At 37.7% G+C, this 144,179-nt stretch overlaps 1 protein-coding gene across 1 annotated transcript; it reads left to right on the top strand.

Moving 5' to 3' along the window:
- The first annotated feature begins 47,430 nt into the window (after positions 1 to 47,430).
- CDH7 (cadherin 7) lies at positions 47,431 to 140,327 on the top strand. Its single transcript, XM_048289494.1, has 12 exons — positions 47,431 to 47,997; positions 56,767 to 57,168; positions 87,614 to 87,908; positions 95,267 to 95,386; positions 97,655 to 97,822; positions 99,104 to 99,291; positions 110,822 to 111,075; positions 114,861 to 114,997; positions 117,334 to 117,455; positions 118,866 to 118,983; positions 121,132 to 121,383; positions 128,676 to 140,327. The coding sequence occupies exons 2-12, from the start codon at positions 56,959 to 56,961 to the stop codon at positions 129,167 to 129,169; spliced, it is 2,358 nt and encodes a 785-aa protein (XP_048145451.1). The 5' UTR covers positions 47,431 to 47,997; positions 56,767 to 56,958; the 3' UTR covers positions 129,170 to 140,327.
- Positions 140,328 to 144,179: the final 3,852 nt, after the last annotated feature.

Below are 144,179 nucleotides of genomic sequence, written 5' to 3'. Positions count from 1 at the left end.
GAAGTAAAACCTTGTTCTTTAACATAATATGAGGACTAGGTCTTTTTTTCTGTTTTGTTTTTTTTTATTGTTGTTACAAAGACTTCTAAATGGAAACAACAACCCGATAGAAGAAATAGTGTGTGGTATGGTGTTGGCTGAATTGTGTATAAATAATACAAATCACAGCCTACACTTCTGAACTATCGTGTGTACTTATGACCTCTAAAAGATGGTGGAAAACATTGTGACTTTACTGAATCACTAAATTACAGTGAGGGGCACCTGCAATATCTAGACTTCTGGCAGATTTAAGACACTGGAGAAATAATAGAGGAAACAGCTACCAATTAAAAGCCTCCAATTAAAAAAAAAAGTAAGATAATGAGCACTGAAGAGTGATACAGGAGTATGTGTGATTAATGTATTAGTATGGGTGTCATAATTTCAGCCAAATGCAGTTCAGATGTGATAGCAGTACATGGTGGTGAAGGATTATAAAAGAAGCCCATCTTATTCACGTACATCCACTTTGCTTTTGTTTGATAACTTTGTTCCCCGAGCTTTCCCTTACTTCTGATAACTTTATTAAAATCAATTTCCAATGCATTTACAAACCACTTATTAATGCCCAGTAACAAACTATGTTTACAGATACTGTTTTTGAACTTAAAGGGACTAGTACAAGACACCATAATGTATTTGGAGACCTGTAAATCCCCAGGACCTGCTGCTGGCACAGCAGTGCAAGCTACTGCCCCTGCTTGCAACCCTTCAGCGCTGCTGGAACCATGACACAAAGGTTTCCACCTGTGGGAGCAGTGTCTCTCATCAAGGAATGAGCCACCTTGCCCACAGGAGGGCTGACATGGTTGTGAAGTGCACAGATTTAACACGTTGCTTGGAAAACATTTTCAGGAACTGTCTTTTTGACTGCACAGGCATTTTCAGGGAGGTGTGGGTTCTCTTGGCCTGTCCTCTGCCATGGAGCAGCTGCTGTATATTGGTGTAGTAGTGTGCCACAGATGAAAAGCTGCTCTGTGTGAAGCTCAGGCCCCATGAGCTGGCTGCTGGCTTCTGCTGAGAAGCTTCCCCTGCTGCTGTGGCTTGCATGCTACCCTTCCTCCAGCACCTTCGGTTGCCCACAGAATTCTGACTTTCCTCAGAGGTAATTCTCTTTACTTTCCCTGTCAAGCTCAGATGCACTTTTCTATCAGGCAACAAAAGAATGCAATGAGAACCTTTGCACACTATTCCATGTAACTGTTGGACGGACTCTAGGAGCTCCTCACAATGCTTTTCAGTCCTTTAGGGCTTTGAAAACAGCATGAAAGTGCTAGAAATAGGGTGGAGGTGAATATTCTCAGCAAGGTCACAAAAATGATCTAGTTGTTATTGACATTTTTGCCTCTTACAGCCACCCATCTAAGAATAGAATGAAATCCTTGTCATTTATCTCCCTCAGTGGATCCTAACCTTGTCACAAACTGAAAATTATTTCCTTTCCACAATAGATAGTGCTATATCTGAGCAGTAGTTAGTAGTTACTGTGTCAGTGCAAAGCAATAGGCAACTCTGATAAGTAGCTTATTGACACAGTACATGGTAATTTCCCAGCTGGAACAATTGTGTCAATACACACTTGGGAAATTTGTTACTCATGGAAATGCTATTAGTAAATGATAAGTCATTATGGAGAGACCTCTAGTCCATAGGTTTGCACATGTACTGCCATGGTCTGCTTTAGCAGTGAATTGATGCATTCAGAAATAAATATTTTAAGCTATTAATGTATTATACTTAATGTTAATGATAAATAAGCATCCCCAAAACAACAGGAAGAAACATAGCACTTTGGAGCTTTAAAGCTTAGCTCTTACTGCTAAATTAATAGAGAAAATAAAAGCAGTCACTGATCCTAGTTACCCACAAACAGCTGTAACGTTTGTGGATTTCCCTTTCAAAGCATTTGAGCTACAGTGGTGCTGAAAAAACATCCACAGAGTGTCTTCATTTTTAACTGTAGTCTTCTATAACTTCATAATATCTAAACCAATTTAAACCTGTATTAATAAAAATGCTTTGAACTGAGACCTTGCATGTCAACTTGCAACACAGAAAGAATTTTTACTGTCAAGTTATGATCCTCTAAATTAGAAGTTGCTTTATAATTGAAATGCTGACACAGTCTTCTAATTGTAGAGGTGTTGGCAGGTGCTGCTATGCTAGCATTATATTAGCAACTTTTGCATGTGAATCTTGTTCATTAAAGGTTATGCTTATATCATATGCATACAGATTATAGGCTGTAGAATGACAGCTGTGTAAAATCAGTCAAATTAAAACACACACTCACTATAGATGAAAACAGTCACATATTAAACAGATTAAATTAGTATCCATCAAAATTTCTTTCACTTTAAAAGTATGTATGGAAAATATTTTTAGAGCTACCTGCTTAAAAGTAAAATAGTTTATGTGATGGTTTCCGATACAGCATTAATCGTTAAGGGAAAATAAAAATACGTCTTCTCCTTTAACTAAACATTAAATTAGCTCAACTATAACAGTAGTCTGAATTGCAAGTGAATAGAGCATGGATCTAATTGCTGTAGTGTTCCAGCCCTCCAAGCAGTGCAGATGTTATCCAAATAGATTTGTGTTCATTTTCAGATTGTAAAATCTGGTCCTTTTTGCAAAACCAGAATGGATACCAACATGCATGTGCCCAGAGTTTAAAAAAAAAAAAAAAAATTCCCCTATATCTGGTTACTATAAAAACCTTCCAAAGCACAGGCTTGTTTTGAGCAGTGTTAGTGACTGATCCACACCAAAACTCTTGATCAAAAGGTAGTAGACTTAGATAAAATTTGGATCTAAATCTCACTGAGCTGCTGGTTTCACTGAGGGTTTTTGTGTGTGCATATTGAGAATGTTTGGGCTGTGAAGTACCCGTGTGCTATGTTGGTACAAATGTGTTTGTAAGCCTTTTCTATGCTGTCTCCATCCTGCAGAAAATCATGGTCCCAGTGTGGAAATTGCCGATACGTTCTGCTGGTGTGTTAGCTTATTTCTTTCTCTGTCTAATGATAATTTACCATGTAAGTCCCTTAGAGATGAGACCTGTGGTAGATGTTGAAATAAAAAAAATCATCTGAGTTTTGAAAATTGTGAGGGTCCTTTCAGCTGTCTCATGTTTCCATACGCCTTCAGTGGGGAATTCCTGCTATTCAGGGTTACAATGCAGATGCTAGTAGATTTAATTATTTAAAATACAAACACAAAACTATAACCAAATTAAAAAAGAAATATTTAAACATTTTAAACGTGTTTTTAATTTCCTTTTTTCTTCTTTTTTTTTTTTTTTAAGAAGGTAGTCAATTTGATGTTAAAAACATGTATTTGTTAATCTGGTTCTGTGGTATTAGCTTATCCTTTTTACATGGAAAACACACATTCATCAAGTCACCTCCCACCAGTATATGTAAAATCATTGTTATTTTTAGTGGATATTATTTTAAGTAGATATCATAACTCTAATTCCATGTATATTTTATTTGACAAGGAGGGGGAAAAAAGATGCAAGGATAAAAATACTATTTCATGGAAATATTTCAGTGTTATTTATTGCAAGAAGTTGCATTCCTTATTCGTCCCATCTACCTCTATCCTATCTATTCCTTATCTATACCTATCTTTACTGCTTGCTGAATTACATAGATTTACATCTCAGTTTGACCCCAAGTACATTTGCATATAGTAGTTCATTCCTATATTCAGGCATGCAGATAAAATTATGAATTAGCATGTCGTGAGATTATTTGCTTAATTCCTAACCCAGCTTGTCTGCTGCTGTCATGCTCCATAATTTTTTTTGTCTAGTCACTTTTTTCTCTTTTGTGATTCATCAGGGTATTGGACCACATGGACATGATTGCCTTAAATTTTTGTTTGAAATTTTGAGACAAATCACTGATGTCTTTGTATAAATTCTCAACATAAAATGTCAACTAAATCTCTTATTGATATAATTGTTTTAAAAAAGCCAAAATTTTAATAATGGAGTTCTCTTATTTGGCAACTGCATCAGAATTCTTTTTTCACTGAGACAAAGTTTTACACAGAACTACTTGTTTGGGAATTTTTTAGGTACAGTCAAAGCTTAGGCACTTTTTTCTTTGGATAACAAGCACATATTAGAAAAAAAGAACAGAGAGAAGACAGCTGGATACATTTTCTATTCTTGTTCTATTTCTCTCACATTGTATTTAAGAGGAGTGATTAAGAAAGATCCTGCAGCATTCTTTCTTCTCTTGCTATGGTAAAGTGGCTCCTCAGACAGCAGACTGCAAAAATACTTTCAAAACTTGTCTCCAACTGACTCCGTGGAGAGAATTGAAAAAAAAATTGACTTAATACTAGTTATTATTATAGTTTAGGAAAAAAGTGTGCTATGAGTAATTTTCTTATTAAGAAGAGTCTCGGAGCCTGACACAGTTACTGGAAGGATGCGTGCATTGTGAGGAAACATAGAAGACAGGCACATTTTTGAGGTTGAATTAGTATTTTCTCCTTTATCAAAAGAAGTACAGGACAGAACAGGTGAGCCAGTTATAATGCCTTTATAAATTGCTCAAGTATCTGCTGCCAGATTGCTATAAGTAACTGTGAATTAGATAGAGAAATAAATGAACACACAAAGCACTTGCTTTAAAAGCTTGCATTAACCATAAATAAATAAGGTTTTTCAACCAAGCAGTAATTACATATTTGCTCTACTCAGTGTCTCAGACTTTTTCCACTGCACTTATAGTTGCAGAGCTGGGGCTTTACCTGCAGAAGTGCATGGTTTTCCTAGCTTGTAACTGCAAATGGCTTTAAAATTGATATTTTTATAACAAAATAAGATATGATAAGAGGATAAGATAAGAAAACAGAGATATCAGAACACTCACAAAAATCTTATTGTTCTGAGCATACAGAAATGCCAATTTGATTTCACCTCTGCCACCTGGGGGAAGCAGATTTTGCAAGACTTTACAATTACTATCATTATGATTATTATTACTTCTCCTTCCTCTACTACTACTACTGCTACTACTACTATTAAACAGATTTGTTAAAGTGACATATCACGCTGTTTATAAATGTCTACAAATCTAAAGCAAACAAAACTAAAAGGAAAATTACTTCTTTTACAGAGAGCACAAACCTTAACCACGTGCTACTGAAACAGATCACATAATTTCAAGTCAAAAAAAGGAAACTGACTGAAGTAAAAATGTCAGCATTAATCCATTAAAATATCACCATCATCTGATGCTGTTTTGTGCCTCAAAAATGTGTTAGAAAACCTTTAAATTTTGAGTAAAATTACTATGGACTGCACCTAGGTAATACTGCGTTCATAGGTGAATAAAACTGTTGCCACCTAAAGAGCAACAGTAGATTGGCATGAGCGAAATGACCTTATATGTGTATATATATATACATACATATATATGGGTAAGTATGTGTGTAAACATACCTGTATATATATATAAAGATATGAAAATACAGATATTCTTTTATCATACAGATGAGTTTCCCCCTTTTATAAACCCAATACCATTCTTTTCTCTTAAATATTTAGATCTGTCAAAGCTATTCTTCCACAATATTAAAGAAAAAATGTTTTGTGCCATGATATAATGATGGTTTAGCAGGAAAAACCTCTGTTGAAGGCAGAACAGTAAAGCCCTTCAATTCAAGGCAGGGATGACTTTAGTTAAAACAGTGTTTGTGGTCTGACACTGATTTATGATTTGCAGCCTAATTTTCTTCACAGAATCATGGAATCATAAAATGGTTTGGGTGGGAAGCGACCTTAAAGATCCTGTAGTTCAAATTCCAATCCCCACTATGGATAGGGACACCTTCCACTACGCCAGGTTGCTCAAAACCCTATCCAACCTGACCTTGAATATTTCCAGAGATGGGGCCTCCACAACTTCTCTGGACAACCTGTTCCAGTGCCACACACACTGAAAGTACTGTGTTTCTTCCTAATATCTAAGGTAAATCTGCCCTCTTTCAGTTTGAAGCCATTCCCCCATGTCCTATCACTACATGCCCTTGTAAAAACTCCTCTCAGTTTTCTTGCAGGCTCCTTTTAGGTATTGGAAGGAGGTAATAAGGCGGCCCTGGAGCAGTCTCTTCCCCACTCAATAAGCCCAGCTGTCTCAGCCTGTCTTCATGGAAGACATGCTCCACCCCTCTGATCAGTTTCATAGTCCTTATCTGCACTCACTCCAACAGGTCCATGTCCTTCCTGTGCTGGGACCCCAGAGCTGGATGCAGTGTTCCAGGTGGAGTCTCATGAGAGCAGAGCAGAGGGGGAGAATCCCCTCCCTCACCCTGCTGCCCACGCTGCTTTTGATGCAGCCCAGGACACAATTGGCTTTCTGGGCTGCAAGAATTGCTGGGTCATGCTGAGCTTCTTATCAGGCAACACCCTTAAGTCCTTCTCCTCAGGGTTGTTCTCAAGCCATTCTCCTCCCAGTCAGTATTTGTACTTGAGATTGCCCTAACCCATGTGTAGGACCTTGCACTTGGCCTTGTTGAACCTCATTAATTTCTTAGATACCATTTCTCAAGCCTGTCAAGGTCCCTTTGGATGACATCCCTTACCTCCAGCATGTCAATTGCACCACACAGTTTGGTGTCATTGAGAAACTTGCTGAGAGTGCACTCTATCCCACTATTCCTGTCGCTGACAAAGGTGTTAAGCAGCGCTGGCCTGAAAACCTAGAAACAATTGCTTGAATCACCTTTTCTAGGGATCAGATATTTTTTTAATATACTTTCTTTAGTTTTGGCAGAAAACTAAGTTCTCTTGAGGACTAGTGCTGTGCTACACCCTGAATTACTGCCAAAGATGCAGTAATTTTTCCCTTCTGCTTAATTGTATTGTGGACGCAATCAGTCATGCAGCAAAAGCAATTACATTTTTGTTTTTATTCTATTTTCTTACTATTTTTGTTAATATCAAAGTGAATATTCTGTTTGAAAAGATCTCTCTCAAGCACGCTGTCTCTCTGAGAGCAAGTAAGCAAAACAAATCCAACGGTAATGAAATAATTCTTGGTTTTGTGGTAGGCTGCAGGGTAGAAGAAAGAGATGCATATACACAAGTACTTCATGAAAATATTTTGTTAAAGCATATTTAATAGATTTTGACTAAAATAAAAATTAGAATGATGTGTCTCCCCTCTGCAGAAAATTGCATCTGTTCAACAAAACTAAAATACCTGAATGTCAAAAATATTCAGCTGAAACGTTTTATTCACATCTGCTGATAATAATGCCCCATGGGCATTCAGAAGTCTCATGACACTACTCTCAATAGGTTTGGTTCATTAGCAAAGATTTTTCCCCTTGATGCACTTTTGGCCAACATGTAACATGACTATTTTTTTAATGTAGTGAGTTTTAATCTCCCAGGGGGGAAATATATCTGTTTGCTAAAAGTTGAAACTATTAGTGAAAAAATTAAGTGATTTTGTAACTCAATTATTTTACATAGAAAACAACCTGCTTCTCAGGCAGCTTTATTTGTAACCTTGGCATTACAAACATCCAGTGCTAGAGAGTACAATACCAGCCAAATAATGAACCAGCAGGCTGGGATTCCAGTCTCAACTACTCCATGATATGGGTAGGTAGTGTGGAAAACTAGAGTATTGGAAAAAATTTTGCTTTCTCTTTCAAGAATAATCATAAGGATTGTTTTCCCACTGATTTGTAACACAGAAAAAGGCCTTAGTCCACTGAATTGAGTCCATCACAACTGGACTCGATCTTAGAGGCCTTTTCCAACCTAAATGATTCTATGATTCCATGAATACTTCATTCAAGTATACTGAAACAATTCTGTCTTCCTCACTCTATACTGTTTGACTACATACATCATTCAAAGAGTTGGAATTATTCCCTAGTTGTAAGTGATATTCTGAAACCTCTAACGGTCTGGGAAAGGTGTTGATGAGAAAAACATCACAGAATTCTTTGGATCACATTCAGTGATTTCTGCCCTTGACCACACTGAGTCTAAGATTAATTACACTATACTTGACAAGTCTAATTTCCTCCTGGTATAACCTGATGGAAAGTAGCGAGGATGTTTTAGTGGATAATTTGGCTATTGAATTTCTCATACATTTCTATGGTGAATGCACTTGCTAGGTGCTAAGTTTATCAAAAAACCCAGCATCTAACATGGAGAAGAGCAGTCTTGACACATTAAGTTCAAAGGATCCAACCAATCCTGATCATACTTTAATCATATATCTTAAAATCATATGAACTTTCATATGAGCAAGTTGTAATTTTAAAAAAATGCAGCAGGAAGAATAAAATTTAATAATTTTGATGGGCCAAATTTATCATCTCTAAATAGAGCTTACTAAAAGATTTTTTTTATTATTTTGATGTCAGAGTTCATCAAGTTCAAAAAAAGTTAAATAACTATTCTCCTTCTTAAATTCCTTGAAAAACAAGAAGTTGTGAAGTTGCACTTAGTAGTATGCAAAGGAGATAAACTCTACATTAACCGTGTAATCATGTAACCATGTAACCATGAAATCTAATTAGTAACAACCCATTCATACACCATAACTCTTAATGTGCAAGAAGAACAGTAGCTTCTGTTGATGTCTCATTATACTGTTCATCAAATTATAAATGTAATATATTTTCTCACATTTTGTATACAGTATTTTAAAGCATCTTGAATACATTATTTTGTGGGCTTGGTTGGAAAAGCTATGAATATATTTACCAAGTGGTTCATTTAATAGATTTTACAGGTTTTCAAAGTAAGATATTGAACTTTTTTTCATTATTCCTGCAGCCCTATTATGTAAAATATTGCACATCTTAACAACATTGATTTTTTTTTTTTCCTTTACTGGAATACTTTGGAGTTCAAATTAATATTAAGTAACTTTCTTTAAAGTTCTTTTTCTTTACTCTTGAGCTTAATAGGCTGAAATTGAATTTAATGGAGCAGAGAGGAGGGTGAGTGGGCAGGGACAGCACAGTCACAGTGGGTTTGGGGTGTGGAGTGATGCTGTTTGCAGCAGGACTCACATTCGGGGAGCTGGGTTTCTCCTTCCATGCTCAGTTCAGACTATTGCAATTTTTATACTTTACTTTTAAGATACAGCACCTCCTCCCTCTACTTCTTCACTGGCCTTCGTGTCTTTCTCTCATATTCTCACTCCTCCTTCTGAATGAAATTATTGAAGTGGTTTTTTCTCCCCTCTTAACTATGTTATTCCACAGGCGCTACCATTGTCGCTGATGGGCTTGGCTTTGGCCAGTGGTGGATCCAGCTGGCATTGGCTCTGAGGCAATTGTCATGAGAGAAGCTTCTAGCAGATTTCCCATGGAAGCCACCACTGTAGTAGCACCCCAATGCCAATAACCAAAACCTTGCCATGCAAACTCAGTACACACAGTTTTAACAAAAGTTGTTTTGACTACCTGTTTCCTTAGAAAGTTAGGAAAAAGACCTGCTTGTAAGACCACCTCTTGTTCCCCATGCTGCTGCACTGCAGTTTTGATCAGAAGCCCAAGCAAGCCCACACCCTCCCTATGCTACAGAACCTGAGGCTGCTGCAGGTTCTGCAAGTCCAGCCTGTTCCAGGGTCTTCCCACCCCAGGGGTCTGGCCTGTGCTGGAGTGGGGTCATCACCAACAACTGACAGACCTCTGAATCCCTGGGCAGGACACATGCAAGACAGATTTCAAAGCAGAAAATAGTGCCTGAAACAGGTTAGGGAAGGATTTCAGTTTTGGTGCTAACCATTTGATTGGAATACTCTGCTATATGCTAAAAGTGAGGAAATAAATTACCTAGCAATTAAGTGCTCTCTCTGCTGTAATGGCAGGAGTACGAACCGGGAAACAGATCTGTTCTGTATCCACCCAAGGATTGCAGAAATCATGTGAAAATCTCAGGTACTTGAGGCAGTGCTAAGGAGTGATAACTGTATTCTTCATTGAAATGGCTTCCATTTAGCCCCATCATTTGGAGATGATGAAAAAGGGGAAAGGTAAAAGATGAATGTATCTACACAGAATGGTGAGAGCACGCATGAAAGATAATCCTACAGAGCATACCAAATATAGCTCTAAAGATCCAGGAATTAATGAGAGTGTCAGTGGTGGTTAATGCAGTGCTCCGCATGGGATATGAATGAGGCCATACCTTCCCACGGTAAGGAAAGTGTAATTTCAAATTGCTTCTGATATCAACGTGCAGCAATTGTGAGCAAACATTGAACCCATAATGGAAATGACTGCATTTTAATTGCTGAATAAATTACGTTGCATATAATAGACAGTAATTTGCAAACATTTTGCAACTTTTTAAATGCCCAAAACCTGCCTCTGCGTCCTTTTTGGAGCAGTTCCCACTTTGCCCGGTCAGCTCTGGACGAAGCAGGCTGCGGGGGCCAGCCTCTGGAATCCGGGAGACCAGAGGTCTGGCTCGTGGGTCCTTCCACAGGACCGCGGCAATAGAGGCAGGTGCTGGAAGAAGGAGGCAGGCTCAATTGTGGATGAAATCCGGAAGGTTTATTGTGTCTCTGAACAGGGAACCTCGCCCCCCGGGGGTGTCCAGCAATGAGCAACCCTGAACGCGCCTGCCAGGGGTTTTATGGGGGGGTGGCGACAGGGGAGGGATGACAACGGCATCGAATCAGGGAAGGAGAAGGACGGGTCTGTGGGATGAGGGACACACAAGGGAACCTATCTTGGGAAAGGAAGGGAGGGATCCTCCCCCCAAGACCAATCACTCGACGCCCCTGCCAGAACTTTCCAGAAGCTTGGGAGGGGTGCCGGAGCGATTGGCAGGGGTCTGGGAGGAGACAAATAGAGAAAGCAGGGTTATGAACACGTAACTAGGAGGGTATAAACTGGGATGGTACAGTAATACGAAACCCAAAGGGGAGACCCGGACTGAACCAAACAAAACACACTCCCACAAAAACCTGCTATCTACTAAGAAAAAAGAATTCTGTTTTCTCAAAACCATGAAAAAATAATGAAAACTAGTGCTTTCCTGAAGTTGATAATTTTATTTAAAACATGAAACAAGATAATTGGAAAAAAACATATCATGATAGACACACTTTCCTCCTGCTTATCTTCTTCCTTTTCTTCAACTCCTAGCTCAGATAGTTGCAACAGTAAGGCAATTGGGATTACATCATCTGTTCTGTGCAGAACACTAAAAGTATGAGTTGCATTGCTGAATAATCAGAATTTTTCTACTAGAATGCCTATTCTGTAGTCTGAGCTAATACACTATTCTGAAAATTTAATATCTTCGCAATCATTTTAATATAGAACAGAACAAAGCTTTGCTGAAAGACGCTTACATTTAAATAAATTAGAGCAAACTAGCAAAATGCAGAGGTTGAGATACAGGGTGAATTGTGCATGAGGCAACTTTATCGAAAAAGGGTTCAAAACATGTTTTATCTCTGAATTCTTGAGGACTGAAAAGAAAATCAGCAATAAAGGGAGCAATAGAGGAAGCTAGCTTTTTCACACAGTAAGCAAACCTTTGTAAGGGCAGATCCACTGCATAATCCTTATTTACTGGAGTCTAAACTCTTGTAGGCAAATGTAAATATTCAGCACAAGAATGTGTGCACAATACAGATATTCTTTATTCCTTCAGAGCGAGGCCTCTTCAGTATAGCTCATTGTCAATGCAAGATAGCTGTCTGTGTAGAGAAAAGGAAAAACACGTTGTCCACTGTAAACTTAATCTCTTGCTCCAAAATGAAGCTTATTCTAATTTGAAACAAGTATTTCTATAGTCTTGGCATCAAGATGTTTTCATTCAATAAATATGTATAAACAAACTCCTTATTACAGATTCCACAAAGAGCTTTAGTCAGGTCTCTAAATTATGGCTTTAAGAAAATCCTGGTTTTTGTGTGTGTTGGGCAGTTTTCATATTTCTTACATTTGGTAAAATCTTTAAGCAAAAAGTTCAGGTTTTCATTAAATTACTGTGACATATAGAAATACAGTAAATAAATATCCCCACTGAACATACTCAGTTCTGGAATATACAATGTGCGGCAATATTTTAAAATAAAGGATTCTCTAGTTCACTGTGTTTGTTCTGCATGTTGTCAGTGTGCTGTAGTGAGAGAGGTTTGGTATTGTAAAGTTTTAGTTAAGTTAGCAGTCATTTTGCACTATGCAGTGTAAACAGCTTGAATGTAGATAAAAAAAAGGAGGGTGAGGAGGTGGGGTGGTGTTCTTTAGAGTATTATTACTCAATCATCTAAAAAGGTTGGTATGTCATATTTTGTTGTTTGATAATTATTTTGCAATGCTCTTAGCAGACATATTGCTTCCCTAGGTGGTGATTGTCTGAAGATTTCATTACAAACAGGAGCCTTCAGGGAAGAATGTTGCTTAATGAAATTAATCATTATATGGGTTTACTCTTTAATAAGGTACTTTGTAAGAGATTATTTCTAGATGGAATATATTAGTGCAGATATGCTGTTTTGACAGTCAGCACACTCTATGAGAAAGAGAGAGAGCAGGAGAAAAGAAGGCAGGAAGGAGGGAGGGAGGAAAACAGGGAGAGAATTAAAAAGGAGGTCTTCACCACACCTTTCTCTGACCCCCTTGACATGTCCTGGGAATCATTTGACCTCAGCAAACCATCTGGTTGTTGATCATGTGGTAGAGGGAAGATGACTATGTGATTGCAAAGAGGGAAGATGTATGGTTGGTACATTTTTGAGCTGTCTTATTGTGCCCTTCAGGTGTCAATGAACTCAGATAATCAGCAGAGAGGCTGGACTCGATACAGAGAAATTGGACTTTAGCTCCTGTTCCCATTTTATCCTTGAGAATTTTTTTTTTTTTTTTCAGAATCAGAGTGTCGTTGGTTCACTTGTCTTTTCAGAGTATTGGACTTGGAACTTCTTTCATGGTTTTTTTTTAATAGATCACTATCTATTGAGCTTGAGGTTACATGCAATTATGCAATGAAGAAAACCTTTGTTTCATAAGCAACAAAAAATAAATTAATGAATCCAAGATTTTGGATAGTTATAACTGCTTACAACACCTAAGAACTACTTCTAGTCAAGCTTCAGATCATACATTTCTGATAGATTTCCCTGAAATCTATTTTGGTTTATTTGCAAATATAGTTTACTTCCTACCCAGTGTTTTCTTAAGTGTGTTTGAACATAAGCTGATGCTTGAAGATTAAAAGAAGAACTGTCTTATAACTTTCCAGTGACCACCAGCAGTGGTATTAAATGGCTGGTGTGTCATGGATTAACATTTGAGACTTTTATAATTGGAGAATTTGATCCCTATCTTTCTTTTTGTTAACTTTCATGACTTTGTATTGTCTCCAGAGTTAGCTCTGCAGGAAAGAAAATCAGCCTATTACCCTGGGGATGAAATTAGAATTGTCCCACAAGGCAAGTGCAAACAACACTGCAAATCATCCAGGGATGATGGGGGATGATGCAGAAGCCCAAGTTTCAACTCTGTGTGTGCCCAGTGCCAGGTTAGTTTTCTTCAGGCCGCATTGGTAGAGGAAGACATGGCTTCTGCCTCAGTGTTGGAGCAGGAGGAGCTGTCTTTCATGTAAGACAGTCCTAACAGAAAAGGTGTGTGGTGTACTATTCCTCGCTCTCTTTCCATACTTGCATATCATCTCTTAGACATAGAGTTTTGGGGTTTTTTTAGTTCAATGTGTTTCCAGAATTCACAATAAATGACCTTCTGAGGTGAAAAAATGCTACACTCCAGCAAAGAGTGTGTTATGGGTTTAACATAAAAAATAAGAAATGTAAAAACAGATAGGGCTTATGAAAGGGCATGGCATTTTACTTGGTTTTATTGTTGTGAACACAGGTTTAATTCACAGAAATTGGCTAGAGATCTATAAGCTTGTTTTTTTTCTCAAAGAACACAATCTACAGAAGAAAGGAGGAAAAAGCAATTATTTTTGTGAGCATAAACTATAAACTATCAGATTTGCTAATTTGGACACTAGCTTCACTCTGAAGCTTAGCCAGCCTTTTATAATTTAACAAGTAGCCCTGATAATCTGCTGCATTGTGCACAATCATTTGCCATTTCTAATTAAAATTGACGAACCCCCTGAAACTTCCCCTAGACAAATGTGGCAAGTTTAGAATAGCTTCAATTGGTTTAACTCTTTAGGACTGTATTTTTACATAGGGTCTTTTTAGAAAAGAAACAACAATGTGTGGAATACTATAACAAGCCTGTAAAAATGCCCAGAAAATAGATTTCTTGTGATGATGTGTAAACAGTGCCTACAGAACATTTAGCATAGGAGAAAACATAGTGAAAGCACCATCTTCCGTCTAGACATGTTAAAGATACTTCGTTCTCATTTGGAAGCAGAGCCTCTGAGAAAAAATATTGTCTCATATACAATGTGATCACTGCTACTGCCTGGATGGCTGCATGTCTGTTAAACTCCAAACTCCTACTGCAAAATACGGTGTGTGCTTGGGCTCTTATAAATGACCTACTTAATCTTGATAGAGGCAGCACTGGACCACTTCATACAAAGGCAACGTTTCATACCTTCCCTCCCGCAACGAGATGGTGTCCTTGTGCTTCAATAAAGGAGTGACTGGAGGGTGATGTACAACAATCTGTGGATTAGGAAGCCAGAATCCTTCAGGCTTTTTTTACTGTTCAACACTGAATTATCACAATCCTCTCTTCCATACCTAACTGTGATTAAAGCTGGTTGTGTAATTCAACATATTAATAGAAAAATATTTTTCTCTACTTCTGTGAAAATAGTGCAGCCCTTAATGACTAATTTTTTTTTTTTTAATGGAGCAGATGAAATAGTGGGGAAAACATTGCTGATTTATATATGTGCTGTGTACAGTCATGTAAGAGTGTGTGCACTTTGCATATTTCAGGAGATGGATTTTTGCCTGCAGCAATGCAGTCCATTTCTGGAATGTCCAGAGTAAATTCCTGAGACCACACATGGGGGAAGGGAGACAGAGAGGGAGGAACAAAATGATACCAAAATGCAGATCTGATGCTCCTCATGTATTAGAGGACTTCTGGAAATTGATTTTGTTAACATCTTTACAGAGTACTGGAGTAGCTTTTATAGAGGCATTTCATTCTGGAAGGAAAGTGCATTTTTTATTGATAGTGAGTCTCTTTTGCTGTATGAATACAAGATAGATGATGCTGAAGGCAAAGTATTGGCCAAGAGACCTAGCAAGTGTTGTAATAGACATACAATGCACATATTCAGTAAGCATCTAGTTTATAACCAAAAGAGAACTGTGTTCTTTGAATGTTTGTCTTGCAGGTAGACAAATCAGGAGATTGGTTCAAATACATGGTTTTGCATTCCAGTCTAAAAAGACAGTATAAAAGAGTATTGGCCAGAATGTTTGTGGCTTCTGAAAAGATTTATTTTTCTCTGTTTAGCACTTGTGCCTTCATATGTGACGAGGTCCAGGGAGAGAGTTGTTTCCTTGAGAACTCAGTGACAGAATCATTGGTTCAGAGAGAGGAAGATCGAGTCCTACATAAAAGTTCTGAGATTTAGAGAGAAGAAAATCACAAAAATACAAGAAAAAAAAAACCAGAGAAAGTCCTTTCTGTGTCTTTATTTTGTATCTCAATATGTGTGTTTTGTTTTCTGTTGCAGATGAGTGAAGGCAGCAATTTTGAGGAAAAAACCCCCAAACTTCTATTTATTACTTAAATTTGAAGCCAATTTTTGGTAAGTTCTTTGTGAAAAAGGGGAAGACATGAAAGTCCATAAAAAGTTATAGACTCTCAGATTTCCTAGTGCAATAAAATGAGTCTCTTTTTTATACCTGTTATTTCTTTAGATTGAGTAATGTAGCTGGCCTAACCTATGCTTCCTTTTTTCTGTTTTTGTTGATGAGACACATGAAGAGCATTTATTTCCTGGCTTTCCTCTCCTTCTCTCTCTCTCTTTTCAAGTACTTGAATTCATGTACAGCATATTTTGGCTTCATGTGTCTTCTTGCATGATGAAGCATCTGCCTGTGGTGCTGAAGCTACTGGCAGTGCCTGTGTTTGCCCCAGAGCACATTACAGATGGTAGTGTCATTGCAGATAATGATAGCCTAATATACTCAGGGTAGCAACAGGGGACAGATGCTGCTTTTGTTCAGTTTTCAGTGGCAGATCCACCCTGCAGACTGGGGCGGAGGGGAGAAAACACCTCTAAAAAACAAGCCGAGCTGGCGATTTAGGTAAAGGCCACTGGGTGGGGCAAAAGTGCACATCATTAAAAACAAACAAACAAAAAGCAACAACAGAAAAACCCCAAACCAAAACAAAAAACCCGTGGATGATTGGTCGGAAATAACAGTGCAATCAAAACACGGGGTTTTTTTGCCAGTAGGTTCTCAAATATGCGAACTCACAGTCTCTACATATGAAACTACATATTCTTCATTACTTTATTACTTCCATGATAATTTACATCAGATTACACGGGGGACCATTTCAAGGCATTTTGTCTCTCAGGATATGGATGTGAGTAAATCGCACCCTATAATCTTCCATCATTCCCAGTGCTTTTTCCAGGGGGGATTTACACTCACACATAAAATAAACATTTAAAGCCCTACTGTATAATAGCAAAGGCCCTTTCTTCCAGAGAAAGATGCAAGCATCTGAAGTACATGATGTTTATCTTTTGCCTTTGTGCGGCATAGTCAGATGAGGAAACCTTTTCAGATAATAATGTTAAGTAGGAATTTAGCACTATTTTTCACTGAGTGTGATACTTTAACAAATTGCATGTGCCCTATTTCTCAGTTTAATAGCTTGAGATCATATAAAAAAATTTACAAATTTTTAATGATTAACATGATTTTAGCACAAACCAGCATTTTTTCCTCTTGCAGTTAGCAACACTAATGAGGGAAGGGAACTCAGGTTATCCATGTCATCAGTCACCCATGTTCAGGCAGTGTACCAGAAACACAGGAGAGAAGCCAGTAGCTGAGTGAAAAAAATCACACTGTGTATGAGCTTAACTTCTTGTATATCCTTTTACCAGTACTCAGATCTGCCATCTGTTTTCTGCCATAATGTAATTGCTCTGCTAAAGGTCCTTGAAGAGGTTTCTTCCTGTAGTGCTACTATTCTTTTCATATTTTTCTGTTGGAAGCAAAACTGTTGGCTTGATTTCAGCAAGCCCCTAAAAAGGAAGACATAAGGAAGAAGGGAGGAAGTATTACAGACTTTTTAAAAAATTTTTTCCCAGGTGTGTTCCTGAAGAGTGGTCAGAAAACAAATAACAAAAGAATCCCCATTGTCTTTGTAACACTACTGCCATTTTCTAAATTAGCCAAAAGAACTGTTCCACATGTAGATGTTGAAGCACTGACTCCAAGATGGAATATTGGATGTCTGTAGAGAAGGCCATAAAAACACATTTATTTTTTTTCCTTTTTATGTTCCTACATTTTCATGGCTGTATCCATCTATAACTCTCACATTTATGAACTCAGTAACTGTTATCAACTGTTATCATAGGGTCAGTGGACAGGACAGCTTATAATACAGTACCATTTTCTGCAGGGAGAAAAGAACACCATCTCTTATTTTTAGCAAAAGGACTGAAGCAAGGCGATAAAAGCCATTATACATCCTCAGTCATTTAACTCAATGGCTGGCACCATTTTTCATTGAGCTCCCATCTTTCTACAAACATCCCAATTAGAGCTACTTCCTGTGAGTAAAGCAGCCATCTGCTGGGGCTGCAAGTCCTTCTGCCCCTGGAGAGGACCATTTCACCTGATTCTTTTTAAAGAAGCTGACTGCCTGACATATTTCTACTTGCAGTGCTTGGCCTACAAACAAACAGCTGATTTCAGCCCATTTCCTGTTCATCAACCATACCAATCAGCAAAAACCATTAGAGCAGATGTTACTAACTTTAAGTAGCTTTAAGAGAGAAGACACTGAAGAGCTGAACTACCTTGCAGAAATTTCCACATGTGAAAGGGTCTAATGCACATCACTTTCTTAAGGTTCCTGGCCTGTAGATAAATGAATTTTATTGTCCATTGTTGCCAGCTTGACATTTTTCAAAATATTAAAAAATAACTTGAGGGAAAGCAAGCATAGTCATAGATAACACTGCTTAAACTGCTTAGACTATCTCAGAGATATCTTAGACTATCTCAGGGCAAGCAAAAAACCTCTGCTAATGTCTCAGAATACCTTTTAATTGTCCTGTTGGGGTGCTAAACATAGAAACAGAAAAAAAATTATCTCAACAATTTATGTAGTTTTGCAGAAAGGGCATTTACTGAAATGTGAAGACACTACCCCTGGCTTGCTAAGCAAGTGTATAATAAACCTGGATATTGGATATCGAACTCATAACTTCTGTCCTGTAACAACACGATCATCTTTCCACTCTGCCTTTCACTGCAAAGCTAAGATAGTAACGCTTTTTAATAATGTCATTACTGATAGTACTTATTACTTAAAAGATTACCCAGTGTTGTAGTACAACTGCCAGTCAAACTGTATCTGCTTATACCAGAACTGAATCTGTTTTGTAAGGCATTATAACATTTGAAGCACTTCAAACATGCAGGCAACCATGACCAAATACAAAGGAGGAGATTGAAATACAAGTTTTGGCTTTTCCTCCAGGTAACTCTCCCTATCCTCCACTACACTGCAAAGCAGAGTCTTTCAAATTATTTTATTTTGGGGGCCTACTATTGGCTTGAGCATACTCTAACTAGGTCTTCCAAGGTATCTTCTTCCAAGCATTGAAAGGTTATGACTTGTTACTCTTCCAAAAATCAGTCATCATCCCTGTCTAAAGTAGTTGTAGCTTTCCAGCCTACCAGAGAGTACACTGCAGATTTCCATTTATATTTATACCGCCTGAATTTCTATCCTTGTCTTTGACCACTGAGAAACCCTTCTTTTTCACAAATGTGTTGGGAATTAAATGTGGCAATACATTAAATGTGGGCTCCATAGTCAATAAACAATTATCAATAGCAACTTGAAATATTCATTTAGGGCCTAAAGTAAATTTAATAAAAATTGCATAAGAGTTAATTAACATAAAACAGCCGAATGCAAAACGAATTAAATAAACTAAAATAAAGTTCATGTTTTAATCAGCAAAGCCTTGTTGCTTAACAGCTCCTCCAGGCTTAATGTTCAGCTTAGTTTCTGGATCACACTCTTTCAAATTGCTCCACAGAGACATAAATCTGACTGCAGCTACTGTATACTCTTGTGAGAGTGAGTACATGTGTATATTTCTGAGTGGGAATGTGAAATATAGCGTGCTGATGCATTGCATGTGAATTAGTCCTTTCTGTAGTAGGGAAAATACATTGTAGTATATTTCCCTTAAAGAACACTGCCAAATATTTTCAGCTTTGTTTTGTTTGGGGTGATACCAGAGAAATTCAAGAATAACATTGGATTCAATTAGATTGTATGAAAGCTGGATAATGTTATTGACTTCACTGGAATTTTCCTGAATAGACACCAACATGTTTGAAATCTTATGTTAGCACAAAGTTCCCTCCTTTGGCATGCCTTCACTGCAGTATTTTTCTTCCTTGAGGCAAAATAAAGAAAACATTTCACAATCTGTTAATCCATCGATCTAGGACACGTGTTTCAAAATAACGTCCAAATTTACATTTTAACCCACACAACTAGGTGTCTGGATCATGCCACACATGTTAGCCTGCTCTGATCCACTATGGCTCAGCATGCAATCCTCTGAACACAATAAGTGAAAATGCAGCCTGAGATATCTTTTCCTTCTCTGGTTTCTTACTAAGCTTCAGCACAGCTTGACCACAACATGCTCTAAACAACAAGAGTTGACAACTAAGCGGTCAATGCACTAGCTAGCCATTTCTTGGATCCAAAATAAGTGGGAACTCCCAGGAGATGACCACTGGCCCTCCTGGGACCCTGCCCTGGTTGCTGTGTCTCTGTCTGGGAAAATGAAGAGAGAAATATTGTGTAATATTAGCTGTAACACTGGGTCCAGGATGTATTAGACAAGTATTTTTTGTATGCTCAAAGATATTTCTAAATTTTTCTGACAAGCATAAAAAACCTGTAAGTTTTGTTAATAACTACATGGAAATCTACTTGCATGGCCACCTATCTTATATATATATTAATAATCTACTCCATTTTCCAGTGTATATTTCTGCTAAGGACTTCTAGCATATAAGTCATCTGAGATTTTTTTTTCCTAAATTTCCCTATTTGTAGGATTATAATGGTGCTATTCTGTATTGAAAGTACTGTGAAATAAAAGTGTCAGGAAGCAGTTTCTGAGCCTCACGTAGAAAGTTTCACACAAGTGGAAAGCATCTTTTTATTTGCTGAAGTCTATAAATGATTCTGCAGCTCAGAGCAAGCTTGTGAAAAGCATTTCTAGTTCACATGGTCCTACATAAGACAAATTCTATTGAGAAAGTTGTGTTCTTCAAGTACAGCTAATTGAATTCTAGAAATTTTTATGTGGGAGGAATTACTTAATGAAATCATGTTAATATTCATAATTAATATTAAGCACAGCTTTTTTTGGTTTTTAAATCAGTACTGATTTTCAAGTATTTTGTTAAATGACTAATGATCACTCTTAAAGAGGGTCCCCTCTGACAAGACTGTAGCCACTGTATCTCAAAAAGAACACTTGTGGAAAAAAGGGTAGTCATCCTTTTAATATTTAGATGACTTAGAGAGACACTGACTGAAGTTTCTAGGTTTGATCACATATTCAATAAAAAATGTTTTTAAGGGAGAAATGTAACAACATGTTTGACAGCCCAGAGAAGACAAACCCTCAGGTATACTCTTGATTTTAAACAAACTTGCTAAAATACAAACTTTAGATGAAGGACATTTTCTAGGTTGAAATTTTTTCTCTGGAATAAAGGATTGCATCAATATCTCATTCCTAGACCAACACAGTAAAACCGATTCGATTTTGATGATGTGGAGAAAGTTGCTCAGGCTTCTTTAGATATTATTTCCTAAAACTTTTCTTTGGTAAAACTTTCAAGAAAACGAGACCTAAACGACAGCCAGACTGGTCTAAAGGCATAACAAACCAGAGGAACATCATGAACTTCAGAAGTAACTATTGACACACAGTTGGGCTTTCCCTGCTGCAGGGGGTTCACCCTGGCTGAATGCCAGGCACACCGAACTTTCTCTATCATTCCCCTCTGTAAGTGGAGAGGGGAGAGGAAATTTAACAGAAGGCTCAGAGATTGAGATAAGAACTGGGAGAGATCACTCACCAAATACCATGGGCAAAACAGACTCAAATTAGAGATATTAATTGAATTTATTACTAACAAAATCAGAGCAAGCTAATGAGAAGTAAAATAAGACCTTAAAACCACCTTTCCCCCACCCCTCCTTTCTTCCCAGCTCTATCTCTTCCCCCAGCAGTAGAGGGAGACAGGAAATGGGAATTATAGTCAGTTCATGAGACATAGTTTCTGCCTCTGCTCAGTGAGAGGAATCTTTCCACTGCTCCAGCGTGGGGTCCCTCCCATGGGATATAGTTTTCCATGAATTCCAACATGATTTTATTCCATGGGCAAGAGTTCTTCCTGAACTGCTGCAATGTAAGTCACTCTTCCATGGAGTTCAGTCCTTCAGGCACAACCTGATCCAGTGTGGGTCCTCCAGAGGGTCACAATTACTATCAGGAAACCTTCTCCAGTGTGGGCTCTTCTCTCTTTCCATGGGTCTGCAGGTCCCTGCCAGGAGCCTGCTCCAACGCAGGCCTCCCACGGATTCACAGCCTCCTCTCAGGCTTCCACTGCTCCGGCATGGGTCTCCTTCAGGGACTACAAGTGGATCTCTGCATCCCCATGGTCCTCCATGGGCTGCAGGGGCTCAGCTGCTTCACCATGGTCTGTCACACAAGCTGCAGGGGAATCTCAGCTCCTGCCCTTCCTTCTACACCAACCTTGGTGTCTACACAGTTGTTCCTTTCACATATTCTTACTCCGCTCTTCTCTGGCCACAGTTAGATCTGCACAATAACTTTTTTATTCTTTTCTTTTTCTGAAATCTGTTATCATGGAGGCATTACCGTAATTTCTAATTGTCCCAGCCTTGGCCAGTGGCACATCCATCTTGAAGCCGGCTGGCATTGCCCCTGCTGGACATGGAGGAAGCTTCTGGCAGCTTCTCACAGATGCCACCCTGTAGCCCCCCACTACCAAAACCTGGCCATTCAAACCCAATACGCCTGCGTTGTGCCCAGTGATGCAACATCTCTTGCTCCAGGAATCTCTTTTGAGGGTATAGTGGAAACTAAGGTAAGTAATATTCAACCCAAGCTAATATTTCTTGGGGAGATTTTCTTGTCACTTTTTGGGGGGCAAATGTTCCGTTTTTTGACACTTCTTTTTGTTGCCATTGATATTTTACATAAAGCAAGGGTGGTCCTGGTTAAGGTGTCCAAGAAATTGTGGCAAGGGTTTTACATCTATTTCAAAGCCATTTACATGCACTTTAAAAGAGCAAGAATATCAGCCCTATACCTTGTTCTGTCACTCCACAGAGTTCAGCTGCAGGGCAAGCTGCTGCAAAGAAAGTGTTGCTGTGAATTTGTCAGCAGAATGCCCCCAAATCAACATGAAATAGAGGTCAAAACAAAAGTGGAAGGCAAATCAGTTATTGAGCAATCTCTGAAGAAAACCAAGGCCAGGTTAAATGCAGCTTATGTAATTCTTTTTGAAGAGGAGATTCAATAAATTTATGGAGCTGAAATCCTGATTCTCAGGCTCAAGCAAATGAGAGCTGAGTGGAGAATACATTTTATTCGTATCAATCTTCGGTACTGTGCCACAGACAACTGACCTCATGGATGACTTGAAACACAGTTCTATTAGTCATTGGATCCTTCAGTTCCTGTGATTCCTTACCTGGGATCTCTGCCCAGAAGAACATTTTATGTTTTGAGAGATTGTTCATCAGTTATACGAACAACTACCCAGAGTGAAGTAGAGGGTCTCTCTAGACAGGAAAGAGAAGCTAGTGTTTCAAAATATAAAAAGAAATTTGAAACATTCAGTGTCTAAATTTAGATGCCCTACAATTAAAAATAGTATGATTTCAGAGGACTTGCATTATTTGCAGAGTTGTTTCAGTATACAAATTGCATACCACTCATTCATTTGAGAAGCTATATGTGTAGACTAGTGAATGCATTTAGATATATACAGTGAATTGCAATTTAACCCTTTTTCACTCATTTTAATAGGCCTTGTGTTGATTCAGCATCTACATTAATTCTAAAGTGTAGGGTTATTGATTTAACTTGTAACATCCCAGCAGAGCAGTTTGATGCATTTTTTCTTCTAAACTAAGTAAATTGACTTGAAAAGTGACTTTACATTTTATCATCTGATTACATCTCAGAACTACTGGTGATGAACCAAGCAACTAACTGAATTTTTCATATTCTTACGCTCCTAATTTTCAGTGTGTATTTACATTCCAGACTCTCGTAGCAATGTTCTCAATATATTCCCCAGATATATAGAATCTACTGTAAGAACTAAATGTAGAATGAACAAGGTATTTTTAAGAAATGAAGTACCATCTACATCTTCATGAACCTGTAAATCTTACAGTGTTGACATTCTTACTGTCAGTGATCTCTTCTAAGTATGAACAGCTTTGCTGGGATAGAGTTATGTCCAGGTTTAACAAATCAGTCCAGTGTTCCACATAGTTAAAATTAGTTTTAGAAATCATGGTTGTAGCCCACATTTTCAGCTGTAATGCTCATTCCAGCCAGCCATGAGGCTGAGAGGTCTACATATTCACTGTTTACAATGATTATTACTTTATATCCAGGGAGTTAAAAATTCACAGTAGATATTAAAAGGCTTTATTTCTACATAATAAATAGAGAATCATTCCCTCAGATTGCCTTTTCTTTCTGTCTTTTTTTTTAAATCAATGTTTTTCTTCTTACAAACACAGATTTCTTTTGGCTGTTTGTATACTGCATTAAAATATTCTTTTATCTCTTAAAGGTAGTACTATGGATTTTTACTCATGGTTTCTTCATTCCACATTACAGTAAAATAGATTAGTGTTTTAATTGTTTTTTATACATTTCAGTGTCTCATAAATGACTATGATTTTTGGAAGCATAGAAAGTATTTGATATCCAGTTCAATTCCTTTATGCCTCTAAGAAAGCAGTAACCTCACCAGACATCAGGTTTTTTTGCATCATTCTTCTTTTCATTTGAGAATAAATGCACTTTTAAAATATTTATTTTTTTGTAGGGCCTTGTAGCAAGCACTAGTGGAATGCCCTTTGCTATAATCTCTCTAATTACAGATCATACTTGGGACAAAGTGACTCTGTGTAGCCAGGATATTTCTTAAGAATAAATTTAGTTGGTATGCTCTTTGGGTCCATTTCTGTGTTAAGACTGCTGTATTTACTGAACATAAAATAACTAGAAATACACTGTTTAGGTTCTTTAAGGGGGATTTTTTTATCAATTGAAAATAACAACTGAAGTTAAAAAACTGTGAAAATATTTTATATCTCTGCCTCCATTTCATACAAATAAATCTTCTTAAACTCTCTCTGTGTAAAGATTTCAGGATGTTCATAAATATTAATTGGGTGGCCAAAGCTAAATTCAGAATTCAGTTTCAGGAAAAGAAACCCAAAACTCACTCTAAATGTATTTAATTGGATATGCAAGTTTTCATGGCTTATGCTTTATATTTTAAGACTTTTAACAGACTGTAGCATAATTAAACTATGACTTATTCCTGTTCTTCTTTTTTTTTTCCCCCCCCAAAATATAAGGACTGCTGCTGGACAAAATAATTGAACTGCTAAGGGCTGAATATATTTGGATAGGAATCTATAGCAGATTTCTTCTGCAGTTACTCTGTGAGTGTTGTCACTGTGTCTGATGATAAGGTCAGTTAACCTGTATGACCCTCAGCTATTCTACAGTGGCAAAATTCGAAAGTGAAAAATTTTATCCTTTTTTTTTTTAAATCAGAGTAGCTGATATATTAATTAATTAACATAATATTTCATATACCTTGTACTGTAGAGGTTTTTTTGGGAGTTGTCTTTTAAAGTGGAATTTCTTTATAAATTTTTCATTTGAAACAACATTCAAACACTTTTGTATATCCTAGGTAAGAGCATAAAATGGTTTGGAGGCTTCTAAGCTTGTAATTATATCACCTTTGTAATTGCCTCCTAATAGAAAAACATCCAAATTACACTTTAAGTCTGGTCAAACTGAGAACAGTGTTTTACTCTGAACTGAAAATAGCAAAAGAAGTCCAAAACAACAGTTCAAGTATTTTAAGAAGTGTGTTCTCTTGGGATGACTTAGTCTCACATTATCCTACAGCTTGTTATGGGGTTTTTGTTACTTACTCCCTTTTTTTTTTTTTTTTTTTTTTTTTTACCTGAACAACACCAAACAAAGTACCAAAAGGTACTTCATAAGGTATGGAGGGAAGTGAAAATATACTGAATGTAAATTAGTGTATTAATGAAAACTTCTGGACTGGAAAGGAGCTCGTTCTTGGGAGGTTTTTTTGTGATATTCAACTCATTGATGTACTTTCAAGCCTATGTAGCCTGGAGGAGTTGAGGAATATTACTTTATGGAACACTTTGTCTTGGGGAGAAATCTGAATCCTAAATCTTCACTGTATGGCAAATAAAATTATTTTTTACTTCAATGAGAGCTTTGTCTGATAAAGTAGTGAAGGAACTATTCATATATATATGTATACACACATGCACATATACACATAGATGCAAAACCATACATATGGAACTGTAAGTATGGATTAGGCAAATCTCAATATATGATAAATAAGAAAGAAGAAGGATAACGAAAAAATTAAAAATAACATGACTGCCAGATTTTAGAACTGGTGAGGGTACCATTTTGGCTGCCAAGTAAGAATTATATTTAAATTCAACAACAGTGAAATGCTTTTATTTCAAGATGCTGGTGATTTAATTCCAGCAAAAAGGAAGGTGAAGACATTAAAAGGGTTTTATGAGAAATTATTAGCATTGCGTTTTCTTGTCTGTTCAAGTAAAATAGTTAAGGGTAATTCCTAAATGAAAAATAATGTAATAATGTTAATGTTTACTCTAGTAATAAGTATTAGTTAGTTCATGGTTATAAAGTGCTTTGAGGAAGCAGGGCATTACATAAAGGAAGACTTATTTTTACCATAATATCATGCAACTCTTTTAGCTATTTCCCACTTTCACGATACATCATTTAAATCTGTTCACTAATAGATACAGCCTTCTTGGGTAAAACTTATGTGAAAGAGCACATCATTGAATTGTTCTAGAAAGGTAAAGATGGGAAGCTATCTTCACACTATATACTTAGAAGTGTTCCTGCAGAATTGTGACTAGTTCTGTGACCAGAGAATGCTATTATTACACAGGAATTGTGATATTGATTCAGATCCAAAGTCTATCCTGAGCAGGATCACTGTCTGAGAAAGTGGCCAGTGTCAGATGCATTGAAGTCGTGGAGGCCTCTCCACAGGCACTTGATATCACATAGTCTGCCTCCACTTTTGATATTTTTTTGGTTGCAACCAGATTCAACCCTGAATCATGAAGCACTTCAATATGTCTCTATGTACAAAAATGTAGTACTTTATGTATTGTGTGCAAAAAAAGCAAAGTTCTCCAAGTAGATGTGGGTGAAGAAAAGTTTTTGGCAGTTGTGCAGGGAAGCAATTGAGTGAACCAGTGGGCTGCCCTAACTCTTACAATTGTGCAAGAGTTTCTCAAGGAAAAATGCTGCGTGCAAACAAACTCCAACCCTTAGCTCCTTTTCATCTCCTAAAACCTTCATTGCCTCTGTTATCCATGATCTCATTTTCAGTCAAATTTTTTGCATCCATGTTCTGATTCTACTTCTCTGATGTTTTATTTCTCTATCAGGGGATTATAGTGCAGTGTAACTTTCTGTATATGCTAATCCTCTCACCCATAAATCATTTCTTTATTCTGGGTTTAAAACTAAATCAAGATCAAAATCCTTCATAATCTTTTGGTTTGTCTTTCATTTGGATAATTTTTGATAGAACTTAAAGATACTGGCCAAAGACTAAAATGATACTGCACAAGCGGGAGTAAGCGAAGTCCCTTTTTAGTGAAAACATGCCTGAAGTCAACAGTAAATCCTTGATTACATTCCTAATTTGTTAGCATTTTTGTCTATATTCACTATATCTCTTATCAGGTTCTGTTCAGTTTTAAAAAGGAGGATAGCAGATCCCTGTGCAGTAAAAAGCTTTTTACTTTGTAGAGAAGTTCCTTACCTAAGGCTCCTAACTTCATTAGGAGACTATCTGCAGTTTGTGGCCTCAAGGACCAGAGTGAGGTTTGTGAACTAAACTGAGATAATGAGTTCTCACTGGGGTACCCTCTGCAGCCAGTGTGGCGTTACGAGGATCACCCATCCCTTCAGCATGGCCATATGCTAATGGATGCCAGAGGTCCTGGTTAGCAAATAATCATTGCTGAAGGGAGGAGCTCCATGAAGGACTAGAAAGGGATAAAATGGGCATAATTTGCCCTGCAGTGTTCCTGTGGATCCCTAGTGGGCTAAGTCTCTGAATTGCTGTCTAGTCTTCTTGGCAATCCTGGAAGTGCCAACATGCCAAATGTAGGTACCTCATGTAAACAAGAAATTATTCAGGTGATCATCCTGCATACCAACTACCACAGTTGTAGTTCTCTGCAGAGAAAGAAGCCACTTCAGAGCTCAAAACTCCCCTTCAGTTTTCATCTGCTTGCTTCAGGTAGACAAAGAAATGCTATGCTAATCTTGAAATTTCCTTATTACTTCTTTCTTCCAGGTAACTAGTCAAGAACAAAACTAAAATTCATGGTATCCTTTGGATGTTGAAGATCACTCTATACCAGTTTTAGTGAAAAAGGAAAGGAGGAAATTTTGAAATAGTGTTTTAATTTACTTTTTCTTTAATATGTAAGGATACTGGAGAGCAATGAGTGCAGTTTTGTGCAAATAAGGCTTGCTCTGGCACTGCTGTGTAAAAACAATCACTCACTTCTGGGTTGTGAGCTGGAATACATTCCTACTCTGTGTTCTGTCTCCTAATTAGTTTTTAATCCATGACATGACTGTGCATCATCCCCTCTCATTGCTTAATATCCTTAAAAGAAGAAATCTTTCAAAAGGCTCTTGAAATTCTAAATCAGTTATATTGCCTGCTTCTATTATGTATTTTGTTAACTACCCCAAGTTGTACTAACGCTTTAAGAATGTAAAAATCTCTGTAACAATAAGCTTTGTAGTTTTTCTCCTTTTCATGTTGTACTCATCAGAGATTCTTATAGACCTTTGGTCAGTGCTACCAATTAGGAGGCATACACATACTGGAGCTCAGACTTAGATCTGTAGGGTTCTTGCCTGTTCCTTTTAGTATTGAAAGTGCCTGGAGCACAAGTAATATGATATGGATGGCACCTTTATTAAAACGTGGCATAGCAATAAGCATCCATGAATTCTCTCTAATGCGAAGGTTTTTAAAATTTCTTTTCTCTAGTAGCTTATCTGCTTAAATTCTGAGGCCTTGAGTATGTGGGGTTTAGGCTACATTCTGCAGAAGCATATACATACGCACACATATATATATAATTTTTTTTTTATATCACCAAAACAATGTGCACACCCATATATTGAGCCCTGTACCCTCAAAATGAATGTATGGGAACTGATGTTATTTTTTAAAATAGGATGTGCTATCCAGCAAGGCACAAGCTGTTGCACACTTACTATTATTTTATTTTCTTCTATGCACAAGAAGAAACTGTGTAGAAGCCCAAATAATAATTTGCTTCTACCAAACATGAATTCAGTCCATTTCTGTACCCTGGTGCTTATCTTATTAAAGCCTGTATCACGTCAGACTGACAACTAATGCCCATACTCTTTCTACTGTTCTCCTCAGCAGTGTTTGACACTGTCAGTCATACATTCCTGCTTACATGCTGTATAAATCTGGCAAGTGTAGGCAGAAGCATACTGAAGTGACTCTGATCTTTCTTGTCAGATTAATCCCAGAAGGCTCCATTTCCATCTCCAGAACTTGCCACTGAAGGCCTTAGTAAGGTTCAGTTCCTTCCCCTTTCTCATTCGATATCTGTACCTCAGGAAACTACGACTTAGCAGAGACTTGGAAAAAGACCAGAAGAGAAGACCAGAAGAGCATATACCCAACTTGCAGAATGAGATAAAATCCAGGTAGTGGAACAGAAGATATGCCCAAATACCTTTCACATTAAGCTTCCCAAAGAAGGGAAAGTTTTTGAAGGAAACTGAAAGTGTAAGTTTAATTTGCTTGCTTCTGCCCTCTCATCCCTACTCTTTGTTCGGTATAGTTACATATGGACTCATGCTGTGAAGTTGATCAGGAAAGCAATACATGTTAAACAAAATTAATTGAAAACTTCTCTTTTCTTATTGCTTGATTTAACTTGAATCATTGAACTGATCTATTTCACAATGTACACTCACACATGGGATGCCACCCCAGCTAAACAGAGAGTGAGTGCCAGCCCTGGGGGTAGGAAGGAAGGAGAAGAGGAATGTCTCAGCTGGCTTTGTTGTGAGTGGCACTGAAACAAACAATTCCAACCCTTATCTAGATGAAAACCACATATTATAATTGGGAGTGAGTTTTCAGATGCAGCTATTCAAACTCATACACTTATTATATGCAATGCCTTAAAGAAAAGAAAGTTTTAAGAAGTGGTATGAAGATTTCATGATCTGTATATTTACTTACTTATTGTTTTTAAGGAGAATAAAAAAGTGAATTTTCTGTTGAAAATGCAACTCCTCCTGGCTGCCCTGCAGAGGTGAGCTGGAATCACGAGCTGGTATCACTAAAGAGCTGACAGCTTCTGCAAGGGCTCCTCTGCCAGCAGCTTAGAGGAAGACACCGGGCCTCGGGAAGGCGATTCCTTTCGGGACCATCTCCCCGGACCGGTCACCTCTTCCTGGGTCACAGCCTCGGACCCCACCACCAGCTGTGATAACTGGCGCCCGAACAGCCTTGGATCCTGGAACCTCGACCTGGCCCGAGCTGCGTCTTGATCGCCAAGACAGAACCAGCCGTTCGTGTGCTGCTCCTCTGAAGACAGACCTACGTTTTAGCAGGCCTTTTGGACGGGGACAGTTCGAGTCCCTCATCTCCCACCTAGGACAAAGTCCCTGAGGATCGAACTGCCAGACCATCTCCCCAGCAGACCTTTCTAGGAGCCAGCCTCACCAGAAAACGGGATTTGTAAGTTTAAACTTGGGGCTCTGCTCTCCTCTTGCGCGCATTTCAAGTTATTTTGGTTTTTTTTCTCTTTTTTCTGCTGAGGGAGGAACTAAGATGGGACATAGGCAAGCTAAACCCAGCCTTTCCCAATCTGAGAGAGACCTATACCCCTTTCTTCTGACTCTTCTCTTAAAATCTGACTTTAAATTCCGTAAAGGTGTTCTTTCTCAGAAAAATCTTAAATCTTTCAGTAATTGGGTATCTCTAAATTTCCCTGAAGCTACCATCGATTCTGTTCTTTCTGATTCGTTCTGGGACAGTGTGGGGAACAAACTGTATTCCTCTCAAGCCTCGGGAAACCTCTCAAGTTTCAAAATTCACTCCTTTATTTCATTTACTGGTTAAAACGTGTCGTGCGAAAACCCCCCCTCAGCCAAACCCCTTCTCTGCCCTTCCCTGCTCCCACCCCCCCTCTCCGCCTCCGGCAATGGCCAGCCAGAGCGCGGACCCCGCCAGCTGCCCCGGCCCTGGCCCGGCAGGGGCGCCGGCCCCCCCACTTCCCTTCCCCGATCCCCTGTTCCCGGCGGTCCTCCCCTGTCCGGCCCCCCCTGCTCGCCCCCCCGGTTCCGCTGTCACCCCCCAGGCAGCGCACGCGGCACCCATCCCAGACCCATCCCCCCTCCCCGGGATGGATGAGCCGCCCCCAGCCCCGTCTCCCTGTGCCCCTGGTATCCCGCAACCCTCCCCGCACGACACCACCCTTCCCCCTCTCGCACCGACCCGCGGTGCCTCCGACCCCCCACACCCCACCCCACCGCGTCCCAGTTTCCCGCCGCGTCCCAGCTCCACGCGGTCCTGCCCCCCCCACACCCCAGCGCGGCGGCCCCGTCCCAGCAAGCCGCCCCGCCGCCGCTGCCCCCCCCCCGCACCCACGGAGCAAGCATGGTACAACACGGGACCGGGACCGGGACCGGGACCGGTCCCGCAGAGCTCCGTGCACACATCGTGGGGCACGGAACAAGCGTCACGCCCCCCGCCAGCGTCTGCCCCTGTCGCCGCTGGCGGAACGCAGCTATCCTCAGCACCGCCTCAGGCTATCGCCCATAGAATAGAATCTCCCTCCCCCCTTCCCCCACCGCAAATGGCCCTGACACGCTGGCAGGTGCCGGCACACCCGCTCTCCCCCCCTCCCAGCTGCTTCTTGCGCAATCCCTGCTGATGTTCCCCCTCTCCCTGCACCCCCCCCCCCTCCCCCTACTCCGGGTTCTTGCGCAATCCCCATTCCCCCCGCTGCTGCGCTAGAGCCTACTGCCCCCCCACACCCTCCTCTTGCCCACCCCGACTCCACATGGAATTGCGAAACCGGCACTACCTGTAACCCCCCACAAATGACCTGTTGCTGTACAACCTCTCCACCCACATGCTGCCATAACAGGACCCCTTCCCACCCCTCAAACAACCCCCGACCCCCCGCCATTCCCGCCAGAGCCGGCATTTCAAAAACGCCGCGCAACGCCCCCTGTATCTCAGCCCCGCCCTGCCACAGCCTAGCCCTCCTGTTCAGATGACAGTAGCAGCAGCTCAGACTCTGAATCTGAAGATCGATGGGCACAGACACGCAGGGAAGCGAACCGGGAGGGGGATTGGGAGTTGGCTCAGAAAATTTCAGCTTTTCCAGTCATTATAGGGAGAGGGAGGAGGGGTGGTCCATCTACAAAAACATGGGAACCTATCCCATACAGAGAAATCAAAGAGCTTAGCAAGGCAGCGAAAGACCATGGGAGAGGGTCACATTTCTTTAGAAACTTATTGGAAGCCACTTTCTCTGCCTATACATTAGTATCACATGATATTAAAAACATTATTAACTGCATCCTTTCCCCTGCCGAATATATGTTATGGGAAAGGCATTGGAAAAGACACTTAAAAACACTGTCTGACACTTACGCTAAAGATGCAAATCAGACAGATTGGACAATAGAACAACTGGCTGGAGAAGGTGACCTCCAAAAACCCTTAGATCAAGCTACAACCTTACCTGAAGTAGCATTACAAGACATAGCTATTGCAGCTAAGACATCGCTGTTTCTTACCCCTGATGATTCTGTTCCTACACAATATTTCTCTAACATCAAACAGTCAGCAAATGAAAGCTTCATTCAGTTTGTTGATCGTTTGAAAGCTAGCTTAGAGAAACAGATAGAAAGTCCGGATGGACGAAAGGAACTTTTGGGCAAACTTGCCATGGTAAATGCTAACGAACAATGTAAGAACATCTTGAGGGCCCTACCCATGGACACAGAACCCACAATAGAACAAATGATAGAGACCTGTACTAGACACACATCCACAGAGAACACAATGACCCAAGCGGTTGTAAAGGGCATCACAGAAGGAGTTTCCGGTATATTTGCTGTAGCAGTCTCTAAGGAGAATGCCCGCTGTTTCTATTGTGGCGAACTTGGACACTTTATAAAAGACTGCACACAAAGGTCACCCACCCAGGACCATCGTGCCACCTACCAAAGGCACCAGAGACAGCAACAGCACCAGCAGCGTCCAAAAAACTTCTATCGGAGCGCGGTGTCAAGGCCCTGCGCCCAGACAACAAATCAAAGGCCATACTACCCCACTGCAGCTGTGGACTCCACATCGGACCACGGAGAGCAGACAGCTGGACCTTGCCCGGCACCATCATCCCAGGCGATCCCAGAACACATGAGAAGGATCCAACACACGGAGCGCTACTGATCGGAACGAGACGCCAACTGGTAACATCACTGCCAGTTAACTTTGTTGACAAGCGTTTTTATTGTATTCCCACAGGAAAGTATGGACCGCATGATGGCCCATAGGACATTCTTATCCTAAGCGATACCCTCCATGGTCCAGAACAACTCTTTGTATTACCAGAGATACAAACAGTGCACCCTGGACAAGAGATTCTTGTCCAGCTTTGCTGCACGGACACACCTTTCTTTCTCCCACAGGGAACACCGATTGCTCAAGCTTTTTTACTTCCACAGAACCGCCCAGAACAGCTTCCTCTCAATCCTACAGCAATGTGGATAGAGATCGTGGGCTCAAACAAACCGACCATCGAGTGCAGCTCGTTCTGTAAAGGAGAGAGGGTCTACCGCCCAGGGATGCTGAACACCGGAGCAGACATGACCATCATCGCCCGCTCCGAGTGGCCAGGGAATTGGGAACTGGAGCCAGTGGCAGGTATGATCTCCGGGATTGGTGGAGTTGCAGTATCCATGAGGAGCAAACGAAATGTTGTCATTGAAGGACCTGAGGGCAAGATAGCGACCACCCGACCATTCGTGGTAAGAGCCCCCATCACCTTATGGGGCAGAGACCTTCTATCCCAGTGGGGTGCCACTCTTACCATTCCCAGCCAGGATTTCTGACTGGGGCCACTGAAAAACGTGCGCTGCCATCTACTCCCCCGCTCACCTGGAAGACTGACAACCCAAAATGGACAAGGCAGTGGCCCCTTGATAAAGAAAAACTCAGCGCGCTGGAAGCCCTAGTGGAAGAGCAACTTGCCAAAGGTCGTATCACTGAGACTACAAGTCCTTGGAATTCCCCTGTCTTTGTACTGAAAAAGCCCAGCACAAACAAATGGAGACTACTCCAGGACCTACGAAAGATCAATGAGGTCATTGAAGACATGGGCCCCCTCCAACCTGGCCTGCCATCACCATCGATGCTGCCCCAAGACTAGCTGCTGGCCATCATAGACATTAAAGACTGTTTCTTTAACATCCCGCTCCATCCCCAGGATGCACCACGGTTCGCCTTCTCCATCCCCTCTCTTAACAATGAAGCCCCACTCAGAAGATACCATTGGCTCGTCCTCCCACAAGGCATGAAGAACAGCCCGACCATCTGCCAGTGGTACGTCGCCCACATTCTATCCCCCATCAGGAGCCTGTTTCCAGAAGCAATCATTTACCACTATATGGATGACATCCTAATCTGTGCATCAGAAAAAACTTACTTGGACAGAACTCTTAAAAAGACAATTGAAGCCATAGAAGAAGCAGGGTTCGAGATTCGTGAAGACAAAGTGCAGCACTCCAGGCCATGGACTTACCTCGGCCTCCAGATCCGTGAGAGAACCATCGTACCCCAGCAACTCGCCATCAAAAAGGACCCTAAAACCCTAAGGGACTTACACAGCCTGTGTGGATCCATAAATTGGATACGCCCTCTACTGGGAGTCGCAAATAAAGACCTCGATCCCCTCTTCAACCTCCTCCACGGCAGCAAAGACTTGGACTCTCCATGTGTCCTCACACCTGAAGCCCGAGATACCATCACTAAAGTCCAGGAAGCCCTGTCTTCACGCCAAGCCCATCGCGTTGAACCCAGCCTGCCTCTTCAGTTTGCAGTTTTGGGTAAAGCTCCCTGTTTCCATGGACTGATCTTCCAATGGGACCCTAAACTCAGAGACCCTTTGCTGATACTTGAATGGGTCTTCACAAGCCATCAACCTACAAAGAGATTAACCACCTTCCAAGAAGTAATGGCTCATTTAATAAAAAAGGCCAGAACTTGTCTCCGCTCTCTTGCAGGGTGTGAGTTCACATGCATATACTTGCCATTGACCACTGAAGATCTGAGGCTGTTGCTCCGGACCAATGAGAGCCTCCAGTTAGCCCTAGATAGCTACACAGGCCAAATTTCCGTTCACATGCCAAAACATAGACTTTTCTACCGTGAAGCAGCTTTTAAATTGATTCCAATATTAATCCAAAGTAGAAAACCTCTTAAAGCTCTGACCGTCTTTACTGATGGTTCATCACATCAGTCTGTCATGACATGGAGACAACCCAATACCCAGAAATGGGAATCTGATATCCAAGTAGTAGAGGGATCTCCACAGATTGCTGAGTTAGCAGCTGTTGTCAGAGCTTTTGAGAAGTTTAAAGATGAACCTTTTAATCTGGTCACAGATTCGGCTTATGTCGCTGGTATAGCTATGAGGGCTGAACATGCTTTTCTAAAGGAGGTCTCCAACCAAAAACTATACCAATTGGTTTCTACATTAATCCATTTAATCTCCCACAGAAAACAACCTTACTACATTATGCATGTGAGGTCACACACTGACCTCCCTGGTCCCATTGCCGAAGGGAACAGGAGAGCAGATGCACTGGCCATGCCAGCAGAGACTGCAAACGTCCCTGACATCTTTGCCCAGGCAAAGTTGTCACATGCATTTTTTCACCAAAACATTCCTGCACTCGTCAGAATGTTCAAGCTCTCAAAAGGTCAAGCAAAAGCTATCATTGCAACGTGCCCGAACTGCCAGAACTACCAAATAGCATCTATGGGTACCGGAGTCAACCCCTGTGGTCTGAACAGCTGCCAATTGTGGCAAACTGATGTAACCCACTTCCCATCCTTTGGGAGATCCAAATACGTGCACGTGTCAGTTGACACATTTTCTGGGGCAGTGTTTGCATCAGCCCATGCAGGAGAAAGTGCCATCCACGTCATCAAGCATTTTCTCCTTGCCTTCGCCACCCTGGGAGTCCCTGAAGAAATCAAAACAGATAATGGGCCCGCCTACACCTCTCACAAGTTAAAAGATTTCTTCAACCAATGGGGAATAAAACACAAAACAGGCATACCTAGCAATCCCACAGGACAATCCATCGTAGAAAGGACCCACCAAACCCTCAACAGAGTCCTCAACCAGCAACGGAGAGAAACAGAAATTTTGTCTCCTGTTGAAAGACTCTGTAAGGCTCTCTATGTCATTAACTTCCTAAATGGTACATCATCAGAGCCTGACCCCCCAGTACCCCGCCACTTCTCAAATTCAACCCAAGCTAAGCTCACGGAGAAGCCACCAGTGCTGGTGAAGGACCCTGAAACACACCAGGTCTCTGGGCCTTTCCAGTTGATTACCTGGGGGAGAGGTTACGCCTGTGTCCAGCTACCATCTGGCCCGAAGTGGTTCCCAGGAAAAAGTATTAAACCATACTTAGGCCCTACAAACACTGCTACCTCAAACACCAAGAACTCTCCTGAGACAAATACAGGACCTCCCCAAAACCAGACCAGCTCAGCATGGAGACGAAAACGTCGCCGGATGCCCACCAACCAGGAAAAGGATCATCCCACCACACGGCAGCAGACGAAACAGAAAGCTGAACAAGAAGCTACAGCAAAAGTCAAGCCGTAGGCCAGACACAGCCTGGAAAAACTGATCCCTAGTTTATATGTTATCACCCCTTGTTACCCCAAAATATCCCCTTCCCTCAACCCTTGTCAAACTTCCCTAAACCCCAAAACCTCCCCTCTCACCACAAAGCTAACAAATCTTGCTTGTATTCCCTCTCAGAAGCCCCATCCCTGCCCAAAGATGAAATGTATCTACATTGATGCTGTCCTCACCACAGCCTTGATGACCTAAAAGTAGTCAATAACCTTTTTGGATGATGGGGAATAACGGGATGGATTGCATCTTTGATTAAGGGAGCTCTGTGGGAATTCATTGTAATTATTACTGTGTTACTTATGTTCTCTTGCCTCCTACGTTGCTGCAGAAAGGCTGCTGGGAATGCTTTTTCAATAAATACAGAAGGGGGAGTTGTGGGATATGCCCAGCCACTGCCCTGGAGGGATGTCTGCTGAGATAAGAGATTTCGCAACCGCCCAGCAGGACTCCCTGGAAAGGACTTTGGAGTCATGGTGAGGAAAAGTAGACCCACAATCCTTTGGGATACCCTATGCAGATCATTCTGTAACCCATTGGTCTATCCCAGACCCTCTGTAATCCATTGGTCCCCTTGCTGATCCCCTGTATCCCTATAAAAGAAGACCAGTTCGCCTCTGTAGAGAGATCTCGTCCCTGGCCATCCCTTCGCCGGAGGGAACCCACAATAAAGCTACCTTCGTGCGGAACCAGCCATACGGGTCTTCTCGTCTCTCTCTCTGGTCTGGCTTGGCCTGGAGGCTGCCCTGCAGAGCTGAGCTGAAATCACGAGCTGATATCACTAAAGAGCTGACAGCTTCTGCAAGGGCTCCTCTGCCAGCAGCTGAGAGGAAGACACCGGACCCCGGGAAGGCGATTCCTTTCGGGACCATCTCCCCGGACCGGTCACCTCTTCCTGGGTCACAGCCTCGGACCCCACCACCAGCTGTAATACCTCCTGGTCTTCTTTTAAAACTTTTCTTTGAACATGCAGCTTTTATTTTTTTCTATTTTTCTATGTTAAAACAGTGGCAAGTATAGGATGAAATGCTAAAAAAGGAAGACTGAGATGTACTTCAGTTTACTGTCCATAATTCAAGGAGTTAAAAGGTATTTTTATTTTTGTTTTTGTGAAGTCATGTATCACAGATTCTAGAATACTATTTGGACACTTTTCTACATCTCAGTTTTTCTGAGTTAACAGGCAGGTTTTCGTGTACATTTTCCCTTAAATTCTGTTTCCATACCTGCTAATTCAGTAAATAGAAGGATCTTTCTCCTTTCTTCTTCAGCTTACTAAGCTACCTCTTGGATAACTCTACTTCAAAGGCCATGTGTTATACTCAGCCATCTAAATGCAGAGCCAGACTAAATGCTGTAATTCCTAATTTCCCCTGACCTTAAATCCAGTTTTATGAATTAATATTAGCACTCATTTTTTGACCAGTCTGGTAAAATTACCTATCTATCTGTAGAGATTTTGCTTTCCTTTCAGAGGCATCAAAGCGTGCTTCCTTTTGAAGTGGTAAGTGCTTGGTATCGTGCCTGAATGCAGTACTGTATTGTTTTGTTCAGCCTCAGACTCATAAAGCTGTTGGCCTGATCCTTCACACAGCAGAAAATGCTGTGATCTGATAGCTGGGACTGAAGCAAGTAATGCTGGAGCTTGGCTGCACCAGGGAAAGGGGGAGAGTTTTTACTTCATTTTTCCCTTCTAGTGCCTGCTCTGTGCTCTTATCTCTTTTCATAGATGGGAAGAAATTTAAAAAGAAGTAAATACCAAATCTTTATTTTTTTCCCTTTTTTTTTTTTTCTTTTTTTTTCTTGGGTAACAGTTATGTAGCCACTTCCAGTCACTGAAACAGGTTGATAAATATGGTAGGAAATGGTGCTGTTGATTATTCTTCTCTATAAACTGATCACAGAAATAGTTTAGGGAATTTGCAGTCAATGTTTCAAACAATATTGTGAGGGGGATGATGATCCAACTGATCTTGAATCCTACTTACATCAAGAATATTCTGCCATTAACATATTAAACAGCAAGATGTTCCCAAGCCTGAACTGTCAGTGTTACCATTTTAAATGTCTCCCAATTAAATAATTAGGTGTAACTTAATAAATGTTCAAACACCACTTTCTTCCCTCTTCTTTCAATCCAACTGTCTTGTAGTTTATGTCACTATGGCCCACTTTTCAGCAAGAGCATGTCTTAATATTGACTGTATCAAATTAATCCTACGGTTTATTGTGGGCAGCCCCAGTTGGTCCTGTTCTAAGGCTTTCCCTCCCTTTCTGGTGAAAAGCACTTGTACCGTGGCCCTGCTGGTGGCCTGAATCACCTCAATTTGTTCTAGCAATCAGAGGCAGCTGCTCCATGTGAAAGGAGTGTGGACCACTGAAGAGAGCATTAGGACTGACCTCAGGCTGAATGCAAAAGGCTCAGCCTTTTCTGTGAGGCCAGTCGAGCATGTGCAAACAGATTTGCTGAAGTACAAAATGGTCCAGTGATTTAAAGCAAGTTTTCTTCTCCCTTTCTCTCTTCTTCTCTTTCAGAAATGAAACAGGATAGAGGATAGCCTGGGTACAATCTTAGCAACATCTGTTGCCTTTCACTAGGGTCTTGGCCAAGGCCAATAGCTATTCAAAGAACTACTGACACTTTACTGAAAGAGAAGAAAGACTTAAATAGAGAAGTGTTTGGACATGTTTCCCAACACATACAGTTGGGTCTTTTTGTGGGTCAGAATGCTTTTGGAGAAATACTTCTCCACTCCCTCCCCCACTCTCGCCTTTTCTGGTGAAAGTGTCAGAAAACAAATCTTCAGCAAATTAGAGTTCAGTGGGCTTACAACACTGAAGAACAGTCAAATTTTCCTTTCTTTGCTTTTATTGTCTGATAGAAAGGGTTTTTGACAACTAAAATCTTAACCACAGTTAATAAGAAGTGTGAAGGAATTTATGCTTAAGACTGCTTTACATCTGTTACTTTCTAATTTTCACATCAGTTTATCTTTTTAAGTTAACTAGTAATAGCAGTGGAGCAACTGCAGCATTTTAGCACTATTGAGATGACTGATATTGTACGAAGATATATTTTACAAACTTATTTCTTATGTTTGTTTTCCTGTGTGCTCTCCCCCCCTCCCCCATAAACATTAATTTCATCCAGCACTTAGGAAGAGGCAGTTACCTGTTTCTCTCTCCCTTTTTTCCTCACATAGCTTTTCACAGGCAATTTTGCTCTGTCCAACCATGACATGCCTTCATAAAAATGACAGATGAAGCAGCTGAGTAACTGGTGGGTATATTATCCTCCTGCAGGCATCTGCTGCTCAAAAGGCACCTATTCTTTTGTTGGCCTTGAGACAGAGGATGTATATTGCATCCCATACATGGAGTCATTCTTATCAGCCTTCCCCTATTTTGAGGATAATCACAGTAAATTAAATAAAAGCTACTCAGAGGAAGTGTAGTAGAGTTATTGAATTACATATATTAGCAATAAAGCTTGATAAAAGTATACATCTGTAGGCACAAAAGATATTGCTAGAATCCTCAAGAACAAATCCTGTGGAACCTCCAGTTTTACTGAATTTTGTTTTGATCAGACCACAATCATTAAGTTCAAAGCAAGATGAATATCTATGGATGACCACAAGCTTCCTGACATGGGATGCCTTAAAGTAACTGACTCATTGTGTGTTATATTCACATGTGTAGTAAATTATTACTATATATCTGTATGGTAGTACTTCACACTGAGAGCAGGGTGCTTGTGCTCTGTGTCCCATGATTGACCTAAAAACCCCCTTGTCCCAGAAAGTTCCCAACAGAAATGACAAACTTCAGTGAGTCAGAGGAAAACAAAAGCCGTACTTTTGAAAAACCAAGGCTTGCAGGGCTGGTAACATCAAGGTCAGTGTTGATGAGTGATTAGACACAACATTCCAGTGACCAGCGCCGATGTCTCCAAACGCCAGATTGGAGGAAATACAATAAAAGAGTGAAGGAGATTGAATGAATTACTTCTGGTGCTAGGGCATTATTAACCTGCTAAGTGTGGGAGGAAGCCAGTTCCACAGAACTGCTGTTTTCTTTCATCTGCCCTCAGCCCCTTTTTTTCCCTTATACATACAGCCATGGGTAGAAGTACAAGGAAATAAGGACTGCTCAAGCTCTGGTTTCATTCTTGCAGCATAACGATTGGTGTAATGTGTTGGGACTTGCATCTTCATTTCCACCATTTGGGAGTTGCAAAGATTTCCATCACCTTCTGTAGGAGTGGGACAAAATGCTGTGCTCCATGTTCTGAGCTAGTTTTCAAACCAACAATAACTTAGGTTTTTCATAAAACTTATTTTTTTCTCATTGACTAAACAATGTTTTCCCACTGATTTTAATGAATGCAGACTCTACCCCAAGAAGAGGTAGAAGCTGGATAGGATTAAGGGATTTATAAGGTTTTTAATATTTTAACTATAAAAGTAATGTCTAAGTTGTCATTCCTAAGGAATAAAAAATTTGATGGATACATTGGCTGGGTGGGAAATTGACATATGAAATTATGTCTCCTTCAGCACTCACACCAGATAATTTTGAGAGTGGGCAGTTCAGGATGATGAAGATAGTGACATTTTTTCTCTAACTCACTTAGAAGACATTTCCATCTGCTTCGTATACAACTGCTTACATGCTGGTGTAGAATTCTTTCTCCATAAATATTCAGGTATAGGAGATTAGCATTTTGTTTAACATTGAGACTTGAAAAGTTGGATTGCTTGAAGGGGAAAAGGAAGGGTCACCAGCGTGCTCCTTGCTTGTAGTGTTCCTTGTGTTTATAATACTCAGATTGTACATTTTGAAAATGTGTTTTGGGATTGTTGGGGATTTTTTGCCTTGCTTTTGTCTTCAGTTTTGGGGGGGGTTTTTCTGAAAGAGAGAGTGCTTGTCTAATTTTTGCTGTGGTCAGGGGAAAAACCTACAAATGATAATAAGAAAGTTGCTTACTTAATTAAGTTTTCACACAGGGAAGGTTATAAGCATCTTGAATACCAGTTATGATGCAGAAGTATACATAATTTGGGCCATTTATTCAGAAAAGACTTCTAAAATTGCAGCTGTAATCGCCGATTTTGTTTGTGCAAATGTTCAAGCTTGTCTTGACAAATTACACTGGAACAATGAAATCTGGTTTGGGTTTAGAGGTCAGTGGAGGTGTTATTCATATTAATTTTGTGTAGTTGATGCAGAATTTAGGGTCTGATCTGAAGACAGACATCCTGCTACGTATGGGCAGTTACTGGTTTAACTGTGTATAAGTTGCCATTTTTCACGAGTAACGTAGCTGCAGATTTTCGGGCGGATGCTACACAGTGGCATTCTCCCTGAAGCGTGCAAAACACCCTGAAGTCAATTGGACTTCCTGTGTATAGCTTTTCATTGGATCAGACAAATGTTTTCATTCTCTATCACAGTTCCTCTGAAAAAATTACATCACTTTTGCCACAGTATGAATGCCTGGCAGAATTTATCTTAATATTCAGCAGAAATGCATCTAAACTCTTTTTTTTTTTTTTTTTTAGCATACATCAAAAAAGAGGATTGCTGATTATGACAGTGATGCTTCTCCACCAGCAAGATCTTGCTGGCATGAAGCATCAATCTAAGACCCACGTGCTTTTTCGAACACAATCTGAATGATTGTGTTCATCAAGAGATGCTCATAAAAGCAGCTATGTGACATCTGATAGAGAGTTACTGTTTGACTTAGCACCATTGCAATGTTAGTGCAGGTCCAAGGATATACAAGTAGTTGGCATTTTGCATGCTCTTCTCAGAAACTGGATTCTCCTGTGCTCCTTCCCTGACTGCATATTTGATCATTTTTTGTTTAGACAACATTCTTGAATGAAACAGAAAAAAGAGGTTTTTTAATGATTCTGCCTCCCTTTTAATCCTCTTATAATATCTCATTTCCTATCTCTTATTCCTAGGCCTCCTTTTTTTAAATTTAATTCTAATGTTGTAAAATAATTTCAATATTTTTATTATCAGCATTGTTTTTGGTCTGCTGCTGATTATTTTTTATTCCTTTATTGGTAATCCATACTTCTTGCAGAGCACTCACTGCACCACACTGCCAGCTTTGTCACTCTCTATTATATCTCAGTGCTGGCCAGCTTGGTACATCCACTTATAATATGATGAATAGCATCTGGAGCCTAGCCACACAGCCTCCATTCTGGTCTTAAGGATTTTTTAAGCCATCTATCCTTGCTTGTACAAATAGCCCATTCCTATGTGGCCATAATGAAATTCTCCATTTCTCTTTTCAGTCTTCTGACAGCCTACCTTCCATTTGCCACCATCATCCTGTGACATTTTCAAAATTCCTTCTGTGTTGTTGTTTTTCAGTTGATTTATTCTTGTGCTGTTCTTACTGGTGTGTGACTAATAAATTACCCTCAATGGTAGAATCTTTTAATTTTGCAGCTTCTTTATGATTAAACAAGCCCACTTTCAATTTAAAGTTCCTTAACTTTACAAGTTCCTTTTCTACAACTCCCTCTGTCGCTTTTCTCTGTTCTTCCTGACAACATAAACTCCATTTTTAACTGCATTCACTTTTATTACCTCAGGCACTGTAACTTCTTATTACTTTTAGAGTTACATTGCCATGGATTAACTAGATTTACTTTTGAAGAATACCACTCTTGCAAATATATCAGTTACTCAGATTTGCCAGTTTATGTGGACCAAATATGTCATCAAAAGATTGTGGAAACTCAAGGGAAGATAGAGAGGAACCAAAGAGGGACAGATGGAGCGGAGCCATGGTGGTAATGTTGAATTGATAAGGTAACACTTCCTAAGCAGAATGGGTGGTTGTGTATACATGAAGAGACCTCATAAATTCCCCAACTGAATCACCACTATTATAATTTAGTTCATATATTATGTAATTTTGGCTGACATATCTTTAGAGGATATTCTGCAAAATATATTCTAAAGAATAGGTTGTTGAACTTGTTATTGTTAGGCAGGTGCCCATAATTACTGTGGTTCTACACTGGGTGAAAAAAACTCTTGGAATATAGACAACAATGTACTGTCTCAAAAATCTCAAAGTTTAAATAGGGAATTAAACCATAACTGTGAGGACACAGAAAGGCAGAGCCATCCCTCTGCTGAGTATCTTGATAAAGTCCGTGAATGTCTTCAATTTCAATAGGCTTTTTTTTTTGCCTTCTGCTATTTGTAGAAATGAGAAAAAAAGAAGACTGAAGAAAAACAATGCTCAGTTCTAGACTGGAATCAGAGCTAGTGTAACCACAGCAAAGGACAGTGACTTTCCCTGTGATACAGAAAGTAAGGTATTCACATCAGAATTGTAGCCACTTTTAAGAATTATTTCTGGACAGCTGAAGCCCCTGGCTAAGAGTAACATGCAGAGCCATTAGTACCTTTATAGGGAAACCATGTGATAATGGTGTTGAGAAGTGTTTTTCTTTAAAAAAGATACTAAACTGCTTGCTTTATGAAAGACTGATATCCACATACATTTTTAAGAAAAGTTAGCATTTTGCCTCTGAGCATAAGACATTTTCATATTGAAGGAGCTCTACAAGCTATTGCTGAGCACATAATGGAAGTTGTTTCTTCCTACACAGTGAATTACCAGGACCCAGGTAGCAGTTACCTGACATTGCTCTTTTTCAGAATGTGTATGAGTGTACAGACAGAAATGTTAATATCGAGAGACAGTCAGAGGCTCAGGGGACTGAATACAACCATTAAACATTTTCATTTTGCGCTTCAGCTCAAAATCCTCCATAAGCGGTGGCCACTAAAGCTCTCATTGTCTAAGAAGCATTTAATAGCATGCTTCAAGAAATGTGGTTTCAGGTTTTGTGGTCCTAAATCTACCTATGGATCCACTATACAGAACAGCAATGTAACTTGTACTGTGAAGAGGCATCCCTGACAGTTTCAGAAGTCAAAAGATGGGAAAGGTGGCAGAACCAATGCACTCTGATGCCTGCAGTTATGCCTCCACAGCACCTACATAAGAGAGAATCTAGCATGGTCCAAAGTTTGTTTGTATAAACCATAGACTTTCCTCCGGAAGTGGTACACTTGTACCTCTCAGGATGAGTAAATGCACTACAAAACATATTAGAAAGAAATACAGCAGTGCTGTAGGTATGAATTCCTGCCAAAATGATCCAGTCAATGCATTGGAAAGGACTGACTCATTGGCAAGAACCCACAATCAAGATAGTCAAGAACAAATTGTATTAAAAAAATATACATTTTCTTATGTTACTAAACATGGTAGATTGCCAGAAGTGACTAAGAATAATTACTTCTTTATATTTTATTCTGCCTGTGCAATGAAATTAAATTGGTCTGCTTAGTCACACATTTTGCTTGGAGTCACTGTTTCTCTCCCATGAAAGTCAAAGGGTTTCATACATTTTATTTTGATACGACAACATAAGCATTTAGAAAAATAATAAGACAAAAATATCTATCCTATTTTCAACAGAGTAAAAATAAGTTCCAATGTTTTCACTGACACATGGTTTAATGAAAGGTTTTGCTTGAGAGACTAGATTTTTGGAACATAAAGCACATCCTTGAGAGAGGTCTGTTAAGCTAGGAAGAACATGAAATACTCTGTGAAGGTCTACACATAAAAGCTTTTTAATTGGGTGATAATTGACTATTCCATTTCTCCATTAGTAATATTTGGATCAGAATCAAAATTAATAAGAAAAAGTCCTTCCTTTATAATGATTTAACTGACTATTTAGTCCCTATTTTGAACCTGAAGAGCAAAGAAAAATTTTGAGGATCTTAGCTGAAGTTTATGAAGCTCATGACCTCTTGTAGATTCTTTTTTTATATCATCCTATTTGCAAAAAAGGTTTTTTCTCTGTTTTTAACTGTTCTATTTTCATCATTGAAGTCATAGCTACTGAATTAAGTAGTAAAAGATAAATTTTCATGGTAACATATCTGAATGAATTTGAAAGAAGATAAAGCAGAGGTGTTTGCGATATGTCATTATGAAAAAAAAAGATTATCTGTCCTTGAACCTTGTCCTCTAAGGATCAGTGCAAAGAGTCTTATTTTGATTAACTTGTAAAAGATGAATTAGGGATTGGGGGAAGGAGAACAAAGGAAAGGCGAATCCTTAATTACAATCTTAAGCAACTGTGTGCAATCATGTTTCAGGATTTTCTTGCCTGAATACATCTTAAGATGTAACCATGCACTCAGACACTCCACTTGGAGAATGAAGATTGCTTCTAGTTGCTCTCTTTAAACCACTTCTTCAGTTCACAAATGCCATGATGTTGAATTGCCTCCCTCTGATTAGAAGGGTGACATTGGAAATCGCACGTCTGAAAGTGAAGCTTAAAGACAAAGAACACATAGCAGTTACATATTACATTTATTAAAATGGTCATGGATGCTGCATTTGTGTATTCAAAGGCTACAAACAAGTTCAGAAATTAAAATTATTTTTAAGAAGACCTTTGTGAACCAAACCAATTGTTTTGTTGCTGTTTCTTTCTTATGAAGTGACTTTATCCACACATTATTAGCGTTGACAACACACTTTATAGTATAATGTATAGTAGGAATGAAAATTAATTATATATGCACATTATTAGTTTGTTTGTATCATGTTGAAAGTGCTTTTCTGGTAAATATAAATCAAAAGACATTGGCCAAGGTGCACATCTTACAGTTGACCTTGGTACAGTCCATTGTTCTAAAAACAGTACGTGTTAAAAATATTTTTGTCCATGGAAAATGTCAGTTCAGCAGCTCTGTCAACATTTGGAACCTCTGCCTCTTTTCTTTTTTTTTCAGGAGGTGTGCTGACTCCTGGCTGATCACGTTTCAGTTGTAGATCTGTTTCGTTCTGGAGACCCAAACGGCTTCAGCAGTGCTGAAATGAGGCAGAAAGTTTGTGCTGCCGCTTTCCCAGCTGGACCAGGTCCAGACAAAGCAGGTACTCATTTCCTTGAGCGGCTGCCCCGAGCAGCTCCGGGGTTGCGGGGCTGTGCGTGGGTGCTGCCGGGCACCAGCCCCAGCGCGACACTGAGCCTTCTCCCGCTGCCGGTGCTCACACTCCGCTCTCTCCACGCTTTATTCTGTGAAAGCACCTGGTTTAGTTATTCAGCGTATTTTTTATTTCTTTAATCCTCTTCTCCCCGCTCACCACCACCCCGCGGTATAAACAGTGGTCGGGGAGGCGTGACAGCAGCTCTAGGGAGACAGAGGGCAGCAGGGCTGCGAGGTTTAAGTCCCCTGAGAAGGTCAGTGGTGGCTCCGTGCCCTGCCCAGGGACCAGGAGAGGGGACCCCGGCCCAGCCCGGGTCGGTGCCCGCGGCTGCTCCGAGCCAGGCAGGCGGACGGGCCGGGGCAGGGAGTGTGGGTTTCACAAGTGGCAGGGTGGGCAGGCTGAAAGGGCAAAGCTTTAAAGCGGGGACTCCGCAAGTTCAGTTTAGTGACTTTGTCTTTACGCCTCGAAACCTCAGTCGCAGCTTGTAGGACAAATTGCGTGGTGGGTTGTGGGGGGAGAAATAAAAAAATAGATAAAAAAAAAAAAAAATCTTGAAGTCTCTCCTTCAACTCACCATTTCAAATGCAAATAGGGAGAGAGATTGGTTCCCGCCCCACCCCCTAGCCCGGCTCCTGATTTTTATCCAAAGGACTCCATCTGTATATCCTGTCAAGGAGGAGGAGGAGGAGAAGAGGCGGGGGGGTAGTGGGGCCGGGCAGGCTGCCTGCTCCCTGGATCCCTCTTCAATAGCCACCGCTGGGTCTTTGGGAGGTACAAAGAGTCCCTGTGCCGCCTCCGCGCGCCCTCGGACGGAGCTGGCAGCCGGCTCCAGCCACCGAGCCGTGATATCCCCTGCCCAGAGCAGCATCTCCACCTCCTCTGCCTTCTCCCTCCCTCCGCGCTCCTTCCCTCCCTCCTCTTCCTCCTCCTCCTCCCGCAGCCACGATCCGCACCCAGTCGGAGCTGTGCTTGGCACCGGCACCCACTTCTCCCATCGTGTGCCCAGCGGCTGGCGGTGCTGTGCCGCGCCGTGCCGTGGAGGAGGAGGAGCGGAGCAGCGGCAGCGCTCCCATCTCCGCGGGTGCGGGCGAGTGCGCGGGCGGGCGCACAGCCCCCATGCCCGGTGGGCGCCCCGCCGCCTGCAGCCCGCCCCCCCCCCCCGCCGGGGAGCATCCCGCCAGCACTTCGCCGCGGAGGCACCGTCGGCCCTTGGGATTAAAACACTCACCGCGCTGGCAGCCGAGGGAGAGGGGGAGCAGGTAAGTGCTGGCTGCACCTGTGCCTTTCCTTGCCTTCCTTCCCCTTCCCCTCCCATGTAGGCAGACGGCGGTCGGAGCAGTTGCAGGAGAGGGTTGTGTGCTGTTCCCCCGCACCCGCTCGCTCTGGAGCGGCTCCTGCCCGGAGCGGGGCCGCAGCTCTGCGGAGCCGCCGGAGGCGGTGCGGCCGCGGCCGTTAAGTTTCCCGTTCCTCGGGCTGGGGACGGCCCGGGCAGCGCGGCTGGGACCGGCCGCGGGAGCACCCAGCACCAGGTGTGGTGGGGAAACCGTGGAAAGTGAGAGCACTGGGACTGTAGGCGCTTGTGCACCTTCTGAGAAATACGAGAACAATAGCATCACTCTTGACTCTTTGGAGAAGTCTCACAGACAAGCGGAGAAGTGGGGTGGGGGAAGGGAGGACCACAGACTTGTGCAAAATACAGGCAGCCCAAAGTCCTGTCTCAGTCCTTTCTGCCAAGCCAAAGCGGCTGTCTTGCTTGGGCTCGAAGTCTTGCAGTGATGCTACAGTGGAAAAGATTAGAGACAAGGAAATTTCCTGAGTTATTTCCCAGAGCTTTCGTCCTTCTGTGTCAAGGATGTTCTAGAGTTTGCAAACATTGAAATTATGGGAGCTATTTCTTTGATTAGTATTCAGCTGGTAAGGCTAGCTCTGCAGTGCTTGGCTGATACTGACCCTTCCCCCTCCGCCCTGTCCCCCAATCCATCCACATATCCACGCACGGGCATGTCCTGCTTTCCTACAATAGGCTGTGTACACCAGTAGCAAGAGGTTTGTCATCTGGATCCTCAGGCTTCTAGTTGCTAATGGAGGAAAAAAATATCCCTTTTTGAGATACGATTTAGCCTTATACTGCATTCAAAAGGTGAAGTAGTTCAGGTGAGCCAAGATTCTACAAACGATGTCTTCCCTGGGATTTAGGAAAGGATAGGAGATGGATACTAGTGATATGCTCTGATTCTGGGAACTGAAATGCTGATACTTTAATCTTTTCCCATTGCAAGGATAAAATCTTATGTTCTGATAGATAACTTGCTCAAGTCAAACCAGAGACTTTAAAGGGCAGAGTATACTTCATAGTCTCTCTAACAAGACATACTGACTTGCCATTTTTCAGCTGAAACATAGGTGATGGTGCAGCTTTGCAGAAAATAAATTGCTTTTCCAGGACAAATAAATAAATACATAGAAGAGCCAAACTCTTGAGCATGCCAGTTTCTGAAACAGTCTCTCCTTGGCACTAATGCATGACTTTACTTTCCTACCTTTATTATATCTACTAATTGTTTGTCTGTTCCGTTATTTGAGTTTGCAGGGACTTGTTACTGGTGAAAGCTAGGTACTTACTTACTCTGTTTCTGAGAAAGGTCGGTCTACGCAATCTCAGGTGCAGAGCTGTTCAGATGGGCAGTAGCATGAAAGTTGCATAACTAAATTAAGTTTGCTTACCATGCAGCTTCTGAAGGTACAACAGGTCAACAGATAAAGATAAGTTGTAAAGTGATGCTGATTTTCTTTCAGCAATATAATAACAGTTTTAACGATGCAGAGGTGAAGTGAGGATGTTTGGAAACCGTACGATTGTGCCTCATTAGAGCTAGTTCAGTGCAACGGGTGTGTTACCATCTTTGGAGGAAAAAAAGAACACAAAACCCACTTAACAAACACAAAAAACTATCCAGGGACCAAATGTGCTATCCTTTTTAAAGTCCTTGTACACAATTTTATAGCTTTTCAGCCTGCAACTACCAGGGGATCTAATCTAGACATCTAGACACACTTTTTTTTCAGGGTCATGAAGAAAGGCTAAGTAAGATTTAAAAACAATTGAAATAAAATCCACTGTAAGGGAAGGCCTAGCTCTGACAGCTTTTGATATTAAGTATGTGCAATATCTAGGGTTTGCGTACTTGATAAAGATTTAAAACTAACAGGAATATTAGGAAAATATCAAAGGTAATAATCTGAGCTACCACTGCATGTTAGAAATGCGTGTCAGTTAGTGTGAGTGAAAATACAAACTTCAGTAATATAGCCTATTTTCTTGCAAAAAGCCATTAAAGATTGCAGGTTTAATCAAGGAACATTTCACCCTTATAATGGGAGACTTTACTGTAATTAAAGGCTGATGTAGGTCATTAGAATTATGTTGAAAGTCAGATGACAGCCTCACAACTCTCTTAAGTCTACTTTCATTGATTTAATAGCAAAGTACTATTGATTATTTGCTATTGATTTAATAGCAAAGTATTCTTATTTTTTCATGTAAAAGGGTAATTGTGCAGCATTTGTACAACTGCAGATTGACTGTGAATTTTCTGATGAGAAGAATGTATACAGCATCCATGTAGATTTTCGCCTATCCTTTTCACATATGACTGTGTGTGCATACACGTTGTGCCCACATTTTTCTGTGTTTCTTCAGCAGTCAGAGACTTGACTGAAGAAAATAATTACTAATGCAAGACCTTATATGGTTCTACTCCAGCTTAAATTCCTACTTTGCTATAAACCTGGCTAAGCCTTTTCTCAAAGGGATTCAGCTCACAAATTGAGTCCGATATGTGATGAAAATCGAAAATATTTTAAACTTCAAATGGTTTACAGATGAATATACTGCTTGGGAGTCAGTCCTAGTGATGGGCTGTCTAGTAAGTTTTTGTGTGTGTTTTTAGTCTATTGGCTTCAGTGTCTGATGTGTTCAGCGGTTCTTCAATGGAGGCCTTTCTTGAGCCATTCCTTTTCCTTTAGTTTATCGCACACTTTTTTTTCATGTATGCTTTCATGCTACTTCTGGGTATTGTTTTCCTGTGGCAATGAAAATCATTAAATTCTAGCTGAGGAAGGGTGCATAAAATAGATGGTTACTTCGGTTCTTCCTGTCAAACCAGGCTTAACTCTAAGCAGTAATGCAGGAGTGCCTCCTCTGGGAATTCAGCAGTTCTGCAAGAAAGTCATCCCTAGGCATTATGTGACGTTCTTCAGCTGAAATGAGGCTGCAGAAATTGAGCTTGTGGAAATTTAAATATTTGCCTTGATTGGTCCCAGATCTACAAATACTGCTGGTGTTTCTTTTCAATAACTGATCAAATTAGCATAATCCTTCCCAGCAACTTAGATCTTTCAAATGCACCATGGCAAGGTGAAAAACCAATACAGCTCTTTCACATGGAGAAAATGATATTAGGGGAAAAAAAAAAAAAAAATCTTTCTTTTGTTAATTTTGCTTGGTGAACAAAACAAACCTACCAACAACCCAAAAAATTTAGCACTCTAGACATGTGCAATCTTATGAGCAACTGCAGAGCAGTGTAAAAGACCAAAAGCTGTTGCCTGGTTTTCTTTATGCATTTTTTAAGCCATATAATTTATTGCAGTGTGCCTAATTTTTTTTGTCATCTCATCAGGTCCTTTCACCTGAGTCAGAGGGTATTTGAGCCAGTTTAGTGTAACAGTGCCATATGTTTGGAGCAGTGATAGTTTTTTGCATGATAACCAGATGCAGACTGCAGGATGTGCACTACATTTACGGATCTCCCATGTGAATATTTAGGCCAGTTAGCGGCAGGAGGTTGTGGTCTGTAGTTGTAATGTCATCTGGCACAGGGAGTTAATAGGTTTCATCGTACTGCCTTGACTCATAGAGCTTCATTTCATCGCAGGGTCCCCACCTCACTTGCTCCAAGGCACACTCCTTTATTTTTTTCTCTCCATGAAAAGAGTGATAACCAGACATTGCAATTGACACCATAATTAGACATGTTATCTTCTCAAAACCTTTTTGTCTCAAGGATCACATTCCTGTGCCTGTGCCTGTGCCTGTGAAGGAGTCTCCTGTAATACTTAGGATGTATGACATAGAAGAGCTGCAGGCTTGTAGCCAAGGGGAATTTTCTCTGCCACTAAAGGTAACACCCTTTCCAATGGGCATTGTAAAATTGAATGTCAAAGCATAAATATTTCAGTGAGGGCAGTCCCGCTGTCAGGGGGCTCACCTGCTGGTTCTACTTTGTTTAAGGGATCATGGTTCAAGATCCAGTGGCAATAGTCACCCTTGGAATTATTTCAATACCCTGTGTCTGAGTTTACTGAATGACTAAAGTAGAGAAAAAACAAAACAAGCATGGGATAACTGTGCATTGTTGGCCAAGCTAAAACAAGATTTACTAGCAGGTGGCGGCTGCTCAGAGTCAGTGAGGTCCATATTTGTGCAGTACTAGTGTTTGCAATACTATCAAAAATGGAAGCAGTTTGGTGAGAGGAGAATAATGGGGCAGGGGGGAAGATGAGGGAAGAGAAGACAATAAAATAGGAGTGGTAAACTCTTCAGATACAACTTCAGTGAGTGGCTGGCAGCGAGATTTCAAACTAAAGTAATGTAGTCCAGACTGGTGGAGTTTAGTAATGGAAAAGGGTTTGGGTTTCCACTTCTTCCTGAAGCATTTTACGCATTAGAAACACTTTAGGACAAAATATGCTGAAGGACAAAATTCTTTGTTGGGTTGAAGAGGTTGACAGGCAAATGATATGGTTCATAGATTAAGCTGGCACTGTGACACTGGTAGCAATGTGTGAGCAGAAGTCTGCAGGAATTTGCATTTTGGCTGCAAAGGTTAGGTGGTGCAAAGCTGATCTCAAGAGCTTTCAGCAAACTGCCCTACAGGGCTGGGGAAATCTTAGACACGGAGAAGGAGGGCTTCCAGGACGATATCTCTGAGACTGAAAACTTGTCCTTATCTACTGTTGCTTATTGTGACACACAAACAGCAAACACTAGACTTGATGTGTTGTTTTAGAAATTATGGAGTGAAGCAAAATATTCAGAGAGATTTTCAGTGGGTGTAAATTACCCTTAATTGCTTTCAGTGAGGGGGACTTTTAAGCTGAGGATCTTACTCACGATCTGAATGTTTTCAACAAATCAAGATTGCCCCTTGGAGACAGTGCATAATAGTGTCTTTTTGACACTGGCAGATTGTTTCGGCGAAGTAGAGTAGTAACATTTTTCAGATTAGCACTGTACACCAGAACACTGTGACTTAAATATAGTTTAATTTTTGTACAGCAGATGGGAGAAAGTATAAGGTTTATCATGTATATTGAATGAAGTGGTTATTATTTTTTTCAAATGTATATTCTTCAGTCTGAGATTTTATGTATCAGCCAGCTATTTAAGGACATAAGCATGCGAGTTTGGATATCTAGTGGATATTTTTTATGTTTCCTTTTTTTGGGTTTTGGGTTTGTTTTTTTTCTGATTCATACAGCTGTTCACTTGGACAGCATGTTAATGCTCAGCTAAGACATGCTATGTGCACTGTCCAGATCACATAACACTCTCCAAATTACACACCGGTTCTTTTACTTTGTATTTTTCATATTTGTGATTGCCAGGACTACCCATAAAGCAAATAGGGAATACAAGCTTAGATGTGAAAGCTAGAGCTTAATGCTTTAAATAAACTAGTAGACAATTTTGTTTTTAAAGGCCTAAGTTACTTTTTATGTTGGCAAACTGTGAATGAGGAGATATGATTGTGTTTTGCCCCTTTTTGAGGAGGGGAGTAGCATTTTGGAGGTCAGAAACAAGATGTAAAGATTCACTTTTGTTCTAGGTAGTTAACGGTATCAATTACAAGTGTAAATAGTTCTCAGTTTTGTATACTCTGAATCTTGTTTGTGCGGAAAAGATAGCATTTTATAAAAGAGCATCTTTAAACAAAAAGTACAAAATGGTTGCAGGTCAGTTTTGCCATCACACTCAAGTCAGTAAACACAGATGACAGTGAAGACACTGGAATCAGAGCACTGAATACCCTCTGTTGCTGTCAGGGTTAGTTTTATCTACTGTTGCAAATGCAACCCTGAACACTCAAGTTATGCCTTAATGAGGAAAAAACCATCAACACTATCTCTTAGTTTTCAGTTTTATGAATGCTGTGACATTGCTTATGGACTTGACACTTACAGACTTCATAGAACAGGTGATGTTGAAGTGCTAGTTATGCTTGGACAAAATTAATAAAAAAATCTGTAAAAATGTATCTATCTATCTATCTATCTCAGTAAGAAAGGTAATGAAATGCAATTTAATAAAGAATTATTATCAAAACAAAAGTGATTTTTAAATACCAGAGACTTCTGCTTTTGGAGGTATCACATATAAAAGGCAGTATGCTGGAAGAACTATAAATAGAAACCTAAAAAAAGGGCCCTAAGAGGAATAGGAAGACTTATCCCAAAGAAGAGGAAAGAGGGAGGGAAGAGTGTTTCTGAGCAGAAAGTGCTGCCACACAGCTGAATAAAAATAATTGGAATTTTGGGTCTGTGTGGTGAAAGTATTTGAGAATGAGTAAACCACAACAACGTTTTTTTTTTCCAGGAGGTGTGAGTATTCTGCTTTTCATCAGATTGTGCTGTCTAGCATATGGACTGTTTTTCAGTTGGTATTTTGGGTGCATTTTTCAGTTCTGTGCTGTGGCGTGTGGCTGGGGACCATGGCACTCCATATGGTGGCTTTCATACTTTCCTGCAGGTGTAAAAGAAAGGATATAAGAGAACACTGTTCGAGATAAAGGTTAGAGCAATTCTAGGTTTGAAATGTCTGTTCAGAGCAAGAACAAGACATTTCAAACTGCTTAGTGAAAAGACTCTAACATATTGTAAATGTTTTACTGACATTTCTTAAGAAAATCCATTTTGTATTTTTATCTCCGTTAAATAACAATCTGCTGCCTCTTTGAAATAAACTGACAGTTTATCAATATCAGATGTCTTTAACATGATGTAACTTAGACACAGAGAGGGAAATCAAGGATGCATAAACAGCCTGTACTACAAACAACACTTACCGTAGTTGAACAGAGCAGTAGGAAGTCAACATATCACAGGGAAAGCACAGCTACTTCCTTAACACTCATTGGCAGCCCTGTCAGTAATTACTGTCATATGGTCATGATTCACTCAAAGGACCAGATCAAAACTGAGCTATGACTAGTTGGAATTAATCATTTCAAACTATCCTCTTCTAACGAGGATGACACCTGCTTGTTAATCCCGCCGTGAGAAGAATTTTGGTCCATGTTGTAGTGATATCTTTTATAACTGTAGCATCATGTTTACAAAATTAGGGTCTTTGGGTAAGACTTGCCTATTCTCTTCATTTTGCCTGTAGGGAGACACTGGATTTTCCCATATGGAAGCTTTCAAATTGCTGCTGCTTAGCAAACATGCTCAGTGGGTTTGTGGTTTTATCCCACCAGCCTCTAAGCAAAGCCTTTCTGGTGCAGGGCAGTACCACAGAAGGGATTACTACAAAAAGGCTTTAAATACAGTCTGTAATCAGAAGAGCTTTTTATTTGTTTCATGTTTCTGCCCTCTAGGTACCTTTGGCAGCACAATGCATAGGCATTCTGCTGCTGAAAGAGCCTGACATACTGAAAACAGATAGTGGATATCACATTTCACTCAGTTTTAGTAGTGATGGGTAGGAATATGATAATCAGTCCAGAGTGTTTAATATGTACGTGATTTAATGTCTAGCCTTTTTAGATTAATTAAATGTAGAAAGGATGAAATCTTCTTTCTACCGTGGCTTCCTAAGTAGCAGCAGTTCACTCCAAATTAATGCCCTGTTATCTATTTTAATTTCACCCTTATTTCCACTTCATGTTTGGCACTTCATAAATGCTCCTGTGCCTCAGTGCTCACTCAGACAAGGAGGATATCTATTTAAGAGACAGCTTTGCTTACCTGGTGATTCCCCCAAAAGGCAAAGCTATGTTCGGTTCTGACTGACAGAATTTATACTTTTAAAAACATTATACTAAGTATGCATTTTTACATGGGCAGAGAAGGCTCACAGTAGTAAAAGGCAGAAAAAGAGTCTTGTTCAAGTATTGAAGTTTGTGTTTCTAAAAAAAATAATTTTTTTAGTTACTTCTATGAGTTATTAAATGATGAAATTTTGAAATAAAAACAGATACACAAAAAGATAAAATTCGTATGTGTTAGCGCTGAAAAATCATTTGTTATTAAATCAAGGTTTCATTGAAAACACAAAATGACATCATCTTCTGATCTTTCTGGGCATATTTCTGTATAAATATATAAAGTAGTCTAACATGTTTCTTATGGTGCCTGACATTTGCTTTAGGAATGTAGTGAAATTGAGTGGGGAGACTCAGGGCTTTTTACCAGGTCAGGTTCAGATCAGAACAAATCATAGCATCTGGCGTACTGTGACTAAGAATCAATCAAATTGTTCTGATTCATCTTATGCTCCTTCATTTTAGTTCTGAGTTATATGGGAGAGAGTTAAGCTAGGGTATGTCCCTGCCATTAATACAACTTTCTGCCTGTAGCTGGCTGGTAATTATATCATAATAATGGCAACTAAAGCAGACCATAACAGACAGAAGAGAAAAAATCAAACCAAATTACTGAAAATAACTACACTTACTCTGATTATTTTAAAGAGAAACAATTGTCTCATTTTTACTGGAAAAAATGGTGTATTAGGAGAACAGTCAGGAGAAAACTTTATGACTATAAATACAGTTGTATCAGCAGTAGTAATGCCATGCAAGGAGTTTGCTATAAACTCTCAGAGATTTATGTAAACTCATTGGTATTGATGAGGAGAAAATTAATAAATAAATAGTTTTGATGCATGATGTGAAAGCTGCAAAGAATTTGCATTCTTTAAAAAAAATTAAAATTCTGACAACGATTCTTTTCTTTTTCCCGGATAGGTACCCATTACACCATTTCTTTGGTGAAGGCTATTCAGCAGTGCTGACGTCTTCCAATTGACCACTCTGCAAATTATTATCTCTGGACTCCCAGCTGACACCCTGCCGGAGGCTAGAGCTACTGAGACAACTGGAATTGTGCCTGCTTTGGTCAAGGTTTTTTCTTTCACGGAGGAAAAAAACCCAGAAAAGATGAAGTTGGGCAAAGTGGAGTTTTGCCATTTTCTTCAGATACTAGCTCTTTTCCTGTGTCTTTCTGGGATGAATCAAGCAGAGCTCACAAGGTCCAGGTCAAAGCCCTATTTTCAATCAGGGAGGACGAGAACCAAACGCAGCTGGGTGTGGAATCAATTCTTTGTGCTGGAAGAATACATGGGTACAGACCCACTCTACGTAGGAAAGGTAGGGGATTTAAATAAACTTTGGAGGGTGCAGATGCTTGCTTTTTCATCTGTTCATATGGTGCAACCTAAAAACTGTAATTTGGTCAGCCTAGTTGACTTAAGTGAACAAAGTTGCATAGTTTGAAAAGGAAATAATCTTTAATACTTCAGATCAGCAACACATTTCTTGTAAGAATGCAAGGTTCCTGTTGTAATTTTCTTCAAGAGCTCTACATATTAGCACTGCTTGTTTAATGCAGAACAGTAAAAGTGTTTTGCCACCATTGATAGAAAGGAAATATTAATTGCTTACACTAGATTTTAAAATAGGGGAACATAATGATGAATATTTTTTTTTAAGAGTTAACAGCTAGTCCCAGAAAAAAAGAAGTCTTCTATTACATTGTTTGCTCCCTAAAACTCAGCACTACTGAAAGCAAGAGAGAAAGAATCAGGCATCTGTGGGTGTGATGAATGGAAAGGAGGGCATGTCTGCATTACTGCTTTTCTTTGACATTGCCTGGCTGGCAGATTGGCACCTGGGGGCCTCGCTGTCCTCCATGCACAGCACAGCCTTGTGGCTTTACCTCGCCTGCGATGGGCACAGGTCCAGTACAGAGCCAGCCCTTTTACATCAGGGCATCCCAAATGGTTCGTTCTGCATGCCCGTCACCGCACATGGAGCACGCTGAGCACAGCTGTGAATCCGGGACTTAGCTCATTTACTGCCTTGTGCTAGTGGGTAATACGCTGCCTTCAGCAATTATGAAGGGAAAAAAAAGCCCACAAAACAAAACCCCCTCTTGTGTTTCTCTGTAACATTTATGTGTAATCATCTTATTGAAAGGAAAACCCATTTTCTCAGTAATATCAGAATCAATAAATAGAGTTTCTCATTAAAATACAGCAAATGCATAGAAAACAAGGGAGTGACAGCTTTTAGCACAACAGCATGCTTACAGAAAAAGAGATGAAGTAATCTGAAATCCACTGCTTCAGATATACCAGTGCAATGAATTTCAGCTTACTTAGTTTATCCTACTGAGGCAAAACCTTGATGTTTGTGTTAATACAGTTAAGCACTTAGAATTTAATCATGCCAACTGAATAATCAAGTTAAATAGGGAACTGCTTTCACGATTGCAGCTATGGTTGTGTTTAGGTGCTTTTCTGAATTGGGACTGGTACTTTGCATAATTGAACCCTTAAGAAAGGTGTGCTAGAATCAGAAATGTCATCTTCTATCACAGTGGTCTTGAAAGTTTTGGTGAAGTTTGATGTTATGTAGCAGTATCCATTCTGATGCCATGCAGCAGTTGGTTGTCTGTGTGAGTTTGTCTTTTAGGCAAATTTGTTCCCAGGCTGGAGTTTCTCTTGTGCCTCTGGAAATGGCCTATTTGGCATTCTTTCCTGCTGATAAAAAAAGAAGCGTGGCTTGCGAATTTGAATTTCTCTCCTGGAAAAGAAGCGTCTTGAAATACTCGAGTGAAGACTAGTTTTGATTCATAGTAATTCTCATATTCAGCCGATTGCTATATTATGGCCATAAATACTGTGGTAGCGGTATAGTACATGATATTTGCATGTATGTGGTTATTTTTAGCTTCACAGTCTGCTCTTTCCTGTCCTTTACAAGAGTCCTAGCATTCACAAGCAGATATCTTCCAAAACACAACCTTTTCTTTTTCTGAAACAGTCTGTGCCCATCCTGCTTTTGTATCAGCAGTATGAATTGTTGGCTCAGGAATTTGTACCAGCAATCCATTTTGTAGGAAAAGCAGATAAAATTTTTCATGTACAAAAGGAAGGCCATCTTCCTGGAAACAGAGTCCTTGCTGAGCATGTTGTAAGATACGACGTGCCCAGCTCCTAACCTTCTCACTGCAGAGGCTGTTCACTGTGTGGCTCCTGAGGTGCAATCATGACCAAAGCTGCATTCCCACGCATCGGAGCAAAAACGTGAAGAAGTGATTTTCTTTCTGTGTCTTAACATATTATGTGCAGCACCACTCTGAAGTGAGCAGCAGTCACCTTCCTTCCCCTCTTCTTCCCTTAGAAACATTGTGGTTCTTGTTTCAAATCCTTTGCAGGCAGGTAGGGACAGAGAAGACCAAGATTTGGAAAGGAAGGTTGGGTTTTTTTCCCTCTTTTCTTCTTCTTTTTTTTTTTTCCCCCTTGGTGAGGAAGCTACAGCAAGCAAAAAGCTGGCATAATTCATTTTTCTCATCAAATGAAGTGAAAGTACCAACCAGACTGTGCCGAGTGCTCTGCTTCTGGGGAGGCCAGTCCTGCACTGCCTTGTATTCAGGATGGTTTGCAGGGTGCCAATCTAACTGCACATCCAGGAAGGAGGGACCTTCCTCCAGCTTTTAAGGGCTGTGAGATAAAAAGGCTTCAGAAACACTCAAGCAAATGGAGCTGCAATGGGGAATACTGTCTCCCCGCCACTATTCAATTTTACTAAGCCCTGGGCAATTCTGGTTGTAAGGCAGCATTTGGGGGTTGTTAGGGTTACATGGCAAATCATTCAAGAGTCGTGAAATACCAATGTTAATTTCATGTTCAGCACTAGCTCTGTCCTCCTGGGTGTCTGCATTCTGACACTTTAATTGCATGATCATGCAGGGTAAAATCCTATTCCTTGTAAATAATGTAGCAGGATTCCTATTCACCTGAGGAAAACAAGTATTTTCCTTAATTTTTCAGTGTTTTCGTGTTTGTTTAATGAGGCTTCAGATCTATACCTGAGGTATACTGCAGCCTTCCTTCTGGATGTCCTTTTCTCGTTTTCCTAAATGCATGTGTATTTTTTTTTTTAAGGCAGCAGGGCCTGTTTCTCATGTGACTCTAGAGAAACCTCTGGAGCAGTTCCATTAGTTTTACTCTAATATGAGTCAGAGGTGACAGAAGTTTGGTGCCTTTTTTTATTCTCGTTTTTTTTTTTTTTTAATGTAGGTTTTTCCTCTTTGTGGTATGAATTTTAATCATCTTGGATGTAATTCTGAGCACCTCTTGGGAAGTGCTTAACATGTAATCAGATTGTGGACTGAACCATATACGATTCTCTTCTGTTGGTCAGCACAGCATGTGTTATGTTTACTTGGAGGGCTGAAGCACTTAACTGTTTAACCCATGAAACTGTTTGGATAGACACTGTTCTCTTCCAGACATGCCATGCAGGAGATGAGGCAGCTAACTGTGATGCTAACTGGGCTAGAAGCATAGTTGGCTTCTGTTTTCTGGAAAATGTTTACTATTGCTTGGTAATATGTTTTTGTGAAATGCCTTACTCTGTATTTTCCATATAAATGATGTTAATGGAATCTATTTGGGTGGAAAAAATAATAGTCTAGAGCAATTTTAAATTATTCGAAATGTAAACACCTAAAATTAGGAAAAAGTATATGCTATTATGTTGAGTATTTGAAAAGCTGTATATGGTCTTGTAATTGAAGTTTCCATGGGTACACATTGGCAAAAGAGAATGCAGTTGAAGTAGAACTTGAACATTTTGTTGATACTTTTTTTGTTTTGTCACATAACTATCTGACATCCAGGATTTGGGGTTTTTTTGGTGTGGTGGTTTGTTTTTTTTTTTTTTTTAATGTCTTTTAATGTCTTCTGCTGCAAGAGTGTCAGTCACATCAAAAGCATTATAATGACACAAAATCTCTGCCAGTAATACTTTCATTTTTCTTATTTAAAAGTTTAAAAAAACAAACAAACAAAAGAAAACACAAATAAACCTGAAGAAGTGAAATCTGTGAACTCCATGTAAGATGCTGATTGATGGCTAGCTTCAATGTTTTCTTTTGAATCCAAACCAACTCTCCTTTTCCAATGGCTCTAAATTTAAGTATATTTACAGGACAATTTCAAGCTTTTTGCTGAGTTGAACTCTTCTTTTCCCTTGAGATCTCACTAACATGTGAAGGACTGAAAATAAAAGACAGGGACTTATGACTGAGCACGAACCCAAGAAGGTCATATGTAACTTTGAAAGGCTCACTGGTAATTCTCAAAATAACACTTGGAACTCGTAAGATACTCTGAGTGTTGTTTTTATTTATAATGTAAGAACAAGTGTAAGTCCTAACTTGCATTTTAAAATCAAGAAAAAAGGTTAAATAAGTGAACTAAGAGCAAATATTTTCCTAGAGCTCAGATTCATTGCCTTCCAATACAATTTTACCTGCCTTTTTATTTTTCTTCTGACTGTTTTAGGTGAATTAACCTGTTGTATTCAATTTTCAAATGTGGACGAAAGTGCATAAGTGCTAATATTTGCATTATTATTTCCTGGAGTAGTGCAGAATGAGGGAAACATGAAAAAAATGCAGCAAACAAGCTGCTTTTCCCATAAAATTAGGTCATTTAAGAGAATTTGCTGGTTTTACAAGTTTTAAGAGAACTTACAGGCAGGGTGAGGAAAGGGTTTTTACAGCAGCCAGATAACAAGTTTATGTTATTATTAGCATAGAGAGTGGGTAGTTTTTTCCAGTCTCCTCATTTTGGAGGGAAGGAGGCAGGATAGGGGAGGATACTGGGGTTTTGATTTAATGCTTTGTTTTTCAAAGGTGTTGGTGAATGTTTCCATAAGGTGACAGAATTATTCACATACTCTATTTATCTGTGATGTGACCTTGTGTCAAGCCATACAGATCCAGTCAGCACTGGGGCTCTTTTCATAGAATCACAGCCTGACAATTTCAGATGTGGCTGATGAATTTTGACTGACTTGGATAATGAGTGTCTTTGCTAAAATACTTTAAGGCAGTGAGTACTCTGGAAGTGCTGGCCACTCAGTCAAATTCAGACAGAGCTGTGGGAATATTACTGGCATTTTGGGAAATGGAGAGGAGATGGGGTGATATTACAAAGGCTAAATATAGGTAAAAAGGACTGGGCTGCCTCACTTGCACATAGTGAAGAAGGAGGTGAGTCAGGTGCAATTCCCTGCAGGGATCTGATCCTCCTACTGCTTCTAGAGGCACCCACAGGGACTAGGGCTCTCTGCTCAGCTTCCGTATGGGGTTTTTTTTTCCCTCCAAGCATCCTGTGCAAGGTAAATGTTCATGTCTGCTCTGCAAGTAAGCTCCTGCCTGAGAGTACCCACAGCTCTGCAGATTTTTCTTCATTTTCTACCACAAGTAGTTTTGGAAAAAAACATTCAAACAAACCAAACTCAGACCAACTATTTTTCATCTGTCTTTGTGGCCTCTATGTGGAAAACAAAGATGGCATAATAACTCAGAAAGAAACTTGCCCTCTGTTACATCTTCCCCTCTGTTACATCTTTTTCTCCTTTTCTATTTGTGTTATCTTTACTTTTATCATAATCTTTGAAGCACTGTTGTTTTATATACTCCCAGCAGGCCATTTATAAAAAGGAAAAAGCAAATCTGCTGTCTTTCTGATATTTATCCATCTCAGGAACTCTTTGCTTTTCTGTGCTATGAAAATTGATAACAGTTGACCTTTTAAGTAAAATGGGACATGCCATTCCTGTCAAGTATTTTCCTACCACAAATGCTGCAAATGAAACAAGTGAACAGACAAAATAGTTGAGTCCTGCTTCCTTGCTTTATGTATTGAATAGGTCTTGGAGAAACGATGCTTCAGTTGTACTGCACAGGTATGACTTTACCATCTCAACTTGTTCTATCCAGTCCCAGTATCACACATTTTTCTTCACTGGATAGTCACTGTGGGCTTTGTGTTATTCCATGCTATACTTTACGTGGATTACCCTGAATAACTGAGATCTGACTGACATTCCAAATGTTTCCTCCTTAGTGTGCGGGACGAAAGTGTCTCTGGGGAGAAGGGTGAGATTGAGACACACAGGAAGAATTATCCTAAAGAATAACCTAAAATCTACTGCCTTTTCCTGGATGATTTCATCAGCCTGCACAGATACAGTGTAATTTCCTCTTTCTCTCTTTACAGGAAGTCTTCTTCTCTCATAGCTGAATGGATACAGGAGAAGGTTTTATGCCAGGGATTTAAAGTGATGACAATTTCACATGCCCAAGCACTAAAAGACAATTTGTATGTAATTTCATTATTAGAAGTGATAATAGAGTTGAGAGACTTATGGTTGGATACTGAATCAGAACATGTAGCTTTTTGATCTCTCAGTATAATATAGAACATTGATCCTTAACATGTGCCATTACAGAAGAGGAAGGTTAGTGAAGGTGATGACAATATCAGTAAATTAAGCAGCCCTCATATTCAATGGCACAGCCATGCTATTTATGTAATCCTGTAATACCAGTTCTGTATTTCATGAGACTGAGTCTCTACCTGCAGTGCTCTGCTCTGAATGTCTTTTGGGCATTGTTTAAAACTAAATTGTATGAGTCTCTGAAAAAATAGAAAAGCAAGAGTAAAAGCTGATTTTGCAGTATATGTAGATGAGAGGCTCCTGTATGCTTGGCTGGTTATCAGAAAATGCCTTATTTTCAGGAGAACATGAGAATTAAAGTTCTGATGTCAGTCAAGCTGATGCTGCTTCCAACTGACATTTTTTGTGATGTTCTGACATTCCTTCTCCTTTTCATCTTCTGAGGTTGTTCTTGGTCCCTTAGTTCTTGTTTGGCTGTCATCCAGCATCCAGTTTTATGTCCATCCTCTTATCTCACAATTCTGTGTTAATGGCATTGGAAATACAGCATTGTAAAACTTTGGCTATCAGGAACTTTGAGTATTTGCATTATTCTAAGACTAAGGAGGTCCATTCATGAATTATTGGGCTAGCCAAAATGCAAGCAAATACAACCCCTGCTCTGAGGCAGTGGTCTTATTAGGCAAGAAGCAATAGCAGACTAAGAGGCAATGACAGAATTCAGAGGAATATAGTGTTAGTCAACATCTGAAAATAGTTTGAGAACAGTGGGTCACTAGCGTTGTTTGCTATGAAGATAGAATATTATTTTTTCTGAAAATGAGAATCATGCAACATTTTAAAACATTATGAACATATAATAGAAAGTTCTTGCCTGCCTTCCCAGCATTTATGGATGACTAGCTGGTTGAAACTAAGTGCAGACCTATTTAATATCCATGTTAGTACAAGGCTACATCTTCTTTCAGACCTGTAAAGATAAAGGATGTTTTTTCAATTGCTTTCAAAATATCAAACTACATATGCTTTATAGTTTTACATCTTGTAGCCTGCTGTCACACTACCTTTTTCATGTTGCCTTTTTTTTCTTATACATCTTCTGTTAGCCATAAGTGTCTGTCTACAGACTCATTGGGCATTCATTTCATGTATTAAGTATTTTCCATGTGTCACAGTCTAAAAGTGCTGCCAGGACTGTTGCTGCCTTGTCATAATTATTCTGCTGAATTTCTTCTTTGCTCTACATTTGTTTTTAAATATTATACTGGATTTCTGAAATTCCTTTGTCCTTTTCTTTTTTTCAGTAATCACTTAATAAAATAGCACCCCTGTACATATGTCAATGTTTCAGTGCTAACTTTAACCAGTTAAAGAGAGGACATGGGAAAACATATTTAAAGATCATGAAAAAAATCGGAGAATTGTTCCTTTGTGTGCAAAAGCTGGCTTTTACATAAATATACTGGTGAAAAGTACTGGAAAATCTCTTCAGTATAATCTTTTTCTCTCAGCATTATGCATTTCCTTGGAGGAGATAGCTGAGCTAAGTGCTAATGGTGGAACTGCTGAGAGAAGAAAGATGTTAATACATTAGGTTGCTCTGTTCTTTTAGGATAACTATTAGCTACCTTATGCTACCAGCATTTTCTCTGCCACTTTTCCACTGGAAGAGACACTTACTGTCATGTAAATTAGAGACAAGTAACTCTTAGAAAAGGCTGTGGAGTGTGTGCTCTAGGAGAACTCTAATTCTGTCCCAACTGTCCAAACATGGTCATGGTACGAGTACCAGCCTATACTAAGAGCAGAAGTTTGAGGATGTCATAATGCTTAATCTTTCATCATTTCAAGGTTATAAGAAGGAGGACTAGCCAGTTAAAAATATATAAATAAAATATAAATAAATAAATAGATTTATATTTATTAATATAAATAAATGTTGTGAACACCAAACCATACATCTCTTGAACTCAGTGTATAAACAGGAACCCCTCTAACCTTCTCTGGCAAGTGTAAAGCTTAGCCAGTGAGGAAGCTCATTGACAATAGACGCTGATCACCAAAATCAATAAATAGGTTCATAAAATTGAGGAATATATTTAGGATTATTTCTTGCAGATGTTTTTGAAAAAAACTACTACCATTAACAGTTCTGTCAATATACAAATATTTGCTGATGTTACAGCCCTGTGCTCTTGCAAAAGTGATATTTTTGTTTATGTAGGTGTAAGGCACATAGTATGGTAGTAGCACTCTACAAGTCATAAATGTAGCAAAGAATAAGAGTTGTTTTTTCTTCAGATAAATAGGAATACTGAGACAAACGTAGCTCTTCTGCATACAGTAGTTCATGTGCAATTACTCATGTACCAGCAAACAAAAAATATGCCTTACTGACTTAGTCTCAAGCTGTCTTTTTCAGAATTCTCCCCTGGGAGAAGAAGGTAATTCTAAACATTCAAGAAGAAGGCAAAAAGTTTTTTAGTATGTTTTGATAATTAAGTTACGCTGTTCATAGAATAACTGAAGATTTAGTCCAGAATCTTCAGATCAGTTTTATTGACCCTAGGAGACCACTTGAGAATATTAATGTTGCAATACAATTGTCTGGTCATTTCAAAATTGAATTTTTAACTGATATTTTATTCTGTAGATTAGTAAAAGAGGAATAGTGAGGTCTGATTTGCAACAGATATCAACATGTTCCACATTTTGACGGTGAAGAAACAGTGCCTTCCTTTCATATAGTCCTTTAATATTCCTAAAGCACCGAAGGGCTGCATTGTGGCTTATCATGTGGATGAAAGGGTGTATACTAAGAACAGCTAAGGACTGTCTGACATAATATTCTACCTACATCACAGGAAATTCTTAGGCCGCCTCTGAATAGAAAGAAAGAAATTTAAGGTCATTTTCCAGGTGATATAAGGAGATTTTGCTGCATGAATTCCACAAAATGTTTCCAGAGTCATACTGTTTCATTTAGTTTTCCTGTTTCTGTAAATCATAAGAAATTACCTCAAGGATTAGAGAGACATGCAATTCTGTTGCTGTGGAGTATGTGTGAGAAGAATTGAACGCAAAAAAATTATTTTTCATTTGAAATGCTTCCAAAATATGGAAAATCTGGTACTTGGATGGTACATGTGTAAGGATGATAAGCTGCTTAAACACTTCATACTGAGGTACCAAATTGTAACCCTGCTGACGAGGCAATCAGGCAATTGATTTTCCTTACAAGGTAGGCAGGTGCTGTATTAGGCAAAGTTTAGCTTGTTATCCTGTAATAATGAAAAGTTTTCAGACACAGCTGGGAAAAGCAGATGGTCATTTCTTAAGTTTCCATAATCATGGTATAAACGTAATGCCATAAATTAGCAAAATACTTAACTTGTCTTTCTTACACAATTTATACACACTCTATGGGCAGAGTAGGCATTTGGAAAAGTACTTGGCATATTTTTATGTTTCTTTTTTAACTGGCAGGGCTATAGTGCTACATAGTCTATATATTAAAAACTGTTTAAATAATTCCACTTGCTCCTGGATGTTTGTAATCTTCATGCATATGTAGACTGTTATCCTTCCCACCCATCTTTCACCCTTTACCACTTTACTGTTGCTTAGCCAAGCAATACTTTTAAAAGATTTTCCTTTTGAGTCAGCACTGTAGTCCTGTCTTCATCCATACTGCTCTTTTATTCATCCTCTCCTTTTTTTGAATATCTTCTTGACAGTGAAAAGCCGTGAACAAAAGCACTCTATTGTAGCTTCATCTAAACAGGAAATAAGCCAAGTGAAACTGTTACTTCCTTTCTCATTTTAAGATTCAAATTCCACTATTCATGTTTGTTTCTTTCTTTGCAAGTTCATGTCCACCACCATGCTGAGGATCTTAAAGCATTACTGCTTTTCTGGTTTTTTTTCTTTATGCTGAATCAAGTGCACTTCTGAGTGCATATCAGTTCCAAATCAAAGGAAATATTAGTTGTTTGAAATGTTGTTTCCATTTATTTGACTGACCAACCAAGTGAAGCCATGTAAAACAAGTTTTTATGGAGCAAACATGCAGGAATTAGAATGATAGCAGTGATGAAGCATATACACAAATCTGTATATAAGTCTAGGAAATAATGGAGGGACCTCACATTGAGGAATAATTCCTGCTTGTACTGACACATTTTTTTAAGTCAGATTTATCATAAGATTCAAAGAAAATGTGAAAATTCTAGTCTTAATGGTTTTAGTTCAGGAAAATAGAGATTGAAAAAGTTAAAGGGAAGAAAAAGTATCCCAAAGAGTAAGTGTGAGAAGGGGAGGAACATGATAAAGCATTTTGCTTTGTTTTACTCACTCTGGAGCCTGATGTAAAACTGAAAGCAACATACCAAAGCAAACAATGAGAAAATAAATTTAGATTAAGGTATAACAATCTAATCACAGAATGGGTCAGGTTAGAAGGAACCACAGTGGGTTGTCTGGTCCAACCTCCCTGTTCAAGCAGAGTCATCCCAGAGCATTTGGCATAGGATTGTGTCCAGACAGCTCTTGAATATTTTCAGTGAGGGAGACTCCACAACTTCTCTGGGTAGCCTGTTCCAGTATGTGGTCACCTGCACAATAAAAACGTTCTTCCTTGTGTTCAGGTGTACCTTCCTGTACATCAGTCTCTGCCTGTTGCCTCTTGTCATATTGCTTGGCACCACTTTGAAGAGTCTGGCTCCATCTTCTTGGCAACCTCCCTTCAGACACTTATAGGCAAGGTGAGGTCCCCTTTTAGTCGTCTCTTCTCGAGGCTGAATAGACTCAGCTCCCTCAGGCTGTCCTTGTAAGAGAGATGCTCTAATCCCCTAGTCATCTTTGTTGTCTTCTCTTTGACCTGTTCCAGGAGTTCCATGGAGCTCCAGGATCTCTCTCTTGTACTGAGGAGTCCAGAACTGGACAGAGCATTCCAGATGTGGCCTCACCTGGGCTGAGTATATGGGCAGGATCACCTCCCTTGACCTGCTGGCAGTGCTATTCCTAATGCAGGCCAGGATACCACTGGCCTTCTTGGCCACAAGAACACACTGGCCCATGCACAGCTTGTTTTCTGCCAGGACCTCCAGGTCCTTCTCCAAAGAGCTGCTTTCCAGAAGGTCACATCTGGTCTGTCCTGGTCCATGGGGTTATTCTTCCTCAGGGGCAGAACCCTGCAATTGCCTTTGTTGAATTTCAGACAGTTCCTCTCTATCCATCTCTTCAACCTTTTGAGGTCCCTCAGAAGGGGTGCCCAGCCTTCTGGGATATTGGCCACTCCTCCCAGCTTTGTGTCATCAGGGAACTTGCTGAGGAGGCATCTGCCTTTTCATCCAAGTCATTGATGAATAAGTTAAATACTGGATGCAGTTTTGAACCTTGGGAAACACCACTAGTAATAAGCCTCCAACTACACCCTGTGCCACTGATTACAACCTTCTGGTTCAGCCAGGTCTCAATCCACCTCACTGTCCACTCATTCAACCCACACTTCCTGAATTTGCCTATGAAGATGTTGTGAGAGACAGTGTTGAAAGCCTTGCTGAAGTCAAAGTTGATAATATCTGCTGCTGTCATCCATCCTGATAGCTGTTTTATCGCAGAAGGCAATCAGGTTGGTCCAATGTGATTTACCATTAGTGAATCCATGCTTACTACTCCTGATCACCTTCTCATCATCCACATGGATAGAAATGATCTTTTTAATGAGGCCGGGGATTGAGGCGAGGCTCAATGTATGGGTCTTGATTCCCCACACTCTTTGCTAAAGAAGCTATATGCATCTATATGGGTCACACATTGGTTTATGTCGCATCAATCCACCGCACAGGTTCTGGAAAGAAGGCCTGACTAGCACAGATGGAAAAGGAGGGCAGGTAACCACAGATCCAGTAACATCCAGGTTTGAGAAATATGCAGGGGAGTAGGTCTGTTAACTAGCAGATGCATTTGAAAGAGACAAAAAGGTAGGTAAAGTTCATTTTTAATCAAAAGAGGAAAATGCCATGTGCAGCAAGGTGATTTGTGACACAAGACATCAAAAGCAAATACCATCAAGACAAAAACTAGTAGAACTAGGTTTTATGCTTCTTTAATGAGAGTAAAGAAGCAATGAATAGAAAATGAAAGATGTAAATATTTCTTATAAAACATTACTGGATAGGGCTAGAGAATTTGGAATTTGTTCAATAAGCCTAAAACTTGAGCAACAGAGTGCCAAACAACACAGGACAAGAGAGAATAGTGTTCCATACAGAGGTTCCAAGAATTACTGGGTCAAGAAAAAGTGTGGATAAGTAAAAACACAACATGAAGATCTGGAGGAGTCCAAGCAAGTCCGAGGTCTCAGCAGATGGATGGAAGGATTCAAATATGTGTAACTGTCAGGGGAGTAACTGGACTGTGTCCAGACTGTTTCCAAATTAAGAGCCAAAAATCGAAATGATGAGTTCTCTGGTCTACCACTAAAGAAGGTAGCTTGCACCTTACAAAGCAAATTTTTCTTGGGAGTTAAAGGGATGAAATAATAACACCCATGGTTTTCAGAACTTTAGTAGACACCTTTCTTTCTAGACTGGTATTTTGACATTGATCATTTCATGTAACTATATTTCCTCCCATCTGTTTCTGGGCTGCGTGAGAATTTTTTCATGCAGACTAATTTCAATGTCCTGTCAAAATTAGATGCTGTTCCATACTATATAAGTCACAGTATCACATTCAACAATTACCATTAATCTATTATTTTAGTAAGCAGAGATGGGTAGACGATGATGGTCCATTCTTCTAGTCTGATGACAAAATCATCTTTCTGGATTTTTTTTTTTTTTTGGCAATTTTACTTCTAGTAGCACAAAGTGAAGTCAATGGCTGCTTTTCGTGTGGGATGATACAGACTGAGGGCCCAGGTGCCTTGTCAGGCTTCCAAAATACCTGCCAGGCAGAAAATGAGACTGTGAGGAAGATGGAAAAATTAATATATCCACCTTGATGACAGATCCTTCTGATTTAAAGATATAAGGGTCTGTATCTGTATACTATATTAGAAATGGAAGATATTTACCTTTGCTTGTGAAATTATGTTATCATCTGTGTTTTAGATAGTGAGCCACCTTCCAGTTCTGATCATTTAATGCATGCTTTATTCTATACTTAAAATGCAAATATCATTTTGGAACACAGTTTGGGGCTGTAGCAGGATGTGCTAACAATTTGTGTCTCAGATTAAATTTTTGGAAAATTACTTTGTAAAATAATTAGCAAGCTAAAGGGGAGACACGCTGCAGATTTACCATCAAGGTTAGAAGAGCTACGTTTATTGCAGTGAACAAAATGATTTTCAATATCTCAAATTTTCCTGGAGTCAAACATTCCTGTACCTGCAAATAACCTTTACCGATAAGACAATTTCAACAGAAATTAATAGGAGTGCCATTGTAGAGAATCATGGAGTGAAACCAGATTTTTTTTTTGCTTCCAAAGTAACTTGTATCTGGTGAAAATATGGATACAACTGAGGATGAATGCTATATTCAGAGTATTCTCAAAATCAAAGTGCATCTTTGGTTTCGCTGGTGGCAAGAGAAGTAGTGGAAGAACATAAGGTAGATTTTCTTAAACATCAAGGCACTATTTAATAATGTTTGGCAGAGGATAAAATTACTTTATAAATGATGTCTTGCAAGGCAAGTTAAGAGTTTTTATGTATATATTCCTGAAGTTGTGTGTCTCAGTAATCAAAAGACCTTCCCTTTTGTTGAGCCCTGTAAGTTTGGGCTCAACAAAAGCATTTAATACTGTTAAATTTTTTATCTCGATATTTAAATACCTTCAGGATGGAGTGTCAGAAGAAGCAGCAGGTTGTCACATGGGAAAGGCCTCTCAGGACCCTGAGTCTTCACATTGGCTTAGAAACTCTGGGCATCTTCATTAAAAACAATATGATGGTTTAATAGGTGTCTGATTGTTTACAGACTAGCAGAAAATTTGCTCTTAAAAGTGACTGTATAAAATTATACTGTGTTGCTCAGTAGATGAATTCTATGTGTGAGTCACACCTGCCTGTACCGGTGATAATTTTTTCCCCCATATTATTGCCATTAGTCCTGCTGAGCTAACACAGCTCAGCTGTGAGACAGCAAACTGAGTGTCACCCACAGACTTGTTTGTTATGTTCCACTGACTTACACCTGCAAAACCCCATTGTAAGCTATGGGACCCTGCATTTTTAAAATGAGAACAGAATCTGAAGATATCAGGGGTTTTACTTGCTTGTGTAACCAGAGGCATAAGACTCAACCAGGGTTACACTGTGAACAGCTTACATATGACTTGTCCACTGAGTCTGAAGTACAAGTCAAAGAAAAGCATTGCTGGTTTTATGCTACCACTTTTCATTGTGCTGCATACTAATAGAAAGTCTATTTACTGTCCTAATGCATATTTTTATGATTAAATTGGCTTACTTGGTTAATTAATTTTCTTCTTTACCTGTTAACATTGAATTTGCTAGGTTTGCCATTGAACAACTACTATCCTTCCATTTGTGACACTATTTTGTGTATATATGGACACAAAAGCATGGTTTTATAAGTGAACTGGCATACTTTACCTTTGGCAAAAATTATTTCACAATTTAATAGTGTATTCTGGTTCCTTTACTCTCTTATGTATGCACTGGTTTTACCTTCTAATCTTCCACAAGTTTTAAAAGTAGCTGCAGAGCAAACTGAAGGGTATCCCTTATCTTGAGCTGTCATGAACACTGACCACCAGTGATTGATGACTTCTGTGAACAACACACTTTAGAGTCTCTCATGTATTCTTCACTGAAAACAAATTTCAAAAATCCCTGAACAATTTCTTTGCCTTCTCATAAATTTTATTGAGCAAATATGAATAGAGATTAATGGAGAGAACAAAAGTGGAAGAAGTGATGAAAAGGATGTATGTAGGAAAAAAATAAGCCAGCCACAAACTCCCAGAAGAGCAGAGGCACTATTGGACAATGGATTCAACAGGTAGGAATGTGTGGAAAGAGTATGGCTGAAGACACATAACAACGTTTGAAGATGTTTATAAACTAGAGACAGGTGGAGAATATAAATTCTATCAGTGAATCACTAGTGAGATTAGGAAGTAGAACTTTCTGTTCACTTCATAAAGTTTGAATTTAGTGATTTGAAATGTGTAGATCCTTCATTAATTTGACTAATCTGCTTGTGACTTTTCTTTGCAGAATCTCCTATTTGTGTTATTTTAACAAGGTAGCTTTCATGTATTTGTGAACAACATAACTATTTACTAAACTGTCATTGTGTTTAAATGACAGCTTGCACAATTTTGTAGGGAAAATGTACAGCAAAATAACATAAATAAGAGATTTTAGTTTCATGTGCAGAAGCAGTTACTGTCAGAAAAATATTTACTGAATTTAAAGATACATTTTCCTTTTAACAGATATAAAAGTTTTGGCACTATCTATTAATGTACAAGCCTCAGAGCTTTACGAATAGGGATATAATTAATTATTTGTTTTCCCTTAGAACTACAGGATCCTGAATAATTAGAAATTGTACCTTTCTTTCAGTGCACAGTGGTGCTGATTTACACCAAGCTGCATAGAACTTCCCTAAGGGGACTTTGTTAAATGAAATGATCATTTTAAGGGACCACACAGAAGGTGCGAGACAAAAGTGAAAATGCCTTGAGTATAATGTTCTGAACATTACAATTGGTGACAGAAGGCCTATCAATGAGAGAGTAATCCTATAAAAATACAGAAAGATCAGATTGTTTGTTGAATTAGAATTGCTTTAATATGGATGCATGCAAGGGGATAGCAAAGGAGCTGGAAACTTTCCATCTGCTTTGTATACAAAGTGATTAGATGGTGATCACTTAGTCCAAGAGGATAGAAATGATGCACAATTCTGCCAGGATGTGACATGCAAATTGGATCAATTAAGCTTTGAGAGTGCTCAGACAATCTGGTAGAGAAGTTTACATGCTGTGTCAAGTGAAACTTAGCAAAGATCAGTCTTGGATGCTGGGGGCAAGTATTACAGTGATTTAAACTCTAATCTCCAAAAGTAATTCATTGTTTTCAGATTTAGTTATAAAATGGATCAGATGCTATAATAAAACAATCAGATACTATAATAAAAGATCCCTTAAGGAGATGTTTGATGGTACACCAGAAGTATGACAGACAAATTAGTAGCAGTCGTTTAAGTTGGAACATTTGAGGTAGATTAAATTCAGATGACTGATCTTGTTTGCAGCTTACAGAATGCACAATTCTAGTAACTCCTGTGCCTTCATGTTCACCACAATGTTTCAGAAGCAGGGAGTGTTCTCATAAGTAGCTCACTGTGTGCACTATTTTCATTGAACCAAAGCTCACTAAGAAGGGGTTCAACAAGAAAATGGTCATTAGGTAAGAGTGGTGTAATTTCATCAGAGACCACCCAAGAATTTAAATTATGTATCCTTTTCACTGTCCTTTATAGTGTCAAAAGGACTTGTTGTTTCAGATAATCAGAGGGGTCTCTTTGGAAATTGAAATTTCTCAATATATGTGAAGTACTGCAACCTTCAGAAATAAGTTTTGAAAGAAGACATTAAAATTTTCAGTAGAATCCAGATAGCTTACAGAATTAGAAACAGGTATGCACAATTTGAATTTTAATGTCGATTCAGTAAGTATACATGACCAGTGTAAAATAATACCTTCCATTTCACTATTTTCTCAAAATTTGTTTATCAATGGCACATGCATTGACTGTATCACCATCATTCAGTGGCAATGAGTAACAAATACAACAAAAATAGGGTGAAAACATGAATAACAGATGAAAAAATCTTGGATTGGCATCAGCATTGTACATGGCAAATCTCATATCCATGCTGGGTTTTTTTTTTTTAATACAAGTGAATTTCAATCTTAACTCATAAATATCTTCTCACATCATTTGAAATGTCAAAATATGATTTAAGGAAACAAGGTATAATGATTGCATAGGAATTTGATGAGATTTTCTTTGTTAAATGAAACCCACCATCATAGAAAAAGGCACTACGAGAGCACTGCCCTTTACGCAGAACTGTTAAAATCCTTCTAAGCTGGGAGAATTTACAATTAACCTAGTATTGTTCATGTTAAGGCAGTTTTTTATGGGTTTGAAATATGGATTATCCTCCCCCTCAAATATTTTCTGAAAACAAGCAGAAAACGTGGGCATTAAACACATTTATTTCCCAGACCTTAATCCTATGGAGTTTAAATGCCTGTCAAGATATGAATTACTATCTTGAGATCAGCCTGGTTATATCAGAAAGTCCTTGCAGGCCTGCAAGTTTGAATGGTTAAAAAAAAAACCTAGGGAGAAATCAAACCTCTTAACGTATCTATTGACAAAGGATCACTTTAAATGATCTAAACAATTTCAAGCAGACTTTCAAGTGTCCATACTAACTGTGCATACCCTGCTTCAGCTTGTTCTGAATACTGAACAGCTACAGTGTGAATTTATGTAATGGAATCACTTAATCTTTCAATGCTGCTTCTTATAATTAGGCATATGTGGCACACGTTCATTGAAGCAACCTTCCTCTTTGAACAGGGGTTAAGGCTTTATTTCAGGAAGGTACTTAGGCATATGCTTAGTACCAGCTTTCATGACTGTTAAGAAAGTCCTGACACGATGCACATGGATAAGGATGATTTCCTAGTTAGGAAATTCTAAAACAGGTATAATTTGATGTAGCACCGGGTCAAATTTCCCTAGGTTTTGAAGTGAATTTTGAACAGTGGGCTGTGGATTAACTAGCCGATATATATGGGTGGATGGATGGACTTGAGAAACACTTTTGGGTAAAAATCAATATGATAAACTACCTTCAGTGAAATATATAATAGTAGGGGAAAGAAAATAAAAATTGTTCTATAGTCTACTGAAAAAAAGGGTGTGTTATTTGTCATTCAGTGTTTTAACTTTACTTTTACCTTTACTGCAGTGTTAGAAATGGGTCACAGTAGTTAAGGGAAAGCACTACAGAAATGTTAGGGTGTTTGATCAAGCCCAGACTCTAAGAGATTATAAATGAAATGTAAACACACTAGCAACACTAACCTGTGTTTTATGTTAATAAATTAACCAAGGGATTCTTTTGCTCTTTTTTACCTGAATTCATTTTAAGACACAAGATAAATGTCTACAGGAAGGTATCTAATACTCCACTTTATTTGGTCATAGTAGCAATGAAACTATAATGCTTTACTATAGATATTCATTGCTGCCCTTTTCATATGAAATAAATTACTCATTTCAAAATGCTATAGTAAAATTTTGTGTTCAAATTCTCTGTTCTTGACTTATTTCCATGACCCACTGTCAGCTCTGGGCAGTTGTGACTTTCTCCACCACATGCCTTCCGAGGTCCTAGTTATGTCTGATGTGGGCATTGTATCAAAATCCTCATTTTGCACTTTAGGTATAGGAGTAGTCTCACTGATCTTGGTGAGAAGACTTATGGGATTAGATTTTTGAAAATGCTTTGGGAAATACCTGGGTGGTGTGAAATATTTTATAACATATAACCAATTTTTTCATGTGGAAAATTTAAAGTTTGCTATATATCTTTCACGAAAATCAGCATCAAGTATTGCATTTTTTAAAACATACAGAATTTTATAGAGAAAGACAATAGTAATTTAGTTTTTAAGAAGCAAAACACAATAACACTGTTATCCTGACATCTGTATTATCATTTTTGTTAAAAATTAAAATTAGTATTTAGAACAACATGTGAATTCTGTTTTGTTCCGACATTTTTGTAAATATTAATTAACAAGTCCATTATTGTTTTCAGGAAATAATAGGTTAGTGAGTATGTGGACCCAGTTAACTGCATTTTTTCTGTATTGCAAATCTTTAATCATTAAAATGATCAGATCACGCTCTCTTCTGTAGTCCAGTACTTTATAAGCTTCTATGAACACATAACCCTAATTACTAACACTGCTTTACAGTTAAGTATTTTACCATTGTCTTCCAGTCTGTCAGGTTTCAGCACTTCCCACTAACACACAAGGTAAGATTATGACTTGATCTCTGGTAGCAGTAAACTTTCAAAAGCAAATTAAATGTGAGGAATTGATACAACATAAAACTAAAACAAAAACATACGAAAAAAGCTCTACACCCTCCGGGTGTCTATTCCTTGGTACTAATGTTCTTTGGAAGCAGGTTCCTATGAGAAAAATCATTATCAGCCAAGCAATGCTGAAAGCTATTTTGGATAGTTGAAGCAGAAAGAGGATAATCACTCTAAACTATAGATCAGTAGTTTGACAAAGAAGAGACAATATGAGAGGTATAATTTCCAATCTAAAACAAATACATTCAATATAAGTATGTATCTTACATCAGAAAATACTTTAATACCAAATTCATTTTTGTTTGTAAATTTGGTATTATTGATATGGTAGTCAAACAAGAAATGTGCATGATTATTTTTCCTGTGCAGTGCTGTTACAGACAATTCTATAGATTACAGAGTTAGAGATGAAAAAATAGATCCTCTAATGTGCTCTCATTTTCCATGGTTGAAATCCTAGGCCCAAATTATTATGGCTGAGTAGAAAAAGCATTATGGGAGAAACAACTTTCCAATCACCGTATTTGTATTCTAATTTCTTATTTCTGTTTTCAAGAACAGATAAAAAAGTAAAAGCATTAATTTTTCATTATTGAAGGTATATAAATTCTGTTACTGCTTTCCTTGTTTCATTTACCCTCTTTCCCTTCTTTCTGTGATAAAAGGGATAGTGCATTCATGCATTGTCTGGTCATAATAACTAACTAAAAAATAAACTAACTATACTGAAATAACAATTAATAGAAGTATATACAGTGATATAAGAAGAAAAAATAATATTACTATAGATATATTTGCACATCTATGTATGTGTTTCATTCAAGAAAAATACATGCTCAAGGAACAGTTCTTTATTGTATGTGTGTTAATATTGTGCAAGCAGAGATTGTTTCATGTGTAATGATGAAGTAATTTGAGAAGAAGAATGAGTGAAGTTTCTTGAAGGTTCTGTTTCTGTGAGCTGCTACACATACATAAACTTTTCAAGCTCGTGGACATCTGCTAGCTCAGAGATATTCTTCTATGAAGTATGCTGGGGTCTGAGGTGTTCGTTTGCCATGCTATATTTTTTAAGCCTGAACACTTTTGTAGAAGCCATATGTGGGGAATGCAGGGAGAAGGCATCCTTAACACAAGTTTATTGTGCTGCTGAAATAGAGTGTAGTGTCTTTAAGAGAATTTTGTCTTACAGCTTCAGTGATTCTTGGCAACAAAATAAATCAAGCCACTGGACCAGCAAATACGTTGGTTTAGTATATAATGCCAAGTTGTATGGTGCATTATGAATAGATATGGATCATGTGAAATGCTGTTGGCATGTCTGGAAGGGAACTTAGGCCCTTTCCTGGAGAAGAAGTAAGACCCAAAATAGAGCTAGTAAGAATAAACATTCAGGAATTTGTAAATAGAGTTTCACTGCAGTGGTATTTTCACATAATTTAATTGTTTTTTGAACTTCTATAAATGGAGTTTGAGTCACTGGCTTCTTTAATCAAAAATTAAACCTATTTGAGTAAAAACAAGCAGTTTTTGTATAAAAAGTCAGATGGAAAATCTGTTCTATGGCTTGGTTTGTCAATGATGCTATTTTGTTACTGAGATACTCAGAATGAGTACTCTAAGTAATAGACACTGATAGACTGACAGTAGGGTGGGGAAAAAAACAAACCACACCACCACCAAAAAAAACCCCAAAAAACAACCGAAAAACCCCACACAAAGCTGAATATTGAAAAGCTCTATAAGGATTCCAATGTGTGTGTTGTTTGCAAAGAGTGTGGTCTGTTTCCATTCTAGGAAGCTGATTTCTGAAAAGTTTGAAGTCTGTGCCTGGGGGGAAAGCAGGTCTCTTTTTTTCCAGTTCCTGTTATGAACATGTTATATTGTATATAGGCTCTTGGTGGTGCTACAAGACAGTATTGCTGTCCCCCCACCCCCCATAAATATTACGCAATTAGTACATGATGAGGCACAGTATACAGATGGTTTTTACCTCCCAAAGCTGCCAAACTGTCTTTTTAAGAGAGTGAGTGACAGATAGTCATTTTGGAGAGTGACATGTCATGATGATGGCCCATTAAAACTCCTCAAGAATACTCAGCCAGCTACATATGCCCACTCAGCTCCATCCACAGCAGCAGCTGCTTCTGAGTTCCTCCTATAGCTGCAGTAAACTTAATGGGCTGGCTGCACAATTCCCTGTCGCCACAGGGCATTTTGTGTTCTTGTTAAAACTGGGGAGTGGAGAAGGCACAGATTTGTGAGTACAGCAGCTGCAGAGACTGGAAAAGAAGAGGACAGAAAAGGAAGGGTACACGTGTGTGTGTGTGTGTGCGCGCACACATGTATGTGTGCACTTAAATCTATATGTATGTATAAAATCACTGTCTCTATAAAGAGCTACATTATATAAGTAAACAGGAAGAGAGAACACTACAGACAATATTAAGTATTATTAAAAGGGAAAAAAGATCATCAAAATGTGGCATGGATGCTTTTATCGCACCAAGTTTTCAGTATTTCTTATTAATTATTCAACTCACTAGCCTTTAGAAGACAGTATCAGTTATTCCTAGAGGAACTTTTCATCTGAACTTTGTCTTCAACCTAGAAGCCTTGAGGGCTTAACTTAGATACTAACTGGAATATTATGAAGTGAAAGTTTTAGAATTTTAGTACTTCTAATTTGAATTTTGTTTGAATAATAACCATCAAGGAAATAAAAAAGTTTCACTGTTCTCTTTCCTGTTTAACCCCCATTTTCAAAAGGTTGGCAAAATTAAATATTCACTTCACTTCATGTGGCTGAGGTGATAAGGTTATTATCCTTCTGAAGCACTGATGCACCACTCAAAAGTATAAGGGCTGCATAAAGGCTTTCACTAAACTCTTCCACCAATATTTCTCAGCATTTTATTGGGGAAACAACACTGAGGAAAGAGTGAATAGTAAGACCTAACTTCTTATTCCAAGTTTGGTGATGGGAGAGAATAAGTAAATAATAAAGATTCTTACTATTTTAATTTTTTAGGTGCAGAAACATGCATTCTTTAACAGAAAAGAAGGAGTTCAAAAACTGCATTAACAGGGGAAGAAAAGGATTGTTTGGGATTTTTTTAAAGAAAAATGCCTAGTTCATTCAAAGTAAGCTGACAGTTATGCTACTCTCCCTGCCCATTAGTCATGTTTATTTTGTTTGCTCCTCTGGTTTCAGGACTTTAAAATCAATGGCAATTTAAATTGCAATGTCTTTTTTTTTTTTTTCACCTCCAGAGTAGGTTGGTTTTTTTTTGGTACACTTGGAGTAGTAGTATTACACACCCTCAGTAAAATGACACTTGACCAGATTCAGGTAATCATCTTTTTAAATTCCTGTTGCATTAAGCATAGTATGAAAAAAAGAGGCTGATAAAGTTATACAACATTACTCTCAAGTACTATTCTTGCACTTCAGAGCTATCCATGTTCTCATTCACTTTGGCTTTTGGTTTGTTAATATTTTTACTAACTTTTTTTTTTTTTTAATGTTTTTCTTCTCTTCTCTGTTAAAAAAAAAAAATTATTTATTTTACCTCATCCTATGCTTTCTTAATAATGCCTGAATACCTTGATTGTAGATGGAGCTTTATTCTCACTGGCTTTATGCTGTTGAATATGAAGGTCTTGGAGGTTCAAATTACACCAAATGTCATACATTTGACTGCAGGAGGATTATTAAGGACAATCTGTGGCATGACAACTGATACTCCCAAAGGGATGTGCGTTGGTTTACCTTGAATGTGAAATGCGCTCATTTGATAGGTAACTTCTGATTACCTCATCGCATTTGCGGTGATCCTGGGCAGATATATATCTGCCTTGTGGTCATTCATAGGGCTCTAGTATTACCTGTGTCAAAACAAAATATGATTCAGAGGCAGTCTGAGTTCAGGCAGCCTGTAAGGTCAGTGCTGAATGTGAAGAGATCTCTGAAATGTCCTGGACCTCAATTGTCTCAGAAGCTCTTAGGTCTTTGGTCAGCTCTGAGCACTCCAGAAACTGTTTTGGATATTTTAAATCAGCACAGAAGAGAAGTCTTGTCTAGGCTGGCTGCATTTTTAGTAACCCTGCTTTTTAGTAACCCTGCTCACCACCTGCTTGTGTTAGGTAAATATAACGTGGTTATACTGTGGTCTGCAGCATGAGACCTTGTTGTATTCCCACATGACTATCTCTGCACTTGCCTGACAAAGAGCAAGTCTGAAGGCAACAAAACAGTACATGAAACTGCCAGTACGTCAACATGGCAAATTGTGCCCACAGTGACTGGTTCCCTACTATACTGACAACACTGCTGAGACAAGGAAACTCTGGCAGCATTACAAGCATATTCCTTCTGTTCAAACTCTAATTAAAAGTCTTGGCCGTTTATATTGACTTGATCTCTTGTCCTTGGTATTACCTGTTATTCTGAAAGCGCAGAATGTAGACCAGTCTATTTCTTCTGAGCCTAGGCCTGTACTATAGTTTTACATAAATTAATAAAACCAAAAGCAAACAAAAGCCCTTCAGGAGCTCCTTTATCACTTTCTCAACATTTCTTGGAGAATAGACTTTTATAAGAAAATCATTACCTGCTGATAATACTTTCACTGGTGCCTGGGTATGAAGTCAATTATATGAATCACAAGCCTTTGCTGACATCAATAAAATGTTGAGGAATCTTTTTCTTTCCCACATGACTTCTGTAATGAGACTGAAAGATAAATTTAAAAAGATGTCTTTGGCTGTTGATACTGAAATATGGTTTCAGTTTACAAGAATGATAATTTCATGGCTCCCTCTGAAAACAATAATCCTATTAGTAGCTAATGTGTTTGTGAAACCCTTAGACATTGCAGAAATGTGGGATGTGTGCACATTAGATTTTACTGAAATTTTAACTCCTTTGTCTATGTTGAATTTCAAATATTAGTTATTATTTGCATTGAAATTGTTTCAAATCATCAGCACTGAACACTTAGTTATCCTGATAGTTGAGAAATGTAGTTGTTTAAAAATAAAAAATATGAAAAAAAAAAGAAGAAAAAACCCCTATAAATCTCTAGTACTTTTTGAGTCATCACAAAACACATACAGTGATAATCTAAGGAGAAAGGGGATTTCAAAACTTTGTATGTGCAACCACAGTACCATAGTAAATATTGACTCCAAGAAAATCCAAGAATAGTAATGTTAAGAACCTGGCTGTTTTGACAACCAAAATTTAATAGAAATGGCCAAACTGCATTTTTGTTTCAAATCACCAGCTTTCTTTAATCTTTTAGAAATTGCATGTTTAATCTTTATATACACTTTTTAAGTCTTCCCAGAAAGTAGGAGGGGGAGAAGGTGGCATGAAGAAAAGAGTGTCTTCTTCCCACAATCTGTTCTCAGTTGTTTTGTGATAGTAAATTGTAGTTATAAAATGGACAAGAAGATTGCTTCTGGCTTGGAGTTATTTTTTTCTTTTTTTGTGGTTGTTTTTGATTCTTAGTGCCTCCTTGCTTTTTGTAAGGAGGCAGGAATAAAGGTTCCATATCACCAATAACTATGGATGCCTGCACAGGGCGTGAGGAGGAGGCAGTTTTCATTCCTCTTCTCCCTTTCTAGTTACTTTTGTAGAGAGAAAGGAAGGGATGCAGACAAAGCAACTGCTCCTTGAGAAAACTTTTCAGTTGTTCTGCAAAGGAGGGCACATTTCCTATGGGCTCAGGGAGCTATGAAGCTAGATTGTATTGAAGCATCTAATGTTTTCCCTGTACATCGCTTTCTCTCCATTACTTCTGTGATCCTGCTGGTGTCAAAAAACCATCAGCTCCTCATGTTCTCCCTTCAATTTGCTTCTTCACCAATAGTCTATAAACTCTGCAATGGATCATTAACTATGCTGGCATAGGGAGAAACAAAAGCAAAGATAGGTCTTTAAGAAAGAGAAATCAGAGAAGAGAGGCATGTGAACACTGTGCCTGCTTTAAAGGAGCCTGAACTGAAAATCAGAAAAAGACCAAACCTCCCATTCAGACATATAAGAGATCAGTAGTGGCCAGATAATTTGCTTTTAATACTCTAAATGCTTTTATTAATGCAATGCAGTATCTCTCCTTACTGAGAAAAATAAGTGTCCTTCTCTATTGGAATACCATGTTAGCATACTTTAATGGTAAGTGATACAAAATGATGTCATCTTTGGTTGTACAGATCTTAAGGTACAAATAGGCAATATCCAGAAACTATTGAGTATTGGGAATTTAGAAATGTTTTATTTAGGTTTCCCTAGATAATCACCACCCTAAAGGTCCACATAGACATAAATGAGTTAGGGGAGACCCTAGATTAAGCTATTTTGCTGTAGGGCCAAAAAAATATGAGAAAAAAATTGGGTTTATTAGAAGAGTTAGGGTAATAACACCTTTGCTATTTAGTGAAGCTGATTGCTTCCTTCTCTTACATATATACAAACAGGTATTTTCTCCAACTGAAAGCCTAAAAAGATTAAGTGCCCTCTTTTTTAGGTTGAGTTCACAGTCAACAGAGGCCACTCAATAAATCATCTTCTAAAAAACAAAAAAAAAAGTGCACTTCTTATGTACATTGTCCCTCTGCCTCAACAAGGCTTATGTAGCTTTTATTGTTAGATCTGTTTACTGTCTGCTAATTTTCCTAGTACATCAAAAGTTATCCTCCTGGTAAAAAAAGCATCATCTCTCTAGAGGATTGTTGCTTCGCTTTCCTGTTCTTGTGTACTCTTGTACATGCAGGGATTACCCAAATCCAGAACTCTCAGAATCTTCATGTTAAATGTATGTAGAATGTAACAAAAAAGCTACAGGGTCAGTATATAAGAACTGGATCATGAATCTTGTACTTTAAACAAGCCTAATTGATAGCCAAGGAAATGGGAGAGTCACCATCATGGATATTGTGTGGAGGTGACAATGGATGAAAGTAATTGGAAACATAAAACTGTCTCTATCATTCCTCTTTCTGAAAACACAGGTTTTTATTTACAGTATCTGTGGCAAACTGATTCAGAAAGAAAAATTGTCTGGAATGACTCAGAATGGAATGAGATGAGATTTACCCAGTGAATCCTTGAATCCTCCATGTCTCTTGAAACAAGAATTTGAGACTAACTTTGCCTTGATCTTCTCTGCTTCTAAAGTCATAGTCCCCATGGGCAGCTACAGACTGAGCTGCAGTTCTATATCCTACATGAATGGCCCTGTAGAAAGTGGGAGGAGTGAAACACTAGCTAGCAGATGGTACTATCATAGATGCTTTCTGGAACCTTCCTGTAAAGTACAACTGTCCTGAGGACTAATATAATTCTATATAATTGTTGCCAAATTAATAACAAGAACAAATAAATATCTCAGGTCTTATTACTTAATGCATTTCTTCTAGTAAAAAGGGGGCAAAAAAAACCCCAAAACAACAACAAAACCAAACAAGAAAACCCGACAACGACAAAAAATGTGCAAAGTGTTTTCCAAAGCCAACATTATATGGAAAATTGTACTTCTCACTTCCTATGATGTTAAATTAAATAGCTGGAAGCACAGGCAGCTTGCAGTCATGTTTGGTAGTGGCAGAGCTGTGAATATGGTACAGGACATTCAAAAATTTTGTTCATAGTTGCAAAGCATTGATGCCACTTCATTAATGATTTTGAAGATTTTGAAGATCACTGTATGGAAGAATTATATTGTGTGAAACTGGAACAGAGGTGACATGAAAACTGTACCAAACTTCTCAATATTTTCAGCAAGGTACTTTTTTTTTTGCATTGGTCTCTTGTACTGTACTTTTAAGTTTTCTCAGATCTCCTCTAAAATGCATATGAAAATGTTCAAAAAGCTCTTTAGAGTGCTTCCCACTGAATTGACCGTTCTATAGTGCCAAAGATAAACTAAATATTGAGCTATATCACCTTCCTGGGGTTAAGTAGGTAGAGAATGATGCATTACTAATTTGAGCATGGGCCAGAACAGTTTTTAAATGCTTAGTAGAACAAAGTTTTAATAAAAGATACAAAGAAGTTTGCAGTTCCAGAGCCTTAACCTTGGAATAACAAAGGTCCTCACTAATCACTTTACTAATCCATGCAGTAGCAGTTTTCTTACCAAGGCATCGTTCCAAAAAGTAGCTTCTGTTCAGCATTTCACTGCAGGTCACCAGCCACTGTAGTGTAATCCGTGAGGAGATTTATGGACCTCAGAGTGGAACTCCTTAAAGAACAATGTGTTGTTAATCAGCAAGCCACTGAATGAGCAAATGGGAAATGCTGAAGTTACAGAATTTCTTCTTTCCCTGCGATGTGAAAGCCTTGTTCAGTGCATCTTCAAGGATTTACTGGCCTCTTCCCTGAAGGTCTACTTTTTTCTCAAAACAGTGCTGGTTAGTTACTCAGGATAGGGCTGGATGTAGATACAAGGTGAAAGGTAGGCTGTGCAGCCCTGCAGCTTGAGACCACTGTATGTGCTGATGGGCTCAGCTCCATCCTCCATGGGCAGTGCTCTGCTGCTCTCAGCAATTGAGATATGGAAAATTTCCTTCCTCTGCTTGAAGAGATCTACTTGTAAATCTCTAACATTCAGAAAACTGCTCTGCCCGATGAACTGCTCAGTATGATAGTGTCCTCTGCTTTTCTCTCACCCAGCACGTCCTTAAGTATGCCAGAAGAGGTGGAACAGCCTTTACAGGGAGAATGTGAGAGTCTCAGCCACCACAGAAAGACCACCTGGAATATGAGCTATGGAGAAAACAGAATCACTTAAGAAAGATGAAGGCATGGAATCTCTGTATCCCATAACCTCAGTTCTTGTGTAGTGGTGTTCAGCATTTCAGTCTAGACTATAGGATTCTGGCTATGTAGGGAAACCCACACAGTGCCTCTGTGGCACACAGGAGACTTATGCACCCCGAAGTAGGTATTAGAGAAAGAAAAGAGGAAAGAAAAAAAACATGAAACAAAATCAAGGACAAGTTAAACAGATTATTACTTGCACAGTCAACTGCTCCTCTGTAGGGAAGATGGATACTTCTTCTAGTCAAGTTTGACAAAGCATTGAGAGTCCCAGCTGCCAGATGTGTGAGTTAAACAGAGGTATGGTTGGTTTCAATAAAGCCCAGCTTTGGGACTGAGGAATACGCAGTGCTGTGGATCTTGAACGAGCCCAAACGTGAGATACATTTTTACCTGCGCACAGTGTCAGCGTTGTTTATGCCTGAGTATGCAGAGAAGTAGAGCTTTAAATATTCAGGGAACTCCACCAAAGAAATCTCAGGCTTGTTTAGGTGTCTCTGGATTTAGGTAGCAGCAGAATAAGGATAAACCATATTTTGAAATAATTTGAAATAATTTAGCTAATCTGATTTAGATACCCTAGTTCTGTTTTTCTAATCCAGCCCAAAGCTCCAGATGCCATTTCTGTCTTAAAAGAGAGGAGTGCACTGTAATTGCATAAGTATGAGATATCCAAACAGTGTAAGTGAAATAATGTGTAAGAAATAGGCAGCCTTTTATCCAGCTGAAAAATTCAAAACTGAGCATGAATACTTCCCTACTGAAATGGGAAAAGATTTTGCAGCTGTGCTAAGTTATGCCCAAGATAACAATTTTCTGCATGTATTCTGGAAGTGAATACTGTCACAGTGATACTTCTAACAGAGAGAAAAAGCAGTTAGTGATGGAAATTGTGATGATATTGATGGCAGTGGACTTACCTCCAAACTCGGGATGACATGGAGTTAGGACAGCTACAAAGAAGATATGAGATAGAAAAATCCAAGCATATTTAACATTGTCTTCAGCTATTTACAAGTATGAATCCACTTTTAACAAACAAGAAAGTACTTTAAATTTTACTGATACTCTTCCCACTTGTACAGTATTAAATATATTACATGTATGTGTTACTATAACATGATATCCATATCAATTACATTCTTGATATAAGTTTGAGAAGTATGTAAGGCGTTTGTGTTCTGTAACAGGAATATGATACTCGAAGGACATAAAAGAGCTAGAAAACATGTCGAATCTTGCTCTGTAAGTTAAAATAGCTTGAGTGGCAAGGAAAAAACTTTTTTTCTGTAAATCTATCTTGCCATTCTAATGGAAGACACATTTGGACCTACCAAAGTATGTTTCTTGTGTGCCTGCTACAAGTAGTCCCAGGGAAACTGGCCCTGGCTTTCAATGCTGTGTACTTCCAAAATTGCCAGGACACCTTGATCTTTCTCAGAGTCTGCATTTTTCTGGAATTAGATAATGGAAAGCAAGATATGGAAGTGAAGAATTGAAGTTACAGGTCCATCAGATAGTACTGAGCAATTTATCAACCAGTACGTTTTACCTCATTTTGTAGAATCATAGGATATGCTGAGCTGGAAGGGACCCATCAGGATAATCACGTCCAACCCCTGGCCCTGCACAGGAAACCCCAAGAGTGCCTGAGAGCTTCGTCTAAATGCTTCTTGAGCTCTGTCAATCTTGGTGCTGTGACCACTTCCCTGGGGAGCCTGTTCCAGTGCCCAACCACCCTCTGGGTGAAAAACTTTCCTGATATCCAACCTAAACATCCCCTGACTCAGCTTCATGGCATTCTCTTGAATGCTGTCGCTAGTCATGAGAGTGAAGAGATCAGTATCTGCCCTGCTACCTTCCCTCATGAGGAACATTTGACTGTTTTACTTCTCTCCACGGTAAACACTGAGAAAATATGTGAATACACACAGGAGCAAATGCACACTGATACTAAGTTTATCCTGACATTTGTTTGAAGTCTCACCCTTCAGTAGGATGATAAGGTGAAGTGAACAATGTAGTTAAATTCAAGTAGGAATAAAGTGACGGTTATGATCATATGGGTCCATGTGTTTGCCTATGTAAAAATCTAGCATGAGAAGAGTGAGATTGTTTGCAGGAAAGAATGAAGTTTTCTTGCTTAAAGGAGCAAGTTTACAGATTTGAATGGTCCCTCACATGCTGTGTGTGATAAACATTCAGCTTATCTTTCCAGGAACAATAAAATTTCATATACTCCTGCTCAACATAGGAATTATTTTTACATATCTCCATGCCACTGACTCTCTTGTAAGTTAATCTCATCTCTCATCAATTTTTCACCAGCTTCACTCTGATGTTGATAAAGGCGATGGTTCCATCAAATACATCTTGTCAGGCGAAGGGGCGAGTTCCATTTTCATTATTGATGAGAACACGGGGGATATTCATGCTACAAAGAGGCTGGATCGAGAAGAGCAGGCCTACTACACGCTCCGAGCACAAGCACTAGATAGGCTGACTAATAAACCCGTGGAGCCAGAGTCTGAGTTCGTCATTAAGATTCAGGACATCAATGACAATGAGCCAAAATTTCTGGATGGTCCCTACACTGCTGGAGTTCCTGAGATGTCTCCTGTGGGTAAGTGAAAAATACACTGTGGGTGTTGTGGGAAATTTGTTCCTATTGCCTTTTTAAAAGTTTCATTATTTTTTACTGTTTCACACTAAGCTACTTAATTATCTATGAGGCACCTGCAACAGTTAGATATTTCAAGACTTAACTGGAAATAACATGCTAGATTAAATATTTACCCTTTCAAAAATGTTGTGAAACTCAAATAGCTATGCAAGAATTCAGATAACCATTTCATGGTGTATTTCTCATTCCAGTGCCCAGAGGCTTTGTTTTATAATTCCCATTAACAGTAATAAGTTTCACACCTATGTTATGGTACTCAGAGGTGATAATTTATAATTTCATTCAGATAGCGTCCGTTCACAAAAAACTCTTCAAATTTCCTGCTAGTGAATAGCATATTTTTGTTTCTAACTTTTGCACATTTTAGTAATAGTTTATTGGATATTTTTTCTAACACTGAAATCCCATTTTCTGTGGAATATATGCAAGCAGCAGGAACTGGGATACAATTTGACATAGCTCAAAGTTCTAGTGGAATCAGAGAAGAATGGATTTTAGAGGCTTCAGACCCTTTGTTGGAAACGAAGAAATGCTTATTTTTCCTGAGTTTGAATTAGGGAAGAATTTCAAAATCGAATCCACTATCTCCTCATTTTAAAGAGACAAAATGCTCATCCATTGTCAGGTGCCTCTGTTCCTTTGATAGCTGACTCTTTCAGACCAAATTAAGACTTTGCCCAGAGATGTTTTGGTAAATGTTATCTAAGATGAAATTATAAATGCAAACAAAAAAAAAAAAAAAAAAGCACAAGAACTTAATTTAATTTACTAGAAATATGTATATGGGAAGGCTCACTTCAGCTTGAGAGAGTTCTCTGGTCATTGAAATAAATATTATCTTTGCTTGACTGATTTTAAACCATATTAAAATGTGGTACTCTTAGAGTAAGACTGCACATAAAATTTGCTATAGTTTCCTCAATATGATTTCCTGTGTTTTTGAATGTTAAACAATGCATCTAAACTGGAGCTAGAGAGAGAAAAAGAATCTTCCCTACCTAAGTGCCCTGCAGCAATGAGTAGTAAGCATTGCTTATATAGTTGAAACTCAGCTTAGGAGTCAATAGAAGATAAGTAAAAACATTGCTAATGCATTTTCTATACATTTATTTTACTAAGCAGTGGGCATAGACACTATTTCTCATTGATACTTGGCATTTGCTTATTGTCACTCAAGCACTATGTGGATGACTGAGGAGGCAATATTAGCCTTGGAAGAAAGACAGACACCACAGCTTTTGTGGAGTAACAGGAAGGAGATGAACTTGTGATACATTGCTGAGAATGTATTACTTCCAAACTTTGAAAAAATCTAGACAACAGATAATCTAAGACTATAAAACCTAAATCATCCACTTCAAAAAATACGTTGTGTTAAAATATGTATTTTTTTAAATTAAGTTGCCCTTTTGTTTTAGAATAAGATTATTTAAGTAAGATGTAGCTTGCAGCAACTATGAGGGTTTTTTTTCACTTTTGCCTATGAACTGAAAAGAAATTGTCTCCATATTTCTCTTTTGCATTTATTACCTCTGTCTTTTCTTGCACTGGCATATTGATGTACAGACAACTACTACAGATATATGAGGTTTACCTACACTTACAAATCCATGCCTCTACTCCTACCTCTGCTCCATTTGTTCCAAAAATATATTGGAAATCAATCTATGGGGAGTGCAATGTGTGCAGTGGAGAATACAAGGACTGTTTTTCAAAATTAGCTGCTTTTGCATATTGTGTTGAATCTTTACATCATGAATGAGTAAAAGAAATTCTCTCCCATATGGACCATACAACACCAAATGTATTTTCAAATCAGGTGAAGTATTATGCAAAATTATTAACTGGGACTTGTGCACTCTCTGAGGTTTGTGTCAACTAAGGGTGGTTTCAGATTAATGAACTTCCTGAAACTGCACATTTTAAATGTCTTCATGGTTAGTATCACACACCTACTGCATTGTTACAGAGTTAAGGATTACCATGAAATTCCTTTGTCACACTTTGTCGCACTTTGTCTTACATAGTTACAGCAATTCATACTTTATTCATATAACATAATTTTTAATTAATCACCTGGAGCTTCCATGAAATATTAAGGAGATACAAAGTATCTCTCTCCTATTTTGTTTAAAATTATATCCATGACAAGGATTTTTAATTGGATATTAAAAGAAATGAAAGAGATCATAGGATTATAAATCCAAATTAACTATAAGGCTAGAAAAACTATAACCTTTAACCTACAGGCTGGTTATGCAAGTATAATGGTTCTGTATTTTATTTGAAAAATATTTTTGGACATTATCTAAGGCTAATTGAAGTCAATCTCTTCTTTTATTTGAAATGACTTCGGGTCAGGTTCAAATTATATTTGGGTCAGGCCCAATTATATTGATTATCCTGAACAGGGTAAATATCTTGATGGCTTGTAAATCTATTCATGGCAAAACCCCCAAAGATATGGCTTATCTGAAAATCATAAGGGTTTGTTTTTGTCATATTTTTTTAAAGTATGTCTGGTACTTAAAAAATTGAGTAGAATTATATTTCAAATAAAAACATACTGGTCTGTTTGAGTCATAGCCAAGGGAGTGGGAATGAGAATTCCAATGCCCAACACAGTATTGGTTTTTTAATCTTCTCTGATCTCTAGCCATATCAACAGCTTTGGTTGTTACCCACCACAACAAATATCTCTCTTGCCATGTTTATTACCCCTGGTTGAGATGGATAGAAATATCCGGATTCTATAACAAAGAAAAGGAAGCAAAAGCATTGTATCATGCTTAAATCTTTGATACAGTGTGTAGTGGGTTTTGAGAACCTGAATGAAGGAGAAGTGTCCCTCTCCAGGCACAAGCCACCTCTGCTTCCCTTTATCTGACCTTGCTGCTTAGCTGGGACCAGTCTTGAGTTTTGTCCCCAAGTGAAGGCAACATAACGAGGCTGTGGGAGGGGAGGGAGAAGGTGAAGAGGCTTCTGACTCTCCCCCTTCACACTCCTGGAGGGGAAAGGCTGTGGAGGCATTGCTGTGGGTAAGGGCCAGTGGCAGAAGCACAGAAATACCAGATGGTTCTGAGCAGAACTAGTCTGGATTTTTGCTCATAAGGATTAAGCAGGAATTATGGACAACTTGATAGCAAAGGTGTTTAACGTTTTTCACAGCAGCTGACACCATGTAGAAATGTGATGCCATCATGGATTTGTTTTGTGTGTTAGACATAGTACCCATTGTTAACTGATGTCAATTAATAATTTTAATAACTGACTGCCTTAAAGCTCTATTTTTAATTTGTTAATTTGGCTGAAATTCAACTGATACGAGTTTGTGCAGTTTCAAAATCAGGCATTTGTTACATTAATCTGGTTTTAGAAGCCAGTTTTCTTTTGAATGATCTCACCAATATTAAAACAGAAGTCACAGAATCATTTCTCATAAAACATTATTTCAGAATTTGGGTAAAATATACTGCAAGTTACGAGCAAGCTTTCTAAAAATCTCTGTAGAGGTTTCTAAAATAATACACTGGGAGATTCAAAATGGATCCCTTCAAAATAAAATCAAAATAAATTTCAGCAACCAGTTTAACTTTTTCTCTTCCTATCACAGAAAAGGTTAATCTCTACAGCATGTCAGGAATATTGTTGAGTCTTGACTTGGGTAAATTTAAGTACAAATAACATTCTAAATTCAAGGTCTTCTCTGCAAAGATCCTCCCATCCTTTTACATTAATATCAGTATAAATAGGTCAAGTTCTAAGATTACTGTAATTTTGTAATCTCTACCAATATATATTAAAGATTATGTTAAAAATTATCTTAAACTTTCTGGAAAATAAAACGAGAAATCTGTGCCAATCACACAGAATTAAGGCTGTTACTAACTACCACCAAAAAAAGAAATACGTGGAACACTTTGATAAGCAGCACAGATTTTTTCTCAGTACTTGCTACAATTGCTGAAAAAGTATATGAAATTCCTACCTGTAGAATTCTTTCAAATGAACTGATATCCAAACTTTGTTAAAAAGACATGACTGTAGAGAAAAATAATTGTAGATGAATCCATATCTAAAAGAGAAAGATATTTTTTAAATAAATAACCCATATTTATTTTTTCAACCCATATCAAATACACAAACTGGAAGAAATATTTCAAGTTGTAGTTGTGAAGCTGCAGTTTATATAAAGTCACTAATGAAAGTTTGGGGTAGGGTCAGTGTCCTGTCTGCACTTGTGCTCCCGGGCTCTGAACAATGGCGACTAAACAGGATTTATTGGAACACTCATTTTGTTGGATGGAGTAAAGGTGTGGTACCATTTGTTGATTGTCCATGTCACCTGTAAGTCCTAATCTTGGATGCTTGTATGACAGCTGACTGTCTGTATCAGAAGGTAAGGCAGAGCTTTTAGGAATACAAGGAAGACTTAGTTTCAGTGCAGGAACACAAATTCTGCTAAGATGATGTACTTGGAACTATGATGCAACTAACCATTTTTCCTCACCCTTTAGATTTATTTGCTATCCATGAGTATCCCAACAGGTTTATGTTTTGGGGTTTTTTTTAAAAGGAATTACATATTTTAATTTGACATCAATCCATTGCAGAAAGATTAGGACAGCAATACGCGGCAATTATCATACTCTGAAGGAATACCTGTTCTTCAAGAGCAATCTGCTTCTTCTGGAAAAATCTCTGGAAATCCTCAAATACAGATCTTTCTGTACATTATGTTTCCTTGGAACAGATTTCCTACACATAGGACTTTTCACATAGTTAGAATACCTTCTGTTATCTTCCATATTCTTAAAAAAAGTTGTACAGAAATCTCCCTTTTAGCATGGGACTTCAGAAGCTCAGTATTTTTTGTGTGCAATTAGTAAAGAAATAATGACAATAGCAGGGGTTTCAGATCTTTCCCCCACTGATGTTTAGAAGAAGTTGATTAGCACAGAGGGACTGGAAAAGTATCATTGTTTTTTAGTTACTGCTTACATTTAAATGGGATTATCGCAGAAAGATTTGATGTTAGAATTTCTACTTAAAACCCATCCTTTTCTGAAAGATCTGTGTGTTTCAGGAGAGAGACAATTAGATTCAGATAATGACTTTATTCATCTCATGGAATGTAGAGGGTTTGTTTGTTACATCAATAGATTTTTACAGCAAACAAGCACTTCTAAACTTGCAGCATTTTGAAAATGACTGTGCTACGATTGCAGAGCTTGTAATTTCTTTGATCTTGTATTGGTCTGGAGCCCTTGAAAGCAGCAAGAGCAGGGGGCAAAGACGTAACTGTGTGTGAGGTTTATAAGCACTCTTGCCAATATTTGCAGACATTGTAAGCTTCATTGGCAGGGCTTAGTGACTTTGTAAATGTGGTAATCCTGGCTTTCACAAAGAACACAGGATGTCAAACAATCATTTTGATACCCTTGTTCTCAAAAGCTAGATAGACTTTGGCAAGTCTAAAATAGGTCCCTGTATGATATTATATTATAGAGTAATCTGTAAAATCAGTTTGACATACTGAATCAAAGCTCTTAGTTACTGGTGAACAGAAAATGGATGTATTGTAAGTCCCATAACTGATAAATGACTTCGTGGATTAACTACCAATTTTCTTTTTAAACTTTCCATCTACTTAATAGTTGCATGTGAAATTTCAGGTTGGAAAGAACCTTTTCCCTCCCCAGAAATATTAGACAGGTCACAAAGAGCGAAAAATTGCATTTAAATAGAATTGCAATCATACTACTTTGCCATGGATACTTCAGGAATAGAGATCAGGAATGTGGGCTAGCTAGGCCGTAACCTAAGTGAATAAATTTATCTTATGACCGATCATATCTGGTCAGAATTCTTACAAGCAGGACCCATCCTTTGCAATCTGTTCCATTTTGTGGAGGGCTGCACTTAATCTTCTCTCCAAACCTTCATCCTAGTTCCAGGCTCCATTTATGATGTTCTACTTAACTGAGAATGGAAAAGATGAGGAAAATGGATGGGAGATGTAGTATTTCAGATAGAAAGAATTTCAGAACTTTCTCTCATTTCCTGAAAAATACAAGCGAAGCTGACCAGAATACGATTGCTGTTATGTTCACCCTGGACACTTGCTATTGCAGTTTGTTCTTAAGAAGTGTTTTCAAGACTTGCTGGTCTTATTTTCACATGTCAAAAACGTGTTCTTTCAGAAAATGAACACTGTGTTTAACAAATGCTTTTCTCTAATCATGTGTCTAAATCCAGTCTGTAAAGCAATCTGATCCTCTCTTTTGAAGACCTTTACTGGGCATCTGCCAAATTGCTGCAATATTAATTTGCAGTCTCACCTCCAAATGGATCCCTGGGCAGCTGAATGGAAGGTCTGAATGTTCCAGACAATCTGCCAGTGAGAAAAAATAATCCTTTCTCTCTGTCAAAAGGTGGTGACCATGGCCAAGGCCCTGGCTCTTGAGTGTTATTTTATTCTGCTCCCAGCCACACCATGGAAGCTGTTGTATAGAACCAAACAAATGGGAACTGACATGGAGGACATAATGAATAGGAGCTGGATGCAGAATGAGCTCCTCACAAAATATACCCTTCTTGCTAGCCAGTTAGAAGTTTTGCTTTCTTATTCCTGTCAACATAGAGACATTTCTTGATCAAGGAATCTTTATGAAATAGATTACCACAATTGATATTGCAGATTATTGAAGGAAATTAGTACTTTTTAAAGGAATATGGAGACAGCTTTCACCAGGTTTTCTCTGAGTTGAAAAAGAAACTCGTCAGCCATGTCTTTTATGAAGCAGTAAATAATTTTATAGGCTAACAATAATTCTGTGTAGGTTTATGAAAATTTGTAAAACCTATATATGTATGTATGTTCAAATTTCTAATGAGTCATTACAATTTCAGCATGCAGACTTCTCTTAAAAGAAATACTACTACTATTTTTTGTACTTAAACAGATTTCAGGCTTCACCATCATTACAGAAATTTTGCGCACATATCCTTCACCAAGCAAAGGCAGAGATAGAGAGTAGGAGCTACTGAGTGAGATGGTTTTTACTGCTGTGAGTCAAAGCCTGTGAGTATTTGGGAAGACAGAATTCTGTAACAGCTGATAATACTAGTTTACAAGTAGAACCTGATACACTAAACAGAGTCAGCATGGAAATGATGAATGCCTGTGAAAAAGCCACCTCACACTGTTCCAGATATATACTGGCACAGCATCTTGAGCAAGTGTAGTTCAGATTTTTGTGTCTTTCATGTACAATAGTGCCTCAAACATTTTACAGGTACTTCTGTGGTTCAAGTGACAGCCACTGATGCGGATGATCCTACTTATGGCAACAGTGCTCGAGTGGTTTACAGCATATTGCAAGGACAGCCTTACTTCTCTGTGGAGCCCAAAACAGGTAACTTTACATAAACCCTTTGCAGTAATGCTAAGAAAAAAAGGAAAATGTGCATTAAAACTTGCTAGGGACTTACTAATGTGACCTCTCAGTTAATTGAATATATTTGAGTTTTATAGGTCTTTTAATCTCTTATTCTTTAGAATACATTATGAAAACCACACATCTGAGCTATGTAATAAACAGACTTTGCTGGAATAGAAATTCTTGTCTTTTTAATCTACCAGCTGCTTGGTCTGCTATCTGTTGTTATCTCTCTTATCAGTTAAAATTTCAAAATACTTTGAGCATTTTTTGCAGATTTCAGAAATATCTATATGTCACATAGAGAGATTCCATAAGAATAGATTTAAAGCACAATTACTCTCCATTCTACTTTTCAAACTGAAGTTTTTTTGTGGGAAATGAATACTTTCTTTATTAATTTGAAGAAGAAAACACTGTGCTTCCATGCTTATCAGATGTAGCATTTTGCTGCCACTTTCAAGGCGTATTACTGGTGAAACTTTGTTTTTACAATTCTCTTGAAATTTTGTGAATATTTTTAAGCCACAATCAAATGCAACCTTTAATCCTCTGTTGTTTTAATAAATATTTCCCATTCTGCTGTATCATTTCATAAAGCAGGAAAGTAGGTTCTTGCTCTGCTCATTTCAGTTTAGTGCTTGAGCCTTCACTTACACCTACAAGGAGAACAGTTACAATTTTCATTTTGGATATAGCCAAGCTGAGACAAAAGAGAAAAAATATATTTACCCTTTTTATGGTATAAAATCTGTGATGTGAATCAGAACTGAGTCCCAATGCTGTGAACAGAAGATGTTTAGCAACATCAAAATTTGCAGAAATAAGTTCTATAATTCTCTTCATATTGCAACAGATCCATGCTCAGCAGGGATACATAGCACTTTTCCCTCCAATGAGTATGATTTATAGTGGTTTTCTCTCTGTTTCTCTTTCTCCCTTTCCATGTGTGTTTATGTACCATGTATGTTGTCATAATGACTGCAGACAGCCCTTGAACTATATGGTAGTTTCTGCTAAATCAAAATCTTTAAGAATTCAAACTGAAATGTTTGCATACATTTTCATCACTTTGATGTGATACTCAAATTTCCTGTGTGCATGACAGTTTGCTTCCAAATGATTGGATAACTTTGCCTGGTAATTTAACCATGACAGAAAACAAGCAGGCCAAGAAAAACAAGGTAGAAACAATAACACTATGAAATCGTGTATTGTATTTTAACATGTCTTGTAAAATGGGTGAAATAGTGCCAGGCAGTCTGTGAAATAAATGTTTCAACCCAGAGATGATTAATGGCAAGTCCAGCATTCATAAGGGAAAAAAGAAATAAAACTCTAAGCAAACATTCAACAAATAGCAGATGAAGAGATATGTGTCCCAATGTGCCTCTTCTTTATTTAGCTTGTTTATGTTTCTTTTACTGCTGACACTATGTGCTGGTGGAGTAAACGGCTGCCTCTCTGGAAGTCAGGGTTAGCAGCTGTACTATGTTCTGAGCATGAAATATTCATAAAATCATCATATTTTGAGAAGGCATATTTATTTTTTGATGTATATCAGCATAGCTGAAAGGATGGAACACTGAATTTTCTTCTAGTTTTCATTTCACATCAGTTAATTAATTATGCCGGTCATCAAATGGACACAACAAAAGCTACTTCAGATATTTAAGTATTTCATTAAAAAACAAAAAAACCCTTTTAATTATGCCAATGATTTAGAAGGGGATATTGTTCAATATATGGTAAAATAAGATAATTTCATATATCTGCAAAGTGTGGCATGTTATCAGTATGGGTAGGAGTTAATGTGTTGAATGTGTATTCAAAAGATAGTGAAATGAATCTTGATCTTAGAATCTTAAAAACGAGAGCAGGATATTCTGTTCTTCCTAGCTCTAAAAGAGTAGGAAAACAAATAGAGAAGATTACATCTTCCAGGGAAGGGAGTGTTACCCAAGACACTATGAAGTCTAGTTCAGGGAGAAGGTATTTGGGAAACAATCATGCACAGCATTACCCAGTGAATCTAGGAATAAATAAAAATTGGTGGGTTTTGGTGACTATTTAAAAAAAGCTTATGGTATGTCAGTGCAATTCCTAGTCAAAACCTGTGATGTTAGTGTTGGAATTAATTCATTCCACTCTTGCTGCAACCACTGATCTGCTTTTACCTTTCAAAGGCAAACTGATCTTTCACAGTAGCGTATTTTTGCTTGTGCAATCCTTGTCTTTCTGCAGGTGTTATCAAGACTGCTCTTCCGAATATGGACAGAGAAGCCAAAGACCAGTACCTCTTAGTTATCCAAGCAAAGGACATGGTTGGGCAGAATGGTGGATTGTCAGGGACTACATCTGTGACTGTCACCCTGACTGATGTTAACGACAACCCGCCCCGCTTTCCACGCAGTAAGTTACTTTGTAAATACATGACTTGTAATGTTATTCCTAAACACTGCTATTTTCTTTACACACTGTGCTTTTTCTAAACAAAAAGTGCTTATTGTCCATGTTAAGTAATTTGATAAACACTGACTGCGAGTTATTATTATTATTATTATTAAGTAAGCATTGTTTTTCATTACCTCGTGCATACCAGATCAGTTGAAATGAAATGGCGTACAGAAGGGACATTTATTAATGTATTTTACTTCCTCTCTGTGAATAAATAGACAAAAAAATATATCCCAATAGATACTTAGGTCTTGCCAGTTCAACTTCCAGATTCTTTAACTTGACCCTTAATCCCTCATATTCCTTTGGCATTTCCACATGCTTACAGTGTTTCCTGAAGAGTTAATCACAAAAGAGCCAGAAAGTCACCTTCCCTCCATTTGATTTCTTTGACCAAGGTGGCTCTCATCCAAACCAAAGAAAGGAGCACACAGCTGTATGTTCACACCTGAAGAGCTCAGTTTATTCATAGCATTCTGTCTGGGGTGCTATTTTCTTAATAATAAAAAAAAAAATTACTTGGTAACATAGAATTAAAATAATGTGAAGTATATATTCATGTCAGCTCCAGCCTCACCTCCAACGATGGAAAAAATAGATCTGGACATAATAGATTTCCTGTTATTTCAAGCCACCAACTGCTTGAAATAATAATAGAATAACTGAAGCTGTTTTTGAAGGTGAGGGTGTTATTGGTTACAGAATGCACTCTGATATCCTTTTGACAGCATATATATCATTTTGTACTTGAATAAAAAAGCTAGAATTTTCAAGATGGTGCACTTACTGTTAAAGAAATGAATATATATTAGTTTTTAGTGATATTCAGATTAGGAACTGCCTAATCAAGATATACAGCTATAAAATAATAATATTTTATATTAATATTATTTTACTTGCTTTTCTTTCCTCTTTTCTGAAAAACAAAAGAGTCTCTGCATTATCAGGGATTCACATCATGATTTGCAGTTAAGTTTTGGGTTATATTTTTGCATCTTTTCCTTATACTTCTCTTGTCACATGAAGAAGTTATGCCTGTTGTACTGAGAGTCTATCACAAAGAAAACCTAGCAAAAATGGCAATTCTATTTCAAAAATGAAGAATAGATTCTTGTAGCCTGAGTAAATGCTCAGGCACATGACTTAAAGGAAGGTAGATTTAAGAACACTAGATTTATTTTTTTTGGCTTTCAGTCCCAGAAGGCTCTGAATTCATTAAATTTTATAATTTTGCAGGATCATATCAGTATAATGTCCCAGAGTCTTTGCCAGTGGCTTCTGTGGTAGCCAGAATAAAAGCTGCAGATGCAGATGTTGGACCTAATGCAGAAATGGAGTACAAGATTGTGGATGGTGATGGTTTGGGAGTATTCAAAATTTCTGTTGACAAAGACACCCAGGAGGGAATCATAACCATTCAGAAGGTGAGTCTGATTTTACCCACTGATTGTATTTGGAACTCTCCAAAATGGGGACAGGTAATGAGAGTATGAGCTTTTGTTTCTAAGAGCCTTGTCTGCTGTAAAGGTTTCCGTTGGTATATTTCATCTTGACTTCATTGTGTGATTTTGAGGTTTTTATGATTTGTGCTGAAAAATATTCTGCATTTTCTTTGACAAGACCTGTATTGTTATGAGGAGGATGTTTTAAAGGGCTGTGTTTGAATAGGAATCTAAACTTTAGTCTCATTTGGCTTTGTATTAAATAGTAGGAAATGTGAAAATATATCTTGCAGTAAAAATGTAAGTTCCAAATAAAAAATGGATCCTGAAATTAATTTTAAAAATAATTATCTAAATGTCTTTGGCTGAGGTGGTACTATTCAGAAAGCACATATTTTTAAGTTAAAATTATGTAACACTAAAAGTAGTAGGTTTAAAAGATCATGTATTATTAAAAATACTGTTTTAAAAAATGTAAAATTTAAATAAGTATTTTTCTTCATAGCTTTCTATGTGTGCAGTTAGAAAACATTATGAAATTGAAAAATCATGTTTATATAAAAATATTAAAACTAAGCTTTCTTACATTGCTGCAACATATTTTTAGACTATCCTTTTAAAAAGTAAAAATGTGCTGAAATAATTTTCAAGGAAATTTAAATTTTTTGAACAGTAATAGTCATACAACACCTTAGAAAAATCTCTATTTCCTACTCTTTAATGGGTGAATGCTTGGCAAGGTCCCTGTGACCTTTGTTATGCAAAAGGTCATCATTTCACAGCCTAGAGTTCCCACCCAGAGCCCAATCTGCAGCTCCCACTGCAGCTGCTCACCCAGCTACCTACACTGAATGGATTCCTCAACAGCTTAATACCCCTAAAATGTGGGAATGACTTGGCATTTTTGGAATACATGTAACTATGTTTCTGAACAAGGACCTATATACTTAATATGGTTCCATAACAGGTTTTTCTTCCCTGTATTTTCTTTAATCTTTGGAACCTTCACCTATCGGTGGTGGGGTTTTTTTGTCTTATTGTGTTGATATTTTTTTCCCTTCTCTGGTGCATAGATTTCTTCTTAAAGCAATATAAAGCTTCAGTTCTGTTTCCCTTTTGAAAGAAGTTGACTGAATGATGTTGCAAAGCAATGGGCTCATTCCCTGGTGCCCTTAACACCTGTTGAGAGCTGGTAGTCATCCAGAGATGTCACAACAAATGAAGTATGTTCACCTTTGAAAGATATGTGTAATGTGAATCATCTCTTTTCAAGGAAAAAACACCCATCTTAGGCTTCTTGCAAAATGTACTTCTGCTTAGCATGTTTGAAATACAAGTGATGAAAAGTTGGTAGTCTTTTTGTTCAACAGCCAAATTCAGTGTGGCTCCTTCAGTTTGCTCATTTAAAGTTTTTGGGCAAAGATGTGGGAGAAATGTGCCTATCCTAGTGGTAGAACATTTACGAGTACCACAATGAGCAATACTTAATCAGTCAAGGTCTTCAGTTATCTGAGAACTGGTGAGTTCACTTCCATTTTTAGTATGTTTTTGTAGTCATGGTATTTGCTCCTGGAGTATCCTGATTTTAGTGCTATACAGTGGACCAAATAATTGACATTTATTATTTCTGTAATCATTTTTGCTAGGGAACTGAACTGGACTTTTTAACTACTGAATATTTGCCTAAGAAGTGCTCTGTGAAATAGCTGTTGGACTACATTAAAAATTGTTGACCTGATCAAATGGTCTAATCTGTTAATAATTTTTATACCTACATACTGCCATGTTTTGACACAAGTATTCAGACATTTTTCTCTGCAGCAGTAGACCTTTTCTCTAATTCTCCTACTATTTTTGACTTTCCTCTGTATGGTAGGTAGTCCTTGGCTAGTGCCAGGTGCCCACCAAGCCAGTCTATCATTCCCTCTTCAGCAGGATGGGGTGAGAAAATAAGATAGAGAAAACCTTGTGGTTCAAGATAAGAGCAGTTTACAAAAGCAAAACTGAAGGTCACATGCACACCAAGCAAAGTGAAAAAACAGAAGATTTTATTCCTTATGGAGGTGTCTGGCCACTTCCTGGGAAGCAGGGCTTCAGTTCAAGTAGCAGTTGCTTCAGAAGGCAATGGTTTTAAATAATGAATGTCCACGCCCTCACTTCATCCCTCTGCCTTTGTCTTAGCTTTTATATCTGAGCAGACACCCTATGGCATGGAATATCTCTTTGGTGAGTTTGGATCAGCTGTTATGCCTATGTCTCCTCCCAAGATCTTGCCCACCAGCCTACTGGTGAGTGTGGGGAATGTTGGAGTGACAGTGCTGATGCTGTGCCAGCACTGCTTGGCAGTAGCCATAAAACTGGTGTGTTGTCAACACCTTTCCAGCTACCAATGCAAAGCACAGCAGTGCTCTGCTGTGGAGAAAACTGACTGCCCATCTCCCAAACCTGACATACTCTGACATACCCAAAGGCGATTCCCCATTCTGAGGGGCACCTCCCAAACCTCCAGATGTCCTTAGCTTTTCATTTTGATTCCAGGGAACCATGTGCTTTGCTCAGTGCTGAAAGACCCTCCCTGCCAACCCTGCAGAGAACATTGTCTAGAAGTGACGAGCTGAACCACAGTGGCTATCAGGCAAATGCACCTTCTTCTGGATAATAAATTGAATAGAAGTTCATTCATAACTGTGTATGCAGATTAAGTGGCTTCAATCATGAGCCTTACCTGCTGGATCAGTCAGGTTATCCCCGCATGTTAATGTGTGCTTGTTAGTTAGAAATCAGGGAAGAAAATAAGTATGTAGCCTGGAATCCGCCTAAACATTTTACTGTTGGGCACATGACGTTCTGTACTCCTCTGAGTGCAATTACCTTGCTCCTTTTTATGCCCTAAAATCAGCTGAGGTATTGAGAAACAGCTCAGCCTCAAAATGGATGCCTATCCTTTTCAACTTGTGAGTATTGATATGCTCAGATGACATGTCTGTGTACACAGTCTTCGCCTTGGCAGTAAAATGCCAAGGCAAAGACTTATGAAAAGGCACACTTTGGTTCTAAATGCAAATGGGTGCTTTAGTTTTGCATACTTCTGCTGCAATCGTACATAAAGCTCAGCAGGCTGGGCATGAAAATCACCGGCAGTAACTCTGAGCAGCTGAAGGCACTTCTCCATTCATTTTTGTGCTGGGTGTTGTGGAGAAAGTTTGGCACCTGGTTATCCGAGTTCCACACACAAGCTGAGGATTTTGCATTCTGTTTTTAGAAGGATAAGATACTTTAAGACAATTTTGAAAGTTGACTTCTTCACTCAAAACTAACACTTCTTTTAACACATGAGAAGCATTAAATTAAAAAAGAAAGAGTTTTTGTAAGAAAGAAAAGAAAACTGTGGGAAGTGAGATTTAAGAATTCACTGAGCAAAGCAAGATTTTTATGTTCTTTTTTGCTTTTATTCCACAATATTCATTTTATGGAGTATTAAAGAAATTGCCCAAGGATGAGCAAAACATGCAGGAAAATGATCCGGTTTGAAACAGAGACATAGCAAATACCACGATATTAGAAAGAGAAAAGTGTTACATGGTTAGGTGTATCTCAAGATTACACCTAATATTTGTAATAAGATACAAATAAGATTTGTGTGTGTTTGATTTTTGGTTTTTTTGGATTGTTTTCCATGCATGTTTGAACATATTTCTTCTCTGCACCCTGTAACACAGAGACTTCAAAACATCCAAAGTCAGTGGAAAAAAAAAATTATGGTTTTACTCTTAACAGTGATATTCATTGAAATATATGGAGTGTATTCTTCCTTTCTTTATAGCTCTTCTGCATTGCTATAAACCCAGATATCTCTTTGGCTTGCACAGTTTATTCAGGATGTATTTTTCTCTAAACATTTAGAGAACAGTGCTGTTTTCTGAATAGTAGTGGTATTTCTGCTCATAGTTCTTAGAGCCACGGAAAGACAAGGGATTACAAGTTCCTGAACATGCTAGTACTGTTGCTACCTAGTGCCTAATGTCAGTGTAGATCAGCTACCAGACTAAACCTCAGCTCAAAATAACATTTTGACAATAGTCTGGGACTCTTGCAATAACTTCCTTGACCAAATGGAATCAGACAAGAGAAGAAAGCTTTCTCTGTGTTTCTATCCACTTGGTCTTTATCTTTTGAAAGAGTAAAGAGTAGGATTGTACTACCTTATGCAGCACAACTAGGAAGCATGTGTATCACTGTACAGTTTTTGCAGCCATATGGATTTTCACATACTCATCACACCTTATTTTATTTTGTCCCAGTTAGGATATTTGAATCAGGATTAAATGAATGAGATGTGAAGTTCACGTATTACAGGAAGTTGCTTAATTTCATTCTAAACAAAAACCCCCCAGCCCCCACCAAAAAAACCCAAACCAAAACAAACCAATCAAACAAAAACAAATAAATGAAAAACCCCCCACACAACGTTTTTTAAATATTTAGGACAAGGACTAATTTTGTTCATGGAGTTATGGCTCACATAATAACAGCCTGTTATGTCTGGGTAGTATTGGGTTTTGTAAGATTAGAGAAGCTAAAAGTTCATCTAATGACAGAAGCTAGTAAAACAGTGCTGCACCATTTACTTGGTTATTGGCACTAATAAACAAAATCGCTCTCTTCTGCAATACGTTAACTGAATTCATATGCAAAAAATGTATCCCGCATTCATCTACAATGGTATATAAAACTGTGTAAGTAATTTTTAGGCTATTTTCAGCTATGTCATAATGTGAAATAGGATACAAAAAATTCTTGAAGACAAACTTTGATTCTTTTTCTTCGTTTTTCCTCTTTCTTCAGAATTTGTTATAAAAAACGTGAATGAGACCCATAAGTAATATTCTCAGCTTAAAGGGAGGGTGGGAAACTGGTAGGAAAGCTAATAAGGGTCTTTTCCTGTAACCTACTATATTCATACAATTTGTTGCCTAGTAGCTACAAGTCCCTGTGGAAATATTCCCACTCCTTTATTTACTTACTTTCTCTTTTGTTAAATAACACTAACAAATAAATGAAAAGTTCTCACTTGTCAAATGAAGCAGAAGAGATCTTTTTTATTTTTATCCTGTTCAGAGCAGTTCATGCTACAATTCTGATGTTGCAAATAATGTGAGTTTGGCTAATCTCTACACCATAGCACAGTCTCTGTAGTAAATCATAGAACAGAACAGAACAGAATAAAATAGATAGTATTTTAAATACTATCTATATACTAAAATAGATAGGATAGTATCATTAAGGTTGGACGAGACCTTCAAGTTCATCAAGTCCAATCTTTGACTGAACACCACCATGTCAATTAGACTGTAGTGCCTCATCCAGTCATTTCTTGAACACTTCCAGGGATGATGATCCCCTGTGCTGCCTGTTTCAATGCTTAAGTACCCTTTCACTGGAAAAAGTCATCATGATGTCCAGCCTGAACATTTTCCTGGCACAACTTGTGGTAGTGTTGCCTTGTCCTATCCCTAGTTACCTGGGAGAAGAGGCTGACCCCCACCTCACTACAATCTCCATTTAGGTAGTTCTAGAGAATAAAGTTCCCTCTGAGCCTCCTTTTCTCCAGGCTAAACAACCGCGGTTCCTTCAGCCACTCCTTATACGACTTTAGTCTCTAGACCCTTCATGAGCTCCATTGCCCTTCTCTCTACACTCCAACACCTCCTGAGTGGGGAGCCCAAAACTGGACACAGGACTCAAGGTGTGGTCTCAGCTGTGCCAAGTACAAGGGGGGCAGTCACTGCCCTGGTCCTTACAGACACGCTGCTTTTGCTACAAGCCAGGACGCCATGGGCCTTCTGAGGCACCTGGGCACACGCTGGCTCATGATCAGCACCCCCAGGTTCTTTTTCTGATAGGCAGCTTTCCAGCCACTCTGCCCCCAGCCTGAAGCACTGCAGGGGTTGTTGTCATCCAGGTGCAGAACCCTGCACTCTTCTTGTTGAACCTCACACAATTGGCCTCAGCCCGTTGATCCAGCCTCTCCAGATGCTACTGCAGAGCCTTCCTGCCCTCCAACAGATCAACACTCCCACCCAACTTACTGTTGTCTGCAAAGTTACTGAGGTGCACTCAATCCCCTTATCCAAATTTTTGATAGATATTAAACAGGACTGGACTGAACACTGAGCCCTGGGAAACACCACTGGTGACTGGCTGGCAACTGGGTGTAACTCCATTCACTACCGACTCTCTGAGCCTGGCCGGCCAGCCAGCCAGCCAGTTTTTAACCCAGTGACGAGTGCACCTGTTGAAGTCATGGGCTGCCAGTTCCAAAGTAAAACTAAACTAGATGTGTAACTTACGTTTAAGCTGGATTTAGGAAAACATTCATCTTGTGTGATCTTTTCAGAAAAAAAAAGAAGTGTTGTAGAGTTTATGAAAAGGAATTGGGCATTTATATTTCTTAGACGTATTTCAAAATTTTTTCTTCGTTCACACCGTGACTCAGTTCTCCATCTGTAGAGTAGGATCAATTCCTTCCTGTGGTTTCATTTGTAGTTTACATACTGCTATCAGTGCTCCGTTCGTAAGGACTGAGATCATTTGCATAGCTCAATTTCACAGTGGTGAGGGTGTTTGGAGAAAAAGTGTAATTTTTTTTGCATATATTGGAGTTTTAAAAAATGTGTCAGGTTTTTCTCTGCAGTAGAAATCTTAGAATTGAAGAAACAATTATGGAAGTGCATGATGATCCAGTCATTTAATACAACAGACTCTGAAGTGTCCATGCAAACCTATGTACAATTTTGAAGTGAATTCATGTTGATTTTTCACATCTTGATTCAGAATCCTGATTGTAATACATATTAATGGAGTCTTGGCTTCACTTGGCTTCACTTTCTAAGCAAAATACATACACAAACCCTTATTTTTTGTGGTTTCCAAAGCACTATTCATAGAAATAGTGTACTAAAAAAGGCATCATATAAGTACAGATTTCACTTTATTCACGAAGTTGCAGGCTAAAGTTAGACTTCAGTAATATTAATATCTTAGTAGTAAAACATCTAAAGATTAAAACAGATGCTCTGTATCCACCTGCACTTTATCAAATATTTGTTACTTGAAGTAGTTATGGTAATTTAATAATAAAAAAAGGCTGCAAGGTATATTTTTATTTTTGCGACTTTTTGAAATGTTATGAGATGTGATTCAAGCCATTCAGAAGTCTATGGAGAGATTTTAGTTGACTTAAGGGGGGAAAAAAAGACCAAAAAACCCCTAAACACTCTGTAGAGTTAGGGTTGCAATGTCTTACTGCAGAAAGTGACAAGCATTGAGATTTCCCATGGTAGAGTTCTTGCTCACTTTGCCTTCATTTCTACCCTCAATACACAGCCCTACCACAAATATCACCAACCAGTTTGAATGTCAAAGGAAAAATAATGTTGCAAAGCATTTTCACATAGAAATTGACTGCTAAGAGATTATTTTAAAACCTGAGTTCATTCTAAAAGCAATACTGGCAATTATAAAATGGGGGTGGGGGGAGAAGAGGGTTTATGCATGAGCTTTTGAGTGAAGAGCTATCTTTCCATTACTGTTAACATTTCTTAATTTTTTTTTTTTTTTTTGCTAGAAATTTTTCTTTCAATTCTGTATCAGAGTTTACAATGTAAGAACTTGAGGCTTCCATGGTTCCTTTGAGAGATTGTGTGCATTTGTTTGATGTACTGCAGTTTTCAATATAAAACCTCAACTGGGCTTAAAAATGGGATTTTCACCTCTGAAAAGTGCATTATTACAAAGTTACCATACAGTAAAAATGAACATTATAAAAATGGGCTTTCCTTGAGTTATAACTTCATATCCAGCCTCTCTAAAATAGAGGACTTGTTTTGTAATTTCCTTCAGAGAGGATAAAATTCTTAATCCTTAAAAGTAAAAGAAGAAAAAAAAAAGACAGACCTCAAAAAAAGGAAAGATTAATGGATCCTGCACAAGATCTAATCAGATAATACTAATGCAGAGATATTAATGAAGCTGTCAAGCGCTATTCACTGTACTGAAGGACTGAAGTATACATTGTCCGTTTAACCTTCACCACTGATGTAGTGATTTGCAGTCTGTTAACTTGGTGTTCCATCACTGGAATCTTGTTCTTTTGTTATAGCAGGAAATAACGAAGGCACAATCCGAAGGCCATTTAAATAATGCTCTCTGTATAACAGACACCAGTGATAATTAGATAAGAAGAAATAAAAAAAGGAAAATATTTTCAGTTCACTTTCTGTCTTTCATTAGTGTGTGTAGCATCTAATTTCTTCATTATATTAGCTAAGAAATGTTGAAATATTTACGCCAGGTCAAGAGTCCTTGCATATTAATCATACCTTAGATATCCCGTTCATTTTTCCTAGATTATATTCTGCCTCAAACCCTGATTGATACCTCTGTATTCCTCACAGGAGCTAAGGTTGTGTATCGTAGAGCAACAGATTGAGGACGATGACTGTAGCTTTTGTAGGCATTGCTGCACCCCACAGGAGCCAGGTTCTACTAGAAAGAGCTTAAATAAAACATTACTTCCACTGCATAACACAATAATACTTGATATTGTAAAGTCCCTTTGCCAATCCATACTTAGCCTCTTCTAAACATCAACTTTTCTCCACTGTATCTGTACATAGATTAGATTTTTAAAATTTATTTATTTATTTTTTGTTAACAAGGATCCTTATATATTTTGGATACTGTCAGCAGCATTGGGTACCCAAAGATATCTGAGGGAATCCTAGGGGAGGATTCATGTTGCTGAGAGCAGATGTTTACTTCTTTCAGTTATTGAGACTCCCTTACTAGTGACTGGTGAAAAACAGGCATTCACAACTAGACCAGCTGATTTCTTTCCTGGAAGAATTTTGCTACAATCACTCTAAACACCATATGGTGATTTTCTTAGATGTACATGGCTACATTAAAGAAGGTTGAACATGCTCTTAGTAAGTAAGGCTGTTTAGAATATGCATCTACACCACTGTTATTTTTTCATCCTTTTCTATGAGGAAATACTTTTCTAATGAAAGTGTATTTTTGGTGAACTCCCTACTAGTCTAACACTCCCTCATGATAAACATTCACATGAAAAACCACATTTTTATGATTTCAGTTAATAAAGTTCTAACTTAGTCTTCTTTAATCAATACAGAAACTTGGGGGTGTCTTAAAATTAATTTAAATAGTATTTCTTTTTTGTTGTGCTAGTCTATTAAAATTAAAATGTATCTAATTTGTTCGATTACATATATTGTGCTGTATGTATTGTGTCTGTTAAATCAGAGATTTCATAATCTTTTCTACTTAGGAGGACTGTGCTGTTGACATTAATATAGCAGAAGAAGCAATCTTGTCTGCAGTTTCATGATATATTTCCATGTGTTTGATATCTCTGTAATCTAAGTCACCCGATTTCAACAGATATCATTAATGGGGACAAATTAGCTTTCCTTTCTCCACTAAATACTTTTGTACATTTTGACTGAAAATATACTGTTTGCTAAAGGGTCAGTGTTTTTGTTTATTGAGGGGGAGTTTTGGTTTGGGTTTGTTTTTTTTTTGAAGTTCAACAAATATTAGCCTTTTGTCTTTGACATTTTTCAGGTTATCATTTCTTTATTTAGTATGCTGATTTTTCAGGTTATAATTTTTTAAATTAATAGTTTGCTTTTATTAGATAATGTGATGCTTTAAGATATTTGTGTGCTTGTTTGTCTTCTCTTTAACCTTGCTGCTCATGGTCATATCACTTGCCTAATTGTTATCACCACAGAATGAAGTTTCTGGGGCATTTTTCATCTTTCCAGTATCACACTGCATTTGCATTATGGCTGTGAGGTTGTTTCATAACACATGTACTGTACTTAAATATAAAACCAAAGTGAAAATAAAAAATAATAAACATGCTTTACTAATGAATACTGACCAGTTGTATCCAGTAGAGTGGCAAGTATCCAGACAACCTTTCTATTTCAGCATATCTGTTTTCCTAGAGCTATGGATACTGCAACTCTGATTCAATGCAAGAAGTAAGTGCTTGCATAATGTGAGGATCACACGTAATCCCAGTCGGAGAAGCCTTTTGCTGCCACACAGAGTTTGTAAAAGTTCAGTGCCTTTCTGAGTGTGCTGTGCTGCAGTTCATTTTTCATATTTAAATCTAGACTGTTTGCAGCTGTATTATAGCATCAGCATAATCGCTGACTTTAAGATGCTCATTTGGGATTTATCCCACTGTAACTAGATGGAGAACTTAGGCCCTTGCAGGTCAACAGATGTGTGTTTCACCTCTGCTGCTCCTCTGAGTGAATACTGGAATGTTTCGCAGATGCTGGAGGATTAATTTGCAAGCACTTCTCAGATCCCTATGATGTATTCAGTAGCATAACTACAGTAAAACATTTTTAATCTATTTTATACACTTGGAATTAGAGTTTGAAGATATTGAGTAACCAGACTGCAGCTTTAGAAGTGCTTGGGTATTTTGCTGCTGTTTTTGATGATTAAACTTGGAATTACAAAGGAATAGTTAGCTGGATGTTTGGTGCAAGCTGACAAAGTAAGACTATAGATACAGGGTAAATGGTTCTAATATTAACTTGATGCTTTCTTTCAGTAATGGTCTGTGAGCTAAAATGATTTTTTTCCCCTCAAAAATAATTTTCTTCTTTTTGGACTGTCCTCCAGATCACAGATAACTCATTTATTGTGGCGGGTAATTTTTGATTCTAATGCAGTATTTATTTGAAAAGAAACTGTACTTCCATCAAAGAAAATTAAAGCAGAAGGAAAGTATAAAAAAAAAATGTGCATTTTGCTTAATAAGCAAAACAATACAAAACAATCTCCAGGCTTCATTGCAGTACAAAATATTGCCATATAAGCAGTGTCATTTAAGCAATTGCCACATTTTCTACGCAATTTTATAAAAGCTTGAAGAAAGAATTGTTTAGTCAATCCAAATACTATGAAAAACCAATAAATTCCAAGGAAATTTAAAATAAAAAAATCCCACCTACAATTTTCTGAATGAGGTGTTTTCACCTATAAGTAGCCTGAAAAGATCGAGTTCTTATGTCTGTGTAGTATGTCCCATTGTATTTGCCATTAGCTTAGATAAAATACTAATAAGACAAAAATAAGTATTAATTCACAGTGGTGGAATAATACATGAGAATTTGGTCCTCACAGAAGTTACAGAAAGTTTTACCATTATCTCATAAATTTGTTTCACTCACGAAGTAGAACTATCTTTATTTTTAAAGTCATTGCAGAATATTCACCTAGTGAGACACTGCAAATAGTGTTTTGAGAAAGCTAAAAAACATCAAATATGGTCTCTCAGTCAAAGGTGCTGGTTGTATACAAATGGCAAAGGTGATTTTGTGTTTACTGAAAGTTTTAAGCGAAACAGTTTTGTGTCAACGTTGCTGAATAATAAAATTTCCTAATAACCTTGCCCATATAGGAGCTGGATTTTGAAGCTAAGACAAGCTATACTTTGAGGATAGAAGCAGCCAATATGCATGTTGACCCTCGTTTCCTGAGTCTGGGACCCTTCAGTGATATGACAACAGTGAAGATAATTGTAGAAGATGTTGATGAGCCACCTGTGTTTACTTCACGTTTGTACTCCATGGTGGTGTCTGAAGCAGCAAAGGTTGGCACTATCATTGGAACCGTAGCCGCCCATGATCCAGATGCCTCAAATAGTCCTGTCAGGTAATTCTAAGAGGTCTTAATTATTTTTTCAGCCTTTGCATTGAAGTTGTTCATCTTGTGGTGGAAGGGGTTTTGGTTACACTGAAAGTAATGAATAAGCTTTATTCCCTTACAGAGGGGAGATTCAGATGTTGTATGAGTTTGCATGGTTTGACTTTTATAACCTGAACTCTGAAAAAACCTCTGAAAAAACCTGTTATAACCTGAACCTCTGAAAAAAAAAAAAATACTGAAATCTTTGTGCAACAAAGAAGAGAAGATATAGTTTCAGAACCCCAAAAGAAAATATCACCTAAAAATACCACTGATGTTTATTACTTTCTAAGCTTAGGAAGAGCCTATTATTATCTATAGCAAGTTATGTTCTCTTAAATCAACCAGGATCAAAAATTATATTTATAATATATGTGTATGCTTGAATAATGTTTTACAGTCTGTGTGCACTAGGAATCAGAATAGAACAGGACATAAATCCCCACATGGTAAACCAGAGCTGAGGTCCCACAGCAGGAAACATTAGTAAAACTCTTTACATGAGAGAAGCGGACAGGCTGAGATGTATCCTGTTCTAGTCGGGATGGTTAAAGGCTTTTGGTTTTGTAAATTTTTCTGCAGCCAAATATCTTCCATTTGAATGGGAAGAGATATGATCACTGGAGATTCATAAGCTGTCAAGCCCCTCTTCCTTTGTCTTCAGTGTCTGAAAAACCTGCAAGTCTTCCACAATATAATGTCCAAGATCTTTAAGAAACCATAAGAGAACACAAATTCTCAATCACGTTTGCCTGTATCTAAGGTTAGAGCTGAATGGCAAAGACTCACCACCTTAGCTAAACCAGTAATGAACTACTTGTTATTTTTCTTATGCAGAATATTAATTCTCAAATGAACATGCAAAGGATTTAACAAGTAATGGTTATGACTTAGGAACTCTGTGAATTTAAACACCTGCAGGAGGAGGAACACATACACAAAACAGAGTGCTTAGTTTCATTTGTTTTTATTGCTCACTTAGGGCATAAATAGGAAAGACCATTGCAGGTACTTGTTCGGATGTCATTTGTTTTGGTGATGTTAAGTCTTTCCTTTCATGCATTGAAAATGAGCTTGGGAACATAGTGTGTTTCTAAAGCAGTGATCTTATATTGCAAAAGTAAAGCATATGTTTCACTCCTAGAGGTGATGCAAGTGTTCTATCTCTTTCGTTATATATTTGCAACATATTCAAAATAGCTGATTCCTATCATGTATAAACAAGTCCTGGATGAATGTTTGGCATGGATTTACTTGTGAAATTTATCTTTGCTGAGCTCTTTCTTTGCTGTGGCAGTATTTTCTGGCACTGATGCTAGCATCTGGTGTATAGTATCTGGTTTAGCAGAATCATTTAGGCTTAAACACAGTTCCATTAATGCAGGCCATGGTCATAGTACTTTTGAGTCCTGTGTAAACATAGAGGTGAGTTTATTTGCCTTGATCTTGTTAATTTTTACAATTCCAGCATAAAAATTAGTTATATCACCAACTAACATCTTGAAGATTCCTTCTGCTTCAAAGTTGTTTGGAATTTGAGGGAGAGCAAAAAGGAAAAGTAGTGAGGATTTATCTATATCCTTGTGAACCTGCTATGTATATTGTCGAAGGTACTGAAAGATCACATAATTTAAAGCTGTTCTGCATATGCTTTGATACATCAGAGACAGATTCACCTAAAATTGGAATGTGAGGAGGATTAATGCATAAAACTTTTCATGATCTGTTTAAGAAGTTTAAATTATTAATCTATAATAAGTATTCCAACTTCCAAACATTGGATTATATTGATACTGATTAAAAACTGATTTGTTACAATTCAGAAAATGTCGAAATTACAAGATCAGACACAAAACCTTGACTAGGGAAAATAGAAATGTTTTGAAAATAAAAGGTTATCTCATAAGGTCCAGAGAACTATTGGTGTTTGAACTAGCTTAAATAAAGGATTTAAACTCCTGCAGCTCAAAGATTTTCAAGTATTAATGGCTGTGAGGAATTAAAGGATTAAAAGTATTTAAAATATTTTCTTTTAGAATTTGAGTATGGATACAATGCTTGTAAATAAGGGAAACTGCTTGTTTCCTATGCATAAAATTATTTTTCTCCTTGTTTCATAAGAATCTGTCATTCAATTTATGTAACTTGTTTTCTTTTCCTCCCTCCCTCCCTGTCTCCCTCCTTGTCTCCCTCCTTTGCTGCTTTCTTCCTTTTCATCTTTCTCACCTCTCCATCTCCTCCTTCTCCTTTTCCTTTCTCCTTCTCCTTATCTTTCTCCTCCTTCTCCTTTGACTCTTCAAGTTGCATAGTGATAGTCTTAATAATTTAGAAGTCTAAGGATTTCTAAGGGAAATCTGGCAGGAGATTGAATCTTAGCTATGAGGCCTGCCAAGACTGACTACACAGCAGAGGTGACAGGTATCGTCTCATGGGGAAACTTGCCAGCCACAAAGCAGCTGTAGAGCACTGACCAAATAAACATCAGTGCTGGCAAGAAATAAAGTGAAAAATGGCCTACAGTTAACACAAAATGAAAGAAGAAAAGAAAAAGTGAAGGAGGGAAAGCAGTAATCCATGAAAACTGCTGTTACTGTTGTTGTTACAACTCGTTAGTCTCTCTCTCGCTGTGACATAATGCAGCAAAACAATTCTATCTATGTAACAAGTCTCTGCACTTAGATTATAGAGCTAAGAGGGATAGTTCAAAAAACAGTAATACAGTAAAGAAGAAGATGGTGTATTGCAACACAGAACAAACAAATTGTTTGGTAAGATTGTGTCTAGGAAGTCCCATTTTTTAATTGTCTTTCATAATTCTCTCTTTTTATGTTGTTCAAGAAATTTGGTTTGTGTTATATCAATAATTTAATATATTATCAGTGTGACAGTAATTGCAATGATCACACTTGATCTGATTCAGACATTTTAATTCATCCTGAGTACGGGGAAGTGCTCTGGAGTACATACTTGACCTGAATAAGAGTGCAAGAATCTGACCCAATAATAAATCTAATGTTGAGAATATTCCAGTTGTAAATCTAAATTTGCCTAATCAACTGTCTCTTTCTCTCAAAAGGGATATAAGCAAATCACCCACAGGCATTTTGACCTTTTCTCTTATGCTATTTGCAGTTTGCTAAGAAGCTCATTTCCCCTTCCTAAAACAGATTGGGAGGTAAAGATATGTTAAGCCAAAGAGTTAAGGGCATGAGCCTGTGTTTGTCTAATGACAGCAAAGCATCGGGAGCTGACAGTGATGACATGCAATCCCTTGACCCTAGTCTGCATCATCTTCCTTTGTTCTCCCTTCCCCTTCAGCTCTGGGTGACTCAGGGGCTCTTCTGCTGGTAATAGAAAGCTTTGTGCTCAGGCTGCCAGCCCCCATGGGATCACTGCCTGGCTTGTAGCAAATTCCAACTCACCTTCTCCTTAGCTGGCTCTCAGGAGGATGCTATTTGATTAATTCCTGAGTTTGACTTACAGCAGAGAGGAAGAAAGAAAAGACAGCGGAATACCTATAACCTCACTTAAGAGGACACTGTGGAAGTGGAGCCCACCACTGTCAGCACAAGTCACTGTGTAATTCTCTCACCTTTGCATGTGGCTTTGCGTCTCTTAATGCCCCAGGGAAACTGGACTGAACAATGCTCAAACTAAGGAAACAGTGGAAACACTTTCCCTCTAATAAGAAATCAATGAAATATTTTTACAAGCTGTAATAAATGAGAAGTTTTCTTTCATCCTTTACCTAGGTATTCGATAGATCGAAACACAGACCTGGAGAGGTATTTCAATATTGATGCCAACAGTGGAGTCATTACAACTGCCAAGTCTTTGGACAGGGAAACGAATGCTGTTCATAATATCACAGTTTTGGCCATGGAAAGTCGTAAGTATCCATAGCAAGATTTTTATCAACAGTTTGTGCGTAAAGCTTTAGGCTTGGTTGTGATCAGCTTCATTCAGAGAAATTGTGGCAGTTGCAAACCGTGGCAGACAAAAATAACTTATTACTTAATGCAAAAAAAATCTATATAATAAAAATTTAAAAATACAACAGTTTAGGTGTTTGCTCTTTCATTTGCTTCATACCTTGCATATTCTTTTGTCTTCTGAAAGACAAGTACAAAGGGAGTTGAAATATGTTAAGTCAGCAGTCTCCTACCAAGTGTCAATAGAGGAAAAGTGATGTGGAAGATATGGGGAGACTGGTTACCCCATCCAAGTGAGGGCACTCAGAGTTGATTGCTGTTGGTCAACCACAGCATTCTTAGAAGGTATGAAGAAAAGAGGATGTGAATGCTAATGTGGTTTCATTTTCCTGACTTTAAGGTACCACTGGAGAAGTTATTTTGTATTTGGTATCTTATTCCAATGTAAAATGAAGTGTTTAAAAATGTAATGCTTCAAGAGGGTACAAGAATTCTTCTAATGCCATTTCAAACCTAAACTTGTTCAGCTTTGTATGCGTTCTGTGAAGAACAATATATTTTTGCTTTTATATTTGAAGAATTTATTTCTTCAAATTTCATCCTTAATACTTCTCTTTTGGGCTGTGAGAGTAAAAGAGTTATCAGTTCTCTGGCTTGCTGTTGTAAAAATCAACACTTCTTGATTTCTGTGAGCTTAATATAACATTTAACCTGAATGTTAACATTTATCATTTAGTGTCTCTATGAATTTATCTTGTGTTATCACAAGTCATTGGTCTAAAAACCCAAAATGGAAACCAAAAATTTTCCTGGGTAGTAACAAAACTGATGAGGTAGACAAAGGGCATACCTGACACAAATGAGAGTCTAGGAGCATAAGCAAAACCTTATACTGCTTTAATTTATGTTCATACCTGCTTGGTTTTCAATAGGCTTAGTGTGGTAAAAGAAAAATTTGGTGTCAAAATTGCTTACTTCTCTGGTATTTCACATGTGGAATGAAAAAAGAAACCAAAAAAACTTTGTGATTTACATTTTGGTGCTTAAAATATTTATTAAAACTTGGTTGCAATACACTATAAAAAGACAGACACATATTTGCAGTTTTGTAGTTTTTCATTTTGTCCTGCTATAACACTAACATCACTGTTTGGGGTAAAAAAGGATTATAACATCTCTTTTCCCTGCTCCAAAAGAGAAACAAAATAAGTATTGCACTCACTGATATTACTATGCTTAGTCCAAAATATAGTTACTGTTTAAGGTTAAATTATGCCCTTGGACCCTGAACATACTCATATTTTAGCTAGAGATAAGTATCAGTTTAAGGATGTGATTCATACTTAAAGTGTTCAGCATGTTAATGACTAATACTGTCCTGCCCAGCTCGGGTCCCGTGTGCACCCACAGAAGCACGAGTGGGTTCAGTATTACAGTCGGTAGCAGAGAGCTGAGGAGGGCATTTGCGTGCGTTCTGGCAGGAGCATTTATTGCTGCTACACTGTTAAAGCGTGCAGAGACAAATACCAGTACGGTCCTGAAGCTCATAGTTTTATCTGGGGGTGGGGAAAAGGCAGGACTAGGGAACGGGGACCAGTGGGGAAGCTCTGGGAGAGTGACAAGGGGTAGAGGCGGACAGCCAGCCGGGGAATCCAAACTGGGATAGATTACCATAACAGAACAATGCATCCTGGGAGAAGCCTTTCTGGTCACCCTAATTTCAGGAGGTTCTTGTAGTACTAGGGACTTGTCTTACTGAAAACTCTCTGTCTCTTGTAATGTATGTTCACTGGCCACCACAAATGACAGTATTGAAATAGTTGCGTGTGCACTTCAAATACTTTGGGATTTGCTTCAGAGTGCAGTCTTCTTTTCGCTTATATACAGCTGATAAAATTCTGGTTTTGACTTTTTAACAGACAGACCCATCTGAATTTCAGAGAGAAACCCCAAATATTGCACCCATAATAACCATGCTATTCCCAGTATGAACAGTGATGTTCTGGATAGCTTGGTGATGATTTTACATCATCTTGCTCTTCCATGTGATGTGATTCAATGCTGTGATTAGTGAGTTAGATTTCCAGTTTATCCTGAGAGTAAAATCTTAGTTTAATTGAAGCAGCTGGAGGTCCAGAAGATCAAGACAAGAGCTTCCTATGTATTTGAGGGAGGGATTATAATTGATATGACATGCATATCCAGAAGAAGAATGCAAATGAAAAAGTTAATGACCTTTAGAATAACTTTCAGGGATCTTCTCTTAATTGTTTTGTTGGACTTTTTCCTGTAGAGAATCCAGCACAGATTGGGAGAGGCTATGTAGCCATCACTATCCTTGACATCAATGACAATGCCCCTGAGTTTGCCATGGAGTATGAGACAACTGTCTGTGAAAATGCTCAGCCTGGTCAGGTATGTCTTGATAGGTTTTATGTTTATTTTTACCAGATAGGCAACCATTCCTTATGAAAGCCTTCCAGATTTAAGATAAAGAAAAAACATAAGAGTAAAAATGAAGCTTTGGTGAACAGTACAAGCAAACAGTAAGAAAGATGCAGGTATAAAAATTACTAGTTGAAAGTAGCGTTAAAGTCTCTGTCTTTCTTACTGGTATAACTGATACATTTTGCTTAACTCATCTAATTTTGGATAATACTAAAAATACATACTTCCTCCTAGTTGTGGTGGGAAGTGGGAAGGAGTAACACAAAGGTTATTCTGAGACTAAAGGCCTAGCACTGCAGAACATGCAGTGTTCCCCCTAGGAAGCATGGACCTTAAGGACACAGTTTCACAAGGGGATTATATCCCTATTTTTAATTCCTGTATTTTCAACTACCCAAATATCTTCCAAGTAGTCCTAGACTCAACTAAATCCATCTCCTGTTGTTTGTCCTTGGTGTCCATCATATTTGGCCTTTTACTCTCTGTGGAGGACCTCACAAAATACATGTACTTTGTATCAGTCTCTCCTCCCACTTCCAGAAAACTAGTAGATGTTGCATCTGCATAGATCCCACACAGTCCCTGGAACACTTTGCACTTTTGTGACTTCTCCCAGTGTATTGTGATTCCTGTGGTAGATCTTGTTTACTGCACATTTCAAAATCACCTCATAATTTAAATTCTGAACAAAACCACTATGATTATCAGCTTGTGTTCATGAGAAACACAGACTAGGCATACGCTTATTATTGCACCTGTCTGTTTTCCCTGTGCTCTGGTCAGAAGAGGACCAGAGAATTGCAGTTTCCAATTTTTGTGGATATTAAGCAGTGGTGACACTTTCTTTAGAGGTAGATTTTGATAGAATTTTAGCAAATGAAACTTAAAAAAAATAGTAATGAAATTCCAGAAAATATTAATATGCTTATGCTGTGCCTTTCTGGTTTTCATTATATTAAAAAAAAAACCAAAAAACCAAACCAAACCAAACATGAATTCCAATGCTCAAAAGCATCACAGTTTCCTTGTGAAGGTTTAAAACATTGCTTGTAACCACTGATAACTACACTAAGAGCCATCCAGAAGATACACTTCTTTCACTGCGATGTACTTTATTACTCCAAGCTCTTGTGAATGACAGGACCTAACTTTCTCCCAGGCACTGAAGAGCATTGCTTTAGCCAATAAATTTGGTACAGGTAAAGTAAAGAATTGAGTCACACTTTAACAGTGTCTCTACATGCTTAGGAGATTAGAAAATCAAAATGCAAGATGATTAGAACTCAAGGGAGGGTTGATATTTTGATGGGTAACAGGGAGGTTATGTAATGTACATGCACATATGCTTCAATTAAACCCTGATGTATCTCAAAACAGGTGATCCAAAAAATTAGTGCAATTGATAAGGATGATCCACCAAACGGCCATCAGTTCTATTTCAGTTTAACAGCAGAGGCAGCAAATAACCACAATTTTACATTGCAGGACAACAAAGGTAAGAAAACTTTGATTTGGTAAATATTCACCACTAGAAGCTTTCATTTTCAATGCAGCATGCTTATTATGACCTACATAAACTTCTGTTCTGGTGAGAACATAAACTACAATCAGCCTGCAAAATATTTTTATCTGTAGACTATTTGTCAAAGGAATTAAGCTGTTGTTTGAGTCATTTAAAGCCTTGAGCCAAACAGAGCAGCATCAAATCTTTAAATCCTTTTTTTTTTTTCCCATCAGTCACTCTTCACATTTTTTCCCTGTATTTATAGGTTTTTATCTAAATTAGATTTTACCTTGAGGCAGTGACTGAATAATGTCCAGGAATTCATGTCTTATTAGTATAAACTCAGGGCATTTAAAATGAGTGCACGGTTAACAGAGATGTTTTGTGATTTGTGAGGAATTTGGTTTTTTTTCTTTTAGAAAGACATATCTTTTCAGTAACTAAGTATATCCCCTTTTGAAGAATGCTTTTGATAATGAAAGCTGCCTATAATATTTGTACAGACTTCTCATGACTTTTTCCTCAAAGACTCCCATTGACATCACATTTCTCTCAGTTAAAGTATCTGAGAACACACTCTAATTACTGCCCTCATTAGTTGCACTGCACAGTATAGCAGCTGGGCACGAGTCAGGCAGTTTATTTATTAGTTGAAACAAACAGAAGTAAATAGACACTGTATTGCTCTGTGTTGCTCTTTTATGGATCTGTACTAAGCCAAAGCTACAAAGTCATCTTATTAGAAAAGCAAAAAACCAGACTTATGGACACTGAAGGCCACTGTTTGTACAGGCAGACTTTGAATAATATTCAGTAAGTGTAATGTGTGACCTAATAAAAGTCTTTCACACAGGTCTTCATTGCCTTACTTTACATGTAATTAATGAAAAGCTTAATTTTCTTCATATGAACAGCTTGCAATTTGAAACTAATAGAATATAGAAGACTCTAATAGCAGCAATGATCAAAATAATAAAAGTGCATTAGAATATGACTGTTCAGAAGTCTGACATCATGAGTACTATAAAGTACATAATGAAAACAGAGGCCCTCTTCCAAAGAACTTTCAATGTGTTAAAAATAATAACAGACTTTTGTAATGCCTGTAAAATCAGTGGAGTTACAAGACGAAGCAGCAGTTGCCTCATTCAAGATTATTAGTTAATTTTATGCATATTTAATGTGAGGTTATATCAAGGTGTTTGCTTGATATAACCTCATAGGTCTATTATGACCTAGATTGATCATAATATGATCTAATCTATTGATCTAATCTATTATTATCTAGAGGTTAATCTATCATAAGATAGGTCATAATAGATGACACGATAAGATAACTTTACTGACTACCTGTCTATAAATAGATAGGTAAGTACATATAAATAGATAGACAGACCAACTGAATGAACATTTCTATCTACACATCCTGGGGGATGTAGCTCCCTGCCTCTCAGAAGCTCTCAATCTGTATTGAACACAGTGAGTTTTGCCCATATCTTCTTGAACACATGGGCCTTTTAGTCACACAGCTCAGAGCACTGTCAAACTATACATCTTAGACTGATTATAATAGCCATCTTGAATCTCAGAAGAATCTGAAAACAACTGCATGTCTCTGTAGCATGCACAATTACCTGCATTTGTGCACTGACTGGATTATTTTTGCATTCAAAAAATATTTCATTGATCTTCAGAACCTATTATCCTATTAATATGGTCATTGCTTCCATTAATAGGATACCTGTATCTGTAAATAATTGAAATAGATGCTTGCAAATTAACTGGAAATACAGATACTTAATCTGATCACTGACGGGTAATTTTTTTTCTTTTTTATAATGATCTCATCTTCAACTGTCTATCAAGAGTGTGAAACTGTGAGTTTAGCTAAAATGAAATGGACCTCTGCAATTTTGAAATAATCTTTTGTTAAAAATAGAAATCTTCTTGTTTAGTTGGGTGTGATTTCTCAGTTGATCTTACCTCTGCAACTTCAAAAATATATGACTGGGAAAGTTAAATTTGTTGAAGTAATATGAATGTTTTTATGAAGTCATTAAGTAGAAGGCTATAGTATTTATAGACTTGTGTTTTAGAAAAGTCACGTTTTATAATTTGTCTTTTTATTCCTTTATCTAGATAATACTGCGACAGTATTAACCAAAAGAAACGGGTTTCGGAGACAGGAACAGTCTGTTTTCTACTTGCCAATATTCATAGTGGACAGTGGATCACCTTCACTTAGTAGCACTAATACTCTCACCATCAGGGTCTGTGATTGTGATGCAGATGGTATTGCTCAGACGTGCAATGCAGAAGCATATATCTTGCCTGCAGGACTTAGCACTGGAGCCCTGATAGCAATATTGGCTTGTGTCTTGACACTGCTAGGTATGTCTTTTTTCTGTTACCCTTATTTTCCATTCAGCACATAGTAGCAGAAGATACATGCATATAAGCTTCAACATTCCCCTTCACCCTAATTTCTGTAAACATGCACAGATAGTATTCAAGGAAGAGCAGCATTTTGTATCATGAACACAAGAAAACCTTTAGATTGGGATTATCAATTTGCATACTTTGTTTCTATATTAAACTGCCTCCAGACAGATATAAGAAATAACAGTAAAAGAAAAAAATATTACTTGCCTCAAATTCAATATTTAAAAGACAGACAATTCAGTTTATGGAAGCATTTGGTTTAGCATACTCACCATATAACCAGTATCAGCGTGTTCCTTTTCCACAGGAATAAGTGTTTTTAAACTTCTATTGATTTGCATAGAACAAAAGATATTCAGAAAATGCAACAGATGTAATTTATTGATGAGAATCATAATTGATTGACATAATCTACAGAGTGATCTTTTGTTACTTTGATAACACAGTTGGATTTTATGTTGAGCAGTGAAACTGCAACTAGATAAAAGGCAGTGGAAAAGAGTGGAATAGTGTCAACATCCTAGTTTGCCTAGCATTTCTCATGTAATACCTAGTCATTAAACAGTAAAGGGTCAAATCAAGAAATAAAGGATCAGGTGAGCAAAAGTGAGGTTTTGCCTATTGTCTGAAAATTCATATGGTAACAAGGGTACCCGGGGTTCAGCACACAAGAACTTTCATCAGTGTTGTTATCAATTAAGAGATTTTTCTATTCCCTGTCTGTACGTACCAGTCTAAGGAAAGGTAGAAGGCCGCAGTCTTCTTATGTTAGTATAATCTCAGTGATGTTTTATCTGTCACTGTTGCCAAAGTAATTTAGATAGGTCAAATCAAGAGACTTGTGTCCAAACTTCTGTTCATGACAATATTTCCACCATGTTTAGATACATCTTCATTAGCACTCTTGATTCGTGTCACTGGAAACCATTAGAAGGAAATGTTCCTTCTGCTAAAATATTTCTAAAGGACTCTAAAATGAAAAACCTGTTGCATACTTTTTTTACAGAGTAATAAAAATCATTACCTCTGCAATGAACTGAACCAACTTACTCAGTAGCTATATATATATATATAGGAGGTGGCATTTCTAAAGTTTCCCATTTCCGTGACATAAAAAAAATCTAACACCATAAGCCTTTATTCTCACTCAACACATGGTAGGCCTAGGTTTATGAAATGAAAGGGAATTATTGCCAAAAGTTTTAATGAACATTTTTAAATACCATTTTTCTAGTAGCATTTCTAGCCAATTAATGTACACAAGTGAACTTTATCTGGACAAGAAGCTAAATGTTAGAGTTCAAAAAGATATAAAAATATTCTCTTATATCAACTGGCATTAGTATCAGTGAAAAAACACCTGTTTTAAACTTTAGTCCAATATACTTAGGAACAAAATTTCTGTAACCATAGCAATTCATTTGATCCCAAAATGAAATGTCACCATTTCTGTTGTACGTGAGAAAGGAGCCTCTGAAGATTACATAGGAAACTGCTGTAGGTACCATACAGCCTGGTCTTGCCGTAAACTTTTCTTAAATAGAAGCTGTATGATTTCAAGTCAACCATTGAGTGGAGACAGCATGTTGGCACCCAATAACTTGATTATTCTACTCAGTACACCAGGGTTCAAATGCAACCAGTAGATCAAGAAACTTGAGCTTTTATTCCAGTCATTTTTAAAGTGTTCTGAACAAGGGTTTGGTAAAAAAATCTTGCATATTACCACATTACCATTGATTTTATTTGACAAAGACTTTGGGTTTCCAAAGTCATCTGTTTGAAGGCATCAACATTGTTTATCCAAAAAGACATTTGTATTGGCCATCATCACTTCCAGTCTAAACTGTTCCTTTTGAGTACATTTCAGAGCTGCAGGAACAGGTTAGACTGCATTTATATGATAGCCCTGGCTTTGAGTGCTGCATTTTAGTACTGTATTCTGTTTTATTGTCAGCCACATGCCAGTGTCCACAAGGAAGAAGTACCTAAGCATCACTGATGCCCAGTGAACCCCAACCAACTGTTACAGCTTGTCTGGTCCCAGAGCCTTTCTTCTCTCATTTGTTCTTAGAACATGTTTTCTGGGCCCAACTGCATGGTGGTATTGCTAGGAATTTACTTTTTCCCTTTTGCTCTTTGCATTAATTTCTGAGAAAAATGCTGAAGATCCACTAGTACTGCATAAAAAAAGGCTTCAGCTGTTGGCAAGTGAACTGGGACAAGGGATGCACATTTTTGTGTAAGACTTTTATCAGTGAAAAGAGGTGGATCAATATCTTTTTCTGACCCAAGATTACCACCCAGTGTAAATGCAGTCACATTGATCAATGTCATTTTAATATGGGTGCCAGTTGTAAAGCGGAAAAGGCATGAAATTTGCATAAATTGAATGAATACATGCGTTCTGGCACCAGTGTCTTGAATTCTCAACTAGCTCTCCTTTTCTTAAAGTTAGTATGATATGCTTTATGTTCTTTCCCCATACCTCCCTTTGTCTTATATATAACAATTTTTCTCTACCAAGGCCCAGATTGTCTCAGTGGGATTTCTTATTACTTTTACTTAAGCAACCAATCAATTTTAGATAAGCACAATATTTTCACAGACCCTACAAAGGAAGAACATTACTAAATCATATTATTTCGTGATAATTGCATATAACATGGTATACACTTCTTTTTCAAACTAAAATAATTTTAGAAGTTAAAAACATTTAAAACCAAAATCTCTATCTTCATACTGACTGATGGAGATTAAATGGTAAATTTTATTTCAAAAGAAAGTTCCAGTACTTTGTTAATTACTCAATACGGCTTTCCAATTATGCAGTAAGGCTAAGTTTTACAGAAAGAAAAAAAATCTAAAAAAATCATAAAAAGCATATAAAAGTAGTAGTAATTGGATTAATTTGGGATTGCACATAATTTTGAGGAAAGTAAGCAGGAATTTTTTAACTGTTCTGAAAATTATATGGTAATTTAATTCAAGGTAATTTGTTTTTCAGTTAGCATCTTCCGGACACAGTAATTGCTTTTGTAACAACTGTTTAGCATAAAATGTTTACATAAAATCACACACACAGAATATTCACCTGTAGATAACCTAATTGCATTTGAGAGCTTAAGTATTTTCTTTGTATTGATTCAATGGAAAGTTAGATTGGAACAATACTTTCTCATGATTTTTTTCTTTCATGCTTCTGAATGTAATCTATTAGTGTCACCTATTTTCTTAGAAAGACTGAAGAAAGCTTCCTATTGGTGTGGCACTAGAGTTTACAAATTAGTAATACATTGATAAAACTTCAAAATACAGCTTTAAATAATTATTTTTTCAGTTGAAAGACAGCAAATTTGTTACCATTATCACAATACCTGCAAAACCCAAATTAAATCAGAACACATAACTGTGATTTGTAAACAAGAAGAAACAGTTCAAGTTATAAGAATCTAATTCTCTAAATAGGTATAACGTGTACAGAATGTGACTATGTAATATGTGTGGAGTTTGGCCTTGCAGTTTTAAAAGTGATAAATGTGTAACTGGGGGAGAACATTTAACTGGGATTAACAACACTTCCAGAAAGTAGTTGAATAAGAAATGCAGCAGCTGTTTTCTGAAAGTTAGGGACCTGATTAGGGTCACTCAGTGTGGACATTTAAAGGTCACCATCACTTTGCAAATATCAGTCCAAACTGATTAAACAACAGGTTTAAGTGAAGGTATAAGTGGGAATTAAATTCGAGTTTCTTGAGTCTTGGCCTCTATAATCCCCAAAACTTATCTGCCTGTACTGGCAACTGCAAGGTATAACTAAATAGGCTATTAGCGTGCTGTTTAGATGGCTGAGGATCTCCAATCATCAGCTTTATGAATCATGACACACCTAAGGCATAAACCAGTGTGCTGATCTGCTTGCAGCTGATGTGGCTTATTGCTATAGTAAATTCCTGGGTTAGGGGTGTAGTGTATACAAAGCATGGTAATGCTTGTGATTTAGCTCTGTGACCTACTGTATAGCTCTGTGCCTCACTGTATAGCTCTGCATGTTGTCTTCTCTCTCAGGGTGTCTCCTAACTTTTATGACTTCCTTACAATTATGTTGCAATTGCCTTGAGTACAAAAGGAAAAATTAGTACTAAACCAGGGAAATATGTTCAGGTGACCTAAACCTGACTTATTACCAGATCATACCAAAATGGAAATTTCCTGGTAATTCTAGAAAGAGCACTGCAAAATGGCAAAGCAAAAATCCGCTCTTGAATTCAAAGGTGTTTGTTTAAAGACTGATTTGGGTATACTGAAACTATGAACATTAGTGTTAAATCTATACTGACACAAGGATTAAACTGTGTATTACCTCAGCTAATATAAAGACAAACAAAATTTTTTTCTCGGCTATTGTACCTATTAAAGGAAATCAATGTTTCCAACAATGCAGGTAAATCAGAAGAATTAAAAGGTTAGTTTAAATCTGTCTTTGTTAATTCTGGTTGTTAAGTCTTTATAATTAGTTGCTTAAAATATCGATTGATTTCTTTATTTGTTACATCACATATGAAATCTGCATTGTCACTTCATCTCTTTAGTATGAGTTGGGTGTATCAGCATGGAGCCAATCTAGTGCCCTCAGTGTGCAATACATATGTGCCTAAAGGTTTTCCACCGTATTACTTCTTTTCTAAGAATCATGAAATTAGGTTTTTAGAAGTTTGGCCAGTCCCTAATTACTAACTTAATCTCTGCTTTTGTCATAAATGTAGGAAATAAAAGCCCGCCATGACTTAATGAGAAATGAAAAAACTTTGAAATAATTTGCATTTGATTTAGATATCAGTGAAAGTTGTATAGGGCTTGTATTCATCTCTGCAGCTGCAATGTAGCTAAAGCTTTGTTCATTTAGAGGTTAAACTTTATTGTTCATGGCTGTTGGAAAGGCTAGAAATTAATAATCTTATAAAGTCATCTAAATGCTAAAATATTTAACCTTTAGAAAGGCTCCATATTTTTCTTGGCTTCAAGCAAGTGTGAGGTAGAAAGAACACTATATAAAACATTCATTGTATCTTGATTTTTATTGTACCTTTAGGCAGACCTTCCTACTAAGCTTCGTATTTTACACTTATTAGCAGGTCTTTAACTTTCAACATGAAGTATGTTAAAAAGGACAGTACAGTGAAAATGCATTTACACTTGAGTAAAGTAAATGATTATCTGCTTACTTACATGGCAATAAAAAAATGTGGCAGCAAATGTTAAAAATAATAGTTAAAAAAATTACGTCAATAGAAATCTTGGTTTAAATATATATTCGTATTGTCAGCAAGCTAATTTGCCTTTCACTTTAAAATATCTTTTACAATGAGGAAAAACATTAAGAATGGAGTGCAGTTGTCTCTGATGACAATTTTATGTTCTCTGCCGTATAATTTACAGCTTAATTTGTATTATACAAATATCAGAATGTTTTGGAATTCCACAAATGTCACTTTAAAGGTCAATATTTCATATTATTAAACTGCTTATGTAAATATTGTTCGAAGCAAAATGCCCCAAACTAATGGCTTCTGAATTCAATACATAAAGCATGAATCAGGTAGATGCCAGGGGCAAAAAACATGAAAGGGTGATGCTGATTACGAAGTAATATAGTCATGAGACATCTATTAGTAGATGGATTATTGGATGTGTGCTTGGTAGCTACTGAGAAAAGAGGAACGAATTGTTGCCTAATATATTTGTCAAAAAATTTAGGGGAAAAAAAACCTAGTTGCAGTTTTATTTTTAGGCATGTGTGGCTCCAAAGGGAAATAACAACTGTGCAGAAATGCATGTCCTGCTTTATTTGGTTCCAAATAGTGCCATAATATCTGTAGACACATACAGCTTTGTTGCATGTACAAATTAATGGTTTATTCTAGCCAAGAAATCCTAATATTAAACCATTCCTCACAATGGCTAGATTGATACTGATTGTAAGATTCCTCCATGAAAAGAAAGGCTTTCAAGAAAAGTAGTCCTACATCATGCAATTTTTGGGGGCCACTTTTGAGACTACCTAGCGAACCTCAAGCTTAATATTATCTATATCACCTTTTAGCTTTTGCTTTTCCATATGTTTCTACAACATTTAATTGGCATTGTAATTAAAGATTGAAAACCTTATGAATGCATATATTCACATATTCTTAACATTAAAAATAATCATAAAATCAGAAGAGATTAATTAACTGTGGAATGTCACTTTTCAAAGTACTGTTATTTTTACAGTCATATTGAATGTCTGTTATTTCCTAAGAGTATCATTAACTCAGCAAATGTTATCCAGATGCTACAATATAGTATTAAAGATTTTCTAGGAGGATGATTCACACTCCATCATGTCCCACAGATGGATGCAATATCCATAGCATTGGTTCCATATTTTTTCTGTCAGCAATGATGTTTCTCTACCAAACTGTATTAGAGCAAGAGGACCCTTGAGCTACTTTCTTGCAGTACTTTTGACTGTCACTGCAGTTTAGTATTAGCTTTCAAGTGGAAAGAAACTTTAAGGACTAAAATTAAATAACCAGTTACATTTCTAGTACTGGTTCATCCAGTAAACTCCAGCCCTAGCAGTTCTCATTAGATGTAAGTCATAAATCTGTAGTACTTTGCACTTTTCAGGAAAGAGAGATCTTATATAAGGGTGGTTTTATTCCATGAACTAACAGTCTGATTTTACACATTGCTTAACAATTTGTTGTCTCCAATCTATAATTTTTTAACTTTATTTTTGTTCAGCAGGTATTGGTCATACATTTTAATTCAGTCACTTCCCAAACCATAGTTTTTAAATTCTATTCCATTATTTTAGGAATGTGCTTTTTTCACATGGGCATTTAAGAGTTCAGGAAAAAGTCTTTATTTTTTTATTATTATTATAATTTCTTGGCTGTTAGATTGTCATAATTAGACTGAAACAGTATTGAAATTTATGTTTAGCAGACAATGTGGGTTATAGAATTAGAGATGAAGATGCTAATCCTGAATGATTAGGGAAATAGATTCTTTAGGGTCTAAAAAGCTTACAGTTTAAAAGTTATTTCAGAACCTGCTAGGTTTCACATCAAACTGCATAAATTTCTTGCTATTTCCATATATATTTGCCATATAAATTAATGAGTACTTCCAATATTAGGAAGAATATGAGAAAACTTCAGCACAGCTAAAACTCTAGCTTTTCTTTGTTCCAGTTCTTGTCTTGCTGATTGTCACCATGAGGCGACGGAAAAAAGAGCCCCTCATTTTTGATGAAGAGAGAGATATCAGAGAAAACATTGTCAGGTACGATGATGAGGGTGGTGGAGAAGAAGACACAGAGGCTTTTGATATGGCTGCCTTGAGGAACCTCAACATCATGCGAGACACCAAGACCAGAAGGGATGTGACACCTGAGATTCAGTTCTTGAGCAGACCAACTTTTAAAAGCATCCCAGATAATGTCATTTTTAGGGAATTTATCTGGGAAAGACTAAAGGAAGCTGACGTGGACCCCTGCGCGCCACCCTACGACTCCCTGCAGACATACGCGTTTGAGGGGAACGGCTCGGTGGCAGAGTCGCTCAGTTCTTTAGATTCCATCAGCTCAAACTCTGACCAGAACTATGATTACCTCAGTGACTGGGGCCCTCGTTTTAAAAGGCTTGCAGATATGTATGGGACTGGACCAGACTGCTTATACTCCTAGCCTTGGAACCTTTCTCTGAAAATGCACTGAAGAATATTAAAACAGAAAACTCAACCTTACAGACTGAGGAAAGTTGTAAATATTTCTCCATTTTTAAAATTTTAGGTTGTTTCTTTTTTTTGCCTTGGTGGAACATATCTTCATTAGACTTGTCCTAGGGACTGCACTGACCACACAAAATATGAGCATTTGGTGGCATTTTTGATAAAATGAAATGCTCAGCCACGTTCAAATAGATAGCAACCCTCAAATACCTGCAGAGGCAACTCACTTTCAAGAGTATGCAGTCCCTTCAGCGAGCTGGTGATACTCTGTAGATGCCTTCACAGTATTGCTATATTGAGAGTACAGAGTCTCTTGTTTAAGAAGAAATAAACTTTCAAGTATATAACTCAACACAATATTACAATACATGGTATTTACACATGCAAGGGTTTTTTTAGCAAATTTTCTTTACAGTGGGCATACAGCTTACTAGAACAAAAGCAGAAGGACTGATGAAAACAAACAGAAACCCAGGAAGTATTTTTTTTGTGTTTCTCCATTTGTTCTCAGAGCTATTTAATTAGAAGGCTGTAATTTTCTGAGTAGTTTTTGAGAAATTATTGTTTGTACTGAGAAATTCCACAGTGTTTGTCATCAACTTATGAAGTAGCTTAAAATCCACATAAAATGAGAAATATGGAGGTGTAGTCTTATGCCTGGGAAGTTTTGTGATGCCCATGTAGGTATAGAAAAGGTGTTGCTATCTATTTGCTATTTTTTTATTCTGTCTTCTGATTTGTACAGGAGAATTTATCCTTTTTTATTATTGTTTGACATAAAGTATTATATTTATTTTGGAGCTCGAATCTCCACTAAATTCAGGTCCATTTTACTGCCTTATGGTTTTAGACTTGTCAGAACATGCTGATTTTTCTCCATTCTCAGATAAATGTAGGAAATGAAGCATGGAAGTGGAGAAATTACAGTAAACAATGCCACCCACCATTCATCCCACAGAAAGGAGAGCAGCTCCAAGGATGTGCAGTTGTTCTTCTGAGCCATTACAAAGTCTGAGACATTTAAAGAAAATATTTGTACATTGAATTTTTTGAAAGAAGACTGCAGAGGTAGCTAGGAGTGTCTTCAAGGCAAGATTTAGTTTTCAAGTTTAAACACGCTGTATTCTTCAAAGACTGTAAACACCTTGCTTTTCTTCTTCCCCTTCTCTTTTGCTGCTGATGAATCACAGCAAAAGATTTTTAAATTTCTTTCTTGTGTTAAGCAATGTAGTACTATTAACTTCAGAAGTCGTCTTTAGATCTTGCTGCACATAAGTATTTTTTCCCCAAGGTGTTAACTCACTACACATAATTTCTATGCTGGTTCAGGAGTGCCAAAACAGAAGGACAACTATTGTTGGTTAATATACTGTATGGTTTTGAAGTAGGATTTCTTAGAATAAGACAACTTTTTTATGATTCTGACAATATTTATACTTCATCTTTCATGATTTGTTACTAGATAATAAGGCATATATTCAAGTAAAATAGTGGGTTTAAGTATTATTTCAGACTTTTTTTTGTTTGTTTTAGATAAAATGTAGATGAGTTTCTAAATTAGAGTCTGTTCCTGCAAAATTTTTGCTTGTATTTAACTTGAGATGACTTGACCTACCTGCATTTACTGAGAGGTACACAGAATTGTTTGCAGAACTGTTTGTTAACAGAAGGTACTCCGCAGAGGATGGTGCTCACACTTAAAGTACTTCTTTCTGAGAGAAGGATCCTTGTACTGAAATCCTAGTGTATGACTGATGTGAGGCTGGGGGATGGGAAATTATCATTAAGGCTTTGTAATTTTTGCAGCCCAGCATTATCAATTAACTATGTGAAAGTGGCCTTCAGCTCCATCAGAGAAGAAAAATAATTTTAATCATCTACAACATACTTAATTTGAGTCACATTTTAATAGACAATCATTATTTCATAATTCAGTAGATTTGCTTCTAGTTGTATTAAATATATATATATAGGCATATATATATATATGACAGATTTTGTAATGGAACTGAAAGATATCGTCCATGACTTTTAGTCATACATGTAAGATTTTCAATAAAAAATTAAAAAATACAAAAAAAAAAAGAGCCATGTGTATACGGTTTAATGAGAGCAAGATATGCTGCAGAATTTAAGCAGGTATTAAATCAGCAAGGTTCTGAGAGAACAGTTTTTCATTAATCTCCTTGTTGTTTGTGGGAAGATAATTCATGCATCTGGATTAAGATGTCAAAAATGCTGATTTTAGCGCATAACAGTTGCAGGAGATTTAAATGTGGTTTAGAGTAAACAGCCCAAATTACTCCTTTTCCACCTTCTGTATCTGTAAAAAAACCCAAAAAGCTCCACTATTCGGAAACTATGTTACAGTGGGGGCTTTTTTGGTGTGCTTTCTGTGGTAAAAAATATCCTTTATTCTGCTACCATAGAAACTCTTGCATATGTATGTTTTCTGTTGCACAGTTCTAATTTAGTGAAGTTTGCTGTTACACTCTACATGCTTGCCTCCTGCTTGCCTACTGCTTGCAGTAAGAAAGAAAGGTGGAAAGGTAGAACTCCCTTAGGTTCGATGGCAGACATTACTATAGCATAAGGGTGTGTATAATACACGTACTATATAATGCTCACCAAAAATTACCTCGACTATAAGTTTTGCAGTTTGTAATCTAATTCAAATTCTTTCTCTCAGTCTTATTTATGTTGCATAGGTGGATGGCATAAAGTATATTCTACTGACTAAATGTAAGAAATATTTTCTCTGTCCTGGAAAAGTAATGAAATTATTTGGGCAAATTAATTAAAACAGCCCTTTAAAAAGACTTCCAATCATATTTATTTATTTAACTTTCTGAAAAGCTTCAGTATCTAACTAGAGGCCATAAATCCTAGATAAAAAAATGTATCAAACATTGCAATCACTCCCATCTTGCAGTGGAATAACATGTCTTTCCTTTCACTATATGCCAGTTTAATAGTTTTATTTTAAATTGAGATTTCCAAGAATATTGAAAAATGCTCAGCTTCAAGAGTGCTACTAAAATACCCCTACATAAAATTAAGCTGTTTGAAGAACACTTAAGGTAAAGACTTTTTACTCTCTTTGGACCAGTATGAAATATACTGAATTCAACAGAGTCAAACAATGGAGATTCTGGCTTACATTTCTTATTCAAAAGAATAAACTTAGTGTACTTACTCTAGGTTATATTCCCACTAAGACATAGCACAGGCCTTACTAAGCCTTCTAGTTCTGATAGATGCGTAATATAATCACTGTAGGACTCATGAAATTTGATGCTACCAAGTCAAACTGCTCCTACTCTCTAAGAATTAACAGAGAAAAAAACCCAACTTTGTTTTTACTCTTTCTTTTATTTGTTGTTTTGAAAGGGAGTGGTAGAATTCATCACAATGTTCCTTTTCAGTTAAAGTCTCTTCTCAATTACTTTTCCTGTTTACCCTTCAGGTGCTAGCAATAATTAATAAAAAATATTTCCTGTCCTTTTTTCTTTTTAGACATTCTGCATGAAAGCACGTTATGAAATATAAAATGGCAGCATCTTATTTTTATGGACAAATACTCTTGTATGATATAAAGAAAAGTCATAGTTTGTCATTCTGAAAAGGAAATAAATACACTATAAAGCATACAATTACATTGATTTTTAAGATCCTTAAAGAGTTGAAAGGTGAACACAATTAACTATATCAAATCTAGTATTAAATTCTTGATTGCAATCTGTCATGTAACTGATTTTAATTTTTTATGTATAGAATTTTTGTCTACTTTAGAATCTATGTAGAGTAATACTGCTTTGAGACATCATTGTATTCGCCTCATTAGTGACAGAAGGGGTCATCTATATTTTTATTGGTCTCTGACTGTAAAAGTGAATTGCTAAAGATAGAAATGTCGCTTTATTTATTTGACAGAAATGGGAAAGTCTACAAGACACCAAGACATCTACAAATTTCTGTCTTAACTATGGCATCCCTAAGTTTACCAGATCTACATTTAAGTTTGCCAGATACATCCTAAGATATGTTTTCACCCTAGAATGATTTCTTCTACACCAAGAATTCTTTCTCAGTTCATTTTTAATGCAGCTAAAAATGTATTTAATTGTTCACTGATTTTTATAAATTTCTTCCTTAACTGTTGTTCTTTGAACTAGGGGAATCTCAGCATACAATATGATCTATTTTCTAGAAGGTAATGAAAAAAAAGATCTACATATAATAGGCTATACTTTGTTACTATAATTTACATTTTCTCACAAAAGAAAGAAAAAATCTTTCCCTATGGTACATAAAATCTGCATACATTAGACCACACAATTGCATACAGAAATATATTCGTTGAAAAAACTTGATTTATCTCATCATTATATGACACAGGATTGTAATGGAATCTTTATATGGAGCCTTATATATCTAATCAAACACAATGAAAGAAGAAATCAGCATAAAAATTTTCTGAAATCAGAAGAAAATCTCCTTTGAAGCCACAGTGGTGTGTTGCATACAGTCCTCAGATGTGAACACGTATTTTCTACAATTATATGTACATTTAAACATTCCACTCCTAAACCATTTCTTTTAAAATACCTTTTTTTAATCAGAGGGTATCTGGAAAAAAGTAATCCTACTCTCAAAAACTTTGTTTATCCCCATCAATGACTGAGGTAGAAAAATATAATTAAGGCTCAGGCAAAACTTTTAACATTGCCCCCATGATGAAAGCAAATTGGTTTCATATTTTGACCCAAAGTAGTTTAAAAGCTGTTAGAAGTGTGGCAAGGACTGTGATTTCCATGAATTTTTTTAAGACATGGTATCAGATTGAAATTCCTATTCCTAGAAATGGTGTAAAGTTGAGTTTAATATTTGGATGATTAACTGAGGTCATAAACCTTTTGTGCAGCATAACAGCAAGCTGAATGCTGAACCACTACTGAAAAAAAATCAAGGATTTTACTTTCTCCTTCTATTCACCAGTATCTTGGTCAAAGTCAGAATTTCTTTTCACTGTATACCAAAGTAAAATCATTCTGAGTCTAAGCTGAACACAGTAGGAAATTAAATCCTGTCTCTTCTTCACATAGGCTAAAAGACCATTTACCTTGTCATTCTATTCAAATATTTTTGTCTGATAATGTCTTGACTGCCTAGGTCATTCTACCTGAGACCTGTGAAGTTGATGTGGTTTGGGGGTTTTGTGGGGGTGAGGTTTGGTTGTTTATGTTTTTGTTAATGTTAAAATGGGTATTCTTGCTGAATTGCTTATGTTTGAATGAGCTGACCTTTTTCATTGAATTTTTTGGGTTTCCTTTTCTTTGGTCAAAACCATACTGGCCATGTATATCCTGACTTTTTCTCTATTTTGACTCCAAACCCACCTTTTTCTGTACTGTTAAGAGCACAATAGAAAGTCCTGAGGTGTTCCCTCTCTTTGGTGTCAAGAAACTATGAAGAAAAAGGTAAACATAGGATCAATAGACTGCAGTGAAACTAATCTGTCATTTTCTTGAAACACAAGCTCACAAATTCCATAGTTGAGCTGCCATTAACACCATTCAAATCAAGACATTGATTTAATTTTAAATCTTTATAATGTTCTGGTACTACTATCAGCAATTTTTATACATTTTATGAAATCGCATTTTAAAATTGTCAAGGTTTCATCATTATTATTTATATCACGATCTTGATGCACAGAAGAAGGAAAAATTACGAAGTAAAACAGCCCAAGTACAAAATGCCCCTATGTGCACTGACATTTAGTGCAGCATTTTAATTACTGCTCTGCCTTAGTATTCCTCATATGCTGATAGCTTTTCCTCTCTTTGAGGCTAACTACTGATAAATTAAGATAGTGTGATTTCGAGCCAGATATTCAAGCCACATTAGACCCTTTGAGTCTAACAAGAATATTCAGTCTGAATTTTAATGTCCTTCTATTTCCTTAATGATCAGACATTCTCTATTATTATCATCAGAGTGTTGAAATTTTATGGAAAAAGAAGTGTTTACTGATTCACCTAAAAAATGCTAGGCAAAATCTTGATCATGTTGAAGTACTTGGCAGATCTCCCTATGGCTTTCAAGAGGTGTCAAGATTTATACATTGGTAGGGGAGACAGATAAATGATCACTTACATCATCAAGATGGGAGATTGTTGCTTTGAGCTGGATACCTTTTCTTTTTACACAATCTCTTCTACTGACTTTCCCATTTTGGAAGACACAATCTCTTTCTTTTAATGGTAATGTAAATAGCTTAATAGGATGTTTTTAATGGCATAAGCTACTTACTATCAGCATAGTACACATAATCTTGCTGTAATGAATATTACCCTTGCTTATAAAGATAATTTCTGTTCACATGCTAAATAGAGAGACTGTTAGGAAATGTTTACATTTGATGAAGTACCAATGGTAAAATACTGCCTGGAGAAGAAGCCAAAACCAAAGCAAAACACAAACAACGGTTTCTCCTTAAAATAAAAAACACACAGAATTTCCAGGCTATCAAAATTAAATATCTTATACTTTCCTCAGACTGTGGGACCATATGTAGCTTTACTGACTCCTATGACTGTAGGTACAATCCAAATTAACTATAATTTTCTTGTTTTCAAATATGTTGTCTTGTTGATTCTTGAGATTTTGTTAACATAGAAAAGGGCTGTATCAAAAAAAAGGTTAAAAGTATCAAGCTTTTTCTGGTGTTTTTAGTGTTTCATAGATGATCTAATGATGTGAAAAATAGTGTTTTACCAGATGCTATCTGAATACAATTTCCTCTGAGCTAATAATATTTCCACCCTGTGGAACAATATCTTCCAACAGTCTGCAATGTTTAGCCTGGCCTCATCTCATTCAAATATAAAGAAAGAGGTATTAAGGGGAGAGAGTAAACACTTAAGTGATAAGCTTTATAAGAAATCTTCAGTTAGTCAAAACATTAAGTTTTCCTGTTTTATGTGTGAGGAACACATGAATGGAGCTCTCATAGGACATACAGCTTGTTGATGCAGCTATTGATTCTGTCTGGATATTTGTTCATGTTTTTTCCCCTTCAGTTTCTAGTAGTTTGTGACTTGATTTATCTTTCAGTGTAAGTTAGTATATGATAACATAATAAAATAATATGAAAAATTGATACTTCAAAACAGCTGATCATGAAAAATAGGTTAATATAGTATGTTTGACATATTTTTTTTTACTGCAGCTTAGCACAGGTCAATATACTTTATTGGGACTCAGAGATTAATGTAGGCCAACTTGGCTCATGCACAAAGCACTCCCATGAAGGAATTTAAATTCAAATAGCTACTACGAAATGTGGAGTTATTTAAATATTCAAAAGCCACTGTTCCTTGGAAATAAGCAGAGGTAACCAACAATCCATAATTCTTGTCCTTCTGGGGATGGATAGATATATTCAGAGAAGACAAAAAGGGCAAGCTCTTCAAATTTAACACCTGTAGTGAATATGCATGAAAATCCAATTGACTACTACTGAAAGCAGGATAGAAGCACAGGAGGCATGTCAGTGGCATTCTTTCTAATCAGTCTAATTTAGCCAATTATCGTCATCTCTATTAAGAGTTGTCTTACTTTAGTTTGGGCTTGATGTACTACAAAAAACACAACTTCAGAAACTGAAAAGGTTTACGTTGCCTTCTGGTCAATTTTGCATTCATGAAGAGGTAAAGCAAATACAGACCAAAGCTGTGGCCAGCTGGCTGTCTGGCAGTCTGGCCTCACCTACAATATAGGTAAGACTGATGGTATGGCTGAACCACTACTGAAAAAAAATCAAGGATTTTACTTTCTCCTTCTATTCACCAGTATCTTGGTCAAAGTCAGAATGTCACACGAAAGGGAAGATTTCCTTAAACCCCTTGTGCTTGACTTGTGTGTCAGGACCTCAGGAAAGCCAAGACACTTGGGCCTGATCAGTTTGCCAGTATCCCATTATGGGGACTCTCCACGGAGCAGTCCACTGGAATGGAGGGCAGTTCAACTGTTCAAGCACACACAGCAGTAGTGTAAGAGAGACCCCCTCCCAGGTGTGTGGTCGAGTGTGTTACCCACTGCTGGTGACTGCCAGCGCCCTTGAAGGACTCACACAAAGAATTTGCAGAATAACACTATTAGTATAATAGAAAATTGTGACAGGTTAAGGTCCAAAGGTTGCTGGTGATAGTAACTGACTGCAAAATCTTATTCAAAGCAATATATGGATAAGCTCTGATCCCTAGCAAAAGTTAGCTAGAGATAATAATTCAGTGTGCAGAGAGCATGATTCTTACCTGATAGATGTCCCCATGGGGGGAAGATATGTTAAGCTTGTCAACTGATCCCCGAAGTTATCATGGAGTCTTCCCTAACTTCTCCCCATTCTTAACTTACTTGTATAATAATACTTCCTTGTGTCTAGTAGAGCTTGAGTGACTCTAGGCATACGTCATGCTCAGAGAAGGGTGCCCATACCTTGGAGGCAGGCAGCTTTGGGATGGAGGTGTTGATCAGTATTACATCTGAGGTAACCTTGGGATGGGGATGGGCATCAGTATTATATCTGAGGAGAGTGATTTCTCCCTGGTTTCTGGTTCAACAGCAAGACAGCTCTTTTTATCTCCCTTGGTAGGCAGCTAATATGTGGCTTATCAGCTAAAAAGTATCACTGAGTTCCCTCCTCTGCAAGGATTTCAACAGAGCTTGGTCATTGTTTCTCCACTCTGCTCCACTCAGCTTCATCCCCCCCTTAGCATATATTGTGTGTGGGAAGTCGGGCATGTTGACCACATTCCATCCAAGGAACAGCATTTTCCCCCCTATAATTTCTGTACTGTTATAACTTCCCTGTTTTCTTTATTTTTAACCCTCAGTCTTTTCCCTACAATGAATGACTATGTCTTGCTGCCTCACTCTTCATCCTTCCACCGCTCATCGCTTTCTCTAGCTGGAATTTCCTAGAGGAGAGTTGTAACTTAGTGAATTTTCTCTGGACTCATACCACTTACCACAGATGTTGATTAAACCTTAAAAACAGAACAGCAATACTAATGTTACTCTTACTACTAACACAGTGACACTGTCAAAACCAGACATTGTTGGTCTTGGAATCAGAATATCAAGTTATCTGCCCAGGTTTGTCAGTGATCTGATCTGTGGCACTGATTGATCCATCTTTGTCATCTGTTGATAAAAAGACCTGAAGAGGAACAGGAACAATACTTTGGAGAATGAAAATAATATGGTGATGTTCATGTAACAGTTTGATTTGTTTTTGTTAGTTTATTTCATTCCTGCCATAAGTCTGGAGTAAACTATTCCCTAGCTAATGACAGCAACAATGTCATTTCAATGCTGTATGTAGGAAGGCAAGGAAGCTTCAGAAAACAACAAGCAGTCCTGAAAATTAGTTGGCATTAAGAAGGCATACAAATGAAATGTGATAGTCATACCAGTGTGATGGAATGCTGTAGGAAAAAAAGCCAAAACCCACAAAATGGCTTCCAATACTTTAATTTCATACATTTTATGATTCATATAGTTTCAAAGAAAAAGACATTAAATTAATTTTCTTAGCCATTCTGTCTTTGAAGTAAGCATTCTCTCAAATCTGCAATGAAACAGTGGCATACAAATATTTTGGAGGCCTAGTATACTTTGTACTGAAGTAAAAGGAAGTTTCCTAGCCTTCCACTGAGTATATACAAGGAGACAAAGACAAATACTTTATTGATGTTTTAATGTGAAAGAAGACATACTTGCAAGTAACCAGAAAGGTTTTGAGAATGTATTTTCTCCTCAGCTAACTTACTTCAACAGCTGAAGCTTGTTAATACCCAATCTAAAGTAAAACATCTTTCTTTAAAACCTTATGGTTTAACTAATATGAGACTAAAAAATGAAAACTTTATTGACATCGAAGCTCCATCTGAGGAGGGATAACTAATTTGTCTTGCTTGCCATTCAATCATAAGAAAACCCAATGTCTTTGTAAATTTGAAAGTCTGTCCTTTCTTTGGAAATTAGAAATTAAAGAAATTAAAAGCTCTCTCACAAGTTTTATTGGCAAAGCAGTGTGTGAGAAAAGCTAATGGCCTTGAACAGACTACCTTGCCAAATGATATCTCCAAGATTAATCTGCCATGTGTCTAAGGAATCATCAGGTTAGAAAACCAAAATCACTGCTCTGTTAGAAAACCCAGGTGGAGGCAGTTCAGGTAAGCTTTTATCAACCTCAGTAGAAAAACCGGTTTTTGTCTATCACTTTATCTCTGTTATTTGTTGGTGTATGGAAGTTATAGAAACCAATTGATACAGAAAAAAATTTCAACATTATTAGATTTAAAAGTGACCATGCTGTCCAAAACTAATGTGTGAAATAATTCATCAAGATTCAGGCCAATAAATCTGGACTGCTTATATTTTTTCTGAGTGAATTATAAAGGATGCCAATACTCTGACAGCAAAATTATTTTCTGAACTAAATGAGATCTCGTGGAACATGTGTTCTACTGTTTGCTTTCAACATGCTTAAGAGAAAAAGAAAACCAAAACACAGAGAAGCATAAGACATGAGTTCAAAGTTCTCAAAGAGGATTTTTTGTAAATACAGTAGTTGTTTTATTTGTCTTCCAGTAGCTCAGAATTTGTGCAATATAGTGGCAATTATTTGGTACTATATTTTGTACCAGAGCAGCAGTGAACTGACCCAGAGGACAACATAGTTTTTAGCATATTCAGCCTGAGAATGAGGCCAGTTCAGGATTTTAGAGGTATTTAGGCACATGACCAATGACAGTGTGGCAGCTAAAGACCTCTTAAGGGTGATGATCAGAGCTGTACCCTCATCTTCCAAATTCCCCAGAGACCAGATGTCTGAGGACAACATCCTTCAGACAGTGGAATGTGACAAAAGTCTCTACCTTAGGAAATCTAGCTATAGGAGAAAAAAGAGTCATAAATAAGTTTCATCTTTCGATGTTTTCTTATTGTATTGAAAGTGATCTTTCCAGTCTTTTATCTACAGATAACCAAAGCATCGTATGAACCTTTATCTGCACAATTCCCATTAAAAGTCTGTAAGCTTAGTTCTTTAGAAAGTCTCCTTAATTATTCTTGGGAATCTTTGGCATTTAAAAAGGAAGTCTTTTAAAATTTCTGATTATCTATGCCTTTTTTCTCTATGTATTGGGTTTGCCTGGCCAGGTTTTAGTAGCAGGGGGCCTACAGAGGTTACTTCTGTGGGAAGCTGCCAGAAGCTTCTCCCATGTCCATCAGAGCCAATGCCAGCTGGCTCCAAGATGGATGTGCCACTGCCTAAGGCCAATCAGAAATGGTGATGCCTCTGTGATAACATATTTAGAAGGAAAAAAGTTATTGTGCAGATGTAACTGTGGCCAGAGGAGAACAGGCTGAGAATATGTGAGAGGAACAACTGTGTAGACACTGAGATCATTGGAGAAAGAGGGGGAGGAGGTGCTCCAGGTGCTGGAGTTTGCCCTGCAGGCTGTGGAAAGGGACTCACTCCTGATCAGTTCATGAAGAACTGTAGCCTGTGAGAAGGATTTACACTGGAGAAGTTTATGGAGAAAAATTCCTCTTCCCAAGCAGTGGCAGAAACAACATGTGATAAACTGACCATAACCTCCATTCCCTGTTTCCCTGCACCCCTGGGTGGGAGGAAGCAGAGCTGGGAAGGAGAGAGGTGTGTGGGAAAGGTGTGTTTAAGATTTGTTTTACTTCTCATTATCCTGCTCTGATTTTGTTGGTAATAAATTCCATTAATATCCCCAAGCTGATTCTGCTTTGCCTGACTGTAACCAGTGAGCGAATCCCAGTCCTTAACTCATGAACCTTTTCCTATATTTTCTCTCCTCTGTCCAGTTTTGGAGGTGAGTAATAGAGAGGCTTTGGTGGGCACCTGGAATCCAGACAGCATTAAACCAATGCACTCCACATGCTGGATGAAGAACCATACATCAATCAGGCTCTTCTTTTTAATATTTAGTCTTTTATAAAATCTAATTTTTTGACAATATGAGCTGCAGTATAAATCAGAGTATCTTGTGTTTAGAAGACTAGCAAATTACCTGGGCTTAGGATAAAGCTGTAATAGCTCTGGAAACAACTTATTCTTTTTATTTTTTAAATGCTTTTTCTATAAGTAAGAGCCTACTGATTTCTGCATTACAAGACAGACAGAAAATGTAACGGGTATTATACATATTGTCCAAAGACACAGAGACATGTTATTTACACCTAACAGGCAGAAGAGTGAGTGTGTACAAGATGACATGATGTTAGACTAAAAGGATGCAACTTTAACCAGCTTGGAAAAAGAACATCTTGTTTACAACTGAGTGTATTCATCAGAGAGCTGTTAAGTATGAATTATTAAACTTAGAGCACTTCAGAAAATGTAATTGAACATGGAAGAATAAATATATAAATTAAGTCTGCAAGAAAATTAACCTTCTTCTATTTCTAAAAGGTATATAAAATATAATATTAGCATAAAGTTTAAAGGTCAATTAGCAGTGGTAGTACACCAGTATTATGGAGGTTAGCCTTACTGGGAGCTTGAAAAATAAATGACTTTTCACATGATTTTACAGACTTCTGTTAAAACCTACTCCTTCACTTTTTTCTTTTAGTTCTCCTCTCCTTATTCCTCTTCACTTCTTTTCTCCTTTAATAAATCAGTTTTGTTATGCAACATCTCAATCTCTAAAAGGTCAAGATATACCAGGCACTCTCACTATTTGAGTTGCAAAACTAGATTGAAGGAATGGATTTTGTAATCAGTGCTTTTGGTAGTGCTGCCTTCTAGATCCATCTGCAACAAAATTCTCTACTGCTATTTACATGTGGTCAGAATATTTCCTCTTTTTATAAAAGGCAGGCAAAAGACATAAAACCAATAGACTGCCTTGTCTTTTTCTTCTGCATGTGTATTCTATGAATTCTAAAAGAAAAGTTTTCAAGAAGTTGTGGCACTGTATAAAGTAAGGATGGAGTAAGACAATGTACTTCATGCCTCAGGAAGTTAATAGTGAACCAGGAAGAAAAACCTCATACCTATATGAAGTGAGTTGTGAGTTGAAACTAGGTCATAGAGTGTAAGTCCTCACATAACTGCTGACCATTAATTTAACATCTTTTCCAGCAATCTCAATAAAGACAAAAAGAACTAAAACAACACGCAGAGTAAAATACCTTTTGCTGTCCATCTGATTACAAAATGTTTCCTTCAGGCCTTTTTTTAAAGTGACACCAGCTGTATTAGCCATCACAGAGAAAGAACAAGAAAGCTTTAGATGTTAATGGACTGTTAATTCAGCATTTTTCTTACAGCATTGGAAACAAAAGAATATTGTTGACTAAGGAAAGATAATTCAAGTTAAGGTCAGTCATAAAACCTTTCTGATATTTAATATCCTTCGGTGCTCAACTTTCAAAACTTCTATCAGTTATGTTCAAATCAGGTCAAAAGTAATCATTAAATTATATATGTGTTTAGACAGACTTTAAATCCAGTTCTTGAAAAAGTTCCAAATTCTTCCTTTTTCCTCACTTTTTTTTTTCCCTTTCACTTACAAGAAATTGCAGAAGTTCCTTATGTAATAATCTCAGTAAAATTCTGGAAGTAACAATTCAAATAAGTCTGAAACACTACAATTTTCTAGGCATATATTTTAAAATAGATATCATAATAACTTTAGGGACAAAATATTCTTGCACATGGAGAGGGCAGATATCTCTACCAAATACTGAAATGAAGCAGGGAAATAAATTCTTTTAGATCAGAAAGCATATTTATAAAAGAGTTAGCCACAGAAAGTAATCTGAGATATTGAAATGTAAGACAAAAATTAGCCTCTGACTTTTTAGTTTCTTACTTCTAATTGACAATGTTGATTGGCTTGAATGATGAACACAAGTATTGGAATGGAATGAGCAAAGAATTATTTTCTGTAAAAAGGAAAAATTTGAGCAGGAGGGCACTCATATGGAAGAAGTGCAAGCCTTACTGAATGAAAAGAAAACTGACACAAAACAATATAATATATGTCCAAACAATTATTGGGAAAACAATGACAAAGTATAGAAAAAGACTCTCCAATAAATTTTCCTATGACAAAGTTGCAAGGAAGTACAGAAACAAAGTGAAAATAGTCAAAATACAGTTAAGCTGAGTCTTTTAAAGAAAATTACATCTGTCAGTGACAAAGATAAAAATAGAAAAGGGTCAGCAGGGATAGGAAACAGAAGAAAAGTGATACTAATACATGCTCAGAAAGGAGAAAAGATCAAGGTTAATCTATTCCAGTTGCCAAAGGAATAGTTTTGCCTCAGATTTTCTTTTTTTCAATGTAACTACTATACAGAAAAAATATGGTAACCAATGGTAATAAAAAACCCCCACACCAACAAAACGATGACAAAAAAAGAAGTATATGGCAAAAGTAAGAATATCTATAATGTAAACAGAACTTAGATTTCAAATTATAAAAAAGTCAGAATAATCCCTTAGTCTCTGTCTTGAAGAATCTAGTCCTTAAAAGAATCATCATTTGAAATTGAAAGTCCAGTACTATGAATGAATGAATGAATGATGGAAAAGCTCTCTGAATGAAGAGAACACAGCACTGTATGTACATCAGATATATGCATGTAACAGGCCTCAGTGATGTATAATGGCCTAGAACATATTTTGGAGAAAAAAATTACCACATCCATGCAGCTCTGTGGACCTTTGAGTAAGTTATAAAATTATTATCTAGCACAGTAGATTCACTCCATATATATTTTTTGGAAATAAACATATATGCATATTTTGTGACAGCTGATCTATTAGATCAATGTAGTCAAGTCATTTCAATCTATTTAGAGTTACAAAACACTTCATACAGTTCCCTATAGAGGAGTGGACTTATATT

Source organism: Corvus hawaiiensis, chromosome 30 (genome assembly GCF_020740725.1).
Source record: "Corvus hawaiiensis isolate bCorHaw1 chromosome 30, bCorHaw1.pri.cur, whole genome shotgun sequence".
In the NCBI taxonomy this organism is placed as follows: Eukaryota; Metazoa; Chordata; class Aves; order Passeriformes; family Corvidae; genus Corvus; species Corvus hawaiiensis.
The sequence above is the reverse complement of the archived record's forward strand: the minus strand, read 5'-3'. Positions and strand labels throughout refer to the sequence as shown.

Bases quoted from the DNA above. Each gene is read 5' to 3' on its own strand.
- CDH7 (XM_048289494.1), top strand. From the start codon at position 56,959: ATGAAGTTGGGCAAAGTGGAGTTTTGCCATTTTCTTCAGATACTAGCT. The intron at 97,823-99,103 runs GTAAGTTACTTT...ATAATTTTGCAG, and splicing joins CCCGCCCCGCTTTCCACGCA to GATCATATCAGTATAATGTC. The intron at 117,456-118,865 runs GTATGTCTTGAT...ATCTCAAAACAG, and splicing joins AAAATGCTCAGCCTGGTCAG to GTGATCCAAAAAATTAGTGC.